Source organism: Natator depressus, chromosome 3 (genome assembly GCF_965152275.1).
Source record: "Natator depressus isolate rNatDep1 chromosome 3, rNatDep2.hap1, whole genome shotgun sequence".
NCBI lineage: Eukaryota > Metazoa > Chordata > Testudines > Cheloniidae > Natator > Natator depressus.
This window is the reverse complement of record NC_134236.1, coordinates 18,731,139-18,875,317: the sequence shown is the minus strand read 5'-3', so window position 1 is coordinate 18,875,317 and position 144,179 is coordinate 18,731,139. Positions and strand designations below refer to the sequence as shown.

The 144,179-nt window shown below is 42.9% G+C and overlaps 1 protein-coding gene across 2 annotated transcripts; it reads left to right on the top strand.

The window, feature by feature from the left end:
* Positions 1–25,021: 25,021 nt before the first annotated feature.
* On the top strand, positions 25,022–140,608 carry PTCHD4 (patched domain containing 4). 2 transcript variants are annotated; one of them, XM_074946787.1, is made up of 3 exons: positions 25,022–25,449; positions 62,385–62,865; positions 138,217–140,608. In XM_074946787.1, exons 1-3 carry the CDS (start codon positions 25,024–25,026, stop codon positions 139,848–139,850), a joined length of 2,541 nt encoding a protein of 846 aa, XP_074802888.1. In that variant the 5' UTR covers positions 25,022–25,023; the 3' UTR covers positions 139,851–140,608. The 2 variants fall into 2 exon arrangements, with proteins under 2 accessions (XP_074802888.1, XP_074802887.1); XM_074946786.1 differs by having other exon boundaries at positions 25,022–25,623.
* Positions 140,609–144,179: the final 3,571 nt, after the last annotated feature.

Genomic DNA, 144,179 nt, shown 5'->3' with positions numbered 1-144,179 from the left:
GGCCTAGTACTTGTATGATGTGCAAACAGAAGAGAGGAACCTGCACAGTCTTTGAATGGTTCCAAAGTTTCTGTCACCAGTGCTGGTTTTGTGGTGCTGCTGGTAGGTGCCCAATTCCTTCTCCTGCTGTGCTAAAGAATAAATCTATTTGGCAGTGGTTCCAGTAAGACAAGGGCTTAACCACACTAACGCAGTGGCTACCACACTTGAACTCACACATAATTCAAGGCTCACCCAAACAAACAATTTAAAACAGTAGCTATAAACTTTATATGAAGATTTGATTACGGAAAAAATATACACCCAATAAGAATAAATGATTAAAATAATTGGAGATATTAATACTACCTTTTTCTTTTTTTTTTTTACCAAAATCTATGCTGGCACACGCACACGAGGTCCTGTATCCACATGCTCCCTGGTATCCTTAAACAAAAGTGTCTCCCCCCGCTCAGTTCCATCTCTCCCCCACATTTTAGGTACTTGGGTGGTGCACATGGAGATACAATGCAGGCTTGTAAGGAGACGCTTCTAGAAACACACTTTATTATACTGGGAACTGAAAACACAGGTCTTGATGATCCAGGTGGCTGAAAGCGCTTGCACAGATGCAATGTGCCTTAATAATCCAAAATGAACCACTGACTTTCTAAGTATAATACAGGATACTCACTCAGGTTCCTTTTCTGGCTGAGGTGACCAGGAGACTGGCACAGGGAAGCAGGTCCTCCCTGGGTATTGTTGGATAGAGATTAACCATCTGTTCCCTTCTGTAACTGTGCTGACAGTCTTCAAAGACTGGAACCCGCGGGTTCAGATGCAAACAGGTCAGAATCTCCACTCTTTTAAGCACTGATAAGAACTCAACTGGAGTATTGTGTCCAGTTTTGGGCATCACATTCGGGACAGATGTTGACAAATTGGAGAAAGTCCAGAGGACAGCAACAAATATTATTAAAGGGCTAGAAAACATGACCTATGAGAAAAGATTGAAAAAAATAGGTTTGTTTAGTTTAGAGAAGAGAAGACTGAGGATGGACATAACAATCTTCAAGTACGTTAAAGGTTGTTATAAAGAGGAGGGTGATAAATTGATTTCCTTAACCACTGAGGACAGGACAAGAAGTAATGTGTTTAAATTGCAGTAAGGGAGATTTAAGTTAGATATTACAAAAAGCTTCTTAAGTATAAGGGTAGTTAAGCACTGAAACAAATTACCAAGGGTGGTCGTGGAATCTCCGTCATTGGAGGTTTTTAAGAACAGATTAGACAAACACCTGTCAGGGATGGTCTAGATAATACTTAGTCCTGCCTCAGTGCAGGGGACAGGACTACATGATCTATCGAATTTCCTGTAATCCAGTCCCAGCTTCGGACAGTTGGAGCTTTAGGGACACCCCTAGAATGGGGTTGTATCCCTGACCATCTTGGCTAATAGCTGCATGAATTTATCTAATTTATTTTTTGAACCCAGTTATACTTTTGGCTTTCACAACATCCCCTGGCAATGAGTTCCACAGGTTGACTGTACATTGTGTGAATACTTTCTTTTGTTTGTTTTAAACCTATAGTCTATTAATTTCATCGGGTATCTCCTGGTTCTCATGTTATATGAAGGGGTAAATAACACTTCCTTATTTATTTTCTCTACACAATTCATGATTTTATAGACCTCTAGCAAACCCCCCTCAGTCGTCTCTTTTCCAAGCTTTCCAAGTCCCTGTCTTTTTAATCTCTCCTCATACGGAAGCTGTTCCATACCTCATATCATTTTTGTTACTCTTCTCTATACCTTTTCCAATTCTAATATATCTTTTTTGAGATGGGTGAACAGAACTGCATGCAGTATTCAGAAAGTGGCATACCACGGATTTATATCGTGGCATTATGATATTTTATGTCTTCTTATCTATCCCTTTCCTAATGATTCGTAACATTCTGTAGCTTTTTTGACTGCCGCCGCACATTGAGAAGATGTTTTCGGAGAACTATCCACAATGACTCCGAGATGTCTTGCTTGAGCGATAACAGCTAATTTAAACCCCGTCATTTTGTATGTACAGTTGGGGTTATGTTTTACAATGTGCATTACTATCCATCTATCAGCATTGAGTTTACTCTGCAATTTTGTTGCCCAGTCACCCAATTTTGTGAGATCCTTTTGTAACTCTTCACAGTCAGCTTTGGACTTAACTATCTTGAGTAGTTTTGTATCATCTGCAGATTTTGCCACCTCACTGTTTACCCCTTTCCCAGATCATTTATGAATATGTTGAACAGCACTGGCCCCAGTTCAGATCTTTGGGGACTCCGCTCTTTACCACTATCCACTGTGAAAACTGATCCTTTATTTCTACCCTTTGTTTCCTGTCTTTTTTTCCAGCTACTGATCCCTGAGGGGATCATCTCTCTTATTCCATGGCTGCTTACTTTGATTAAGAGCCTTTGGTGAGAGACCTCATCAAAGGCTTTCTGAAAGTCCAAGTACACTATATCCACTGGATCAGCCTTGTCCACATGTTTGTTGACCCCTTCAAAGAATTCTGATTGTTTGGTGAGGCATTATTTCACTTTACAAGAGCCGTTTTGACTCTTCTCCAGCATATCATGTTTATCTGTGTGTCTGATAATTCTGTTTTTTACTCTAGTTTCAACCAATTTGACTGGTACTGAAGTTAGGCTTATCAGTCTGTAATTGCCAGAATCTTCTCTAGAACCTTTTTTTAAAAATTGGTGTCACATTAGTTATCCTCCAGTCATGTGTACAGAAGCTGATTTAAATGATAGGTTACATACTTTAGTTAGTAGTTCTGCAATTTCACATTTACGTTCCTTCAGTACTCTTGAGGCCAAGGCAGCATCTGCTTCAGTATGGGCTGTATAAGTCCACCTTAACCTCTGGGTAATTATTCACGTGGCTAGCTCCAGTACCTGAGCTAGCCAGATAATAAAGCTAGTCCTGTGACTGGAATATGGTGTAGACATGGCCTGTAATATTCTATGAAGGTTTTAAAGGCTCAAGCCAACCATGAACCGACAGGGGTTGGGAACAAAATTCCACTTCAGCTAAATCATTCCAGAATGATCCATTACAGGGTTTCTTTACACCTTCCTCTGAAATGCCTGGGCATGATCATTGTTTGAAACAGGATACTTGCTTCAATGGACCAGGACTCTGATCCAGTAGGACAATTTCTGTGCTGGTAAAGGGCAACCTCGACTATTATTAACCAAGTTTCTGGTGGTGTACTCAGGTAAATCCCTTTTATGACCATTCTCAGCTATATGAAAATAGACTCAGATTACACTTATCTAAATGATCCTCCTAGATAAGTATTCTTCTGGGAAGATGGAAATCAAGTCTGTTAGATCAGATTGCCAGACCTGGCTTACTGCTCGATCTTACAAATTATTGTTCAGCAGCAAAGGAACAGTCTTAAACTACAAAAAAAAGGGAGGACTTGTGGCACCTTAGAGACTAACAAATTTATTTGTGCATAAGCTTTCGTGAGCTACAGCTCACTGCGTCGGATGCATGCAGTGGAAAATACAGTGGGGAGATTTATACACACAGAGAACATGAGACAATGGGTATTACCATACACACTGTCATGAGAGTGATCACTTAAGGTGAGCTATTACCAGCAGGAGAGAAAAAAAACTTCTGTAGTGATAACCAAGGTGGGCCATTTCAAGCAGTTGACAAGAATGTCTGAGGAACAGTGAGGGGGGATAAACATGGGGAAATAGTTTTACTTTTTGTGATGACACATCCACTCCCAGTCTTTATTCAAGCCTAAGTTAATTGTATCCAGTTTGCAAATTAATTCCAAATCAGCAGTCTCTCGTTGGAGTTTTTGAAGTTTTTTTGTTGAAGAATTGCCACTTTTAGGTCTGTAATCGAGTGACCAAAGAGATTGAAGTGTTCTCCAACTGGTTTTTGAATGTTATAATTCTTGACGTCTGATTTGTGTCCATTTATTCTTTTACGTAGAGACTGTCCAGTTTGGTCAATGTACACTGGCAGAGGGGCATTGCTGGCACATGATGGCATATATCACATTGGTAGATGTGCAGGTGAACGAGCTTCTGATAGTGTGGCTGATGTAATTAGGCCCTATGATGGTGTCCCCTGAATAGATATGTGGACACAGTTGGCAACGGGTTTTGTTGCAAGGATAGGTTCCTGGGTTAGTGTTTTTGTTGTGTGGTGTGTGGTTGCTGGTGAGTATTTGCTTCAGTTTGGGGGGCTGTCTGTAGGCAAGGAGTGGCCTGTCTCCCAAGATCTGTGAGAGTGATGGGTCGTCCTTCAGGATAGGTTGTAGATCCTTGATGATGCACTAGAGAGGTTTTAGTTGGGGACTGAAGGTGATGGCTAGTGGCATTCTGTTATTTTCTTTGTTGGGCCTGTCCTTTAGTAGGTAACTTCTGGGTACTCTTCTGGCTCTGTCAATCTGTTTCTTTCACTTCAGCAGGTGGGTATTATAGTTATAAGAATGCTTGATAGAGATCTTGTAGGTGTTTGTCTCTGTCTGAGGGGTTGGAGCAAATGCGGTTGTATCGTAGAGCTTGGCTGTAGACAATGGATCGTGTGGTGTGGTCTGGATGCAAGCTGGAGGCATGTAGGTAGGCATAGCAGTCAGTAGGTTTCCGGTGTCAAGGTTCCTTCCCCACTCAGAACTCTATGGTCCAGATGTGGGGACCTGCATGAAAGACCCCCTAAGCTTATTTTTACCAGCTTAGGTTAAAAACTTCCTCAAGGTACAAACTTTGCCTTGTCCTTGAACCCTATGCTGCCACCACCAAGCATGTTAAATAAAGAACAGGAAAAGAGTCCACTTGGAGACATCTTCCCGCAAAATGTCCCCCCAAGCTCTACACCCCCTTTCCTGGGGAAGGCTTGATAAAAACCCTCACCAATTTGCATAGGTGAATACAAACCCACACCCTTGGATCTTAAGAACAATGAAAAAACAATCAGGTTCTTAAAAGAAGAATTTTAATTAAAGAAAAAGTAAAAGAATCACCTCTGTAAAATCAGGATGGTAAATACCTTACAGGGTAATCCGATTCAAAACATAGAGAATCCCTCTAGGCAAAACCTTAAGTTACAAAAAGACACAAAACCAGGAATATACATTCAATTCAGCACAGCTATTTTATCAGCCATTAAACAAAAGAAAATCTAATGCATTTCTAGCTAGATTGCTTACTAACTTTTTACAGGAGTTCTGAAATATTTTAAAACCTGTTTATAGGCCAACATACAGCAAGGCTGATCAGCAAGAGCAAATGAAAAGAGAATGTAACAATGTTACGTTGTTCTAACAAAGTTAACAATAAAACTGCACATTGATTTTTTAAATGTCCCTTAGCCTGAAAAGGTAATATCTAGGATGAAAAGGCACAAATGCTCCAGATTGCCATATCATTCTGCCATTCTGTCAGTACAGTTTGTTCTGGAGCTTCCATGATATATAGACATTGTTCAGCTCCCTTTGTGTAATTATGAGTATGTGCATGTGTGTTTGAATTTGGATTGCATGTGTTACAATTCTTATAATTAATACGTGGTATTACCATGACACCAATTCAACCATAAATTCCTTTATTAAATCCAAAGGCCAAATGATGTTTGTACAGTTGCTCTAAATATGTCTAAAAAAGCCTAAAATATAAGCAGTTACTACATCCGTACACGAACCAACTTTCAAAAGTATTTGATCAAAATACTTACCAATGTACTAGACTGGGGTGCTCCCATTTGGACAGGCAGGTTCTAGTAATGAACTCTCTAAGAGCTCACCTTCTTATACCCATTAATAAATAAGTGATATCATTGCCAGTTGCTGACTTCAGCTAAGAAACAGTCTAGGGTAGTCTGAGATTGACCCTTTACTTTGGCCTGAAGTAAACAAGGGAGCCCTTTTCCAATATAACATAGATATGTTAGGTCACTATACGTGTGTCACACCTTTGTCAGTTAGAACAAGTATGTAATGGTTCTTCAAAATTTTAGAGGCCTCTCTTCCCAGAAACCTTCTGTTTATCTTATTATCCACATTTCAAGCTTAGCATCCTCCCAAAACTTGTCTTGCTAGATGCCACATACCTCCTGAACCTATTTTTCAAGGCCTCAGTACATTTTCCTAACCACCTACATTTTATTTAAACTTCAAAGCACATGTTTAACCAACCTAATTTAACCTTTTATATGCCTACAGCATGGTAGGCTAAAATTTATGTACTCAGAACCATTATTTCCCCCATTTCCACCCCTCGAAGTGAACTCTTTGATGCAGGTATACTGGGTCTGAACCAGTTCTCCATGTGGGTTTTGGTTTTGAAAATATAAACCAGACTGAGTTTTTGCAATACCATATCCACCCGGGGTTTTGCCCATCTCTGTTTCAGATGAAAGAGATTTCAGATAAAATGAGATCTGGATCCAAAGCACCATGTCTTTTTTGGATTTACAAAACCAAAACTCAGCTAATGAAGCCTTGCTAAACCAAACTCTCATCACCTCTGGTTTATGCCCATCTTTAATTCCAGATTCCTAATGAACTCCTGTTTTGTTTTGTTTTGTTTTTTTTGGGGGGGGGTTGGAAGAATTCTTTCAGGACATACATGTTACAACATTTTTGCATGTTGTCTGCGTGTGATTTTTTATGTGAATGTGTTCAGGCATTTTTGATGAGGTAGGCAATACTATGATGAGTCTGATGTAAATATGTAGACAAGATCTCTTTAGCTATTGGTCTATTCAATTTTTTTTTTCCTGTAGACCATACATAATCACTTGACCATTGTGTATCTGATGTTCCCTTCTTATCAGTAGGAGGTTTCTGTTGTAAAGCCAGGAGGGTAGACTAAGCAACTCCCACCATTATTAATCGCACTAAATTCGTACAAGCTGTTGTCTAACAAAGCTGGGAACCCTAACTTTCACCCATACCATCATCTTTATAATACAGGTAGGGTCTGATTTTCACAAGTGTTGAGCACCAAAAACTTCCACTGAAGTCCATAGGAGTTGTGGGTACTCAGCACCTCTGAAAAATGAGCTAATGGATTCCATTTAGCCAGGAATTTGTAGCCCAGGAGCCAGATTCCTAGCTGGTGTAAATGGGCATAGGTCCATGGACTACACTTTTGTAAACGTAGAAATAATGGTCTCTCACTGTTCCACCAAATCAGTTCTTCATGCTTTCTTGTTTTTAACCTATGTCCTAGTCCCAGTTCTTCTCAATTGTCCATTGTATTTTATACTTATCCCACTGGAGTGGAGCAAGGCATAATAAATTAATGTTTGTAAAACACTCTGGGGCTATCAGCTAGGAGATGCTGTATAAATGCAAATTATTGTCTATAATAATAAATTTTATAGGAGTGCCAAGAGACTCCCAATCAGAATCAGGTCTCAATGTATTAAAAGGTCCACAAACACCTGTTAAGACACAGTCCCTGCCCTGAAATGAAGTCAGATGACAAATGCCAAGGAAAGGGTTGGGAAGAGGCCATAATCAAATAAAGGGGAAGAATGGTGTGATGGTTAGGCCACTAACCTGGGACTCAGGAGTTCTAAGTTTAATACCCTGCTCTGTGTCACAGACTTCCTGTGTGATAGAGGGCAAGACACTTAGTCTCTGTGCTTTTGATCTCCATCTGTAAAATGGGGATAATAGCACTTCCCTACCTTACAGGAGAGTTGCAATGATAAGTATGTTGAAGTTTGCAAGGTGCTCAGATATGATGGCAGTTGGGGTCATATAAATAGATAGATATATAGGATGATTTGTATATACAATTTGAAATATTTTCTTAATAATTGTTGCTAGCAGAGCTGGAAGCATTATCCATTATTAAGGTTGCCTGACATTTCCCAATGCAGAAGTCTGTTTTCAGGGGCTTATAACTTTGCCAGACTTTAAGCATTTGGGCTGAAATTTTCCTTGCTGGGTGTCTGCCGCAGGCTGAAGTTTTGGGGAAATTTCAGCCAAAGCAGTTCAGCCATTTTTGAGAAAGAACAAGGCTGGGGGGAAATTGGTGGTTTGGCCCATGTTAAAAAATTCTGGTGACCTTTTCATTAAAAAGCTCTAGTGCCCCCATGCTGTGGAGCAGGGACTTGAAATTTGGCAGTGTGGTGTCCTTTGTGTCAAGGAGGTGCCTGTTGCCAGTCCTGAGAAAATCTGCCCAAATTTGGCCAAGTAATAAGCCTTTGAAAAATTGCAGTTTTCACATGCTCAGAAGAAACTTCTTAGGGCTTGTCTCAACAAGCATGTACTGCAGGGCAAGCTAGGTTGTAAATCTACACTGCATGAGCTTGACGTGCACTAACTGCCCATGTGGGCCCTGCTGTTGTTTGTTAGAGAGCTTATTCCTTCACTCTCCCACTTCCCTGGTCCTTCTCGCATGAACAGAGAGCAACAATACCCAAAGTCCGAAGGTGCAAACAGTTCAATGTTTATTGGGGTGAACTTCCAGCAAGCTTAAATCCAAGTTCCTTTTTCCTTATTTTCGAATCCCAACTTACTTCCTGTTTGCCCCAATTTATATAGTAATATTCTTAGCTATACCTTAACCAGTCATTCTACTGAAATTTAACTAACCAATCTTAACATATTGTAACATGATTAGCTAACCAATTTTATCCCGCCACCTTAATTAGTTTACACCCAGCAAAATTAATTATACAGCAGACAGAAACAATCACAGAACCAGACAGAGACCGTGCAAATAAACAATAGCAAAGTGGGAACTATAATGACAAAACAATACAGAAGTGAGGATTTCAGAACTACATCTATAAAGACATAAGGGTTTCCCAGCTGTGTCTATTGATAAGTGAGTTCTTATCAGACAGAAAACTATCAACCTAAATTTCCTTTTACATCTTCTAGGCTCTTCCCTTTCTCTGGAGGTGATAGATCGGATCACCTTCCTAACAGCCCCATATGACTAGTTTGTAATGTCAGGATGTGACCGTTCGCTTCCCAGCTTATGACTGCCTCTGCTGCTTAGCCAAAGGCATTGGCCTAAGAACAGGGCCTCAAACTGTCACAGTGAGAGAAGGCCCTTACACAGATTCTTTCTTGTATACCTCTATTACTAGCTACATGATAAACATATACCTACATTCTTAGAGTATAGGCCTTTACAGACAGGCCTGAATATCTATATCCTAACACTGTGTACTAAAAGTCCCCTAGCATGCTTTAATCTATTCCCATTTCAAAGTGGCTTGACACTTGGACCTCTGAGATCTGGGGCTTCACTGGAGGGCCAAGTCACCTTAGTGATCATCACCAAACTCTCTGGGCTGTTGAGAAGTCACCGATTCACAGAGGGGGAATGGCCTCTGTAGAACACATTTCCCTCCAGAGCCTGGAATGGAACCCAAGATTCCTGAGTCTCATTGTTCCTCTGCTGTCTGCAAATATCTTTGAAATCCACTGGCAAAGTTTCTCCTCTACTGTTCCACATAGCAGATGACAGCCTACTACTGCTATTAGTTACTCTGTTAACCGGAGTGGCAGAGGTCTGTGCAGTGGATTCAAAGGTTCTAACACTACTGATGACCCACGATGGTGTTAATATGAGGCCACATGGTGGAATTTCTGTTTTTTCAGTTTGCTTTTTTAAAGACCTATGAAATCACACACAAAAATTATGTTAAAAGAATATTATTGAGGTTGCAAAGTCAAGCTTTCAAAAGTTAGGACGTTTGTTTGTGCAACCTTCTTTTGGACCCCTTGCATGTGTTTATTGTGATCAGGGATTGAAATGCTCAGGAGATACCGGAACACAAATACTGGAAGGGCTGCAAGACACCCCCCAAAAAGTGCCTTAAAGGTGTTCTTGAGCATTCCAGCAGAACACGAGCAGTGATCATGATACAGTCTTTAATTACATGATCACATGCTATTTTTTCCCACAGGACTCCTACCTTGTTCAGTGCATAGTGTGGACTGTGCTCACTGAACTGATAGTTACTCAATATTTCTTTTGTATCCTCATCATTCCATGTGTGGGCCCATGTATTATTTAAAGACTGCCTGCTGTAATTAAAGACCGTAGCATACTTAATACGGACAAGGGAGCTGAATTAAGGCTGCCCAGGTAACCTAACTTCTGGCATTTCCTAACTTTTGAGTGCTTGAATTTGCAACTTTAATAATGTTCTTTTAAAATAGGGGTTTTGTTGGGGTTTTGTTTATTGTTGTGGTCAGTGTGTGTGTGTGTGTGTGTAGTAAATACATAAAGCAACGACCAAGTATCTCCATGTGCCCCTCCAGCCATTTTTAACCGTCTGATTTCTTATTGGTATTGTGGTAGAGAGGTGGGTCTTAAAGAGGGATCTGGAAAAGGGGTAATAGTGGCCTTATGGATGGTATTCCAAGTGTAAGGTGCAGAAGCTAGAAATGGAAGAGACTTACATTTTTAGGTTGCCTTGCCCATACTCTTGTCAATCTAGGTTTGTCCTTTATGGTATATTCTCCAGTGTTTCCCTTGGTATAAATAACTCAAGGAAATTAGTTTACTGGGCCTTGGCGGGTACAGCATAACTTCAGACCTGTCTGTAGGATTAATAAGTTTCCACATTGTTTTTCCCCTTGCTGAAACTAACCCATTCACGTTGCACTTGGCCCTGGCAAAACAGAACTTAGCGCTTTTACAGTGACGCCTGTCTTAGACATCCTCTCAAGGAATGGACAAAAATTGGTAGTTTAACAGAGGCAGCCTTCTAATGAAGAAGAAGCAGAATTGTTCTCGGGATACTTTGGACAGTATCTTGAGACATGAGTGTGCCTCATAAATGTGGTCTTTTGTGCAGGTTTTGCAGTATGGCATTTTTATCTTGAACACCCTTTGAAAACATGAATTAATACTGAATTCCAACCCCCCACCGAATTTGGTAAACAAGTGGCATTATCCCGAGTTTACACATACAGAAGCCAAGACAAATGGGATAAATTTTCAGCCACGACAATAGCAGAGACAGGATTAAAACTCAGGACTCCCTGACAGTCATTTCTTTGCTCCAACCACTACACCAGGCCTTTCTCACCCACCTTTTTCTGGGTCTATATGCTTTAAAAAACATAATGTAATACTGTCAGAGTGCATCATCTAAAGCTCATTGAATTAAATGGAAAGATTCCAATGGACTTCCAAAGGCTTTGGATGGGGCCCATAGCAAGCACCATTATAACCAGTTTTAATTTACAATTCTGTAGCTTTGCATCAAAGAGTGTGTTATTACAGAAAACCGTATTTTGAGAGTGCAACATGCTTCTATTTTCAGAATATGCAGGAACTCAAAATAAAGACACGTTTGAAGAACTGAAAGTTCACAGTTGGTCTTTTATAGCAGTCAGAAGCACAGTAACAACAGCTGAAGAGATGAGTTTTAATTTTTGCAGAAGCGATAAACACATGGTGCGGGAGAGGCTTTGTTTGATTTTCGCTCATCTGAAATGGCTTCCTCAGTCATTTCTACTTTTTTCAGCTGAATCGATATTTTCTCATTTGGAAAAGAAATCAAACCCCAAACTTAAACTACCCCCCACCCCCAAACACACACACACATATTACTTAAGAGTTTTACTGCACGCTGTTCCCAGAGTTGATCTTTGCAAGCCATGTTCTTTTAATGTTTCATTCCTTAATCCTCTCAGGAAATATATTTGTCACAAATATCACACATCATTCTCAACAACTCAGAAAAAGAACCAGGCTTTTATTACACAGGGTGTATTGCAGGGCGTAATAACTAGAGTTGATTGGAAAATTGTTAAAAAAAAAAAAAAGAAAGAAATGAGAACTTTTTCTTTTTTTCTAAATTTTTCAGAGACTTCCCAGTTTTTTATTATGAAAAACTGAAACCCTGGTTTTTGAAAACAGAGAAAATATTCAGGTTTTTCTGAAAACCCAAAATGTTCATTTTTTTTTTTTGTAAAACAAACAAAAAAGAAACACCTGGAAATGTTGAATGAAATGCAAATTGTTAAGATGGCCATTTTTCATCTGAACAAAATAGGCTGATGAATTTTTCAGAAAGTTTATTTTTGGTAAAAAGTTGTGGTTAAAAATATCACAGAGAATTCTGCAAACAACAAAAGGCCCTGGCCCAGCTCTGACATTAGGTAGAGTGGCCCTTAGTCTTATGTCAACTAGTTATGGTTGCTAAAAGGGACTGTATAACAGCTGGGAATTGATGTCGTTCCACACTGTCCCTGGATGTGGACTATTTTTGCATCAGAATATTCAATGTCACTGAAATGGAAGAGTTTCACGGGGACATGTCAATTTTGGTGAAATTTTTCAACAGGAAAAAGTCAAAATGTTGCCTTTCAATAGCATTCATAGAATCATAGAATCTCAGGGTTGGAAGGGACCTGAGGAGGTCATCTAGTCCAACCCCCTGCTCAAAGCAGGACCAATCCCCAATGTTTGCCCCAGATCCCTAAATGACCCCCTCAAGGATTGAACTCACAACCCTGGGTTGAGCCAATGCTCAAACCACTGACCTATCCCTCCCCCCAAATCATTGTTTTGATTAATTTTAGTCTGACTTTTATATCACATTGAAACTAATTTAAATTTTATATAGTTTATACATAAGATTATGTATATTTGTAATGGGGACTCTGCTCCATACAGAGTTGAAAGGGGATAAGGAGGCCAGACGGGCCAATTAACTGCACAGGTGCACCTGGAGGAGGAGCCAGGGAGTATGCCACTAATTAGAAGTAGGCTCAGCTGGGCAGGAATAGGCGGAGCCAGTATAAAGCCCAGGAGCAGTGCGAAGCAAGGTAGGAAGGCAGGCTGTAGTTACTTCCTGAGTGGAGGAAATAGGGAGGCTGGCAAGTCCAGAGAGGGAGGAAACTAGATAAGTAGGAAGAAGCTCAGGGAAACAGCAGCAAAGGGGTCAAAGTGAGCAGAGATCTTTGCTGCTTGTTATAGGGTCCCTGGGCTGGAACCCAGTGTAGAGGGTAGGTCAGGGTTCCCCTGCCAGCCACTTGGAAGTGGCAAGGGTGTTGGAGATGCCAGCCAGCCAGTGGGTCTGGAAGGACTTTAGATTCTCTGGAAGGAGAGGACCTTAGTGACCTGGCTGGAGGGCCAAGCCATGAAGGAGAGACTGCAGATCTGAGAGTAAGCTGGGCCGCAGAGAGAGACAGGATGGGGGAAGACATCACCAGAGGGAGAGCACAAGCCTGGAAGAGCTGATTCCCAGGATGGCCAGCAGGAGGCATTGCTAGCGGTGAGTGAGCCCTGTGACAATATTATATAGATAATAGTTCACTATAAGTTAGAACACAAAATGAAATTAATTGAATCAACACTGTTGAAATGAAACTTTTTGACACCAGAAACAAAATATTTGAATGGTCCTGAATCAATTTTTTTTTCCAGAATTTTCATTTTCAGGGAAATTTTTTGAATTTTTAGCTTTTTGTTCTGATTCAGAATGACTTCTTTAATGTTGAAATTTCCTGAAGAATGGACATTCTAGTTCCCAACCAGCTATAGTTCCTTCCTTACCCCTCCTTGCCCATGTCATGCCCTATCCCCTCCCCCAACATATACCCTACATCCCCTTAGGTAGTTGGCATAGGAGATAGCTGAGAATTCTTCTCTATGAAAACTATGGATTCTCCCAGAAGACTCATAGAAATGTAGAGCTGGAAGGGACCTTGAGAAGTTATCAGGTCCAGCTTCTGAACTGAGGCAGAACCAAGTAAACCTAGATCATCCCTGACAGGTGTTTGTCCAACCTGTTTGTGAAAACCTCCAATGATGAGGATTCCACAACCTCCCTTGGAAGACTATTCCAGAGCCTAGCTATCCTTATAGTAAGAAAGTTTTTCCTAATATCTAACCTAGATCTCCCTTGCTGCAGATTAAGACCATTACTTCTTGTCCTACCTTCAGCTGATATGGAGAACAATTGACCGCTCTCCTCTTTATAACAGCCATTAACATATTTGAAGAATGTTATCAGGTCACCCCTCAGTCTCCTTTTCTCAAGACTAAACATGCCCACGTTTTTTAACCTTTCATCATAGGTCCAGTTTTCTAAACCTTTTATCGTCTTTGTTGCTCTCCTCCGGACTCTTTCCGATTTGTCCACATCTGTCCTAAAGTGTGGTGCACAGAATTGGACACAGTATTCCAGTGCTGAGCCGAGTGGGATAATTAACTCGCATGTCTTACATGCAGCATTCCTGTTAATACACCCCACAATATTAGACTTTTTTTTTTTGCAACTGCATCACATTGTTGACTTATATTCAATTTGTGATCCACTCTAACCCCCACATCCTTTTCAGCAGCTCATTATTCCCCATTTTGATTTTTCCTTCCTAAGTGAAGTACTTTACGCTCGACTTTATTGAATTTCATCAAGAATTTTCCTCATAATTTTGCAGTGACAGCAAGATTGCAGCACCTTTGTAATGTTTGGGTGGTGCAAAGGGGACAGAAAAAGACTTGAGAATCTGACCCTGAGCTGGGAAAGACAATCCCCAAAGGGCTGAAAATGAGTCTAGTTCTGCTGACTTCAGTGGTGCTGCCCCCAATTTACAGCAATCGGGTATAAAGTCTCCTGTTTTAAGAATGACTTTTCCCTTCAGAAAACATTAAAGAGAAGAACCCTATGTTGTAGTGATAGTACCAGTTGTTACCCATGTGCTAAACCCTAATGGGATTGATAACAAACAAAATGTATTAGATTTATAAAGCTTGGCAATTTTTTCTTTAAATATGCTGGCACCCCAGTTAATATAACACCTTCATGCTTAACAACGGGTAAGAAAATATTCATTGTTCCCATCTACTCTGCCAACGTCCACATCACAGGGGTCCCACCGTTTGCAAAGAGGACTAGTCCACTGTCTCAAAGAACTCATTGTTAAGAAGCTTTTCCTCATTCACCCTAATTTTTCCCTTACTTAATTTCATTCCAATGCACCTAGATCTTATTTACACAAGGAACATGCACTGGTTTAAATTAAGTGGGGTTTTTATACCGATTTTTAGTTAAACAGTACAAAAGGCTTTGTGAGTGCTCATAGTTCTTTTTAGAAGTGTCTTATATTAGTTTAAATTAAACCTACTCCACATCAGTTTAAACTAAGACAAAAGAAGCATCATTTAAAAGAAGTGTCAACACAGACTTTTTGCACCAGTTTAATTATATCAGTTTCAAAATCACACACTAACGCAGTGGCCCCCAAACTGTAGGGTGTGTCCCCCTTGGGGGGGGCACAGAGGAATCTTGTGGGGGCACGGATGGGGGCCTGGGACAGCCCCCATGGGGAAGTAGGGAGGGAGCTCCACCCAGCCCCACTCTGCCCCCAGCTCGGGCCACGGCCCTACTCCTGCCTCCAGCCGCAGGTTGAGCCACAGCTCCACTCCCGGCCTCAGCTGCAGTTCTGCTCCCAGTCCCAGACATGGCCTTGGTCCCTAGCTCATGGTTCCGTTCCTGGCCCCGGCCACCGACAATGGCCCCGGCTCCCCGTCCACTCCACTAAGCCCAAGTCTACTCTACAATATTATGTCAACCTAATTTTTGTTGGCATACAGCCACTGTGGTTATTAAATTGCTTCTGTGTGTGCACACTTGGCTTTTTGTGTCCACGGTGCGTGTCCTCACCCGGTGCGTTTGTATCGATTGTATTGTCAGCGTGGGGCTTTGTGGGATGGCTCCTGAAAGCCAGTAACAGTCGATGTAAGCAATGCAGTGTCTACACTGGCACTGCCTCAACCTAATTACATTGACTGTGACTCTACGCTGCTTGAGGAGGGAGTGTTACTAAATCAGCATAGAACGGCACTTACATTGGTGGGAGCCAAATTAAGTGAAGATACTTCCACAGATAGGTCAATGCAAGGCAGCTTATGTTGACCTAAACATGTAGCATAGACCAGGCCCAAGTTAAATTGGTGCAACTTTCTCATATAGACAGGTCTCTAGTTACATCCTCTATGGCCACCCTAAATAACAACTCTCCCTCCTTGCTGTTATAGTCTTTAAATAGTTATTAACTGTTATGTCCACCCAAAGGCCAGACTGTGATACCCTCATTCTCATTGACTAGTCACTCTGAAGTCAACAACGCTATTTATGGTACTATCCTTGTGAATACGCATATGGCAGTCTGGCCCTTAGACATCACTTAGAGCCAAACTCGACTTTTTTCCGGCCCTTTTTAGTCATTCCAGATAAGCCAGGCCACGCAGCCCCCTGATAATTCTTGCTATACTCTCTACAGTGGTCTAATATCTTTCTGATACAATGGATGCCCAGAACTGAACACACTAGTCCAGGTGCAGACACATCAGAAATAGAGAGAGAGGCTATTACTCTGCTGTTTCATGATACGAGATCTCTGTGTAAGCAACCCAGCGCTGTATTGCCTTTTGCTGCTGCCAAATCTTCTTTCAAACTCCCATCTAATCTGCTGTGCGCTGTCATACGTTGCTTTGCGGGTCTGCATTTGGCATTTTTTTCTTCCAAATTATAGTAGCATTTTTCCAAATTGAATCTTCTGTTTTCTGGCAATATTTCTAGCTTCTTTAGGCACCTTTGTGTTATATCTTTGGTCTCACTCATACTTCTTGACTTAGAATCCTCAGCAAATTTCATTAACATGTCGATGGAATCATTAAATGACGCCGCTGATGCCATTCATTGGTATTAACCACAGGGAACATATTACTTCACTGGGTTCAGAATATTGACCCCTTATTCACTCTTTGGAGCACTTCATTCATATTGTTAATATTGACTTCTAAAGCCTTATCTGCTTTTTGTCATTTGAGATGGGCCTTGTATAATTCACGCGTGGCAACGTGATGTGTGAGTAATGTGACTCACACTAGTAAAACTTTTTCACTCCACTATCGTGTATTACATAGATAATAAGCAAGCTCTTTTCCATCTTTTCTATTTTTCTACACTGGGGGGAAATTAATGTGTGATGAGCCATGTCTCTAAATATGCATATTTTCATCAGTATCTATTGTATTTTACTTACTTGCCTGGCCCCCTTACTACTGTATCTGAGAGCCTCACAATCTTTAATAAACTTACCCTCACAACCACTGCAAAGTAGGGATTCTTATGTTCTTATCCCATTTTACTGTGGGGAGCTAAGGTGGAGAGAGACTAAGTGACTTGCCCAAAATCGCAGAGGAAATTGAACCTGCAGGCCATTGAACACAGTCTCCAAGGCACTAGGTTAGTGCTCTAATCGGTGGGCCATCCATCCTACCTAGCTTCCATGTCGATGCTGATAGAGTTTTGTGAGACAGAGCTGGGTGTTGTCAGTGTATTATTGGCACTGTTACCTGTAGCATTTCTCAGTCTTTCTAGTGGTCTAGTATATACACTGACCAAGAGTACTGGCATAGGCCTAGGCTCTTCAGGGCTCCACCAGTGAGGACAAGGAGGAGGAACTGCCTATCTTAATCTTGTGGGAATTCTCAGAGAAGAATGTATGCAGCCAATGTAATGTGACTCTGTCCCCTACACTCCAAGTACTGTAGGTCGATGATAACTTTAATATTATCAGAATAGCCATTTGTCCTCTCTCCATATGTATAAGGAAACCTAATCCATCTGTAAGGGCAACAACATCTCATCCTCCTTCAAGTGTCTCCTCAAAACTCATCTCTGCAGTAAGGAAACTGCAAGCTGATAACCACTAACTAGGCTGTGGCAAGTGATGACTGCACCTGATTGGCTAGCTGTTATTTTATATAGCTAGTGTGTGCTAAAATCAGAACTAGATTCCTTTTTGGAAGACATACTTTAGTGAAATTCAACTTATTTGACTCAATACAGGAGTAACTGGGTGAAATTTTATGGCTTGTGTCATGCAGGAGGTCAGATGAGATGGTCTAATGGCCCTTCCTGGCCTTCAAGAATTTATGACAATGTTCTGTTTTTGTTGTTCTGTCTTCCCTTAGTCTGCATTTGTCTCAACCATCTGCTATATCTTGCCTTTCAGAATACACGCTCTTTGGGGGACAAGGATTGTCATTCTCTATATGAGAGTACAGCACCTAGCGCAATGCGGTCCTGACCTGCTTGAGGCCTCTTGGCCCACCACAAGAAAACGTTAAATAATAATCCATCTGCACTACCAGCACCATTGCTTGCTGTTCCCTTGTCGGAAAACTGCTTAGGAAGAATGTGGGACATTACCTTAGATCAGCTGTTGCTGGAGTTTGCTTTGCTACCAATGTCTTAATAACCTGACCCGGAAAGACATGTGAGGTGATATCTTTTATTGAAGATTTTATTTTATCTTTTATTTAATATCTTACATGTAAGCTCGAAAGCTTGTCTCTCACCCACAGACGCTGATCCAATAAAAGATATTACCTCCCCCACCCTGTGTCTCTAGTGTCCTGGGACCAACACAGCTAAAACAACATGGCCCAGAAAGGCAAGACAAGCGACAGCTGCCTGATTTTGACAAATCTGCTAAGGAGCAGATGTAGCTGGCACGATGGTGCAGTTACTTTTCTTTTGGCCATAATTTTCCATTATACAAGCACCACGTGGCTTTGATTTTTTGTTACATAAGTGATTCACTGAAGCTGTATGAAAATTCTCAGTGCTTTATGGAACCCCAGCAAAATCACATTTTTTTTTGTTTAAACATTTTTTTGTTTGTTTCATTTTCATCTCTTTCCCCCATAAAGTGAAGGGTTTTGAAAAAGCAGAACAGCTACTTAGATGTAGCCCCTTCAGGGTCCCAATATACTGTATCAAGTTTGGTCAAACAAAAATGGATTCCTCTTGGTGGGGTTCCAATGGTAGTCTGAAATGCTTCAGGCAGTGTGAGGCTCATTTTCCCCAGAAAAATCTGTTTACATTGTAGAAACGGCAAATTCACAATCAGTCATGGTTTCGATCTGAGAAGCTGAACTTTGCAAATAACAGTGGGAAGACTGCATTTCCTGGTGGAACATTTTCCCCTGGATGAAATGTACAAGCACTAATGAAAATATCAGTTATCCAGTGTGCGGTAGGTATTTTCATAGAGCTCTGGGACTGAAGTGAGTAATGTGGCTCTAATTAGGTGAAGAAATGGGGCAGGGAAGGTGAATTCCAAGAAAGGGATAGAAAATGTACATAGAATGATCTGGCCAAAAGGAACAGGGAGGGGTAAAATTTTCAAAAATACCTCAGTGACTTAGGAGCCTAAATCCCATTTTGAAACTTAACTTAGTCAGGAACATTAGTGAGACGGGCTCCAAAGGGTCAGATATGTAAAGGCATCTCTAGGTACCTAGCGATGCACATAGGTGCCTAGCATTATATAAGAGCTAAGTATCTTATTAGTTGGATTTAAAAAAAAATCATATCTACATCTTTAGGTACCTAAAATCTGGCCCAAAGTGCCTGACTCAATTTTGGAAAGCACCTAAATGATTTAGGAGGCTACGTTGCATTTTCAAAAGACATCTCCCTGCCCCCGACTTTCCTCTGCACTCACTGAATCCTAATTCCATGATTTCTGTACATTCAAGGATTCAGAAATTCTTAACAATGATACTGACCATGTAAACAACAATTTTTATCCATACATCTCAATGAATTTTACAAAGGTGGGTACGTATTAGCTCCATTGTAACAACTGGGAGACTAAGCAACAAAGAGGTTGAGTTAGGTCATGTAGCAAGACAATGGCATGGGTAGGAATAAAATCCAGCTCTCCTGACTCCCAGTCCAGTGCCATGTTGCTTTTCCATGCAACCTGAAATGTGATAATGAAAAATAAATAAATCACATAAACATAAGAATGGCCATATTGGGTCATACCAGTGGTCAATCTAGCCCTGTGTCCTTTCTTCTGACAGTGGTCAATGCCAGATGCTTCAGGGGGAATGAACAGAACAGGGCAATTATTAAGTGATTTATATGCTATTGTCCAGTCCTAGCATCTGACAGTCAGAGGATTAGTCATCCTGGCTGATAGCCATTGATGGACCCAGCCTTCATGAACTTATTTTTTTGAACCCAGTTATACTTCTGACCTTCACAACGTCCCCTGGCAATGAGTTCCACAGGTTGACTGTGCATTGTGTGAATACTTTCTTTTGTTTGTTTTTAAACCTATAGTCTATTAATTTAATTGGGTGTCCCCCGGTTCTCGTGTTATATGAAGGAGTAAATAACACTTTCTCCACACCAGTCATGATTTTATAAACCTCTATCATTTCCCCTCTTAGTCATCTCTTTTCCAAGCTGGATAGTCTGTTGTCTTAATCTCCCCTTATTTGGACGGTGTTCCATACCCCTAATCATTTTTGTTATCCTTCTCCATATCTTTTCCAATTCTAATATATCTTCTTTGAGATGGGCCAACTAGAACTGTGGGCAATATTCAAGATAGTACTCAGTCCTGCCTTGAGTGCAGGGGACTAGACTAGATGACCTCTCGAAGTTCCCTCCAGTTCTGTGATTCTATGTGGGTGTACCATGGATTTGTATAGCGACATTGTGATAGTTCCTGTCGTATTATCTTTTCCTTTGGAAATGATTCCCAACATTCTGTAGCTTTTTTGACTGCCGCTGCACATTGAGTGGATGTTTTCAGAGAACTGTCCACAGTGACTCCAAGATCTCTTTCTTGAGTGGTAACAGCTAATTTACACCCCATCATTTCATATGTATAGTTGGGATTATGTTTTCCAATTTGCCTTACTTTGCATTTATCAACATTGAATTTCATCTGCCATTTTGTTGCCCAGTCACCCAGTTTTGTGAGATCCCTTTTTACTCTTCACAGTCTGCTTTGGACTTGAATCATTTTTTATCATCTGCAAACTTTGCCACCTCACTGCTTACCCTTTCTAGATCATTTGAGTATGTTGAATAGCACTGGTCCCAGTACAGGCAATATTCATTGCAATGCGTCACTGGTGAATCACATCAGGGAACCACATGCCATGGGTTACAGCAAGGTTCAAACGAGCCCTGCTGTTAATTACCTTACATGTTGTGGAGTAACTTACACACGTGCAAATTCAGTGTAAAACATTACCCGATTTTGTGGAGGGAGGGCATTTACACCTTTTTTGCAGTGACTTTGTACTGCTGTAAATGACCAAATGAGATGCAAGGTAAAGAACTGTCAGGCTCAAAAAGTCCCTCTGTGTACAATCTTGGTTTTTTTTTTACCCTGAACGCCTCAGAATGAAAGGCACTTTCATGTCTCATTCATACATGGCTGACCGCTTCCAATGGCACACCGCCGCATGCCAGGTACTGTGAAATACAACATTTATCAGAGCTACAACCTGTGTATAGTGAATGGGATATTGTGTGTGTTCACCTTTCCCTCATTGAAGGAAACATTACAGAGTAAAACATACTCTGATGTGAACTTCTCTATGTCATAGAGTTTAAGGCCAGAAGGACCCACTAGATCATCTAGTCTGGCCTCTTGTATACTGCAGGCCACCAACACCCACACACTAAATCCAACAACCGAAATGAGATGACCGAAGTATTACAGCCCACAGGAGACTAGACTGTTCTGTGCCACGGGCAGAGAATAGGAGGGACCATGGTGCACCAGTGCTCGAGGCCCCCGTGTCATTATGTACTCACCTCTGTAATAACATGGAGATAGATTATGACATGTAGGAGACCAGCTCATGTGTAAGTTCAGAAGATGACACTAGGACCTTTACATTTAGACCTTGACCCAAGTGGGTATTAGACCTGATTTCAGTTGTTGGTACAGTGAACAAGGAAAGCTGCACTTTGCACTGGTGGAGTTTAACCCTGCCTGGAACCAAGAAAGGATCAAACTTCCTTTCCTTTCCAGCACTCAGTTTGCAATGGTACAGCTATGCCGATAGCTGAAATTGAGGCTAATTCCCAGCGCAGAGAATCTGGTATCGTGATTTTGTTGCTGTTGTTTGAGTACCCATGTTAGTACCCTTCCCCATAAGGACTATGCCCAGTATTTACAAATGCAGGTGCCTGAATATAGGCTTCTAAATCCATATTTAGGCACTGATCTAAAAAGAGCCTGATTATTTTTTTTTGAAGACACTGAGCACCTGCAGCACCCATTGATCAGTGCTTTTGAAAATCAGGCCATTTGTCTTTAGGTACCTAAACGTAATGCAGCACCTCAATGTAGATTGAGGAAGCTAACTCAGGCACCTAGCTGCACAAATTTGGGTTTGTATTCCTGCTTTTTCTTCCCTTGTGTCAGAGTCAGATGTCTGGCTCCTTCAAAACCACAATAACCTCATGTCTGTGATCTGTGTTGTCAGATATAGAAGTAAAAGCAATAACTATAACAAAGAACAATTGCAAAGATTCTGACAAACCCCCTTTTGTGTGTCCAATCAGATCGGAAAGTAAGTGTGTGTGTGAGAGAGAGAGAGAGAGAGAATTTAGTGATGGGAAAAACACCTTTATACACTGTGAAATTACATATAAAACATAGACCTGTGTTATAAAAATATTAACTGTTATGCACATAGATCACTAAGGCGTCACCATCATCAAGTTCACCCAAAACAGTAACAATGTATCAGGTCAGCTGAAACACATCCAGATTGTCAGTTTATGAAAGGGAATAGTCAATCTGCAGCCAGGCCCCAATCGGTGTGTGAAACAGCCCCAGCGCACTACTCCCTTCTGCCCCTCCACTCTGTGCATGTGAGATTTCAAAACTGCCAGTTTAGCCTGCCTGGGTAAAAAAATTGGTCAAGCAGAAGCCAGGCTGTGGGCAAGCACTGTATGTCCCTGCCAGAATACTGGGGCCTGGAGAAAACCCTGCAGAAGGCAATGAATAGCTGCCACAAAAAATCAAAAAGAGGAATCAAATGGGGGAAAAATTGAACCCCCCCTATCGAGGCCAAACAAAATGGTCACTGTGCAGACACCTGGGGGGGGATGTGGCTCACAAAGTGATTGGCTGTTGTAATGCCATGCAAGATCCATCACTGCAAGTCTCCCGAGTGCTTAGGGATAATTCAGTGACACCTCTTCTCTGCAAGGTCTGTGGTATATTATTTGGATGAATGAGGAAGCTCTGTCTAGCACCTGTTAGTAATTCTTGGTGTGAGTCAAATCTCTTAACCAATGGGCTCAAGCTTTCTGTTGTTTTTTCTGTCTCTTGATCTCCTTGTGTTGCAACATTAGCTTGTTAGGAAAGCAACTCACAATATCCTAAGCTTTTCACAATGTCACCGATACCCTACCAGGATCAATCAGTTTTTGTTGACAAAACTGGCTATACAGTCTATTGGAATTTTTAAGGTGCTAATCCATTAAGTAGCTATTTTGGGTTTTGTTTTGTTTTTCCCCTTAAGACTTAAATTAGAGATCAATAAACCTATGGTTTAGATTATACTAGAGGGGAAACCCTTCCTCTCTTCTGTCAGGTGTTATCACCACTGCTAACACTGAACCTGCTGTCCCAAGCATCCCTGGCTAAAGCACTCTAAAAACAATTCCTCCTGCTTAGAAACTTCCACTCAGAGGATGAGCCAGAGAACTCTTGTCCTGCAAACAACCACCTGGATATTAGGCACCTTTCTCTTGGCCTCAGAAACAGCATAAACGAATCCTCTGCTCTTATGCAATGTCTTGTCTGTGGCTATATTTTGGAGAGGTTTTTTTTCTGGGGTATTGTCCTTCCTATAGCCTCCGTTGGGTTGTTATTCTTGAAGGGGCTGGTAATTAGTGTCTAGTTTTAGGAAATTCCTTTGTTAGGTGTATGGATCTTCTAGTCCAGTGTCTCTCAACAACCGGTCGATGGACCTGCGCTGGTCCCTGACAGAGTTTAGGAAGGCTGCAAGCCAGTCCCTGGTATCGCAGAGGTTGACAAACACTGCACTCGTGCGCTCTGTTTCAGGTGATTGCAGTCGGGATCTGTTTCCCCTCTCCCCCAGTTCCCCTCTCCCCCAGCTTTCCTCAGCTGATCTGTGGGGCAGCCCCTGCTTGGGAAGCTACATTTATATTAGTGCAAATGGGGGGGGGGAGGGGGAGATACTCTGTTTAACGCCCCCCCCCCCCCCCCACACACACACACATTGGAAACAAAGCAACTGAGGGTCAGGGTTCTAACGCAGGGTGTTGCGGGACAGAGCAGCGATGGGACCGGCTTTCACCAGGCACAATGGGCAGGGAGGGGCATGCCCCCACCATCACTTCCCAAACTGGGAACCCGGAGCCCCTTGGACCTCGCCCTCTCCGCTCCCCGTGTCCCCCAGAGAGGCCCCGCTGTCCCAAGCAGAAGTCCCGGCAGCCAGCCCGCAGCTGCGGCTCCCCGGCACCGCACCCCCGGCCCGCCGCGGGGCGAGAAGCGGCGCGTGCCCCCAGCCTGGCGTGGCCCGGGAGACCTTCAAATGCAGCCGCAGCCGCCCCTTGCCACCAGAGCGCAATTCCCTAGAGGTGAATGGGGGATCCCAGGCAACCCCCCCCCCCCCCCACACACACACACACCCTCCCCCCTCTGCTATTAATTCCCGAGGATCATTCATTTCCCTGGGATCCCTCCCGCTCGCTCTCTCTCACACACACACCAGCCCCCTGCCTCGTGTGACCCTGCTGGAAAACGCACTAAAAATAGACCCCCCCCCCCCAGCTCGCCCGCAGCCATTCCCACCCCCCCTCTCCTGTTCCACCGCCGGGGCACATGGCTAGCGAGGCTCTCCCTCGGGGTGGAGGGGAGCGGGAGCGCTCCGGTACTGCAGAGCCAGGGCCGACCCCAGCACAATGCCAGAGCCGCCGTGGCGAGAAGGGGGGCGGGAAGGGGGGCGACGCTGCTTAGCTGGGGGAGTGAGAGGGGGGAAATAACCCGGGCGCCACCCTGCCCCCAGTGCCCCTCCACACGCGCGCGCGCGCGCGCCCCACGGATCGATCGTGGGCTGCCTTGCTGCAGTCCTGCGAAGGAGTAGTGGGAGTGGGGGGCGGGAGGGGGCGGAAAGGGGAACCGGGCGGGAAGGGGGGCAAGGAGCCACACATGTCACATGTGCTTTCGAAGACGCCCGGGAGCATCTGCAAGCTGGATGTGGTGGAGGATGCTGCGGCAGGTGATCCACAGAGGGCTTCAGTCGTTTTGCTACAAGCTGGGCTTGTTCGTGAGCAGGCACCCGGTGTTTTTCCTCACCCTGCCCGCAGTCCTGACCATCATCTTCGGCTTCAGCCTGCTCAACCGCTTCCAGGCGGAAAGGGACCTGGAGACGCTGGTAGCCCCCAGCCACAGCCTGGCCAAGATCGAGCGGAGCTTAGCCAGTAGCCTTTTCCCCCTGGAGCAGTCCAAAAGCCAGCTCTATTCGGACTTGCACACCCCGGGGAGGTATGGCAGGGTGATCCTCCTCTCCAAACCAGGAGGCAATATTTTGCATCAGGCTGATGTGATCCTGCAGATCCACCGAGCCGTGCTGGAAATGAAGGTGAACTACAAAGGCTATAATTATACTTTTCCCCATCTGTGTGTGTTGAGCAATCAGGATAAGAAATGCGTGCTGGATGATATTATTTCAGTGCTAGAGGATCTGAGGCAGGCTGCCCTCTCCAATAAGACAACAGCCAGGGTGCAAGTGAGCTATCCCAACACTAAATTAAAGGTATGCTCTTGCTGCATGCTTTTGCCAATTAAAGAGGCAGCAGTTCATTTCTTGTCCTAAACAGCAACCAGGGAACCAAAATATGAAGCATTAAAAGGGATGCATTTCCTTTCAGGGGCGGGGAGGCTGTGCGTTGAGGGGAACTAATGATGAGAAGCATTCAAGGAAGGAACCAGCGTGAGACCCTGCCCTAGTATCTTTAAGGGTTAATCCATCAGAGCAGGGGATGAGGGTGTGTGTGGGGATGGGGGATCGATCACAGTTTGTGGGGATTGATCATTGAGAGCTGGGGTGCAAATGTATCTTGATTCCCTATCTACAGTCCCCAGCTGGCATGCCAGAATCATCCACCTTTAACATGGCCAGAGAAGGGTTTCCTCAAATACATAGTAAGCTCTTGTCTCTCACTGACTCTGTAGGTGTGGTAGGAACAGCAGAGGATTTGTATTGTATTGATTCCAGGTGTCCTGGCTTTTCTTTGTCTTCTTTACCTGCATGCATAGGAGGGGGTGGACATTTTCTCCCAGTGTGAAAATAATTAGCACTGCCACTGACTGCTGGGCTGGAGTACTGGATGGATCCCATCAACAAGAGGTTTCCAGTAAAGGCAAAACAAGGCAAAAGGCTAACTAAGTTTCAGTCTCGCCAATGGAAGTAATATACACTCAGCCCAAAACACCTGCCCATTTTAACGCTACCTCCCCCTACATAGTGTTTTCACCTCTGGTGGGTTTTCTAGGCTGGTTGTTGATTAGTAGAACTTGTCTGCTCAGAGCAAATAAGACTAAGGTCTTCAGGAGGCTGGTGAGAGAAGTTTCAGGGATTACTGCCAATGTGACTCCTCCAGGAGGCATTGCATTATCTGCAGGAGTTACCTCGTCAAGTGTCACAGAATTACCTAGTGCATAGTTACTCATGGGTCAGGTGTAATCCCACAAAGGGAAAAAAATGTCTTACGGTCTTTCTTCTAAGACGTTGAGGCTTCTAGTGGATTTTTGTTTCTGCCTTTCGTTGGAAGACACGCATCCTGGGGTGTGGAGGATGGTAGAGATTTTTGTAACTACTGGCCAGACCCTGAAGTTATTACTCTGCCCTTACTTTTTATTTATTATTTATTGATAACTATACAAGACACCAAGGTAAGACCAGTCCTTGCCCCAAAGAGTTTACAGTCTGAAAGAGAGATGGAGATTTGCCTTATTGGGTGTTTTGTTTCAGTAAAAACTATCTAAGAATTTGGTTCAACACTGTCTCCTGTGTCAAAAAACCGTTTCGTAACAGGAGAGAGGGGGTCGCTGGAGTTGAATTAGGGTTGTGTGAAGTTGAAAAAATGTCCTTATTTGTGTAAGCGCTGCTCTGAGAGAACCCTAGGGACATCTAACTGAGCTTGGCAAAAGGTCAGGGTGATCTGCTGTCTCTCTTTCCCAGAAGATGTCCAGAGTTCCTGCTCTAAAAATAAATATGGAAAAAAATAAAAATTGCCATCTGCTAGTGACTGAACCAAATACATGTAATGAATGAATTCTAAACACTGGTAAGGACTTTCGCAGAGCCGAAAGGCTGACCCTGAGAGACACTCCCTACCTGCCAAGCATCTCTAACTCCCAAGGAAGTTGCCAGGTGCTCAGCATTTCTCAGGAGAAGGAATTTATGCTCCTTAGTCTCTAGCTTTAAACTTGGACAGGGCAGGGGGCAGGAGCTTTCTATTCACCCGTCAGTACTTGGCTGTGGGAAACCAGAATCCCTGACTGATTGTATTAGAATAAAGTGAATTAATTATTGTAATTGCTTGTTATTTGTATTAGTGAAACACTGAAAAATCCCACTTGGGCTAACTACTGTGGAAGAAGAGCGTTCCCAGTGTTTCTGAGACAGCTTTAAACAATCCTTCGTGGGCAAAGTTCATGGTCCCTCAGAAGTGCAGTTTGTCGGTGCTGGTTCTCTTTCTCATCAAGGGCTGGGTTGTAACCGCCAGCCTGCCCTGAGTGATGGGTGGTGCATCGCTGTGCCATCCCAGGAGCAAACTAGGGAGCTGGTGGACTCAGAGCCATAATTCCTCCCCTGCCACCTTGTGCTATAATAGGCACTTCACCCCCTTTCATGGAGCAACTGACTCTTCGACTGGGTGCCCAGTCACTTTGGCCTGCTGGTAAGATGGGAGAAAAGCCAGCTGCTACTCCCTCTGCCTCCTTTCCACCCTCCCTACTCACTGGCTTGCAGTGGGGGAGTATGGACTGAGTAGCCACTGCTGCCCCAGAGTCACAATCTGAGCAAGGCTGATTTGGGACCAGCAGTGCCTTTGCTTCCTCAGACTCCCCGGCACATAGGAGGAAGGGCTGGGACAATCTAGCCCTGTGAGGATAGCTCTTGAGTGGTCAGTGTGTGTTTACAAACAAACACTTTGTACACTGTGTCCACTTAGCTAGATCACTGCCTGGATGTTCAGCATGGGAGAACAACACCCGAGGAGCCTGGTCCCAACGTGATTATCTAGCACATTGTCAGAGGGCTGGGGGGGTTTCTATTTTTTTTATTGCTTTTCAATGAAACAGTGAAGTAAGCAGGCTGTGATGTGACCCAGCTTACCGAATACTGAACAATGGAGAGCTAACCCCCCCACACCAAACTGGATCCTGCTCCCCTGTTGTACTCACAGCCCAGCCTCCTACTCCTGTAAACTTCCAGGGCAGCCAACGAAGCTGAAGCCAACGGGAGAAAGGACATTAGGTTTTAGCCTGTTGGTGCCAATGGACTTTTCCCTGGGCAGTGATTACAGGTAGGGCTCTGTGATCACTCCTCAGATTGGCCAGATCGCTTGTAAAAATTATACCACTTATCTGTGAACTGGAAAGATGTCCCCAGTGTCTTTATTCTGTTGCGGCCAATAGGTGTGTGCCAGCCCGAGTTTGCCTGAGTACTTGAATGATGATCTTCCTCAGATGCAAGCAGGGTTTGGTTTTGTCGGTGGTCCCTGTAATCTCTGTCAAACAGACCCTTGTGAACAGCACAAATTTCCATCCCTTTCTACTGATGAGTCCAGCCACCAGTGGGCCTTGCTTTTTCAGCCTGAGTTAAGGGTTGACAATGAGTCAACTCTTGCCAAATCCATGGGCTTCAGTGGTCGTTTTGTGTGAATAATTTGAGCGGGATTTTGCTCCATCTCAGTGAACAGTCTCAGTGGTATGGTCTATCTGTTCTGGAAGCAGCTGGGTAAAATTGTTAAGAAGCAGCACCAGGCAGCCTGGGAGGTACAAGCAAAGAGCTGGGATTTTCCTATTCAGTCGCTTGCATGAAGTCGTTTTTACATGTCCACACCCCTACTGTAGTATTTGAGGGCCTCACATTCTTTACCATATTTATTCTCTTCACAACACTTCTGGCAGATAGGGCAGTGCTATCTCCCCATTTTACAAAGGGAGAATGGAGTCACTGAGAGACTAAGGCCCAGGTCCCAGTGGGACTTGGGTGCCTACATCCCTTTGAGGATCTGGGTATAAGTGAGTTGCCCAAGCTCACACAGGAACTCTGTGGCAGAGCAGGAAATCCAACCTGGATCCCCTGAGTCCTACAGTAAGCTGTCATTGTCCCAGTTAACTTCCTTTCCCAATTAGGAGAAGGAGCAATTAAAAATGAGAATATTTAAAATGAAATAAAATATTAAACTGGATAGAAATACAAGCACAGAATGTTACTTCGTTGTTTTCTTTGTATCTTTGTTTTCCAATTTCTCTATCAAAAGACTCTGTCTTAGAATTTCTTACCTATTTAACACCAGATTAAACATCATTTAACTACTTGGCATTGGTCAAATGGTTCCTCATTAAACAGATTTTTGGCAACCCTGCCCTCAGTTATGTATTAGTCATTCCTGAACACTAGGCTAGATTAGTTCCCCATAGAGCAGCCATTCTGATAACTGTAAACTCAGTTAAGTGGAGTGTTGTGTGGGAGATTGTGTTCAACCTCCCTATCTCCTCCATGGCTCAAGACAGTGCTCACTTCATGACCCTAAATGGTTTCAAAATGCTACAGGTGCTGCTGTGGAGCCAGATTTCCACATGCTCAGCACTCAGCAGCTCCCGAGGCACCGCTAATCGCCGTCCTGTGAAAAGAGCTCAGCTCCAATTGTGTACCAGGAATCTCCCTTGCCTGCTGTTTCCCAAGGACTTCCTGTGATTCTGGGGGCCCAAGCCACTGCGAAGGGGTGGAGAGGAGAGCATGGCCCCAGGCAAAAAGAGCTGAACATGTTGCTCCATCCTAAGGAATGGTACAACTTGCAGGCTTCTCCTGGTTGCCTGGGAGCTCCAAGCATTGGGCTTCCCCAAGGCACTGTCCCTCCCCCAACAGTTCTCCTGGGGCGGTGCAGCTGCATAGTGCGCCTGGTACCCTCAGGCTCAGCTGAGCCCCACACCTTCGAATGCTGTAACGCGCTTTGAGGTTCGTGGCAGCTGCTGTATAAATCAAATCATCACAACAAAATCTGAGTGGGGAGGGGATCCTGGGCTCAGAAGAGGAAGGACAGAGGCAGGGGACAGTTTTAGTCTCATCCTTTTGGATCAAGGTGTTTCGAGGAAGGGCATGAAAGTGGGAGGTGGACCGTTTGCTGGCAACAGCAAGTAACTTCACTTAAGTTCTCCTTAGGCTCTAGAGATTGGGAAAACTTAAAAAAAACCCACACCTGCTCTTCAAGCTGCCTTTCGGCATGTTTGCAGCGCTAACTTTAACCCCTCCGGTATTTGATCAAAGAGGCTGAGAATGTCCACACTTCCCACAGTGTTAGAACCTGCTGGCATGTGAGGGCAGCTCAGTTTGGCAGCGGTGGTGTCTGTAGCAGGTTAATTCTGCCCCTGCTGGTAGATGCTACGGCAGTTACAAATCCTGGAGTGCAATAGTGCCAAATGGTCAAGCAGCCTTACTGCTGGATTCAGGTAATAAGCATTTCTGGGGGGAAGCGGGGGAGGATAGGATAGGGGTCAGTCTGTGCAACAAAACAGATACAAAGATGAATCATAGAATCATAGACTTTAAGGTCAGAAGGGACCATTATGATTGTCTAGTTTGACCTCCTGCACAATGCAGGCCACGGAATCTCACCCACCAACTCCTGTAACAAACCCCTAATTTATGAAATTCCCTACCTGTTTCAAGACATCACAGGATCATAGATTAGGCCGGGCCTTTTTCTTGGGTAGGTTAGTCCAGCTTCGTGCCCTAGAAGAGAGAGAGGCCAGATACACAATGCTGACTGAGATCCGATGTGGAGAAATGTAACCTGGATCAAAGGTAACAATTGTGCTCCGGCAATCCCGGGGCTGCTCTAAATGAGACTCCAAGGGGCTGTTCCATTTTTGGGGTAAAGGGATGCTCCAGACATACCCCCTTTCTCTCAGGGAGGCCACCTATGCCAGGGGCCAGGAGGAGGGATGCCATAGAGACCCTACACTGGTAGTGCACCACCCAGGGTTCCCCTTTATGCATAGGGAATCCTGAAGAAACTGGTTAAGCCACTGAAATGGACCCAAGAATTAGGCCCATAATTTTAGTATTTTTACCAAATTCAGTGCGAGGGAGGATGTGGCATTTTGATACTCACACTCTAAGTGCTTTAGCAAGTGTTTTTCTTGCTCATAACTCTGTGTACTGGATAATGAGGGTTCCCGTGTCTTGATTGCATTAATTGTCACTGCTTAGTAGTGTATGAAAGGAGCTGTATAAAATAAAGTAGCACTGTTGTACTAGAGAGAAACACACAGAGTGGAGCATAGTTTCCAGAGTTTTCTTTTAACCATAGCTTTTTCCAGACAGAACTGTTTTGTTACAAACATGTTGTTTCAATCACATCTCCGGAGTGAATTTCATTGTTGTCATACCATGGCCGGATTTCACCTGCTCCGTGTATTTATGACTCATTTCTTTCCCTTTAAAGTTCAAATTAGTTGCTAGAGTGACAGCTATGAAGACTAAAATTCTCTGTTTATTGATAGCATGGGTTGTGGCCATGCAAGACCTGCAAGAATAGGTTAGCCCTGTTCTGGAAGGACAAACTTTTGGGACCATTTTAGTCTTCATGTCGACTCAGTCCTTGGCCTTTCTCTGTCTGGCAACCAGGATGCTAACTGGTGCCAAATATATTATGACAATAGTTCACCTTATTATTGTTTTTTAAATACAATATGTGCTTTGCAGGTATGTAGGAAAAAAGGACCTTGTCTCAAAGGTCTTATTGGTATCTGACAAATAATATAGCACCGGGCAGTGCAAGGCTGTGTGCTCTAGTGGTTTGGCCACTGGCCTTGGAGACGTGTTCAAGTCCCATCTCTGCCACTGACTTATTATTTGACCTTGGGCAAGTTGCTTCACCTCTTTAGGCCTCAGTTTCCCTTTCCATCTATTGTATTATCTCTTTAGCCAGTAATCTCTTTGTGGCAGGGAGGGTCTGTAATGGGGAGGGAGTGTGGCCTAGTGGATAAAGTACTAGATTGGGACTCAGGAGACCTCAGTTCTCATCCTAGCTCATCCACTAGCCTGCTGAGTGACCTTGGAAAAGTCACTTCACTGTTCAGTGTCTCACTTTCCCTATCTGTCAAATAGGGATAATGATAGTGACCTGCTCTGAGAGCTACTGATGAAAAGTACCATATAAGAGCCAGGTATTATTATTCATAATAATATGCTATAATAATGAGTGCCACAGGTTACAAAAAAGGAACAACAACCCGGTCTGGGCTGGATTTGAGCCAGTGACTAGAAATGGAAAGCTGTGTGCATGTGACTAGATCCCTGGTCCCGCTGCTCCTCCATAGACAGTAGACTCTTGTCTGTAATGTTTAGTAAACACCAGATATAAGTGCTTGGTTTGATCCTGCTCAGGATTCTGCAAAGAGCTGTTTCACATTGGGCATTGGTAACGCAAGCATTAGCCTAGTGACTTGTACACTCTATAAGTATGAGAGTAACTCTGCTTATACTTATAGGGTTATAGTTCTCCTTACCCTGCCTTTAAGCATAAAAAGTATGTGCTCTGGTAAGCTATTGGCAAGGTAAAACCATTGTCAGGATGAAAGGAATGCAGATGTCTTACTGTGTAAGCATGGGTGTGGTATATACCAGTATTTCAAATCCATTTCAAAGTCCTGCCTAGTGGTGTCTGGGTTAATCATCCAGGAGCAGAGTGCATCGTGTTGCCATGCAGAAGAGTGAAAGCTCCAGGATTCCCTTTTCTGGGCCGGTGGAGGTGGGACACACTGCGGAGTTGATGGATTTGCTCTCTGGTGGTGGGACTGAGAACTGATTCCAAAAAACACCTTGCTGGTAAATCTATAGAAAACACTAACCATGAGTCTTAGTGGAGGCCACGTGTCTGAACTTCCCAGCCAGAGGAAAGGTGCTTTAGCAACTCAGACCAAGGATAAGAAGAGTTGACCGCGAGCATGGAAAATGGACATTAGCTGATACTTGGATGTATGGTGTGTACGCTGAGGGAATAAGGGGCAGCTGGGGGAAGGAAGCTAGAAAAAAAAATGAATACTCATATAAATAGTCTTCTGTTTCTGATTATTCTGTGTGTGCATGTGAGATCATGCACATCTTGCTTAATTAAGAAATAAGAAAATGAAATAGTTGATAAGCCATGGGCCGTATGCAGTGTTGTGGTAGCCACGTTGCTCCCAGGATATTAGAGAGATAAAGTGGGTGCGGCCACCTTTTATTGGCCCAACTTCTGTTGGTAAGAGAGACAAGCAGTTCAGCTTACACAGAGCTCTTTTTCAAGGCTGGGGAGCTAAGTCAGGCCATGTTGACACTGTCACTTATGTTGGCAAAACTTACATCACTCAAGGGTGTGAAAAAACACACCCCTGAGCGACATACATTTTGCTGACATAAGTGGTAGTGTGCACAGTGCTCTGTCAGTGGGAGAGCTACCCCCACTCATTGTCGACGGGGAGCTCCCGGGGGCGTTGATCATTGCAGCTGTGGAGATATGGCTGCAGGTTTTGCATCTGTTGTTCCGGTAGGATCTGGTTGCGCTTTGAGTTGGGCCAATAAAAGATATGCCCTCACCCACCTGTCTCGCTCTATGATGTGTGCCGGGCATTTAAAAAATACTATGCTAAGAACAAAAGCATTAGTCTTATCATGTAGAAAAGGAGCACTTGTGGCACCTTAGAGACTAACCGGTGCCACAAGTACTCCTTTTCTTTTTGCGAATACAGACTAACACGGCTGCTACTCTGAAACCTGTCTTACCATGTAGTAAGAGAGAGGCACTGCACCATTACAGTTGCAGAAGTGGCAGAGAATGAGCCCAACATCTGTTTTTCTGAGAGGAGGAAAAAGCTCATTTCAGACCATGGTCCTGCGTTTGTACACAGCGCCTTTTATCCCAATGAATCCCAAACCTCCGTGCACACCAATTGAGCGAACAGCGAGAGTCACTCTGTGCACTTCAGAAAGGTTGCACCTTCAGGGCTGAAAAGCAGCTCTTGTTTTAAACAACAGATAGCAAAAAGCTACACAACAGCTTCGGACATGAAGTGAAGGTGCCACGTGTAACAGAAATGAAAGGAGGAGCTTATGTGGACAGGGAGAGTACAAATCGATGGGTCACTTCCTGGGAGGATGGTATTGGTGGCCTGTGCTATACAGGAGGTCAGAGTAGATGATCTACTGGTCCCTTCTAGCCTTAAATTCTATGACTAAGAAGCCTTCTGATCCCCTTATATCTCTGCCTAGCAGCTAGACACTATTGAAGTCCCCTGTGTTCTCCTTCTTATTGCACTTTGGTGTGCAAGACTCACACCATGAGGATCATGGACAAGGAAGAAGCATCTGGGCAGGCATGTGGGGGTGGAATTCAGCATGCTGAGGAGGGAGCAGGGAAAGCACTGCGCCTGAGCGCTAAGGAACTCTAGCTGGCAGAATCTCTCTTGGACATGTTCCTGAGGTGAAGTGTCTCTGAAGTGGTCCCAATGCAGGCCAATGTCTACTAGGCCTGAACGACCCTCAAGTTAATATCGGATTAGGACATTGGGGAACAGGACTAGGTGCCTCATGAAAAGTGCTTCGAGGTCTTTAATGATACTGAGGCATCAGGACATCGGTTTTACATCTCATCCCAGAATGGGAGCTCAGAGAGCATGCCCTGTTGAGGAACCAGCTCAGGAGTGGCTCAAGGGGGTTAGCTTGGAGCTCCACTCACACTGAGGCTATGCAGTTGCATGAATTACAAAGAAAAATGTCTTTGTACTCGTAACGGAGATTAACAAATGCAGCCAGCCCGAGTTTCCGTAATGCTGCACAAATACAAATGAGAACCAGAAAATGCCCGTGAATGAGATGGGTACAAAAGGGTAAGCCTCCCCCAAAGCAATATAAAGATATCTAGTGTGCAGGTGTAAAGCTAGAGAGCATTAGTAATGGCTGGTATGTGGGAGGCTGTGATTGGGAAGGGCATTGGTTGGAACATTGAAGACTGGACCATGCTATATTTATATTACTGATAGAGCTGGTCAGAAACACTTGGGCAAAAACATTTTCTGTCAGAAAATTCAGTTCTGCTGAACTTGAAACTCTTCGTGAAATCATGTCGATTTATGCCCACATTTTGTTTTAGCAGAACCACCCCTTCTACCTCAGAAAAGTTTTGACAATGTCAAAACATCCATTTGAACATTTTATGAATGAAACATTGTCATTGTTTAATTTCCAATGATGTCTCATTTAGATTTTTGAAATGTAGTTTCATATTATATCTGATAATGTAGTATAAAAATTATCACTGTCAAGCAATTAAAAAATTAATCATGATTAATTGTGCAATTAAAAAAATTAATCGTGATTAATCGCACTGTTAAACAATAATAGAGTATCTTTTATTTAAATATTTTTGGATGTTTTCTACATTTTGAAATATATTTATTTCAATTACAACACAGAATACAAAGTGTACAGTGCTCACTTAATATTTATGTTTGATTACAAGTATCTGCACTGTAAAAAAACCAGAAGAAATAGTATTTTTCAATTCACCTAATATGAGTACTGTAGCGCAATCTCTTTATCATGAAAGTTGAACTTACAAATGTAGAATTATGTACAAAAAAACTTGCATTCAAAAATAAAACAATGTAAAATTTTAGAGACTGCAAGTTCATTCAGTCCTACTTCTTGTTCAGCTAAATGCTCAGACAAACAAGTTTGTTTACATTTTCAGGAGACAATGCTACCCGCTTCTTGTTTACAAGGTCACATGAAAGTGAGAACAGGTGTTCTCATGGCAGTGTTGTAGCCGGCATCGCAAGATGTTTACGTGCCAGATGCGCTAAAGATTCCATGTCCCTTCATGCTTCAACCACCATTCCAGAAGACATGCGTCCATGCTGATGACGGATTCTGCTTGATAACAATCCAAAGCAGTGCAGCCCGACGCATGTTCCTTTTCATTATCTGAGTCAGATACCACCAGCAGAAGGTTGATTTTCTTTTTTGGTGGTTTGGGTTCTGTAGTTTCTGCATTAGAGTGTTGCTCTTTTAAGACTTCTGAAAGCATGCTCCACACCTGTCATAAATATAAAGGGAAGGGTAAACCCCTTTAAAATCCCTCCTGGCCAGAGGAAATCTCCTCTCACCTGTAAAGGGTTAAGAAGCTAAAGGTAACCTCGCTGGCACCTGACCAAAATGACCAATGAGGAGACAAGATACTTTCAAAAGCTGGGAGGAGGGAGAGCAACAAAGGGTCTGTGTGTCTGTCTATATTCTGTCTTTGCCGGGGATAGATCAGGAATGGAGTCTTAGAACTTTTAGTAAGTAATCTAGCTAGGTACGTGTTAGATTATGATTTCTTTAAATGGCTGAGAAAAGAATTGTGCTGAATAGAATAACTATTTCTGTCTGTGTATCTTTTTTGTAACTTAAGGTTTTGCCTAGAGGGGTTCTCTATGTTTTGAATCTAATTACCCTGTAAGGTATCTACCATCCTGATTTTACAGGGGGGATTTCTTATTTCTAATTACTTCTATTTTTATTAAAAGTCTTCTTTTAAGAAAACTGAATGCTTTTTCATTGTTCTCAGATCCAAGGGTTTGGGTCTGTGGTCACCTATGCAAATTGGTGAGGCTTTTTATCCAACATTTCCCAGGAAAGGGGGGGTGCAAGTGTTGGGAGGATTGTTCATTGTTCTTAGGATCCAAGGGTCTGGGTCTGTAGTCACCTAGGCAAATTGGTGAGGCGTTTTACCAAACCTTGTCCAGAAAGTGGGGTGCAAGGTTTTGGGAAGTATTTTGGGGGGAAAGACGTGTCCAAACAGCTCTTCCCCAGTAACCAGTATTTGTTTGGTGGTGGTAGCGGCCAATCCAAGGACAAAGGGTGGAATATTTTGTACCTTGGGGAAGTTTTGACCTAAGCTGGTAAAGATAAGCTTAGGAGGTTTTTCATGCAGGTCCCCACATCTGTACCCTAGAGTTCAGAGTGGGGGAGGAACCTTGACAACACCTCATCCCTCTCAGATTTTGGAAGGCACTTAAGATTTTTAAACCTTGGGTCGAGTGCTGTAGCTATCTTTAGAAATCTCACATTGGTACCTTCTTTGCGTTTTGTCAAATCTTCAGTGAAAGTGTTCTTAAAATGAACAATGTGCTGAGTCATCATCCAAGACTGCTATAACAGGAAATATATAGCAGAATGCAGGTAAAACAGAGCAGGGGACATACAATTCTCCCCCTAGGCATTCAGTCTGAAATTTAATTTACACTTTTTTTTAATGAGAGTCATCAGCATGGAAGCATGTCCTCTGGAATGGTGGCCAAAGCATGAAGGGGCATAGGAATGTTTAGCATATCTGGCACGTAAATACTTTGCAATGCCGGCTATAAAAGTGCCATGCAAATGCCTGTTCTCACTTTCTGGTGACATTGTAAATAAGAGGAGGGCAGCATTCTCCCTTAAAGGTAAACAAACTTAGCGATTGGCTGAACAAGAAGAAGGACTGAGTAGACTTGTAGGCTCTGAAGTTTTACATTGTTTTGTTTTTGAATGCAGTCATGTAACAAAAAAATCTACATTTGTAAGTTGCACTTTCAGGACAAAGAGATTGCACGAAAGTACTTGTATGAGGTGGATTGAAAAATACTATTTCTTTTAAAAAGAAAAGGAGTACTTGTGGCACCTTAGAGACTAACAAATTTATTAGAGCATAAGCTTTCGTGAGCTACAGCTCACTTCATCAGATGCATTCAGTGGAAAAATACAGTGGGGAGATTTTATATACACAGAGAACATGAAACAATGGGTGTTACCATACAGACTGTAACAAGAGTGATCAGGTAAGGTGAGCTATTACCAGCAGGAGAGCGGGGGTGGGGGGGGAAACCTTTTGTAGTGATAATCAAGGTGGGCCATTTCCAGCACTTTACAAGAACAGTGGGAGGGCAAATAAACAAGGGGAAATAGTTTTACTTTGTGTAATGACACATCCACTCCCCGTCTTTATTCAAACCTAAGTTAATTGTATCCAGTTTGCAAATTAGTTCCAATTCAGCAGTCTCTCCTTGGAGTCTGTTTTTGAAGCTTTTTGTTGAAGAATTGCCACTTTTAGGTCTGTAATCGAGGGACCAAAGAGATTGAAGTGTTCTCCGACTGGTTTTTGAATGTTATAATTCTTGATGTCTGATTTGTGTCCATTTATTCTTTTACGTAAAGACTGTCCAGTTTGGTCAATGTACATGGCAGAGGGGCATTGCTGGCACATGATGGCATATATCACATTGGTAGATGCGCAGGTGAATGAGCCTCTGATAGTGTGGCTGATGTGATTAGACCCTATGATGGTGTCCCCTGAATAGATATGTGGACACAGTTGGCAACGGGCTTTGTTGCAAGGATAGGTTCCTGGGTTAGTGTTTTTGTTGTGTGGTGTGTGGTTGCTGGAGAGTATTTGCTTCAGGTTGGGGGGCTGTCTGTAAACAAGGACTGGCCTGTCTCCCAAGATCTGTGAGAGTGATGGGTCGTCCTTCAGGATAGGTTGTAGATCCTTGATGATGCATTGGAGAGGTTTTAGTTGGGGACTGAAGGTGATGGCTAGTGGTGTTCTGTTATTTTCTTTGTTAGGCCTGTCCTGTAGTAGGTAACTTCTGGGTACTCTTCTGGCTCTGTCAATCTGTTTTTTCACTTCAGCAGGTGGGTACTGTAGTTGTAAGAACGCTTGATAGAGATCTTGTAGGTGTTTGTCTCTGTCTGAGGGGTTGGAGCAAATGTGGTTGTATCGTAGAGCTTGGCTGTAGACAATGGATCGTGTGGTGTGGTCTGGATGCAAGCTGGAGGCATGTAGGTAAGCATAGTGGTCAGTAGGTTTCCGGTATAGGGTGGTGTTTATGTGACCATCGCTTTTTAGCACTGTAGTGTCCAGGAAGTGGATCTCTTGTGTGGACTGATCCAGGCTGAGGTTGATGGTGGGATGGAAATTGTTGAAATCATGGTGGAATTCCTCAAGGGCTTCTTTTCCATGGGTCCAGATGATGAAGATGTCATCAATATAGAGCAAGTAGAGTAGGGGCATTAGGGGACGAGAGCTGAGGAAGCGTTGTTCTAAGTCAGCCATAAAAATGTTGGCATACTGTGGGGCCACGCGGGTACCCATAGCAGTGCCGCTGATTTGAAGGTATACATTGTCCCCAAATGTGAAATAGTTATGGGTGAGGACAAAGTCACAAAGTTCAGCCACCAGGTTTGCAGTGACATTATCGGGGATACTGTTCCTGGCGACTTGTAGTCCATCTTTGTGTGGAATGTTGGTGTAGAGGGCTTCTACATCCATAGTGGCTAGGATGGTGTTTTCAGGAAGATCACTGATGGATTGTAGTTTCCTCAGGAAGTCAGTGGCATCTCGAAGATAGCTGGGAGTGCTGGTAGCGTAGGGCCTGAGGAGGGAGTCTACATAGCCAGACAATCCTGCTGTCAGGGTGCCAATGCCTGAGATGATGGGGCATCTCTTTGGTCACTCGATTACAGACCTTAAAGTGGCAATTCTTCAACAAAAAACTTCAGAAACAGACTCCAACGAGAGACTGCTGAATTGGAACTAATTTGCAAACTGGATACAATTAACTTAGGCTTGAATAAAGACTGGGAGTGGATGTGTCATTACACAAAGTAAAACTATTTCCCCTTGTTTATTTTCCCTCCCACTGTTCTTATAAAGTGCTGGAAATGGCCCACCTTGATTATCACTACAAAAGGTTCCCGCCCCCCCGCTCTCCTGCTGGCAATAGCTCACCTTTCCTGATCACTCTTGTTACAGTCTGTATGGTAACACCCATTGTTTCATGTTCTCTGTGTATATAAAATCTCCCCACTGTATTTTTCCACTGAATGCGTCCAATGAAGTGAGCTGTAGCTCACGAAGGCTTATGCTCAAATAAATTTGTTAGTCTCTAAGGTGCCACAAGTCCTCCTTTTCTTTTTACGGATACAGACTAACACGGCTGCTACTCTGAAAGCTATTTCTTTTGTTTATCATTTTTACAATGCAAATATTTGTAATCAAAAATAATATACACTTTGATTTCAGTTACAACACAGAATACAATATATATGAAAATGGAAAAGAAACCGTCCAAAATATTGAATACATTTCAATTGGTATTGTATTGTTTAACAGTGCGATCAAAACTGCGATTAATCGACAGCCCTAATAAAAAAGTCTAAACTGAAACATGTTGATGGATCAGAAATGTATGTTGTTTTTCAGCATTTTCCCTTGCGGAGAATTTTGAAATGCTCTGATTCGAAATGAAGCCAAATTTCAAAATCCTTCAGCAAACAGAATTTCTATCCTCTGCCCAGCTCTAATTACAGGGCTGCCTAGAGGTGTTTGCACAGCTAGGAGCTGTGCAAACACAGTGTAAGAGTCCATCCCTGCCCTGAAGAACTTAACAGTATAAATAGACAAGACAGATAAAAGGGGAAACAAGAGTGCAGAGAAGTGAAGGGTCTTGCCCCGCCCCACACACTAGAGCCAAGAATGGAACCTGAGACTCGTGCCTCAGACTCGAACAACCTGGCCTCTGGACCATGTTATCAGTTGCATATTATTATTGTTTTCCCTCCAAAAAAGGTGGCTGCATTTCCTGTTGTGCTGTGTGATCCCAGAATATAGTTTCTGTATGAATTAATGGTTGTAAAGCACTCTGTAGTCCCTTTGAGACGAAAGGTGCTGTTAATGTCATTTCATTCTCATTATCCAACTTCCCCAGGCAGGAAGGTGCGAGAGTCTTCACCCTAGAGCACCCTTTCCTGCACCCCAAATAACCTCAACTGGTCACTTAGCACGAAGTATTAATGGCAGAAAGTCCATAGCATGTCTCCATTTTCCAGAATGGTTTCTTAGAGTGAGTTGTGACCGATTAATTAAATACTTTATCAAAGGAGAGCTGAGCAGCAGCGCACAGAACATTCATTTATAGTTTTGCTAATAGAAGCCATAATTGGCTTTGCTTGTGTCCTCGACTTCCTTCATTCACAAACGTTCTGCTGAGTGAAATTTTGTTCCGAAGGACATTCACAAAAGGCAAAAGGATCATAAATATGAAATATGCTCAGGAGCGGTTGTTCACATCATGCTTTTGTGTCCATATGGAAAAGCTGTTGCTTGTTAGGAATATTTGTGTGTTATTCTTTGGGAGCATTAATGTTTCCCCACTGGTATTTATTCCTTCACTAGCATTAATATTCCTGTATGTTACTGATTCTCTGTCTATCACATAGGAACTAGTGAATCAGTTGGAACACAACAGATTTAGCATTGTAAATTACATCAGAAGCTGCCATCAGAAGCATAGAGACAAGAACATTTCAGATTATTTACGAATGTCTCCCTGGCCCATTCTTTCCCTAGGCTCCAAGATTAGTTCAAGCATTAAGCTTTACATTTATCACAGAAAATTCAGGCGTTTTCCAAGCTTAGGATGCCCCACTGTCCTCAGCTATTACATTATGTTTCAGTTTCAAAGGGAATGTAATTATAGACACTTCTCCTAGGAGAATCAGGTTTGTTACATTATAACTTCTACCACCTTTTCTCTTTGTGTGCATTTTCTTCATCTGAGGGATCCCAGAAGGTAAAAAGTGTTGTGTAAATTCCAAATCTTATAATTGCATAGGCATAATGTTCTCTTCACAGCAGGTTCATTGAGAAAGGATGGCTGAAATGAGTCTTTTGTCATTTCTTACCAGCCCTGAATATACTTAGAACTGTCATTCTTAAACTGTGAGTCTGGCTTCTTTCTGGAGGCCCCAACCTTTCCCTGAGGAGGCAATAACAAGCGAAGGGAAAATAGATATGGAACAGGGAACACATTTTCTCTTGCTGCATTATGGTCAAATAGGATGTAGCAAATGGCCCAGAATGGACAGTTGATGATTTTGCTTTTGCTGAAATTTGTGCAATGAAGTATGGCTCAGGAGAACACATTCTCCTAACTTTGTAGAGTGGCAAAGCTTGAGAAATCAATTGATTTCAAAGGGAGCTGCACACATAAAAACCTTTGAGGATCTGAGAGAGAAAGGTAGGTGAGGTAATATTTTTTATTGGCACAACTTCTGTTAGTGAGAGAGACAAGCTTTTGAGCTTACATGGAGCTCTTCTTCAGGTGTGGGAAACTAACTCAGTGTCACAGCTAAATACAAGGGTGGAACAGATTGTTTAGCATAAGTAGTTAACACATATTTCCAGGGATCCTTTGAGGTGAACTCGATCTTGGCTTACATCCTTAAACTATCCTGTCTGTGGGGCCAATTCCACCTGGCTCTTCTCTGTACCCATGTGGGGGGAAACATGTATGCAGCAGGGCTCCTGCATACCCCATGGAGTTGAGGAACAACAGTCATTGCATGTATTGAGCTGTGGAGGGGAGCCCTAGAGTGGGGTTTAGGGTCAGAAGATGTGGTGTATGGGTTTTAGAATGGACCTTCCTATTCTGCCTGTGACCCACATGCACCCTTCCCTCATGCTGATTACTCCTGATCCTGGCAGAGTACATTAATCATCCTGAGTAAGTAGGTGGGGGTACATGGAGGGTCTGTAGCCTGCCAGGATATGGGTGCAAAATTAATCTGTGAAAGCAACAGTTAAGGGAGAACCTCCAGGGAGTCAGGAATTGGCCCCACTTGTTTACTCTGAAAACAAAATAACTCTTAAAAAATAATGTAAGGCGATTTCTTTGTTCCTCTTAAGGGGAGCTCTGGATGTATTCTCCTAACCTGAAGGAGGAATGTTGTGGAAAAGCTTGATAAATCCAGTCCTAGTGGGTTCCAGAGTTTTTCTGTTTTCAATTACCATCTCCCGCCTTTTTATCATATCACCAAAGAAGTCAGAGACATAAAAGGCCTACGAAGTTCCCTAGCCAATACAGGACTGCGAGGAAATCCTAATTGAAAAATTAATTCAAATTGGCTTGCACAGGAAGCCTGTCATGTGCATTGGAAACTGGATAAAAGACTCCTAAACAAAGAATCATGATAAAGGGCAATGGATCAAGTTTGTGGGGAGTTTGTGGGGATTGGTCCTGCTTTGAGCAGAGGGTTGGACTAGATGACCTCCTGAGGTCCCTTCCAACCCTGATATTCTATGATCTAGCGGGGTACCTAAGGGATCCGTGTTATGTCTGGTCATATTTAATATCTTCATTGATTATCCGGAAGTGGAAGTGAATAGCACATTAATGAAATTCACAGATGACATTAAAATGGGATGAGTTGGGAACACCAGCTGGGTCAGAGAACTTATACAAAGGAGCTTGGAGTGATTAGAAACCTGGACAGAAAATAACAAAATTCACTGAAGGGCTTTGTCTGCCCACTGGTGAGTGTTTGCACTGACAGAGCTCTCGCCAAACATTATCCTAGAACTATAGGGTTAGAAGGGACCGCAAGGGTCAGGATTTGTTGTGTCTAAACTATCCAAAACACATGGCTATCCAGCCTCTTTTTGAAATCCTCCACTGAAGGAGCTTCCACACCTTCCCAAGGCAGTGTGTTTCATTGTCCTACTGTTCTTACAATTAGGAAGTTTTTCCTGAGATTGAATCTAAATCTCCTATGCTGTAGTTTGAGCCCCCTGCCTCTTGTCCTGCCCTCTGTGGCAAGAGAGAACAACTTTTCTTTTAACGAGTTAGTCTTCACAACCCCACTGTGAAGCAGAGTAGTATTATCCCAATTATTCAGATGGAGAAACCACGACAGAAAGTGTAGGTAACTTGACAAAGGACAACAAGAGAATCTATATTAAAGCTAAAATGCTGTAGTCCAGTGAATTAGGCTTGGGACTATGACAAGGAGACCTTGGTTCTGTTTCGGACTCTGACACAGGAGTGCTGTGGACCCTGACCACTTCACTTTTCTGTTTCTGCTTCCATCCTCCTTTGTCTGTTTAGAATGTGAGAACTTTGGGGCAGGGAGTGTCTCTTATTTAGTCTCTGTGCAGTGCCTAGCACTCTAATAATATAAGCTATCATAGAATCCATGGAGCCAGAAGGGCTTGGGTCAGAACAAGGACTGGACAAACTCAGAATCTAGACTCAAGGGGATAGTGTGGCTCCACCTCACCACAAGGGGAGGCGCTAACAGAGAAAGGCTCCCATGTTACATCCCCATTTTACACATGGAGAACTGAGGCACTGAGAGGTTAAGGCCCAAATCCTCAAAGGTCTGTCGGTGCCGAACTCCCATTGATTAGTTGGAAGTTAGGCACCTAAACAGCTATGACAATCTGGCCCTATGTGGTTTGCCCCACATCACTCAGGAAGTCTGTGGAAGAGCAGGTGTTAAAGCCAGGTCTCCTGTGTCCTATGGTCGTGCCTAACACTAGAAAACTCTTTCTCTAAGTGGTGCATAGATCTTGTGCTGGCTGTTTTACAGGAGTCAAAATCACCCTGTGTGCATTGAGTCCTACGGAGCATTGGCCGTTAGAGATGGGCTGAAACAAAACTTCCAGATTGGAACATTTCATAGACTGTAGGATATAGATCCAATCCACACTTTTCCATTTGGGGGCCCATCCCTGACACAATGAATGTTATCATTCACCATTCATCACCAGCAATGTGTTCAGTGCTCAGACACAAAACTAAAGATGGCCCTTGCTCCAAAGAGCTTACACGCTACAAGAAAGATACAGGGTGAAATCCTGCTCTGTTTAGTGAACGGAAAAACTCCTGTTGGGGCCAGGATTTGATCCAGAGAAAAGATGGGAAATGCTCAGAAATTCAGAGGTGGGGGTGACATTGTGAGTTGTTTGGTTACAAACACAAAACACGTAGTAGAAGAATGTACACAACACCCCATTCAGACCTTAGAGACAATGCTGATAGTTGGCTTTATAAGAGAGGGTGTGTGTCCTTAAAAAGTGATCTGAAAAGAGGTTATGTACAAGCAAAAGCCCCAAGCCTGAAATCAGAGCCACATGAGGGACCTTTGCATACACACAGACCTCACTGAATTTAAGAGGGCTTTGCAAGAGTAGCGGTGGTGATCCAACTGCAGGATCAGGCCTTGGTTACATTTCTGACAACCCATAACTTGTCTAAATTCCCCCCCAAAATGTTCAAGATACATGTTAAGAAAGTGAAAACAGGTATCTGAAATGAGACTTTTATTTGGCTATCTCTGATTATAAAGTGGCCAAACTCATTAAAAACCAGTGTGTGTGGGGACGGGGAATACTCCTGGGTAGAGAACCCGTATTGCTATGCCAAGTTTGAGACCAAAAAAAAAAAAAAAGAAGAAGAAGAAGAAGAAGCAGAAAATGAACAGCTGACTAATTATCCCCTAAAAAAGAGATTTTCTGCTGGAAGTGTTAACAGCCTTAATTATAGCTGCCTTGCCCATTTCCTGTTGCTGCTTTCTGAGGTAACATGAAAAAGATGGCTCCCTGCAAAAAGTACAGGCAAATAGAGTGTATAGTGAGGGTTCAAAGGTTGGGTTTGGATAAGCATCTACACTTTCCAATGCTTAGCTGAAAGTTAACCTCAAAACCTCTTTTTTCTGGAAATCTTACTGTATTATGCTTTCCTGCCTGACTCTCAGTATTTCCTTGTTTTTTTTCTCACCTTTTGATAAAGCATTATCATGGTATTTTAGTATTTCTGCTTCAGCTTCCAGGAGAAACCAGGAAGAGCAGAGCCAAGTGAAAATTGAGGGGACACATGCCAACATAAAACACAATTTTTAAAAGAAGTGGTTCCCTGTGTTATTGATACCTTAGACTGGAAGAACTGAAATGATTTTTATCAATCTAATATATTCATCATCATTTACTCTCCTTTTGTTTACTTTTACATTTCACTGGGACTGAGTAATAAAACCAGATGGGCCTATATCCCTTTTGTTTCTGGTACATTTTTCTTCCTGGTTCTTGGGCTTGTTTGGCTTCACTGAACTGCAGGAAAACCTTTCAATTAAACCAAGTTTACTTACTTATAATAATTTAAAAAGAGAACATCTTTAATATGTAGACAAAGATTTGTACACTTCCTTCCCCTACTCTCACCCCGCCCCTATAACTTCATCTGGGATTTAAAGATAAACTGGAAAGTTTAAAAAATGGGGTCATGCCTTTTTCTCCTTTGTGGTATTTCAAGAAGTCTTGCAAAGAGGTTTTATAGTAGAAATTTGGATCTTGTTTAGCCCCTAACTCTGTGGGCATCTGGAGAGCTTCGACATCACAAGAAATAGATTTCTGGTGGAACTACGTGTCGAGCTGTCCTGCAGTGGCCCAAGAGCATGAGTACCAACTTCAGGTCAGACTGTTGGGAAGCAGGGCACAACCCCCAAACTAGTTGTGAGTGCTATACTTAGATTTCACCGACCAATTATCAAGTGTAAACTCCTCAGGTACTAAACAGCCTTAACACAGAGTCACAGACAGCCCCCTTGGGTACTCCAGTCTGTCTTGCCATCCAGGCGAGCATACCTATGTGATAGGTGGTCCTTTACACCAAGAATCACAGGAATACTCAGGTTACTCCCGGGCCCAAAAGACCAGTCACTTACCCCAGGTCAAATGCACTTTAGAACTCACACCAAAGACAACACTTGTAGCCAATCCTATAGTAAACTAGATGCAGATTTATTAAATAGAAAAAGGCAACAAGAGTTATTTACCAGGTTAAAGCAGGTAAACATATGTACATAAATGAATTACAATCTTAAATTTCAAACTCATTCCTGGCTCGTGACTTACACAGTGACAGAGGCTTTCAATACAAATGCTTAAATATTACCTTATTTAATATAATTAAATTTATAAATAAATTTATAAATAAATTAAATAAATAATTTAAAATAGGGGGCACAGATGCCATAGGTGAGATTAATGAAGTCTAAACAGTCTTAGAATTGATAACTATTTTAACAATACACAGCTGAGCCAGACTGATTCCTGACATACAGTTGTCAGTGTTCAATTGAGACAGGGGGACCTTGGCATGAGCTGGCACCTGGTCTGGCAGCATCACAGCCCCAGTACAAACATGGTGCAGGAAGGGGTGTCCCCAACCCTCCTGAATTTACCTCAGGGTTTCCTATTCTTGATAAGGGATATGCCACTACATTTTCTTTTTGCTTGAAATGGACTATTTCCATGGCATATGCCTCTAGAAAGAGGCTCCGCATGAAGTTTGCACCACGGTCTGACAAGATTTCCCTAGGAAAACCTACTTTGCTAAAAATGGTAATTAGGACAGTAGCCACAGTTTCAGCTTTAATATTAGACAGAGCATTGGCCTCAGGGTACCTGGTGACAGACTCCACCACACCCAGTATATACTTCTTTCCATTTCTAGAAGGTCTAAGTAGGGGTCTCACAATTGCTGCATGCACTTGGCAAACACTTCCTTAATGATGGGCAATGGCTGCAAAGCTGCCTTTCAAATGTCCCTTTCACTTCTTAGGCTTCTGACATAAGACACAGCTCTCACAGTACTTCTTTCCTGCCTCAAACATGTGAGGCCAAGAGAAATTCTGTTTGGCCCTATCACAGGTTCTCTCCACTGCTACATGTCCAGCAAAGGGACAATCAAGAGCAATCTGCAGCAACTCTCTCCTGTACTTATCAGGCATCAGCACCTGCTTGCAAACCTCATAAAGGTGCCTCTTTTTCCCTGTGGGAGCCTCCCTGTACAACAAACCTCCTTCTAGAAAAAATCTTCCCTTTCCTTCCCCAGCCAGGGTATTATTAGGGCAGTGGTTTTCAAACTTTTTTTCCGGTGACCCAGTTGAAGAAAATTGTTGATGCCCACGACTCAATGGAGCTGGGGATGAGGGGTTTGGGGTGTGGGAGGGGGCTCAGGGCTGGGGCAGAGAGTTAGAGTGTGGGGGTGAGGGCTCTGGAGTGGGGCTGGGGATAAGGGGCTTGAGGTGCAGGAGCGGGCTCTGGGTTTGGGGGGGCTCAGGGCTGGGGCAGGGGATTGGGGCACAGGGTTACCTCCGGTGGCTCCCAGTCAGCAGCACAGCAAGGGTGCAGAGGCAGGCTTCCCGCCTGTCCTGGAACCGCAGACCGCTCTGTGCCCCAGAAGTGGCCAGCAACAGGTCTGGCTCCTAGGCAGAGGTACACAAGTGGCTCTGCGTGGCTCTCGCTCACAGGCACCGCCCCCCTACCTCCCATTGGTCGGTTCTCGGCCAATGGGAGTGCAGAGCCAGTGCTCGGGGTGGGGGCAGCGTGCGGAATCCCGTGGGCCCCCCACCTAAGAGCCGGACCTGCTGCTGGCTGTTTCTGGGGTGCAGCACAGTGTCAGAAAAGGTAGGGACTACTAGAGTTTACTGGCCAGCCGCCAGGCTCCCTGGATGCTGAGCAGGGCGACCCAGTGCCTTGTATTCCATGACCCAAAGTTTGAAAACCACTGGTCTAGGGAATGATCAGCCTGTTGAACCTCAATAAATGTGATTTGAGTCTCACTTAAGAGTACACTAGCACAGCAATGGAATCTCCAAACCCCTCCTCTGGGGACAAACTGTTACTTTCAGCAGACAAAGGACTGAGGGCATTCCCCTCTTCCCCTCCATTGCAATGCTCCTGGCTGTTTATAGACAAACCAGGTGCAGCAGAGCCATACTCTTTCTGGCTGCAGGTTATAAAATTAACCTGCTTAGATATTATTACCTATTAAAACATCAATGGGAAGGAGATTCCTAATGCCCAAAACAATATCTTCTTTGAAAGCCTCACACTCGAGGTAGACCTTGATCAGTTACAGGGAATTTGGCCAAAGCTAATATATTTAGGCTTTTATTAGGAAGTCTGTCCTCTTCCCTTACAAAACTTTCCTTGACCAAAGTGACTTGAGACCCTGTGTTTCTCCAGCCCCTACAATCTGTGACATTTTCCTTAGCATTTTTAATACATTCTTCATTACCCTCTCAAGAGTCAGTCCTGATATAGTTTACTAGGGTTTTCTCCAGCTCTTTCACTGCCTCTGGAGCAATGGCAGTGGCATTTATGGTGGCAGGTGTGGGTGCGGATAGTGGGTTACCTTAAGTTTTGGGCAATTTGATTTTATATGGCTGCGAGCCCCACAGGGATATCAGGTTCCTTCCCTTCCCTTTTGGAAGGGAGTTTTAGAACCTAGGTTCCATTGGGGTTTTCTATCAAAGTTGGGGATAGGTTTATTTCCAGTCCCCTCTTCCCTCTTCACCTGGGTGACATGGGGATTTCCCTTCCCCTGGGATTTGCGCCACCCTGGATTCAACATATTCATCAGCAATTTCTGCAGCCTCTAAAACTGTGGAAGGTTTTCTGTCACAAATGGCTGCCTTTACCTCATCTGTAACTATCCATAATTGCTCTTGAGCCATCAGATCAAACAGTTTTTCATAATCACCTTCAGCCCGCCCACCCCACCCCCATTATCTGTTTTCTCAAAAAAATTACATATTTCTAGTTAAATATTCAACATGAGTGACACTGTCAGACATTCTGAGCTTTCTGTACTTCAGTTGACAGGGCTCAGGGTTATCTTAAATCTTTGCTATACATTTTCTTTAGTTTTTTTTATACACCTTAGCATCACCCTTCTCCATATCATTAAAAACTTGTCTGGCTTTCCCCGTTAATGTGGTGAAGAGGATAGTCACCCATTTAGTGGCTGTAATATTGTGCTTCCCACATAGTCTCTCAAAGGTGGACAGGAACTCTTTTCTACAGGCAGTTTCTTTACAAATTGGACAGACTTTCTCCACTCCCTTGGGTTGTGAGGGGTGTAGCTCCATGTAATTTAATTTGCTGCTCCAGTAATTTAAGCTGCAGTGTTTGAGCTTCCATCTGCCTCCTGTGTGCCTTCCTCTCAGCTTCTTCATTGGCCTTGACTGCTGCTGTCTGTTCCATGCATCTTTAGTGAGCTCTCTCCTCCGCTTCTTCATTGGTCTTGACTACAGCCTGGGCTGTGTCAGCCTCCCTGTCTGCAGTTCTGCCTTCAGTCTCTGGGGCTTATGTTTTTCCTGGCCTTTTAGTGCTACAGTCGGGCCAGTTCCTTTGTGGTGTCTGGGGCAGGAGGGTTCCCTCCTTCCCTTGGCACCTGATCAGAACGTATGAGCAAAGCTTTCAGCTCCTGAACTGGGGCTTTCTTTCACAGGATATTCCCTTCTGCAGACATAACTCTTCAAGGTCTTGTCTCACAAAATCATTGTACGACCGTGGTTCACTCTTAACCTTTAAAACTCTCAGTATCAAGTTTGAACTTTAACAGCACTGGGGTTGTGCTCTATAAACTTAATTGACTTGTCGTATGCGAATCCTGCCAACTATGCCAGTGTCAAGTTGTCCTGCAGTGGCCCAAGAAAGCATGAGTATCCACCTCAGTGCAGACTGTTCGGAAGCAGGGCACACATGCCAAACTGGTTGTGAGTTCTATATTTAGACTTCACTAACCAGTTATCAAGTATAAACTCTTCAGGCACTATCACAGTCTTAACGTGGAGTCACAGACAGTCCCCTTGGATACCCCGGTCTATCTCGCCGCCCAGGTAAGCCAATCTTTGTGACAGATGGTCCCTTACACCATGCATGAGAGCAATCCACAGGTTACTCTCAGTGCCAAAAGACCAGTCACTTACCCCACGTCAATTGCAATTTAGATCTCACACCAGAGACAACTCTTGTAGCCAATCCTATCATAAACTAAAGATTTATTAAATAGGAAAAGGGAATGAAAGTTATTTATGGGGTTAAAGCAGGTAAACATACCTACACAAATGAGTTACAATCTTACATCTTCACTCTGGGGATCAAATTTTAAATGACAGAACTCCCATTGATTCCAGTTGGGGCCAGGATTCCACCCTGTGTAGACAAGGCCAGTGTTATAATCACCCCTTTTAGAGATGGTCATCCTATACTCTTAGCCAAATAAACAAAGCCCCTGGACGTCAGGGGGAATTACATATGTAAGAGGCTGGAAGGATAAACTTTTTCATTTGGGGGCTTGGGTGTACCTGGGAGCTGGGTTTTCATGATTTTGCACAAACTGTGTAATAAGGATGTGAATGCACAGGAATAAAAAAACTAGCACAAACCCCATAGTATTTGGGTGAGAATTTCTTGTTACCTTGGGCGTTTGGAAGTGTGTGAATGTTGGGATGGAGGGAAAGTCCTTGCTGAAATCCACTCACCCTGGTAACGAATCATAGAAAGTCACTTTCTTCTAACACTGACTAAAGGAACTGCATTAGAATAAGGAAAACAGTATTATCCCTAAAGCCACTCTGTCCCATTCTTTGTTCCACTGTAAGGCTTCTGCCTACATCCTTCTCCAACTCCCTCCTGTGTGGGTTCAGGTGACAGGCCTATACAACCAGTACATCTGGGGTACACACCCTGCCGTGTACACATTGTACACAGTAGGTTGCAGGGCTGATACTAGCAGGTTTACCGTTGCTATGGAGGGATGGGGTACATGGTGTTAATGGACTGGAAGCCAGAGATCTGTGAGCAGGTAAATTACAGGCAGCAGGGAAATATATGCCACTCATAGATAGGGAAAAGCCTGAAGGGACTGAAACTTAATGCTAGCTGCCTTAAATGCCTCCTCCTCTCCCCCGAGGGCAAGGGCTCAGTAACACATACAGAAGAGGCTAACCTGGCTCTTAGTTCCTGTAATTCCATCTGGTGCTGGCTTCTTGGGGAATTGGACCCCAGCAGCTTCTGGGAGGTGGTGAGAAGTGAGCCCTAGGCTGTTGCGGGAGGGGAGAGAGGGAGCACTGACTGCACCACACTGAGCTTTTTAGCAGGATTGTGCTAGTGTGGTTCCTATCTGCCCAGCACAGCTGCCGCAAGAACCAGAGAGACAGAGAGAGAGAGAGAGAGAGGTTCCTTTTATTTGCAGGAGGGAATATAAGCAACTTAATGTTCTTCCCTACAACTTTCCATCACCGCCCATCTCATCGCTTCCACAGGTGTCTCAGGACTTTCAGAGCCTATTGCAATGATTATTGCAGCCCTTCTTGCCTGCTCTCTCTCTCTCCCCCACCCCACCCCTCATGCATGTTCCTGCTCCAACACTCTTCCTATCTCCTCTTGCATTCTCCTCGGTGTGCCGCCTTTCCCACACCACCCCTTGTGGTCGGGACTCCCTTCCTCTTCACACCTGGCAACTATCCTCCCTCTGCTCAAATCCCTCCTCAAAAGACACCTGATCCACTGAGCATATTCCTCAGAGACAAGTGAGTGTGTGTGTGTCTGTAGTGGGGGGGGCACCCACTCCCTTTCTGGTGATTATTTCTAGAGTGTCATAAATGTGCCTGGTGCTTCACGGGCAAAGATAAAGAGAAGGGGCCTGATCCTCCACTCTGTAACACCTGTGCAGTTACACTGGTGTCACAGGGTGGACAACCAAAGCCAAGGTCTCTGCCACAAAGGGCTGACAATCCGAACTTAGACAGAACACACCATCAAAGCACAACAGACCGCGGTGGGGCGGGATGCAGGACAGAGTGGCTGTATGTCCTTGTAAATCAGGAGTGTGGCGTTTTCTGTGGGAGAAGCTGAGCTGGCGAAACTGACAGCTGCCTGGCTGAGTGCATGTGCTCGTCCGGGACCACCCCGATGAAGCCTACTGTCTGTCCAGCAAAGCTTCCTGTCTTCCCCCATGCCTCTGCTCTGCCCCACATGTTCATCCAGCTCCAGGGGGTATCAGGGTCTCACTGTCCCTCCAGGCAGTGGTGTGACAGCCAGGTCAGCTAGCACTGCCACCATGTGCAGATGGCCACTGCTCTGGCCTTGGCCAATGACCGCTACACCTCACTTTCCTGCAGCAGGGGGAAGTGCCAGAGTGTGGCAGAGTATGGAGGGAGTAGAATAGCCTGTTTTGGGGCGAGAGGAAGTGGACACAAAGGTCAGAGGGTCAATTCACAGTTGCCTTGTGGCCCCCCCGGGCAATACCCCTGGTGCTAGAAGCCCTCTTGGAACCAATTCTGTAATCCCCAGCCCCATCACACAAGAGTTCCTAGTGCAGGGGACATGTCAGATGTGGGGGCCTGGGGAGGGCAGGGGCCTGTGGTCATACCTGCCTGGCTATTCCCCAGCTGCCACAAGGACCACTGGGGCCTCAGGCACCTGTGTGCAATTTAAGGCTGCTCGAACCAGTGCTGGGGACTGGCCTGGCCTGCAGCAGCCCCAGAATCAGGTGCAGGGGTAGCCCCAAAGCTGGATGCCTGTGATGGACTCTGAACTGGCCCAAAGACTCAGGGGGTGGGTGAGTGAGTGTGACAGGAAGGGTGAGACTGAATGTGGACAGAAAACCCCAGGGACAAGGAGGGGAAGAAACTGCAGGGACAAAAGCAGGAGTGCATGGAGAAAGATAGGACATGGAGCAGAGGAACTGAAAAGGAGCTGGAACTGCAGCTGCAGGATAGAAAGAAAAATCTGGCATTGTGGGGGAAGGGTCTGGGAAAGGGGTGGGAAGGGGGAAACTAATATGTCCTGTTTTCTAATTATAAAAGGGGGTGGGGTTTTGCTTGGCTAAGGAGGGGAAGAGGCAGGAGGGGGACCCTTTTCTTTTTCCTCTCCTCCCTCCCTTCCCCACCTCCCTAGCCCAACCTCCAAAGCCATCCCCTGTCTCCTTTGAAAATCTGGTCACCCTAGGGGAGGACATGGTGTCCCAAAGAAGTAAAGGCCCTGCCCATTGGGAGACCTATGTGTCTGGCATAGAATGCTGGGTCTCTGCCTGCGTTGTGTACAGGGTCATGTGCACTGAGGCCTCTCCACAAAGAACAATAGGAATGATTGCATTTCACTCAGCTATGGCACAGGAGTGGACAGTGAACACGCTGATACCTTGCTTGATTTGGGGGATGGCCTGAGTGAGAATGTTTCTCTCTGTCCTGAAGGTAGATAAATATTCAGGAGCAAGTCCCTCTCTTCCTGGACATGTATCACTCCTGTTCCAATTCTGTTTTAATCCTCTGGTGGTGCACCAGAGCCCCCAAATTAATGAGACAAAGAAGTGCAGGACTGGAAGAGTCCTCAAGAGGTGATCTCGTCCAGTCTCCTGCACTCAAGGCAGGACTAAGTAATAACTAGACCATTCCTGAAAGGTGCTTGTCTATCCTGTTCTTAAAAACCACGAGTGGCGGTGTGACATTGCCCAGTGTACAATCTAGACTACTGCACAGCTGTGTCCCCTCAATTCTTCAACCTAAGGTGCCTTTTACACGCTTCACTGTCAGAGCAACCACTCCTGATCTGCTCACACATAGCCTTTAGAAAGTAAGCTGAGTTATATGAGTGCTCCAGTCAGCCACTCCTGAATTATATTGCTGAGAGACACCAGCAAATTTCCAGTTCCCATTCTAGTTCCAGTGTTACACTGTTGACTCATATTTAGCTTGGATCCACTATGACCCCCAGATCTCTTTCTGCAGTACTCCTTCCTGGGCTGTTCATTTCACATTTGATTGTTTCTCCCTAAGTGTAGTACTCCACATTTTTCCTTATTGAATTTCATCCTATTTACTTCAAACCATTTCTCCAGTTTGTCCAGATCATTTTGAATTTTAATCTTATCCTCCAAAGCACTTGCAACCCCTCCCAGCTTGGTATCGTCCACAAACTTTATAAGTGTGCCCTTTATACATTTTATCTAAAGCACTGATGAAGATATAGAACAGAACCAGACCCAGGACCTGTCCCTGTGGGACCCCACTCGTTATGCCTTTCCAGCTTGACTGTGAAACACTGATAACTGCTCTCTGGAAACTGTTTTCCAATCAGTTGTGCACCCACCTTATAGTAGTTCCATCCAAGCTATGTTTCCCTAGTTTGTTTATGAGAATGTCATGCGAGAAAGTATCAAAAGCTTTACTAAAATCAAGGTACACCACATCTACTGCTTCCCCCATTCTCAAGTCTGGTTTCTCTGTCAAAGAAAGCTATTAGGTTGGTTTGACATGACTTGTTCTTGACAAATGCGTGTTGACTCTTACTTATCACCTTATCATTTTCTTGGTGTTTGCCAACTGATTGCCTGGTTATTTGCTACATTTTCTTTCTGGGTACTGAAGTTAAATTGACTGGTCTGTAATACGCCTTATTTCCCTTTTTATAAATTGGAAGAGGGCAAATATAATGCCAGTCTTCTGTAATCTCTTCTGTCTTCCATGATTTTTTGAAGATAATCGCTAATGGCTCAGATATCTGCTCAGACAGCTCTTAGAGCATGCTAGTAGGTATTTCTTGAGGCCCTGCTGACTTGAAGACATCTAACTTGTCTAAGTAATTTATAACTTGTTCTCTCCCTATTTTAGCCTCAGATCCTACCTGATCTCCTGTGGAAGCTGTTCCACTGCGGATAAATAATTGCAAAAGTCATTGGGCTGGAGAGAGCGGGAGAGAGCACAAGCATGAGAATGACTCCGTAGCCTGAGGGCTAGCACAGGCAATGGGAGTAGGGGCTCCTGTGGTTAGAGCAGTCACCTGAGAGGTGGCAGATCCCTGTTCAAACCCTGTTGCCTGAGGAAGAGAGACTTGGAAGCAGAGGTGTGCCACATCCCAGCTGAATACCCTACTCACTGGGATAAGTTATTAAGGAACTGCTGCTGAAGCTTCCCTTAACAACCCCCTAGCTTATTGTGAAAGTGGCATAGGTGCTTAGTGCCAAGAGAGGGTTTGCAGCTGAGAATCCCAAGAAGAAGGCGGCACCTCCATGCAGCCTGGATTTAGGTGCCAAACTCCCCGAGAGAGTGGGGCTTAGCATCCACTCTTCTGGCTGGCATCTCCTATTGGCTAGCTTGGGCAGGGAGCTGGATAGCATCGTGGCTTTTGTGAATCCCATTCTGAGGTGCTTGTCTCTCCCCATTCATTGTACAGGAAGCTTAGGCACCTACCCCGGGCTATTTGAATCCCAGGGATTTTTTCTAGGTGCCTAAAAGTTAGATGTAGCTGATGCCACACCTATGTTTCTTTGTGAATTTAGCATTTGGTGTCTGTGCAGCAGCAATGCCATTAATGCAGGATTGAGTGTCTCTGGGCTCCTTGTGTTGCTCATCGCTTTTATGTGTTGGGTTTATGCTGGAACCCACCATAGCTGTTCTCTGCTGGCTCAAACTCCAAAGCTCAGCACATGTAGAAACTTACACTAGGTATGTAAAAATATCTGCCTCAAAGGAAGAAACACTGACTCAGTTAAAGAAACACAGGAGATGGCTGAGAAAAACACTGACTAACAAGATAAAAAGTTGCAAGGTTATTTCTGAAGCATTTCCAATATGTATTTTCTATAGGGTCTGGTGTCTTTTAAATAGATGTGCAGTACATTTTACTGAACAGAGGATTAAAAAGTATATTAAGGTCCATATTGTCCATTACAGAGGCTGCTCACAGGTAAGGAGACAGGAAACACTACAAGATTGTTGCAGGGAACATAGGTCGTATTTGGATTTAGGCCTGAGTCACTGTAGTTGGCCAAAAGTATCTGAAAGTTGCATTTAGAAACTAGGAGATGTCCAGAGCATCTTTCTGGCTTATAGTCAAAAGGGTGTTAGGGTAAGGTCACTTACTGGCCCTAGACTTTGCCCCTGCCTCTGAGTTTCTTCCCCAGTTTTGTACTTAACTCACTGTTACGAGGGCATGTGGGAATGAGTGAATGTGGAATGCGAACAGTCATTAGTTATATTTAAACAATGAAGACATTTATGTCTTGGGCCTAAGCGGAAGTTTGCCTACCATCTCCTTATTACATAGTATCTTCTTGTATCCTGTTTTTGAGAGCCATCTGGTTGCCCTTCGCAGTAAACTGCTCTCAGACATGTACATTCTAACCTGGAATCTTCAATATGACTTCAAGGTCCAGATGCCAAGTCATTGGTCCACACTGAACTGTAGGCAACATGCTGGAACCCCTAACTGGACAAGGGTCCCCTGAGGTGGAGCAGAGGAGTCACTGATTCCTATCAAAGATGCCAACTGTGCAAGAAGGAAGGGAAGCGGGTGGGGAGACTCTTTCGCATCAACCTGAAGTTGTGTCCTGCTCTCTTCCTTGGACTGGCCATCCAAAGAAGGAGAGATGAAAAACTCTGACGACTGGCAAAGCCAAGACTGGAGCCTATAACAAAGAGAGAGGAAAAAGCTGAACTTTTCCCCACCACATGTGCAACAGCTCCAAACTACATCTTATCAATAAAGATAATGGTAAATATCAATCTAGTTCCAAGGCCAGTCACATAAACTTAAAACTTTGAGAAGAAGATGTGAAAATCCCTTTGTAGAGCAGTGTAAGGATGCTCAGATCACTCCAGTGTCCACTAGTGTGTGTGCATGTGTGTTGTGTGTCTTTCTGTGTCACTAAGTGCTTCTCAGAGTTGATACTAAAACCCCTAAGTCTGTGAACAGGAAGAGATCTCTGTGTTAAAGCAGTGTCATTCTAAAGCTGCTAAAAGTGTAGGACTCTAGAAATCATTCTGTGTCTATGCCAGACTGCCAGAAAGATGCAGTCACCTTGTTAAATTGTGGAGAGGAAATAGGCTAGATCAGTAGATCAGCCTTTCCAGGCTACTGTTCCCCTTTCAGGAGTCTGATTTGTCTTGCATAACCCAAGTTTCACTTCACTCAAAAACTCCTTGCTTAAAAAATCAGACACAAAAATACAGACGTGTCACAGCACACTATTACTGAAAAATTGCTGACTTTCTCATTTTTACCATATAATTATAAAATAAATCAATTGGAATATAAATATTGTACTTACATTTCAGTGGATAGTATATAGAGCGGTATAAACAAGTCATTGTCCGTATGAAATTTTAGTTTCTACTGACTTCACTAGTGGTTTTTATGTGGCCTGTTGTAAAACTAGGCAAATATCTAGATGAGTTGATGTACCCCCTGGAAGACCTCTGCATACCTCAAGGGGTACACGTACCCCTGGTTGAGAACCACTGGGCTAGATAAACAAAACTTTCATGTGATTTCTGTGACTGGTGAGCTTAATGGGACAAATCAGCTAGAGGAGGAAGTTACCAGGAAATCATTTTCAGAGCTGTGATTCCCCAAAGCTAAGGCAAGGAATAGCATCTGCATTTAACAAGACTCCTAGCTAAATAGCTTAAATCAAAGGGAAATGCTTTTCCCCTTAGCCTTCCTGTAAGACCTTAAGAGAATTGGTTTTCTTAACTTGTTCATTATAATTTGATTTAGTTCCTAATTGTAGTAATTGGTGAGACAGATAAATTGAACCATTGACTTATTGATTGTATTTTAATTAAACCTTAATTTGACTGTTGCATTGTGCCATTGTAAATTAGGTTAGGAAAACTGTTAGATTAGCTAGTGACCTATTTTGCTTGATCTAGAACTGCTTACTTAGTCTTTTTAATAAATTTATAAAAGAAATCTGAACTGGTTTCTCTCTCAAAACTTCAACACAGACAACATGACCTACATAGAAGATAACAGTGAAATCATTTAAAATCATTCTTGAGCCCATCCTATATTTTAATTACTTACAAAATGCTCCATTATCTCTCTCATTGTATTTGTGGAGTTTCCTTTGAATTCTTGCTTTAGGGGCATGAGTGATTTCCCCCGAAGATCAAGCAGGGAATTCTGACCCACAGACACCTCTGAGACAGGATCAGCATAAACCTACCGGCTAAAGTCCCATGGGTTTGGAGGTGGAGGGGGACAAAGCCAGAGAATCTGTCCATCACCCCTGTCTCACTCCTCCAGTGTTCCCCCTCCTCAGCTTCAGAAGGGCTTCAGAGGAGCTGGAGAAAGTGGAAACAATGCCTAAAGAGGGTCAAAAGATCAGAGGAAAGTGGACAGGGCCCTGGCCTGGGAGTCAGGAGATCTGGGTTCTATTTCCAACCCTGCCAGTGATCTTGGGAAAGCCACGCTGAACCTCTGTGCCTCTTTCCCCATCAGTAAAGCAGGGCTAATAATACTTATGTCCCTCTGTAAAGCACTTGGAGATCACTGGGTAGAAAGTGCTACACAACCACTAAGTATTATTTTTATTTTCATGAGAAACATGAGCAAGAAATAGCAATTAACTGTATCCTGATAAATGTAATATAATCTATGTGGGGGAATTATAGTCTGAAACTAGAAACAGCTGGTATGAAATTAGGAATAGCATAATGTAGGTGCATGTCAGAAATATATAATAGGAATGGCTTTTGGAAGGATGGTCTTTTGGTTAAAGAATTGGTGTGAGACTCAAGAGATCTGGGTTCAAGACCTAGCTTTGCCATATACTTATACTTCCTGTATAAATTTGGGCGAGTCGCTTAAACTCTCTGCCTCTGTTCACCATCTGTAAAATGGGGATAACAATATTGCCTTCCCCCTCCACCCACCTTTGCTTGAGACTGTAAGCAGTGACTCTCTCTTACTATGTGTTCAGACAGTACCTAGCTCGATGGAACCCTGATCTTACCTGGAGCATGTAGGCAGTACCAGAATACAAATAAATAATAATAATGAACTGTATTAAATTATGGAACCATTTCCCAAGGGCAATGATGGAAGCCTCATTGTTTGCATTGTTTAAAAGTAGACAGGGTCAAACACTTGATTCTGTATGAAACAGTCTTGCATTGTCAAGGAGGAGGTGGACAAGATGCCTTTAAAGGTGTTCACCATCTCTAATTTCTATGATTCTGTCTGAAGGATCTCACTATATTTTGCTGACATATGGGCTGGGATATCCTATAGTACATTAATGTAACAAATAGCCATTATCTTCCATTTTATGGAAGATACTGTACAGCATGATATATTTATGCCTGTTCTGTTTCTTCTTTCAAAATGCTACCTTTCACTGAAAGATGGCTATCCAAAAGTTTCCAGTAACCTTGCAGTGCATTCTGCATAGTAAATCAATGGAATCTGAATTACAATACATTGTCTTTGGTAGCTGTTTTAGGCTGTGCTGCTGGAGTGTCCTGCTGTGACAGAAAACATTTGGCTATCAACACAGCATATATATGATCATGTATGACATTTGTCCCAATTTTTTTTAAGTGGTGCAAGAAAGATTTTAAGTGTGCTGGCCCATCTGATGTTAATGGGATCTGCTTTGCTAACTCCTTAAATATCACTTTGGAAACTTACCCAATGTGTTTCAGAGTAGCAGCCGTGTGAGTCTGTAACCGCAAAAAGAACAGGAGTACTTGTGGCACCCTAGAGACTAACAAATTTATTTGTAGCTACAGCTCACGAAAGCTTATGCTCAAATAAATTGGTTAGTCTCTAAGGTGCCACAAGTCCTCCTTTTCTTTTTACCCAATGTGGTTGTTTGTGAATGCTGAGTATCATCTGCCTCAAAAAAGTAAAAGTAAAATAGCATTAAACATCTGATCTGAAATTATACGAACAAGGATGTTCAGAGTCAAGACTGAAACAGCTGCCTTATCTTGCTCCTTCGTGTCCTGCCATCCCTGCTCATGTGACATTTGTAAGGATGGCCTTGGGTGATTTTAGAAGCTGGCTGGTGATTGCAATTTGAGTCCCTGCCACCTGGCCATGCCCTGTAAGAAGGTTCTCTGCTGCAGGACTACGTCCTCCGCAGACCACAGGCAAAAGAAGGTATGTGACTGAGTTTCAGCCTTATCTCTGAATTCCTGATATTTATTGAATGTAGGAGCAGCCATCCTGGAACACACCTTTGATTCAGAAAGTCTGCTTTCTTTCTTCAGTGATTGATTTTTATAAGGGACAGAGAGAACTGTTATGCTAATCTAGTCTGCCCTTCTGCATAGAACAGGCCACAGAATCTCACTCAGTGATTCCTCTATGTTGCCCAATTGCTTCTGGAAGTGGCTTCTATTGGATGCTTTAGAAGCTGAAAATCCCTCAGAATGTACCTGGCCATTTGCTGCCGCATAGGTGGGTGGGAAGGAGTAGATTCCTAAATTAAGCTATTGATCAGTTCATGCTCTGAAGCATCCAGATAATAGTTATATAGCTTGCAGTTCTGACTGCTATAATTCTAACTTGTCTTGTATCTGAGTGGCTTTAGATTTTTATATTTGTTTTAGATATGATAGAAACAAAATTAAAAATCTCTCACTCAATTTATAAATATGTAGCCACTTTTTAAAAAGTGTTGTTATTTGGTACCTAGCAGCAATTTAGCGTCTTCTTGATTAACTAGATTATTAATGCTGGGACCTTTTTAAATCCACCCTTCTGATGCATCCTGAGTCTGCATTTAGGACTGTATCCATTCCCCAGTGAAGTCAATGGAAGTTTCCCATTGTGCAGGAACAGGGACCTTTGGAATTACCCACTGCTAGAGATCTTTCAGAAGTCTTTGATGCTAAGAATTGAAACATATGAGCTTGGCAAGATGACTGTATATAAAATAAATCAGTTTTCAGTACATGGGACCTAATTCTGATCACACTTACACCAGTTTTACAGTACTGTGACTCCACTGACTTGATTTACACTGGAATAAGAGACCAGAATAAGGCCCATTCCTAGAAAACACAAAAGGGGAATCTCCAACATTATGGACTAAAGCCGAGATTCTGATTTGGGTTCCACCGATGTAAATCAATTCACAGATTCTGATCTCAAATACATGAGTGTAAACCTAGAGTAATTGTACTAAGCTCAGTGGAGTCACTCCATCTGGGTAACTAAGATCAGAATCAGGACCTAATTTTCTGTAAACATTTCTATTTATTTTTTAAAAGCAATGTCACAGTGGCAGGACATCACAAAGGTCCCAGAAGTTTAACTTTTCAAATTTGTCATACTCCAGTGACTGGAAATTTAGTTGTTGGTTGTTTTCAGGGCCAGCTCCAGGTGCCAGCTTTCCAAGCAGGTACTTGGGGCGGCATTCAGATTGGGGCGGCCGTCCGTTTCCCTCGGCAGCAATTCAACGGCCGTGGCAATTCGGCGGCGACTGCTTGGGGCGGCAAAATTGGTAGAGCCGCCCCTGGTTGTTTTAAATCTGAAAAAGCTATCATCAGCTTCTGTGAGTGAGGAGCTTGCATGTTACATTTTAGTCCTCAAATATCTGAGTCTCTGATGAATATTCTGGCAGCCCCTTAATGGCTGCATGGAATGGCAAATGGGTCTACTACAATTAAATAACACAGAGTCGTTGCAGAGAGCAGGGGCCTGATCCAAAGCCGAATGAAGCGAATGGAGAGCCTCCTATTGACTTCAGTGGGCTTTGTTCTGGTCCTTAGTGTGTATATTTATAAAACCCAGAAAAAAAGATGTCCCTTTAGCTCTTAATAACCACATACTTCTCTTTCACTTTTCTCTTCAGGATGGAAGGAGCAGTTTTATTGGACACCAGCTTGGAGGGGTCATGGAGGTGCCAAACAGCAAGGACCAGAGAGTGAAGTCAGCCAGAGCCATCCAGATCACCTACTACCTCCAAACCTATGGCTCTGTCACCCAGGGCCTCATTGGTGAAAAATGGGAGAGTGAATTCTGTAAACTGATGCGCAAGCTGCAGCTGGATCACCAAGATCTGCAGCTCTACTCGCTGGCATCCTTTAGTCTCTGGAAGGACTTCCACAAGACCAGCCTCCTGGCCAGGGGCAAGATCTTGGTGAGCCTGATGCTCATGCTACTGACTGCTACGCTCTCGAGCTCCATGAAGGACTGCCTGCGCGGCAAACCTTTCCTGGGACTACTGGGGGTACTGACAATCTGCATCTCCAGCGTCACTGCGGCAGGGATATTTTTCATAACTGACGGAAAATATAACTCTACCCTGCTGGGAATCCCCTTCTTCGCTATGGGTAATTCTTTATCTTCATAATAATGGGATTAATGCAATTTAATGAGAGGATTGTAAATTACATCCCAGGGTATAAAGTGCAGAATTCACCTTCAGTGAAAGTCCAGGTCTTTTCACCTTGTTAAACTGACCCATCCCTTACCAAAACAATTAAAAATTAAATGAAAATCCCAAACAAAACAAAGTAACAGACAAAAAAAAAAAAGAGTGAATGACATTGTTGGAACCTCAGCCAATAGGAGAGCAGCAGTTGTATCAATCCCTGTTACAAAACAAAGGGGGACCTTGTTATTAAAAACTTGTCAGCTCAGCATAGAAAATGGATATTTGTTGACGTGTGTTTGACAGAGGGCCAGTGGGAAGAGTAAGAAGCGACTGCAGGGAGTGGCAGAGAAAATAATATGTAGCATTCTCTTTGGTGAGGCTTTCTCTTTCATTTGTGTGGGAGGTGGAGGAATGGTTTGGTTCATGAGTGGGATTGAGAGAGAGGCGATGACAGCCCTCGTGTCTGCCTGGCTGTAAGCACAGGGCCTGTCACTGTCTGTAGAGTATAATCCCCTGGCTTGTGAAATTTAGAGACCCTCTGCAGTGCTTTGCTTGGGACACACCATGAGGCAGAAGTTTCAGCTAAAGAGCAAATGTCTGGACCCATTTTTGAAGGAAATTGTTTGTTTTAGTGCAGTATTTTAAGCATATCTCAATTGCATTCGTTTAACTCTTTGATTGCAAGGTTCCAGGCCAGGGAAGTAAGCTGAAGAGGAAGATAAAGCAGTATCCACAAAGATGCTGCCACCTCATTTCTCTGTGCAGTCAACAAGGTGAAACATTGTAGTCTCACTGCACAGTGCCTTTGAACATTTGTGTTCCCATTCATCCTAGGTCTCAGTGGAAGGAGAGCGGCCCAACTTGAAAGGCTCCATTCTGCCTTTTGGATCTGAAGGAAATCTTGCCTGTGGGCAGAATGCTCTGTCCCATTCTCTTCCAGTTAGTTTCTTAAGCTGTGCCCATTCTGATGTTGTCTGAGCACCCAGTGCTCCTCTGGGTGAAAGTCCATGTGTGGACACATCACAGACTAGAGGGACCCAGTGGGAGGGGAAGCCATGCGTTTTTTCCTGGTCACCCAACTGCTGTGCAGTGTGAGTGTAGCCCTGCAGCATAGGCAAAGTTCTTCCCCCATTGCATTCCTGTCGGAGGGGGAGAGCAGAAGAGACAGGATCAGGAGAGTGACTTATGCATGTGTGTGGGAGGTGGGACAGAGTCAAGGCTGCTTGACAGGGGAATTGGAGTAGACTTTTGGGTGGAGAAAGTGTAGAACTGGGAGGGGGGTGGGGAGCCAGGAGAGGACCAACACAGAAGGGGCAGCGTTATGAGAGAGACAATCATGTCTGTGATTGTCTGTGGAGTGAGGGTGGGAGGCTGAGCTGGCAGGGGGAACAAGTGCAGAGCCCGATGGGAGGGAAGAGGATAAGAACTGCTGACAGACTACATCATCTTATGCTGTTTGCGTGTCTGCACTCAAAATCAAGAGGCAGCTAACAGAGGGTTAGGGTTAGCTACATCCACAGGGTGCATCCACCGGGGGGTTGAAAGGCACCTCCCTGCAGTTTTTTACTATTCTGCCAATTTCCCCATCCATGGCTCCAGAGCTCTTCGGTCCTGCATTCATGCTTTTGATGTAGAGCTCCCAGGCTCGGTCCTGGCAATGGGCCTGCCCAAGGAATCATAACACACGTGGAGGCACGTACAGGAATTTGAGGTGCCTGGTAGCTCTCTGGATCTAAAACCAAGAGACTGCTTGAGCTTTAGGCAGGCTCATACATTGCTTTACATGATGCAGCCACAAGAGGGGGACAGAGTCTGACACTGGAAAGAAACTGTGTTACAAAATGGATTGGGGTGCCTTGGTTTACTATTTAGGGTGGAAGACAGAACTCTGTTAGTTTGCTAGCCAGAGATTAAATGTAATTTTATGTTTATTTGCAGTTTTCTGGAGCTCATATCTACCAGAAAAGGGCTCTTTATGAAATTGCAAGGAAATATTCCATAGGATTACATTGTACTTGCTTTGGGTTTGGAGGAACTAAATAAATAACCTTTTTATGTATATTTCATCCAATAATTTCCAGCTGATTTGTAGACATGATTAGATGAATGTTCACATGTCCCTGAGAGCTATAGTAGGTAAGTTTTATTTTTTCCAGAGGGATAAACTGAAAGACAAGAATTGTGACTTACCCAAGGTCACATGGAGGCCTTCTCCTGCAGTCAGGTGCCCTCTACTCCCATTAATAACAGTGCCAGTTGATGATACAAAATACTTGTCATCAGGTACCCAGGACCATGCAGGATTGGGCACATAATAAACCAATAGCCGAGCTTTGAACAGAACCCAGCCATTGCAGTTCACAGTCCTGAGCTCTAACCATTTAGATCTGGTCCTATATGGTCTCTTAGGTAGAAGAGTGTCCCAAATTGTGCTTCCACAGAGCTGTATGTCTGTACAGAGCATTAGTCCTGCCTGTGCTTTGGCCACTTCAGGATGCTCCTGTTCTCACTACTAGCAGCTCCTACCATCAATTTTGCCTCCTCATGCCCTCCTCCTTTTCTGTTGTGTTCTGCATTCACCTATTAAGAGCCATATCTGAAGCCCACTGGTATGGAAAGACTCCCATTGATTGCAGTGGGTTTGGGTCAAGCACTTAGATTGTAAATTCCTTGGGAGAGGAACGGTCCTCTATCGTATTGTTTGAACAGCACCCAGCATAATAGGCTCTTGCTCCAGATTGGAGCCTTTGGGTGCTACCATAATACAAATGAATAATACAGACAAACAGCTACATGAAAATAATGTTATTCAGGTTGCAAAGTCAAGGATTTGAGAATTCAGGAATGCTGGATTTATGCTTCCCTGTGCAACTTTCATTTGCACCCCTCACTCATCTACCTTGTGCACTGAATGAGGCCAGAGTCCTGTATGTTGATATATATTTTTAAAAGCATGTGAACATGTAATTAATCACAAGGGGGCTGAATTAAAGGTTGCATGACATTTCTTAATGTTTAAGGGTTTCACTGTGTCAGTTAGATAATATTTTCTGAACAGATCTTTTAAATGCAATTTACTAAGATGTTTTTAAAGGAAAAAGGTACAAAGAAATTATATTAGTATATACTGCACCATCTGCAAGGTTTCAGCCCGGACCCTGCAGAACAGACCATCACTTGAGCTGCAGGACTATCAACATTAACGGTTAGCAGGAATGGTTGTTATCCTGGAGGCGGGAATGTGCCATTGAGGCCACATGTAGTGTCGAAGTGATGGGAGTGGAGGGCTGGCCCAGCCTGGCTCTCTTCTCCACTCCCCCTGGAGGTGGGCAGCTCCTGCCCCAAGTGAAGCCATCGGGGAGGAAATTGGGACATTGGGGCCATATCACAGGTCTGATGGAAGAAGCCCTGTGCAGCCTGACTCTTCCCCCCAGCACTTCCTGCCATCTGTGCAGTATCTGCTGCTGCTTCTTTGGAGGCAGCCTAGACCGGACTCTTTAGAATGCTTGTGTTTAGTGAGCATTGCAAAAAGCATTGCAAGACTCTTGTAACGGAAAGTGGTAGAGGAGTCACCACCAGCTCCCCCTATAATAAAAAGGCACTGCTAAAACATTGGGTTTATTGGACAGACCTCCCCAGGGTGAGAGCTCTTTTGTTGTTGTTGATGTTCACTGGGTTTTGTTAACTGCTGTACCACCAGAAACACACAGTTTTGTGAATCCAGAATTTGGGACAGTTCTGCCTGGATCTGATTATGACTTGACTTTTGGGACAATCAATTACTAGTTCTGCAGGGGACTAGCAGAAGTTTGACTGAACGTTGAACTCTTGGGGAGAAGGCACCAGAAGAGCTTTCCCACTAGTCAGGATTCTGGATTGTCTCTCATTTTATCAATTTTCTACAAACCTGGAGTATAGCTTGTCATGAGGCTGATTTTGTTATGGACCGTTGCACCAGAAAATCCCTAATAGATGGGTATTTAGGGCTAGGTAGTCAAAACATCGGGTACCTGTTGTGTGCCTAAACAATGTTCAGTTAGCTTTTCACATTTTCCTTTTAGGATTTAGGGTCATAACTCACAACACAATTTCAGAATTGTTATATGCATGCCAGAGGTATTCTTTTCCACGTCTAATTATCACAAATTAACATAACCAGATGGTTAAGGACACGATTGAGTCATTTTACCTCCCTCTTGTTGGTCTTAATGCATATGGACCAGATTGCTCTAATGAAGCTACACCAATTTGCAGCAGCTCCGGATTTGACCCTGTATTTTTGAAATTCACATATATTAACTGTATTGTTTTACAGGGTACTTATTCTCAGTCATATAGTGTTATATGGATTATTGGCAATTATAGGTATCAAAACATATAACTGCAATGCAATAACAGTTTCAGAATAGCAGCCGTGCTAGTCTGTATTCGCAAAAAGAAAAGGAGGACTTGTGGCACCTTAGAGACTAACCAATTTATCTGAGCATAAGCTTTCATGAGCTACAGCTCACTTCATCGGATGCATTCAGTGGAAAATACAGTGGGGAGATTTATATACATAGAGAACATGAAACAATGGGTGTTACCATACACACTATAAGGAGAGTGATCACTTAAGGTGAGCTATTACCAGCAGGAGAAAGGGGGGGTCGGGGAGGAGAAACCTTTTGTAGTGATAATCAGGGTGGGTCATTTCCAGCAGTTCACAAGAACGTCTGAGGAACAGTGGCGGGGGGGGGAATAAACATGGGAAATAGTTTTACTTTGTGTAATGACCCATCCACTCCCAGGCTCTATTCAAGCCTAAGTTAATTGTATCCAGTTTGCAAATTAATTCCAATTCAGCAGTCTCTTGTTGGAGTCTGTTTTCGAAGTTTTTTTGTTGAAGCATTGCAACTTTTAGGTCTGTAATCGAGTGACCAAAGAGATTGAAGTGTTCTCTAACTGGTTTTTGAATGTTATAATTCTTGACATCTGATTTGTGTCCATTTATTCTTTTACGTAGAGACTGTCCAGTTTGGCCAATGTACATGGCAGAGGGGCATTGCTGGCACATGATGGCATATATCACATTGGTAGATGTGCAGGTGAACGAGCCTCTGATAGTGTGGCTGATGTGATTAGACCCTATGATGGTGTCCCCTGAATAGATATGTGGGCACAGTTGGCAACGGGCTTTGTTGCAAGGATAGGTTCCTGGATTAATGTTTTTGTTGTGTGGTGTGTGGTTGCTGGAGAGTATTTGCTTCAGGTTGGGGGCTGTCTGTAAGCAAGGACTGGCCTGTCTCCCAAGATTTGTGAGAGTGATGGGTTGTCCTTCAGGATAGGTTGTAGATCCTTGATGATGCGCTGGAGAGGTTTTAGTTGGGGACTGAAGGTAATGGCTAGTGGCGTTCTGTTATTTTCTTTGTTGGGCCTGTCCTGTAGTAGGTAACTTCTGGGTAATCTTCTGGCTCTGTCAATCTGTTTTTTCACTTCAGCAGGTGTGTATTGTAGTTGTAAGAACGCTTGATAGAGATCTTGTAGGTGTTTGTCTCTGTCTGAGGGGTTGGAGCAAATGCGATTGTATCGTAGAGCTTGGCTCTAGACAATGGATCATGCGGTGTGGTCTGGATGAAAGCTGGAGGCATGTAGGTAGGAATAGTGGTCAGTAGGTTTCCAGTATAGGGTGGTGTTTATGTGACCATCGCTTATTAGCACCATAGTGCCCAGGAAGTGGATCTCTTGTGTGGACTGGTCCAGGCTGAGGTTGATGGTGGGATGGAAATTTTTGAAATCATGGTGGAATTCCTCAAGGGCTTCTTTTCCATGGGTCCAGATGATAAAGATGTCATCAATGTAGTGCAAGTAGAGTAGGGGCATTAGGGGACAAGAGCTGAGGAAGCGTTGTTCAAAGTCAGCCATAAAAATGTTGGCATACTGTGGGGCCATGCGGGTACCCATAGCAGTGCCGCTGATTTGAAGGTATACATTGTCCCCAAATGTGAAATAGTTATGGGTGAGGACAAAGTCACAAAGTTGAGCCACCATGTTTGCAGTGACATTATCAGGGATACTGTTCCTGACAGCTTGTAGTCCATCTTTGTGTGGAATGTTGGTGTAGAGGGCTTCTACATCCACAGTGGCCAGGATGGTGTTTTCAGGATGTATTGTAGTTTCCTCAGGAAGTCAGTGGTGTCTCGAAGATAGCTGGGAGTGCTGGTAGCATAGGGCCTGAGGAGGGAGTCTACATAGCCAGACAATCCTGCTGTCAGGGTGCCAATGCCTGAGATGATGGGGCATCCAGGATTTCCAGGTTTATGGATCTTGGGTAGCAGATATAATACCTCAGGTTGGGGTTCCAGGGGTGTGTCTGTGCAGATTTGTTCTTGTGCTTTTTCAGGGATTTTCTTGAGCAAATGGTGTATTTTCTTTTGGTAACCCTCAGTGGGATCAGAGGGTAATGGCTTGTAGAAAGTGTAATTACACTCACTATACTAGAAAGTATCACTGGTTCTTAGGCAGTGTCGAAGACCACACTGAGCTGCATTCGGTTCATCAGGCTGACATAGTTAAGGCACGTCAGTTTCTGTAGCCAATGGCACACAAGGGAGCGACGTGGCTAGCAGCATGTCTGTCCACTTTGGACTTTTTCAACCCAATGGGGTTCGGAGTGCAGGAGGGGGCTCTGGGCTGGGGCAGGTGGCTGGGGTGTGGGGGGTTTTGAGGGCTCCAGCTGGAGGTGCAGACTCTGGGGTGGGCCTGGAGAGGAGGGACTTGGGGTGTAGGAGGGTGGAGCTGGGTGGTGGAGCTGAGGAGTTCGGAGTATGGGAGGGGGCTCCGGACTGAGGCAGGGGGTTGGGGTGTGGGAGGGGGCACGGGTTCTGGGCTGGGGGTGCAGGTTCCAGGGTGGGGCCAGAAATGAGGGGTTCAGGGTGCAGAGGGGGCTCCGGGCTGGGACAGGGAGTTGCTGTGCATGGGGGAGTGAGGGTTCCAGCTGGAGGTGTGGGCTCTGGTGTGGGGCTGAGGATGAGGGATTTGGGGTACAGGAGCAGGCTGAAGCAGGGGGTTGGGGTGCGGGAGGGGTGAGTGCGCTATCTGGGGATGTGGGCTCTGGGATAGGGCCATGAATGAGGGGTTGGGCTGAAGGAGGGGGCTCCAGGCTGGGGCTGAGGGGTTTGGAGGGCTGGAGGGGATCAGTGCTGAGGCAGGGGGCTGGGGTGCAGGGGAGGGGGGCTCTAGCTTGGGGTGCAGACTCTGGGGTGGGGCTAGGGATGAGGGGTTTGGGGTGCAAGAGGAGCTACAGGCTGGGTCCAAGGGGTTTGGAGGTGGGAGGGGGATCAGGGCTGGGTCAGGGGGTTGGAGCGCAGAAGGGGGTCAGGGGTCCTCGCTCTGGGTGGCGCTTACCTCAAGCAGCTCCTGGAAGCAGCAGCATGTCCAGCTCCTATGCAGAGGCACGGTCAGGCAGCTCTGCACGCCGCCTCGACCTCAGGTGCCGCCCCATCCGCAGGCGCTGCTTCCACAGCTCCCTTTGGCCATGGTTCCTGGCCAATGGGAGCTGCTGAACTGGCACTTGGGGTGAGGGCAGCGTGAAGAGCCCCCTGGCTGCCCCTACATGTAGGAGCCGGAGGGGGGATATGCTGCTGCTCAGAGCCATGGCAGGGAAGGAGCCCGCCTTAGCCCCGCTGCGCCATTGACCGGACTTTTAACAGCATGGTCAGAAGTGCTGACGGGAGCCACCACGGTCCCTTTTTGACCAGGCGTTCCGGTCGAAAACTGGACACCTGGCAACCCTATTGCAGAGTGAGGTGCTCTTCAGCAGGATTAAAGGGCATCAGAATGTATTTGTGTGGCCTATTGGGCTAACTGAAAGCAGCTCCGTTGGATGCATGTGGGCAGTATATGAGGAGTCTGCCAGTGACATTCTACCATGCAGCTTGTCTCTGTAGGCAGTCCTGGGGCAGTCATACTCAGGGGTCCTGCGCAAGGAATGAGAGCGGGGCCTGGAGGCTCCACTGATATATGTATCTGGAGGGTACACTGCCGCCCGGGTCCATTGAGCCTTCCCATTCCCACAGAAGAGGATTCTAGAGTCGTGGAGCCTACTTCAGTTCTTAGCAAGTGGAGACCAGCTCTGCTTCTCCTCACAGCCCTTTGTTTTTATCAGCTCAGAGATCCAGTTACTTCTCTCTGTGAGGTGGGTCTGAGGGGCTGGTTTTTAAAGGCACAAAGGGCAGTTAGGCAACGAACTCCCATTGACTTTTCAGCAGCTGCTTTTTAGTGGTGAATGTAGTGATCTCTGTGTATAGCACGCATATCAGTTTGCAGAGGGCTTTGGGATGATTCATAATGAAAGGGACTACATGGAAGACAATATTTATTGTCTGAGCTTGCTTTGTTATGCAGGTGCTTATCACTGTTGTCTGCTTAGGTTACTCAGAGATACTTTTTCTCCCATGCTAGCAATGGTCTTTGGCATGTCTGTTTTAGGATGCCTTACCAGTTATACTACAGTATATATTGTTTTAAGTTACAAAGTGTGTCACTTGGTTAAACATCACATTTAACATGGGCTTATTTGGGGTAGGAGAGAGTTGCATCATGGCAGGAATGATTTAACTCCGTATATATCATCTCTAATAGAAGGATGTCAAATCCAGCATGAATAGCTTCATCGCTGGTGATTCCACAAACTGCACTGACAGCTTGTTCCAGTGCCTAAATGTCCTTACATTTTTAAATGTTTCCTAATATTTTCCCTGCTGCAGCTTCTGCCCACATAATTTCAGGGTCTGTGTGGCTTGACTAAAGAGATTAACTGTTCCCTGTTCTCTTTAGAACATCTCTGTATGTATTTGAAGACAGTTATGGAGAATTTTATATGTAGACTGAATGTAAGAACGGCCATACTGGGTCAGACTAAAGGTCCATCTAGCCCAGTATACTGTCTTCTGACAGTGGCCAACGCCAGGTGCTCCAGAGGGAATGAACAGAACAGGTACTCATCAAGTGATCCAACCCTGTTGCCCATTCCCAGCTTCTGGCAAACAGAGGCTAGGAATACCATCCTTGCCCATCCTGGCTAATAGATATTGATGGACCTATCCTCCATGAACTTATCTAGTTCTTTTTTGAACCCTGTTATAGTCTTGGCCTTCATAACATCCTCTGGCAAGGAGTTCCACAGGTTGCCTGGCGCATTTTGCTTAACCTTTCCATACAGATCTCATTTTCCACCTCCTTTAGTGTATTTCATACTCTCTTCTTAACTCCATCTAGATTTGGGGCTAGATTGTGGCATCTAGCTTCTGTCATGTGTGGGGGCAGTGCAGAGCTGCACCATCCTTCCCCAAGGGGAGTGCTGGGAGGGATTGTGCCTCAAAAGATCATGTCCTTTCCTCCTCAGCACATGAAGGGAATGTGCAGCTTCGCAACATTCCTCTGTATGCTGCTGTTGAAAGCAAGGTGGGGCGATGGTCTGGATTCCTCCATGCCACCTCTCAGGTAAATAGTGCCCTGGGAGATGAGTGGCTTGAACAAGCCTGTACTCTGTCAAGCACAGAAACTGTGATTGTCCTTAGTTTTTATACAAGAAAAGCAGAGGCTGGGGGGATTTTGTGCTTTCTGCCTTTGGCTTTTGATTAAACTGAAAAGCAGGAAATGTATTAATAATAAAAAGAAATAGCCCGTGGAACTCACTGCCAGAAGATATCATTATGTCACAAGCTTAGCAGAAATCAAAAAGGGTTTGGGCATTTTCGTAGATAATAAATGAGCATGTTTTCATATTGGATAAGATTACAAAAGTAAAATCCACCAGTTAGGCAGGGATATCAACTCATGCTTCAGAGCATAAGCCAGCTTCTAAAATGGTTAGGAAAAAAAAATTCCCTTGTGGGCAGGTTTTTCCATGCCTTGAAATTGGAGTATTTTATATTGGGAGTGACCTTTCCCCCCCACCCCCCTTTCCTCTGCAGCACCGGGTGCAGGTCACTTGCCAGGATTATCTGAGTACATCTCACTTGATCATTTCCCTGCCATTGTGGTGGCCTCAGACACTGGTGCACCTTGGCCCTCCTTTCTTGGCTTGTGACACACAACAGTCTAGTCTCCTGTGGGTTAGAATACTTCGGGCTCACTTCAGTTGCTGGATTAGGGTGCGGGTTCTGGTTGCAGTTGGTGGCCTGAGCCATACAGGAGCTCAGAGTAGATAATCTAGTGGTCCCTTCTGGCTTTAAACTCTATGACATCTTGCCTCTGTTCAACCACAAGCCAGTGGGATTTTCTAATAATTCAACGGAATCTTTCCATTTCCAACCTTTTTTTCACTCCATTTCTTTCCTGTGCATTGACGTCCACTCACTGGTGGGATAACAGCCTGCATTAATATAGTGCATGCTGGAGCCAAACTGGCTCCAAGTACATTTAGTTGACCTGTCATGGACACTTGGCAGTAATATTAGCCATCTGCAGTACTGAGTGGTTCTTCCCCTGTCCCTCCATATTGCTGTGGTAGCTCTGTGTTACAAACCTCTCTGTTTCTAAGCAAAAGTACTTGACAGCTGCAGTCATGAAACGCTGTGCTGCAATCCTGGTAGATTTTGTAAGCTAAGCATGGTCAGGTATTGTTGGTAGTTGGCTGGGTTTCCTAGGTGCGGCGGGAAATGCCATTTGATGATTCATAAAGTTGTAGTCCTCCCTCTGAGTCAGATCTGAACCATTTCACTTTTTTGCAAGAATAGCTCTTACCCTCAGTGTCTTGGCCAAATTCCAGTTTGGACAAATGCATTCTCGCTACCTCCAATTCCCCCTGCAGTTTCAGTTGGATGCACTATCTTTATGAACTACCTGGCTTACCTTGTTGTGCAGAGGTAAAGAGTCTGAGGGCTTTACCAGTCACTTAAATCAGTGTTTCTTGGGTTGGTGACCCTTATTTGAAGTAAAAAATATTTGTAAAAGGAAAAGGAGTACTTGTGGCACCTTAGAGACTAACAAATTTATTTGAGCATAAGCTTTCGTGAGCTACAGCTCACTTTATTAGATGCATGCAGTGGAAAATAAAGAGAGAATAAAGGGAGATTTTATATACACAGAGAACATGAAACAATGGGTGTTACCATACACACTGTAACGAGAGTGATCTGGTAAGGTGAGCTATTACCAGCAGGAGAGAAAAAAAACCGTTTGTAGTGATAATCAAGGTGGGCCATTTCCAGCAGTTGACAAGAACGTGTGAGGAACAGTGTGTGTGTGTGTGTGTTGGGGGGGGGGGGAATAAACATGGGGAAATAGTTTTACTTTGTGTAATGACACATCCAATCCCAGTATTTATTCAAGCCTAAGTTTATGGTGTCCAGTTTGCAAATTAATTCCAATTTAGCAGTTTCTCATTGGAGTCTGTTTTTGAAGTTTTTCTTTTAGGTAGAGACTGTCCGGTTTGGCCAAAGTACATGGCAGAGGGGCATTGCTGGCACATGATGGCATATATCACATTGGTAGATGTGCAGGTGAACGAGCCTCTGATAGTGTGGCTGATGTGATTAGGCCCTATGATGATGTCCCCTGAATAGATACGTGGACACAGTTGGCAACGGACTTTGTTGTAAGGACAGGTTCCTGGGTTAATGTTTTTGTTGTGTGGAGTGTGGTTGCTGGTGAGTATTTGCTTCAGGTTGGGGGGCTGTCTGTAAGCAAGGATGTGCCATCATGTACCAGCAATGCTCCTCTGCCATGTACATTGGCCAAACTGGACGGTCTCTACGTAAAGAATAAATGGACACAAATCAGACATCCAGAATTATAACATTCAAAAACCAGTCGGAGAACACTTCAATCTCTCTGGTCACTTGATTACAGACCTAAAAGTGGCAATTCTTCAACAAAAAAACTTCAAAAACAGACTCCAATGAGAGACTGCTAAATTGGAATTAATTTGCAAACTGGACACCATCAAATTAGTCTTGAATAAAGACTGGGAGTGAATGTGTCATTACACAAAGTAAAACTATTTCCCCATGTTTATTTCTCCCCCCCCCCCACACACACACACACTGTTCCTCCCATGTTCTTGTCAACTGCTGGAAATGGCCCACCTTGATTATCACTACAAAATGTTTCCCCCCCCCCCGCTCTCCTGCTAGTAATAGCTCACCTTACCTGATCCCTCTCGTTACAGTGTGTATGGTAACACCCATTGTTTCATGTTCTCTGTGTATATAAAATCTCCCCACTGTATTTTCCACTGAGTGCATCCGATGAAGTGAGCTGTAGCTCACAAAAGTTTATGCTCAAATACATTTGTTAGTCTCTAAGGTGCCACAAGTCCTCCTTTTCTTTTTGTGGATACAGACACAGCTACTCCTCTGAAACCTGTCAGAAAACAACTATTATATCTGTACAGTTGACTTCATTAACTCTGAAGGTTTTGGCCACCCTGAAGTTATTCTGGAAATTTTACTTTCTTTACTTTAGATTTGTGATAAAATTTTTCACTGCCTTCCAACTTCCCCGATTGTCCTTGGTGGCCCCTGTGGGGGTCACAGCCTACTGGTTGAATAACACTCATCTAAACAATTCAGTCCCCTAAGACATTTTATTTTAGCTACTGCTACCACTTCCTTGGAGTTTACTCAATGAACATGCGAAAAGATCAGTGTCTTTGGCTTCCTTCATTGATGGCATAAAGCAACATTTGCCACCATTTAGTATTGCAGTGTATGGGGGACATACTGCACATTTTACAGTTGGAAGTGGGAGCATTCGGCCTGGCAGTATTGTGAAAATAAGAATAATAGAAAGTGGGGATGAAAGAGAGAGATTCTCCTTACCTATAAATCAAATTTATGCATGACCTTTCCATTTAACAGTGTGGATCATTGGGCCTCCATTGATCACTTCTATAGGCCGATGGGCTAGTCAGCTGAAACTAAAGTTTCCCTTAGTGGCATGATTTAAGCAGGAATCATCAGTTATGTTCTTCCATAGAAGACTCAGCCTAACTTTGTCTTGAGATAAGATGCCTTTCTGGAAGACAAACATGAGTTATTGGGCTTAATACTGGGGCAACTGGGTGATCTTTAATGGGCTTAATACAGGGGTCAGACTGGATGATCTGATGATCCCTTCTGGCCTAACATTTATGAACTTAATTAAACTTTTCAACCATCAGTCCAATCCAGTGGAGATAACTAACAGCTCAGGATGGCATCCATATCTGAGCTAAAAGTAGAGTAAAGGGCTCTGTGTTCCTGATCCATTCAAAAGTCTGGACCAATGGGCACTAATTAGCAGTGTGCAATGCCTTGCTAGGCTAAGAGAAGATACGGTTCCTCAGCGCCACAGCTGCAGATTCACTAATTGCTACAGAAGCTGCAATGCAGTATTTTCTTGGAGGATGAAAAGAGGGAGGAAAGGGAGCTCTCTTGGTCAATATGGAATAATGAGTGTGATATGGGACTAAATCCAGGCTGAAGGAGAGGAGGGGACTACAGTAGTGGGTGTGAATTTCTATGTTCAAGTACTGCTGGTGAGACTGGAGAATGACCTTGTGAGGATCATTCAACATTAGAAATTCTCCAGTCTCCACTGTGGCTGACACTGGACCTCAGGAACTTCATTCTGAATTCATTGAGAACTGAGAGTTGATTTAGCCATTTGAGGACTACTATTCGCCTTCTTGATGGCGAGTTAAGGACAATATGAAGGAATGTTTGAAATATATCAGGAACAAACAAAATCCTCGGAGTCGACTACGACTGATACTAGACAAGAATGATAACATTCTCTCTTATGACGTAGAAAATGTACTGGACAAATATTTCTATTCAGTATGCAGAAAGAAGCAGGCTGATTTATTCACACTGTACAGTGATAATGAAATATTTTCTATTCCACCAGTAACTAGGGAGGATGTTAAACAGGAACTATTAAATTTCTACATTTTTAAGTCTGCAGGACCAGACATCTTGCACCCAGGAGTATGAAAGGAATTGGCTGAAGAGTGCTCTGAACCATCAATGCTGATTTTTAACAACTCGGGGGATGTTCCAGAAGACTGGAAAAAAACAGTGCGGTGCACATACTTAGAAAGGGTAAACCAGATGACCTGGGAAACTCTAAGCTGGTTAGACTGATATCAATCCCAGGCAAAATCATGGAAAGGTTGATCTGGGATGCTTTCAGTAAAGAATTAAAAGATGGCAGGATAATCAATGCGGATCACCGTGCTTTTATGGAAAATAAGTCGTGTCAGACAAATCTGATATTTTTAATGAGATCACAAATTTGATGATAAAAGTAACTGTGTTGACATAATATATTTTAACTTCTGTAAGAGATTTGGCTTAGGCCTGCATGGCATTCTGATAAAAAAATATTATCATTATACAAAATCAATGAAGCCCCTATTAAATGGATTAAAAACAGTAATTGTAAACGGGGAATCATCCAGTGGGGATTTTTCTATTGGGGTCCTGCAGGAATCTGTTCTGATCCCGTGCTATTCAATATCTTTATCAAGAATTGGGCAGACAATATAAAATCATTTCTTGTAAAATGTGGAGATGATACAAAAATTGGTTGAGTGGTAAATAATATGAGGAGAGGTTGACCTGGATCCCTTGGTATCACCCGTTTCAAACTACATGTGTTTTAACATGCTAGATCATAGATCTAGGAACAAGGAATGTAGGTCACCCTTAAAAGATGGGGGACTGTATCCGGGAAAACAGTGGCTCTAAAAAGGGCTTTGGGGTCATAGTAGATAACCAATTGAACATGAGCTTCCAGTGTGATTCAATGCTTTAGCTCGGGGGCAAATACAACTCCTGACGAGTAGGGCGTGGCATTAGCTCTGTATATGGCATTGGTGAGACTATTACTGAAATACTATGTCTAGTTCTGGTGTCTACAATTCAAAAAGATATTGACGAATTGGAAAGGGTTCAGAAAAGGACGACAAAAATGACGTGACGTCTGGAAACCCTGCCTTACAGCTCAATCTACTTAGTTTATCCACGAGAAGGTTAAGAGATGACTTGAGCTCAGTCTACAAACACTCAGGAAGAGATCTATGATAGTCAACAGCTCTTTAATCTAGCAGGAAAAGGCATAACGAGTTCCAATGGTTGGAAGCTGAAGCTAAATAAATTCAGACCAGACGTAAAGGAAATTTTTAATAGTTTGCGGGTAACTAATCATTAGAACAATTTACCTAAGGACATGGTGGATTTCTGTCCTATGAAGTCTTCAGATTAAGTTTGGATGTCTTTCTAAAGATATTCTATAGGTCAAACAGAAGTTATGGGCTTGGTGCAGAAATTACTGGGTGATGTTCTTTGGCCTGTGTTATATCAGAGATCAAACTACACAAGCCTATGATTCCTTCTGGCCTTAAACTCTATGACTCGATGAACCTTTGGGCTATGGAAAAACAAAAGGGGTAAATTTTCTCTCGTTCCTCTCAATGAAGGGTCAGATGAGTAGCTTTGCTCGCGCTACCGTGAGACTCAGCCTCAATTTCCCTCCGCTCAGTTTCATACTATTATTGCTATTTAATCCCCCCCTTGTGCAATTCCTATCCTCCAAGGGGGTCCCAGTGAGTGTTTAAGTAGTTAACGTTTGTACAAATCTCTGCAAATAAAAAGTGCTTGTTGTTTAATGTTGCCCTGAAATAGCCTCCCGGCAATGTACAAGAAACTCTCTCACACTCCTCCTAAGATTCATAGGATCTCCGGGTTGGAAGGGACCTCAGGAGGTCATCTAGTCCAGCCCCCTGCTCAAAGCAGGACCCAATCCCCGATTTCTGCCCCCGATCACCCCCTCAAGGATTGAACTCACAACCATGGGTTTAGCAGGCCAATGCTCAAACCACTGAGCTATCCCTCCTCAAACCCCAGGTGTTCTCAGCTGCATTCCAACTCCAGTGAGCACTTCCGTATTGTTTTGGTCCATTTTCCTGTAGTACCCCGAGCGTTTAAGTCCTCCAGAGCAACTGTAGTTCATCAGGCACAGCCTCCTTGATCTACAGTTCTGTGTTCGCTTTCAGCGCTATTGTGTATAAATAATTAATCATTGGCCATGTGAGTCGTTGGCATTTTATTATCCCTTTTCCTTCAGCTGGATTTCACTCCTGGTGACGCACACCCATGCCAATTTGCACTCATCAGTGCAGTAAGATGATGCAAGACATCTCATTGTGTGCTTTACTCAAATCAAGACATATTGGATCTGCTATTATTAGCTACTTTGTTCTCTTAATTTTGTAATTGCATCAAAAGAGACATCATGTTTAGCATGATTTCCCTTTTATAAACCCATGCTATTTGTAGATCATGGTTGGTGAAATTCGCCCCTATGCAGGGAGCCAGCAAAAGGCCTATGCATCACTTAAGCCTAGTTTGAGGACTTGAGTGGGATATGGGCCCTGTGTTGTCTCTCTGCATAGGGATGAATTCTACCCAGTTGCTTTATCTTCTAGCTGTCTAATGATTTTCCCCCTTAATATTATACCCTTCCCTTTCTCTGGAATTGAAGTTAGATTTAGGGAGTCGGTAATTACTCTCTCTCTCTCTTTTTTAAATCCTCATCACATTTGCTTTCTCCCTCTCTCCCTAGTTTTCTGACCTCCCCATTTCTCCATGACTTTTTCAGAACTGGCAGTGATTCAGTAAGTCCATTCATCATTATAATTCCCTGACTGCCCCCCAACCCCTCCCCAGGCTCTCAGTTCCCCGCTCTACACTGCTGGGATCCCGGCTGCCCCCTGAAGGGAGTGGGAAATCAGGAGTTTCAGGGCAGCCACTAGGCCACCCATGTGGAGCCGGGAGCTGAGAGTCCGGGGGGCAGCCAGGCTCCTGACAGGGAGCTGTGTGTGGAGCCGAGAGCCTGGGCTCTGAGCCCCCCACGCTGCCCCTTTTAAGTCAGTGGGAGCATTCTGGTGAGGATGCGCACCACCAACAAGAGGGTAGTGTGGAAATCAGTCACCACAGTAAGTCGACGTACATTTCTAGTGTAGACATGCCCTAAGTCACAGCTCAGCTTAGCTAATTTTCTCTGCTGCCTTTACTACATCTCATCATTCCCGCCTCCATTTCTTTACTTCTTTGGATTCCCCTCCTGCCTTGCTGAATAATCCTTCCCCCATCCCTTTAGGATAATCCTCATCCCTCTCTCCCTACCTTGTATGCCTCTGTCCCTCAGGCCTCTGGTTTCGGTACATTGCCCTGGGCAAATTCATCCTTGCCAATGATTTCAACTGTTATTTTTATGCAGCTGATTCCAAAATCTGCCTCCAGCCCAGCCTCTCTCTCTTTGCTCATTCTCACACTATGAACCCTCTCTTAGGGTGAGCTCTTTGCAATTTCAAATTCAGTCTCGCCAAGGCTGATCGCCTTCATTTTCTTCCTATTCCTTCTGCACCATGTTTCCTTCAGACTACTTTACAGCCCTTCTAATGTGTTTCTGTATACGTCTTTCTTCCTCTGTCCACGCTTATCTTCAGCATGATCTTTTCTAACTTGGTCTATCTCAATGACTCCTCTCCACCCCTCTGTGTGTGTGAGGGAAGGAACATGCCTGTGTTAAGAGCTACACTTAGGAAGCCAATTTTAGTTCATAAAAACAACTTTATTAGACATTCTACTTTATGAACAATGCTACATATTCTTTCCACAGTGTGCATCCGATGAAGTGAGCTGTAGCTCACGAAAGCTTATGCTCAAATAAATTGGTTAGTCTCTAAGGTGCCACAAGTCCTCCTTTTCTTTTTACATATTCTTGTGTGTCCGTTGGTGCCACACTTGAGAACAGTTATTAACTACTACATACACATATATCTTTTATTTAGCAGTCCTGTAATGCTGTGAGTTACAATCTGTTCTTGCTGTGTTCCGGGGATGGGGCAGCTATGCACTGCTCTTTACTCAGGGCATATTAGAAGGTTACAGTCTTGCTCATAACAAGGAGGTAGTAAAGGCTGGTTGTAATGGAAGGGAAACACAAAGGATTAACACTAAAGGAAGAAAGATGTGGAGCATAAATTTCAGTTCAGTGTCTGATTCCACTGGCAAAATCTGAAGAATTTTCTCATTTCTTAGCTGTTTCTCTAATTTCAAAGCACAGGGTGGTGTTTTAGCCGCACAACTCCCATTTCCATCAGTAGAAGCCTTGTGGTTTCTCACTGCACCCCCCACTTTGAAAATATCCCCTTTAATTGCCAAGGTGCCCAGGATAATAGAGTTTCCCATTACTCTCTCTTATTAGAGATGGTGTTTTTGTAAATTTCTTTGTGCATCATGTTCCTATAGAAATGCTGTGTGTAGAGAATCACCAAATGAGGTGACATTGTTCAATCATAATTCATACTCTCCTGGTTGCCTCTTTGCATTTGCTAATCCTGTTCTTTAAACAGTCAAACACAAATAATCTTCTAAATGACAACTAAGGCCTCAGCTGCTCCCACAGGAGATGCAGCAGTATCCAGTCAGCACTCAAAAACAGGATGGACAGGGCATACCATCTCTCTCCTCCCATATTCCTAACCTCTACCCCCACTAAATAAGCTTCCTACTTCCTCTTTCCCACTGTCCCTCACCATCTGGAGGAGCACAGCTTTGCCATAGGAGTGGCCTATTAAAGGTTCCAGTTCCCCAGGATGGAGAAGAAGTAGAAGTAGAACCCACTGGAGCAGAACTTCAGCACTTCCAGTGCCTTGACAGCTCCTTCAGAGTTCTCCAGCTTCTGATGTCATCTGCTGTACTGCAGGGAACAATACTGCATTGGTAAGACCTTGATGAGTAAGGACCTTGATGAGATGATTCTAATTCCTATGAGTCAGATTCTGCCACTTGAAACACAGGTGCCATTGTCATTGACTTAATGGGTGTTACGTGTGCATTGAGGGTATGACATGGCCCTTGGATATTATTTATCCCTCTGTACCAGCAGTACAGCACTAGGCCTCTAACAAGTAATTAAACGACTATAGCCTAAGACCTTCACTGACTTCACTGGGCTTTGGATTAAGCTTTAGGTTCTGTGAGTGTTTTGCTGATGCACACACCATTTTTGCCATGTGCTGTCTGGATCTTGATAGACTCAGCAATTTGGTCCTAACAGAAATACAGAAGAACTCTCTGAGATTCTTGCCCCTTACATTTTTGAATGCATGGCTGAGAGGTATCTATATTTCTCTATGTTAGAAAAGATAATAATGGCTTTGTGATGAGACATATTGCTTGTCAACAGAGAGAAATCTCTATGTGTGTGATCCTTTTTTTCCAGAAATCTTTTCAATTAACCCTTTGTAAACGATAAGTATTAGGGGGTAGCTGTGTTAATCTGTATCCACAAAAACAACAAGGAATCCGGTGGCACCTTAAAGACTAACTGATTTATTTGAGCATAAACTTTCGTGAGTAAAACCCGCACTTCTTCAGATGCATCTCCTTATTGTTTTTGTAAATGATAGAAACTAAAACCCCATGGACCAAATATATCACTGGGAGAAGCCTACCATAGTTAGTGGAATTATACCAGGGACAAAATTGGCCTGGATTATTTACAGCAGATATACTGTTGTTCTGTATTGCTTTTATTTTTATTACAGTACAAAATTAAGGCCTTATTGTGGTAGGTGCTGTATAAATGCATAGTAGAAGACAATATCTGCCCTGAAGAACTTACAGTTCAAATAGGCAGGAAGGGAAAGGAAACAGGGGCACCAAGAGGTGACTTGCCCAATGTCAAATATAAGAGTTGGGAATAAAACTGAGGTCCTAGTCCAGAGGCCTAGCTGCTAGCCCATACTACTTGTCTGATAGATAACTGATTTAACATGAAGTGGAATGTAGAGGTGGAGTAGAGAGGCCAGTGTTCTGCCTGGGAAGTGGGGCAGGGGCTCCCAGGCTCTGTGTGGAGGGGAAGTTAAAACTGGCTTCGTAAGATGTGCTGTTCCTGCCGTTTTCTGTGGAAATTTCAATGATTAAAATACCATAGTTCACTACACAGTCCTCGTTTATGATGGATACAACCAAACTCAACGACAACTGGCTAGCTAGTGATTTGCTTAAGAAGGGCTGTCTTATAGCTCCGACAGCTGGTACCACTTTGCAATGGGAGGATGCACATCGCTCCCCAGCGGGGTAGCTGGCTGCACAATGCCATCACAGGACAGCAGCCCGTATAATAGTGGCTTTTGGAACACTGAGGAGAGCACCAACCCGCTGTGCAAGGCTTCCCTACAGGAAGCTGCACAAAGCTGAGTGGGGCCATTGACCTGCCACTTCCCCATCCCAACATGCCCAGCTTGTGATAACAGCTGGAAGGCAGCAAGAGGCACCATCCCCATAGTGGAGCCATGACCATATTGTGGAAATGGAAGGTCAGATGTTTCCTTGAAACACCTCCAACATCCCAGCCACAAATTGATACAGGAGGCAAGATGAAAATTTCCATTGCTCAATGAAAAGATACAGGAACAAGAGCATAGGTATCAGTGCCAGTTGCTACAAGCATTAGTATCCCCAGTAAAGTAGTACAGTAATAGTAAACAATATCAACACCTAGCTCTAATATATTGCAGATTATGAATGGGATTACATGATGGGGTTGCCTTAGATAGTAGGAGACAGGACTTGATGAACCAAGAGGTCCCTTCCAGTCCTATGTTCTGATGCTCAGCGCTGCCCCATCCTGTTTAAATAACCCCCAACTAAAGCTTCAGCATAATTAGCCTTGACTCTGATATGTTAGAGGCAGTGTCCTGGGGAAACCAGCACTGAAATAAAATACAATGCCTATAAATACCGCTTTGAAAATCATTTCAAGATCTGTTGACCACTCTGTGCTATATTATTTTAAAATTAACTGTGTCATTTTAGGGGAATTAAAGTAGTTAAAAAGCAGGACAAAAGGCCTAGGCATCAATTTGCTAGTATGGAAAGGAGTATGCTGATCTCTTTGTCAAGCTCCTGAGCATAGCCAGAATGAACTAGATTCCTGAGCAGGATTAGATTGAGTGGAGTGCTTTCATGGTTAATAAATGTGCCGTGGTTTCTCTTCAATTAAACTGACTCCTGAGTGCTTGTTTAATAAATATTACAGTTCTCATGCACTTTTACACCAGAAAATACGGCCCTCCTTCCCCAAACATTACCAGGCTGTTTGACACAACTGTTACTTGGTTTTGTCACTTACTTTTTAAGAGCCCTTCATATCTTTTGTCGTAATGGCTGCAAGCCCATCTTGTATAGATGTATGCAGCAACAGTGTTTGAATGGCTTTTAATACAGCTTTATCCAATTTGGCGCCTGCACTGTTGTGTATTAGTAAGCAAAAACAATGATCTACCATTAAAATATAGATTACTTTAAAACAGATTTTCTCCTTTAAACATTTTTGGCTGAATAGGTATGAAGGTTTAACCTTGGAAAAATACTGACCAAACGTTCTTTGATCTGAAAACCAAGCTTGGAATAGAAGAAGCAGCAGTAAGCAGCTTTAAATGGCTCTGCCAATAATATCTACTGGGACTTAAATGGAACATTCATCTAGTGTAGAGAAAATGGGGGTGAGGGATAAATAGAGATCAAAGGGAGCCCTTGAAAATGAAACAAATGCAGGAAAAAAGTAATATCAATTCTGACTCTACTTCTGTGTAATTAAATGTATTTATAGTTCTTCCTCATGTTAGTTTCTTTTCATTTCCAGGTTTCAGAGTAACAGCCGTGTTAGTCTGTATCCCCAAAAAGAAAAGGAGCACTTGTGGCACCTTAGAGACTAACAAATTTATTTGAGCATAAGCTGAGCTGTAGCTCACGAAAGCTTATGCTCAAATAAATTTGTTAGTCTCTAAGGTGCCACAAGTGCTCCTTTTCTTTTTCATTTCCAGAAATTCTTCCTATACCATAAACCCCAGCTCATAAGGAAGAAAACGTAAAGTCCCTAAGACTGGAAAAGATTTACAGTTTATAAAACAATTACTGTAATTACATTGTAATTCTGCTGGAACATTAATGTAACTACACTGTGGTTATCTTTACCTTCCTGTTACTACTATTTCACAAAACTGGAAGGTCAACTATGTGACTGAATAATTAATCATTACCCCTCTTGATTCATACTTAATAGATTTCACAGTAATAACTGAAGTTACACTGTTTGCTACATGTAACTAGTACACAACCTTATCACATAAACTTTAATTACATGGAAATAGTGATATTTCTCTCTAATTACACCTTTACTTATGTATATTATCATGGTGGTAGGCATGGTATGAGAAAGAAGATAGATATTTCCCAAAGTTTTGCCAGATTATCATTCAATCAGGATATCAACTCTTCCAAAGAAGCTACTTCTTTCACACATTGGCCACAGCTTTGCTGACATTATGAGATTTTTGGTTTTAAAAATCATACATTTTACAAATAATGATAGGCCGTCTAGACCAATCTGTTGGCCTGATTTTAAAAAGTAATCTCAATCCTAATTCCCTGCTATTTTAACATGCCCATAAATACCTGTAACACCAGAAACAAATGTAAGGTGAGTGTCTCTTGAGCCATTTTACTGAATCACGGTCTTACTTGACTTAGAAAAAAAGCATTACTATTACGATCTAATCAAAGCCAAATGGGATGGGGAACGTAGGGTACCCGCCCTGATAAGAACAAGCAAATTTAACTTAATTCCATCTATGTTTTCTGTGCTCTGTGTTTCTGTAATCATTGGCAAAAGGTCCTATTTATTTTTGGAGACATGCACAGTCAGAATGTAGGAAAACTCTTGTTGCACTGTTCATGTATCTATAAACAAAGTAAAACTTAATAATAACCTAGTATAATGTTTTGCGTCCAAATAGACCTGGGTATGAACTTAGGAGAAAAGCTTCTAGTACACTTTCGATGAACCAATTAACTTTTCAGATTGACTGGGTTGGCCCACAAATTGTTGTAGAGATGAAATAATTATGTGTATCTACAGTTGCAGATCCATGCTTCCTTCCCCCTCCCATTTTTCTCATGGCTCATCACTGCCCCTAGTGTGGCAAGAGTTATCTGTGCCTAGCCATGCTCTATATCCTGATATCTTTCCATGCTTCTGTAGAGGAGTTACACTAGTCCAGTGCATCTGGAAACCTCTTTGTCCATGGAGAGGCAGCATGTGTTGGGATGGGACAAGATTTCCTTATATATGCTTTGTTTTCACCTTGGCTAGGTTCATAAAATTTCTATGAGGAGCTGCTCATTCACATGTATCAGAGGGTATGTCTAGGCCACGTAGGGAGAGACTTTCAAAGGTGTCTAAAGGATTTAAGAGCACATTTCCTTGACTTGTCTTAAGTCAGTTAGGCGGTTTTGAAAAACCTTCCACATATACTCTATGCCAGTATAAAGCAAGCATCATTGAAAACAGAGGCTCATTAAATAAAGTAGCTCTTAAAATACAAACATTTGAAAGTGCAGGAGATGTGCAGGATGGGGAAACTCTCTAAAGAGTTTTTCATTCAATATGTGCTGTTTCATGAGAGCACTCTGCTCTGTGATACGTTTAATACTGGAAAACAAATTTAGGGGCAAATTCTTAATATTTAGAATAAATTACTATCCTTAGAGAGTCAAATACTGCATACAAAGTAACAACCACCTAAAAATTTTTTTTGCTGATTATCCTTGGTCATGTATCGGAATGTGGTGATTTAGGTTCCGAGTCACCAGGCATCGCTGTGTGAAAAGTTTTGCACATAAAGCAAAATTAGCGAAGCTTGGCTCTTTTTTTAAAAAAAAACCAGCTTTGTGAAAGGAGAAGGAAAACCACTCAGGCCTTCGCCTCCTGCTGGTGCCGTTTTGTTTTATCAACCAGCAAAAACAGCTTGCATTTTCTCAATTTGCAACTTGACCTGGACATAATTTACACAATGAGGGAAACCAAAGGGTGCATCCTGCTTAGTTTGACATAGCTCACTCTTGCTCCTATACTCTGCAGCTCTCACGACCAATAGCAGCAAAGCTGGAAGAGGAGTACACCTGGGCTTTTACGGAAGGAGAAGTGGGTACATATGCATCACTGTGTGTGACCCAGGATGGGAGACTAAAGCACTTTCCACAATACAAACATAACCTGTATTACACGGGGAGAGAGTCAGTGGAGTCGAGATTTCACCCTATGACTTTAAGAATGAATGTTTGTATAACTTGTATTATTATTATTATTTATTATTTCTTTGTATTGTAGTATCCCCTGGTGGCCGCAGTCATGAATCAGAGCCCTGCTGTGTAGGTCAACATAAATATAACATAATTAAAAGGACATCTTGGCCCCAAATAGCTTACAATCAAAGTGCCTGATCCAATGCCTATTGACATCAATGGAAAGGCTCCTATTGACTTCAGTGCATGTTGGATCAGGCCCTAAGTATGGGTTCCATTGAGGAAAGCATCTCTATTCAGGAAAACACTTAAGCACATGTGTAACTTTATGCATTGAAGTCAAGGGGACATAACCACATGCTTAAAGTTAAGTATGCCTTTAAGTGCTTTCCTGAATAGGAATGGAGTTAAGCATATACTTAAGTCTTTTACTGAATAGAGGCCTACAGGATGGCACATGGATACAACATTCTGAGAGCTTAGGGGAAGGACAAGGTAACAATGAATGGATTTTGCCCAGTATAATAAGTAGCAGTCACAGTACTCCAACTGTCTACCTTTTGCTTGTACCTTTTCTATCTTGTCTGGATGAACACATTCCCTCCCCACAATATTTTAACTATGTGACATAAACATGTTTTAACCCTTGGTTGCTATTGGCATGGACAGAAACTAGATAATCTGGCAAAGGCAAGGTCATTATTAACCTAGGATGTCTGTGATTACAATATAAGATTGTTGTAGCACTCAGGTTTATGAGCTAATATTCCTATGCCATACAACATACAGGTGATGGTATGTAATTTATAAGAAAGAGAGAGAAACTTCCAGACGTGGTCCTAAATATGGTCAGCTTCCAATGACAGATGTATCAGAAGCCTTCGTCCCGCTAGCACAGGGTCAGGGAGGACAAATGCTGTCTGCCTACATTGCACGAGACCAGCATGAGAAAGGGCCTGACTCAGTTTGAAGCATAATCACCACCTTTGCCTATTTTTTTAAATGCCGTCTTCCGTTCAGTAATAGCTGTCGTCACCTGGGGCTAGAGTCACCAAAGGGCTTAGGCGCCTAACTGCCACTTTAATGCCAAAATCCCAGACACAGGCCTCGCCTGGATTCACAAAAACCACGGCACAGCTGCCCCCAAGCGCTTTAGGTGGCTAAATTCACTTGGTACCTAAGGTTTTGCAGTGTAAGTTCTCTAGGCGTCTAAGTTTCTGCCTCTGAGCATGCACCCTGCAGCCCCATGCCAGGCATCTGGATGCCTAAGCCCCAGTGTGATCCACAAAGAAGCGGAAGATGGGCATTCCTCCACCTAACTCACCTGCAGGGCATGTGCCTATAGGTGAGTTTATACAAAACAGCATGTGAGGAGGGGACGAGGCCTTTCCTCATAACTTTTAGCCAGTGGTTTGGGTACTCGGCAGGAGGCGGGGAGACCACACAGTTCAAGTCCCTGTTTTGCCTGACAGGGGAAAGGGATTTGAGCTGGGATCTGCTGCCTCTTATGGGAGTGCCCTAACCTTTGGGCTATTCTGATGTGGACTCCCTCAGTCCCTCCTGTTGAAACTGTTGCAATGTGGGTTTAATAATGAAAGAATCATTGAGTGGAGATGGGGGAGAGAGAAAGGAAGAGCAGAAGCATGAGAATGGCTCTGTAGCCCAGTGTTAGAGAACCTACCTCAAGGGCAGGAGACCCAGGATCCAGTACTCCTATGTCAATGGCTTTTTCTTGATTACTTACACACAGTGGAACAGCTTCAACAGGAGAGATTCAGGGACCCTCCCAGCCCAGCCCCTATCAGACTCTCCCATAGCCCAGTGGCTTGAACACAAACCTCAGAAGTGGCAGATCCCAGTTCACATCCCTTCTCTACCTCAGGTGGAAGGGGGACTTGAACCAGGGAATCTCCCAATTTCCAGGTGAGTACCCTATCCATAGGGCTAAAAGATATGAGGGAGCATAGATGCCAAGATAGGGTTTGTAACTGAGAATCCATATAAGAGGGAGATACCATGGGTGGTGGGTATCATAGGCTGGGGGAGGCTGTGCCTCCCCAAACAGCCTGGTGTGGCCCTGCCCACACTCCACTCCCAGTCCCCCTCCTGCAGTTCCCTGAGCTCTGCTGGCCCAGGCTGGCTGGGGCTGGGGCTGGGGGGCCTGCTGCGGGGACTTGGGGTGGCTGGCACTTGGACCGTGCTGCATGCCTGGCACTCAGACCGTGCCGCCCAGCTGCCTGGCGCTCCAGGGCGTGCTGCCTAGTACACCAGCCCTGGGGGCACTACAGCCACGCTGCCTGGTGTACTGGGGCTGGGGCTGTGGGCCATGGTGGGGGTGCTCTAGGCTCCTGCGGGGGAGGGAGGGCACAAGGGAAGGGAGAGGGGAGGGGCCTTAGGCACAAGGGGAGGGGCCAGGGGCTAGCGTCCCCCAGTAATTGGGTCACTGGCCGCCCATGGGAGACACCTCCCTGCAGTTTACCCTTAGGTGCCTATCTCCAGGAGAGGGGCAGGACTTAGGACACAACCCTTGGCTTGGCAAATCCCATTGGCTATTTTAGGTGAGGAGCTACCTGTATTCTGGCTTTTGTGGCTCCCATTCTAAGGTGCCTGTCTCCCCCCAGTTAGCATAGAGAGAGCCTGAGGGCTTGTCTACACTACCCGCCGGATTGGCAGGCAGCGATCGATCCAGCGGGGTTCGATTTATCTAGACTAGATGCATTAAATCGACCGCTGAGAGCTCTCCCATCGACTCTGGTACTCCACCAGAACGAGAAGGGCAAGCGGAGTCGACCAGAGAGCGTCAGCTGTCGACTTACCGCAGTGAAGACACCGCGGTGAGTACGTCGACTTCAGCTGTGCTATTCACATAGTTGAAGTTGTGTATCTTAGATCGACCCCGCGTGCAGCAGTGTAGACAAGCCCTTAGTGGTGAACTCAGGCTTTGTGAATCCCAGTGATTTTTCTAGACACCTGAAAGTTTAGGTGTGGTGACTCAGAGCATTGCCACACTTACATTTCTTTGTGAATCTAGCCCCCAGCTTTCAGACTCTGAGTCAAACTGCTTGGGCAGTCACATAAATAACGAAGAAGAATTAGGTCAAGAATAAAAAGAAAATAAAACATGGTCATGTGCCTCCCCCCCCCCGCCAAATGATGAGGATTTGGGAGTCAAAAGTCTGCTCCCCTGCCAGATTTATTTTGGGTTCCATTCAGACACTCCTTCCAAACTGAAATCCCTGATGATTATGATGATGAATGACATAAATCCTCCAGTCTATTAGAGTAGCACCTTAGGGCCAGATGCACAGGTGGTATAAATCGTCACTCCACTGAAGTTAATGATGGAGCTATGTCATTTTACACAGTCAGGGACCCTGGCCCATGATCTCTCAGTATTGATGGGTTTAATTTTGGACAGTGACATCAGCAAATGTCCTAGAAAAGGCAGGTGGCAGGCAAGCTGTTATTTTGTGCCTTGTACTTTGCAGATAATGAGCTGGGTGTGTTATGAGGATTACCATTGGTAAACACACACAAAATATATGTTCAGCCATTGCACTTTTTTGTTTGTTTAATGGTTTTGTGTCAGAAAAACATCTTTCACTGGCTAGAAATTAAAGCTAGACAAATTCAGACTGGAAATAAGGTATACATTTTTAACAGTGAGCGTAATTAACCACTGGAACAATTTACTAAGGATCATGGTGAATTCTTAGTCACTGACAATTTTTTAAATTATGTTTTGCTAGAAAATCTGCTCTAGGAATTTTTTTGGGGAAGTTCTATTGTCTATGTGACACAGGAAGTCAGACTAGATGATCACTCTGGTCCCTTCTGGCCTTGGAATCTATGAATCTTAAATTCACTGTAAAAGTCACCACTGGGAATACTACCCTGGGTGTCCCTGAATTTGAGTTCTGCTTGATAGCAAAACAATTCAGTTCCTTTCAAACAGCAATAAACTTTACACACTTAGTGCAGCTAGACATGGATAATTTAAGCTCCATACGCAGGCTTGTATATAGTTACCCTACCAAATAAGAAGGCAAAACAATTTTAAAAACACAATAAAAAATACATTTCTCACTATTCAGTGGAATATATTGTCTCATTTGAAGAACACTGCAGTTTTCCCAGTGGTTGAATATGAGATCAGGTAAAGTTGGAGCAAGTTCTCTGGGGTAACAACACTAACTAAGCTGCACAACAGCACCTATAAATTCTAGCATCCAGAAGCATTAATCTGCAAAACCGCACAGCACGGGGTGACAGAATTTATTTGGTTTAGCTTTGTTTGGGTTTGTTTCATCTGTGAAGGTTATAATGTTTTACAGTTTTGGATGATGTGTTGAGAAGAGAATTAAAAATGGTCGTTTCCAGCAAATGCCAATGAAAAGCTTCAGAAACCGAGGGCTTTTTCGGAAAATATTATACATAGATTTTAAGATTGAGATGATCTAGTCTGACTTCCTGCATTACACGGCCATAGAACTTTCCTGAGTTCATGGCACCATCTCAATGATACAAGAAAAGAACTAGAAACATAATGGGTCCAATCTTCATTTGGTGTAATTCCACTGTCTTCAATGGGAGCTGCAGGCACTGAGCACCTCTGAAAGTCAGGTCCAAGGTGTCTCAGGGCAAGCAAGCAAAAATCAGTGAACATTTTAGAAAATTCAGGCCATACTCTTCTTATTCCTAAACCCTTTTTAAACAAACAAACCACTTTTCAAATAATAATAATCTCAAAATGGGTCCTTTCCAGGTATATCCATGCTTCAAGTAGGTGTTTCTACAACCACCCCAAGCAAGACATACCATTATTATCATAACAGTTTTTATTATCGAGGCCTTCTCCTGCAGCCCTTTTGGTGCATAATGAGTGGCCGATTCTTGAGAGGGCTCCAATGCCCTATAACACAGCTCTGTGTGTGGGTCTGGCTAAGTGCCACCATAGAATTATAGCATACTACAGCTTACTGCCAGGAAGCTTCGTCCCCTTCCTTTCATAATGTCACCCCTTTTCTCTGAGTTACACCCACTCTAGGCCTGTCTGTGCAGCCCTTAAACTGAAAAGCACAAATACTCCATTGAAACATGGGGTAGAAATTCATGGGACTACTCCAATGTGAGGATTGCATAATTGGGTCTTGCCCTCTCCTTGGTGTTTATGCCATTCAGATATCTATAGGCTGCTATTCTAAAACCACCCCCCTCCATACCTCACCCTTGTTTGTCTCTTAAGCATGCTACACATACTTACTTTTAGACTGGGATTTCCCACGGGACTTAAGGGAGTTAGGCATGCAGCTTCAATTGAGTGGGCCCCTATAGAAATCTCAAACTTAATGTTTACTCATCAGTCAGGCCTTCTGTCTTGTGATGCTTTTTTTCTGAACTCTCTCCGACTGGTTTCTTTTTTTCTGATAATGCCGTGTCTAGAGCTGAATGCCATACTGCAGGTGCAATCTCACCAGACAGAGTATTAGTTCCTTGTCCCATCACTTGGGCCAAGATTGGTAAGGTATATAGAGGTTGCTGCCTGCAGCATCACAATGCCTAAATGATTTAGAAGCCTAAGTCTCATTTTCAAAGGGGATCTAGGCACTCTGGAGCTTTTGCATATGCAACCCAAAATGGCATTCACCTTGTTTGCAGCCATATCATACTACAAATGCCTGCTTGCTTTGCTTTCTCTTATCACCCTTAGGTCCCTTTCACCGTTTCCATTTCTCAGATTTCTCTCTCTCATTGAATATGTGTGAGTCCAATTATTTCCCCTGTTGTTATCAGTATCTCAGTTTCATGAGCATGAAGATTTAGCTGGAAAAAAATGCTTCTTTACATTCCTGCTACCACTGATAGTAACTGAGCTGGGTTTTTACAAAAGTTTTTGACAGTTAAGTAGGTTGAGGGCATAATTCTCTTTTACTGAAGTGAACACAAGTTAATAACAAATGTCCTGATTTTTAAAAGGTGCTGAGCGCTCACCAATTCCAGTGAAGTTAAATAGTGCTCAGGGGCGGATTAAGTTCCTAATTACTGGTTCACGTGCACAACTTTAGGCACCCAAGTTTGAAAATCCAGGGCTAAAATCCCAGAACAAAAGCCCATACAAGTATTGTAATAGACCATTTTTTGGTAGCTGCATCCATATCTTCCTGTCATTGCACTCAACATTCAGCTCTATTGGGGAACATCTGATGGCTTGCTTCTTAGATCTATTAATTTAATGTCATTTGATGACAGAAGGAAGAATTTATAGGTCAGATTTTCCACTGGCATGGACAGGTACAACTCCACCGGAATCAATAGGGCCATGGCCATTTATACACATTTATTGTGTCTTTGTTTCCCGGTGCTTCCCCATCTGTCTGTATCCATCTGTTGTCTCTTGTCCTATACTTAGGTTGTAAGCTTTTGGGGGCAGGGACTGTCTTTTTGTTCTGGGTTTGTATAGCACCTAGCACAAAGGAGTCCTGGACCATGACTAAGGCTCCTAGGTGCTAGAATACTATAAATTGTTAATAATAAGAAGAAGGATTGGTGAATTTGGCCCTATGTTCCTATTCAGTAGACTATAGAAAAGTGATTAAAAATGAGAATTTTTTCAGCATGTCTGAGCTCCATGTTGTATACAATGAATTGGCAAAAGATTTACTTCTGGATGGAACTTAATTCTAGTACTAAACAATATTAGCATTTTGATATAAACTAATCAAATGGCATTACCATTCCTTCTTCAGCTGAGAAGATCTAGTTTCTTTACTTGCTGTATTTATACCTTTCTGAGTTCTTTGAGCTGTCAAACAGAAAACCCACCTGTTTCCGACTTTAAAGAAAAAGCCATAAACTAGTGACAGTGCTGCCTCAATTACCTTTACAATCAAATTTCTCCTTGTCCATGTGAGTGAAGACTTGTCTTCTTTCTAAATCTTAATGAAGGAGGAGGAGCCAAGAAGAAAAGAAAGCAACATCTTTAAATGCAGAAATATCTTTAATAGTTGCTGTAAATTTCAACATGTTTTTATGCTTCCCATGAAGAAAGAAATGCATAAATTTTACAAACAATGGATGTATCTGGCAGGTGGCACATCTTAAGAAGATATTAAAGTCCCGAAAGACTGAAAAGAACAGCAAGGAACCTAATAAACATTTTATAAGTACACTAAATTCAATATACTTGCAAAGCAAAAGGAAAAATTCTTCCAGTAGCCAAGCTATGTAACTTAAGGATACTGACTTGATTCCCAGTGATTTCAGATGTTTGAAAATCACTCTAGGTCTCTAAATAGTGCTCATAAATGTTTTACTTCTGGCCTCTTCACCAAAGAAATGCATGAAGAATTCTATGAATTCTTAATAAAAGTGACTATGTTTAATTTTACTGGAACAGTGGAGGAAAAAGCATTTTCAGCAAAACAGTGAATCTGTCTCAGCCCTTCAAAGACCATGAGCCAACTCCAACCCTGGTATAGCTTCTTGGGTATGTCTACACTGAAATAAAAGACCCATGACACTGAGTCTCAGAGCCCGAGTAAATTGATGGGTTGAGGGGCTAACAACAGCAGTGTGGATGTTGGGTTTGGGCTGCAGCCTGGGCTTTGCAACCAGGCAAAGAGGTGAAGGTCTCAGAACCCAGACTCCAGCCTGAGCCTGAACTTCTACACTGCTATTTTCACCCCACAGCCCAAGCCCCGTCAGCCCAAGTCAGTTGATCCAGACTCTGAGACTTAGTGCTGCAGGTTTTTCTTTGCAGTATAGACATCCCCTTTGACGACAAAGGATTGACACCAGGTATAAAGCTGGATCCATGCAGCCAGTTTCTGTTTTCATTTACACTGGTGTAAATCCAGATTAACTCCATTGATTTCAGAAGATTTACTCTGGATTTTGGCCAGTGTAACCTAAATCTCAATTTAGGGAAGCACTTAGGCACAGTCTTAACTCCATCCCTGTTCAGGGAAGCACTTTAGCTTAACTTTAAGCATGTGTTTAAGACAGACTACATGTTTAAGTGCTTTCTTGTATAGGGATGCTTTCCTGAACTTGGGTCCAAGAGCAGAATCTAGCCCAATCTTCAAATGTTAAGATGTGCACTTAATGGATAATTGTACCGGTAAACTTAACCGAATGGAATGGATGATGTTTTAACAGCTATATAGATTATTATGGAAGTAGTTTTTTCACTCAAAATGAGATTTAAATTCCTTCATTTTCTCATGGAAATTAATATATTTCATCACCAAGTTTACAACACTCAGCCGCGCCAGACTGAATTTTTCTTACACAATTATTAGGTTCAGTTCAGGGGTTCTCAAACTTCATTGCACCGCCACTCCCTTCTGACAACAAAAATTAGGACATGACCCCAGGTGTGGAGACCAAAGCCAGAGGCCCCCCGGGGTGGGAGTCCAAAGTCAAAGCCCAAAGGCTTCAGTCCCAGGCAGGGGGCCTGTAATCTGAGCCCCAATGCCCAGGGCTGAAGCCCTCAGGCTTCAGCTTCAACCCTGGTTGGTGAGGCTTGGGCTTGGGCTTCGGTCCTAGGCCCCAGCAAGGCTCAGCTAGCCCTGGCGACCCCATTAAAATAGGGTTGTGACCCACTTTGGGGTCCCGACTCACAGTTTGCGAACCGCTGAGTTAGTCAATATTGTTCCTGTTCTAAACAATTAAAAATCACTCTCAGTTGAAATTTAGCACTCTTTGTCTAATTTTTTTCTGGAACATTCTAGTATAAAATTCACAACAGAAATTTCAGGTTTCATACATGTAAGCAGAGTCAGGATGAGCTCCACCCTGACATCTGGTGGTAAGTTGTGGAAAAGAACTTCATGGGTTGATCTCATTTGCATAGGCACACCCACCCACCTAGCATGAGCCGATAGCTGCCCTAATGGTCACTTTGGCTGCTGTGGGATCCCCAGTTTCTCTGTTATCATGGCAGGAAGAATAAATTGTTATTATCCTGATTATGTGAATCAAGGTCAGTGGAACTGTACTTGGCCTTTTGTTATGATGGAGGGACTCACCATCAACTAAGTAGCACTCGCTAGGCAAGGGACATGGGTTCCAAAACACAGTTAATTGAGAGAGGCTGGGGATAGGTATTAATATATGATGGGATGGGCTTGTGGTGAGGGCCTTACATGCCATTTGTATTGCCTTCTCTCTCCACTGTAGAAAGTCAGAGCTAATTTTGATTCCGTTAGGAGTCTAGTTACAGGCTGTTGAGCTGATTTCACTTTGGGCTAACAGTACACCAGCACTGAAGCTCCCCTACTACAAGCTGAAATCACTGAGTGTTGTGTTAAGTAGTGGGGGAGCCTGAAGATATGTTGTGGAGCAGTTTGTGGGGCAGCTGGCAGAGTGGAGTGGCTGGTGGAGCAGAGCAGTTTGGGGGATGGCTGGAACAGCTCATGGGTGGGGGCTGGCAGAGCAGAGCAATTCATGCGATGGCTCGTAGAGCGGAGCGGAGCCCCATGGAGAGGTGGGGCAATCGGCTTCGGACCATGTAAGGTGCCCCTTAACCCTCCCACCTCCACCCAGGTTGGGAGGTAAAACTCTGCAGATAAATTTTCGAACTCTGGGGCTGTACTGACCAGGGGCAGAGACTTTTGCGTTGTTGGACTTCTGGGACTTTGGGTGACTTTTGGGTTGCTGGTCTCAAGAACTAAAGGGAAAGGACACAGCCCAATTTGTTTGGGATGGGTTTTTGCTCATGGGTTGTGTTACGAATCCTGTTGGTGGTGTTCCCCCAACGTAATACCACATTGTTTCTCTCTGTTATTAAAAGGCTTTTGCTACACTCAGACTCTGTGTTTGCCAGAGGGGAAGTATTGCCTCTTAGAGGCGCCCAGCGGGGATGGTATATATTTGTCCCAGGTCACCGGGTGCGGGCTCGAGCCAGTTTTGCATTATGTTATTGGAATGGAACCCCTAGATACTGAACCCGGCCCTTGTTGCTGCCAACTCTGACGGGTAGAAGGGTTACATACACAAATTGCTCTTCGTTCGATCACCTTCATAAACTAATTTTTTTTAAATCAGTCACTGGGAGTGGAGAAGGGGAGGAGCTATTGCTCTTTTTTAGGAATCCATTGATATCACTAGATTTACACCAAAATTTGGTCCAATAACCAGCCAAACAATGTCAAACCAGCATAGATTCTGCAAGGCAAAACTGTGTCTATTATGTCTGTCTTATCCCTATGGGATAACTAGGATGCTCATTACAGCTATAGCTGAGTGCCACATGAAGAAGTAAGATTCACAAAAGAGATGTCTGTAGAATATTTGATAGTAGTCTCTGCTCTTCACCTCTCCAAGGTTAGGCAACTCTTTTCTCAGAGGCTTTTGTTAGTTTTGCTTGCTTTTACTTTATTTTTTTGGTTTCCTTTTGTCGTGATTGTGCAATTACTTCTGTTATTGCAGGAATAACTATGAGTGTAGCCTCGGGTCCATCACTTTACGCTGGCAAAGCCCAAGAGCTGAACTTGGTTCTTCGTTTGCTTGTTCTCTTACACATGCAGTTTTTGCATATGTTCCCATTTCCCACACTCACAAATGTAATTTGCATGTGCAAACAGCAGTATTACACAAATGTAATATTCAGGTTGCAGCCCTCCTTTAAATTGGACTCCTAATCTAGTGAATGGTTTTCTGCAAGCAGGCTGATGCCATTTGGCAGAAAGGAATTTTGAGGCTCCGAGCTTATGAAACTGCTGTTCATCTATGAGTTTGGATACTACCGTGAAGTTTGCTGTTTAAAGCACTCCTCATTCAATTATTCAGACATATGTGTTTTGTGGATTTTTACAGTTCCTCGCCTTCTCTATCCAGGCTAGGGCTCGTCAAAAATTGTCTGCTGAAAGTGTTTTTCAATGGAAAATTGCACCTTCAATTAAATGAAAATGTTGTGTGGAAAGTGTCTGATTTCTCGAGAATTTTGTGAAATTTTCTTCAAAAAAAGAAAAAGAAATTTCACTCTCAAATGATCACAATTTTTTAGGCCAAAATTTTCTGGGTTTTGGCATGAGTCTTTGGTTTTCAGTTGCCAAAAAATGAAAATATTCAGTGAGTAATTTTTCTAAAAAAGTCAAAATTTTCTGCTGCAAAATTCAACAAAAATGAATTTTTAAAAAATTTCAGTTGGAAATACCCCATCTAGTCCAGACCTTCAACTCTCCTTTTTCCTGTCATAGCCCATAAAACCATCCACATTGTCTTGAAGTATTCAGTCTTATTAAGATGTAATTTATTGTGCACGTATGGTGAGTTGTTGAGAAATATCTGTAATAACTTGACCAACTCTTTTGACTATCTTGTGTAAGGCTGAAAACAGGGTGATGATTCTCTAGCTCTTGATGTCCTGTGCATTTTCTTGCCTATGAATTGATACCAATACTCTAATATTGCAGCGGAAACTTGTGAACTTAGTGAGATGTTTTCACATTGGATTTTTTGTTTAGGCTTTTTGCATATCATAGAATCATAGAATATCAGGGTTGGAAGGGACCTCAGGAGGTCATCTAGTCCAACCCCCTGCTCAAAGCAGGACCAATCCCCAACTAAATCATCCCAGCCACGGCTTTGTCAAGCCTGACCTTAAAAATCTCAAAGAAAGGAGATTCCACCACCTCTCTAGGTAACGCATTCCAGTGCTTCATCACCCTCCTAGTGAAAAAGTTTTTCCTAATATCCAACCTAAACCTCCCCCATTGCAACTTGAGACCATTACTCCTTGTTCTGTCATCTGGTACCACTGAGAACAGTCTAGATCCATCGTCTTTGGAACCCCCTTTCAGGTAGTTGAAAGCACCTATCAAATCCCCCCTCATTCTTCTCTTCTGCAGCCTAAACAATCGCAGTTCCCTCAGCCTCTCCTCATAAGTTATTTGTTCCAGTCCCCTAATTACTTTTGTTGCTCTCCGCTGGACACTTTCCAATTTTTCCACATCCTTCTTGTGGGGCCCAAAACTGGGCACAGTACTCCAGGTGAGGCCTCACCAATGTTGAATAGAGGGGAACGATCACATCCCTCGATCTGCTGGCAATGCCCCTACTTATATAGCCCAAAATGCCATTAGCTTTCCTGGCAGCAAGGGCACACTGTTGACTCATATCCAGCTTCATGTCCACTGTAACCCATAGGTCCTTTTCTGAAGAACTGCTGCCTAGCCATTCGGTCCCTAGTCTGTAGCAGTGCATGGGATTCTTCTGTCCTAAGTACAGGACTCTGCACTTGTCTTTGTTGAACCTCATCAGATTTCTTTGGCCCAGTCCTCTAATTTGTCTAGGGCCCTCTGTATCCTATCCCTACCCTCCAGCATATCTACCACTCGTCCCAGTTTAGTATCATCTGCAAACTTGCTGAGGGTGCAGCCCATGGCATCCTCCAGATCATATAAAGTAACCCCTTCCCTTCTTGTAACTTTGCACCTTTTCATGCACTTTAGAGCCTATTCAACTCATTGTTGTGATGCAAGTATCTCTTTAGGTACATCTAAACTTATGGTGGCATATAGAGTACACCCACTGCGTGCCAAGCTATCATGGGTAGACAGTGAAGAACGGCTCAGGTGATTAGAATAGAGTGCCCCACACGTCTGAACCCCTAGGTGTATATACCCTACACAGGCTCTCTACACACCACAGCAGTGCCTCCCATGTCTACACTGCTGTTTGAGCAGTATTGTGTCTTGCTGCCTACCCACTGCCAGAGCCTTTCCCCTGTAGTGAAAGGCTCCGGCTGTATGGAAAGGCTCTGGCAGTGAGGAAAGGTGGAGCTGCTGGAGACTTTCCCTGTGGCCTCCCCGCTGCCAGAGCCTTTCACTGTAGGATATAGCTAGTACACATGTAGTGTCTGTACTCTGTAGGCTACCATAGGTGTAGACGTAGCCTTTTTCTTCTCTGTCAGTTGCTTCATTTACTAGGTCAAATGCTTTATTTTTCTCCATGTATGCAAAAAGATTTTAATTCACTGTAAGCTCTTCAGCGTGGGACCCTTGCCTTCATATATGTCTGTACAGCACCTAACATGATGGGGCGCCTATCCTAATTATGTTCTCTAGACACCACTTTAATATAAATATTAAATAAGAATTATTGCCAGGTCACTTGTGAAAGCTACGCTTCCATTATGTTAAAAATGACACGTGGTGATTTAATCTCTTATATTAAGTCTATGCATAATTATAACATCATTTAATATTATTCAGTAGAAAAACTTCAACAGGAGAAAGAAGAATTGGAATAGGAATGTTCTCTTGTGTGGATTTCAGCATCACAAGACAGTATTATGGAACATGATTTGCCTCTTAAGGGCTTCTGTATTACCATTGATATGTGCAGTAAAAGAGAGAGAGATTTAAACCTAAAATGCAGGTTTTCTAGACCAGTCCTCATTATTTACGATGTATTTTTCTGGTATAAAGTCCAATATTGAGACATTCATTTTACATAGGTCCTCTTTTAAAAGTGCTTTGGCAATATTTTGTGACTTGTATGCATTCTAAATATACAAAGGGTAGGAGATGCTACAAATCTGTATTTCTGCTGAGCTATAGAATTAGAGCGAAGGAAATGCTGACCAAGGAGGTGAAAAAACTACATTCGGTCTTCTCTCTCATCTCATAATTGGAAAGAATGGGTCGGGGGAGGGAGGACGGGGGGGAGCCTCTATAGTTCTTTTTCATCGGTTACAAATCAAAGCACATCCAAGTTTGTTGAGTTAAACTTTTCCGTTCATTTTTATTCTTCCTGATATTCCTGTTATGTGCAAGTTGCTGTCAATGTCCACTGAACTCTCAGGAAAATGCTTGCTTAATATTGATTGAAAAACTTGGCTTTCAGTCATTTCAGTTAGGAGAGAGGTAATTTTTATAATAATGTATACAAAGCTCATAAAAAAACAATCACCTAGGGAGATTCAGTACTGCACTACAATAACTTAATTATGCAAGCTGCAAGGTAAGATCCAGAAAAACAGAACTAATGGGAAATTCCTAGTTGGATTTTGAGAAAAATGGGCCTAATTTGCTAATGCGCTATTCCGATTTTACACCAGCATGATTCCATTGGTTTCTGCAGATTCACATCAGTGTACACAAGAAAAAAAGTATAACACAAGAAAAGAATGTGTTACACAAGAAAAAAAAGTGTAACACAATGTTTTAGAAGGCCAATCAGAAATTCAGCAGTAGAACTCACTGTTGTCTGCTAATTCTAATGAGAGTGAATTCCTAGCAGTAGTCAACCAGTAGATCATGGGCCTTTGGTCCATGTTTTCTTAACATGAGATTTACTTCTTGTCTCATCTTTGGCTATATTTCTTAACCACATTATTACATGTTACCCCTGGATAGTGTGCTTAGCCCTGCACATAATACACAGAATGATCGTTCCTGCCGTGAGGATCTTAAAATCTGAATAATGATGTTTGGACTATCATCAGTAATGTTTGATGAGAAGGGCCATCCTAACTTCTGTTCCCAAATTCACACAAGCGACCTCAGAAATTAGGCTCTGATCATTACAATGTGTGCACTATTTGGAGTTAGGTATTCAAAACAGCTTGTCACTTTCTACATGCTATTGAGCATATTTGTACAATATGCACTCAGCGTATGCGGGTACATTCTTCAACTACTTTTCTTTAGATACAAAGGTGCTTCAAGAGTCATCACAACGGTACTGTCTATTCATTGTGCTTTCTTGGGTGACGAAGAGCAGAGACTAGGACTCATGTTCTCCTCTGGCTCCCACCGCCTTTCCTAGGCCAAGGGAATTCTCTTTCCTTGACTGAAAGAGAGACTCAGACCTACAACCTTTAAAAATATCCTCCCTGCTCTAGAAGTCCAGTGTCCTACAGAGGCACTCAAAGAGAAGAGAATATTCACCATCTGTGTGACAGATTAGATGGGAATTTGAACTTGCACCACTCACCAGAAGCCCCACATGTTCCAATATTCTTCTCTGTTACTGCATAGAGATTAAGGGCTTGTCTCCATGGCCCCCACAGTGCAGACCAAGGAGGTGTGAGTTGCAATGTGCAATAAACTCTTGTGCTGCCACTGTCTCATGTAAACACTGCTAGCATGAACTACAAGATACCTAGTTGGGGCATTAACATAGTCCCCTTTCAAACAGGACACTAGGTCACACAGGCAGTTGTTGTCAGAGCTGCTGATTGATCTAGCTGATTTGCTAGATCACCAAAGTTGCAGTTCAGTGCTTTAACCACAGAACCATCCTTCCTCCCTAAAAGAAAAAAAAGATAGTCTCTCTCTCTGTGTATGTCTTTTATATAATGGTAACTCAGGGCAAAGTTGAGCAGCAGTCCCATAAGCACAATGCCTTGAAATCCCTTCCTGCAACCAAACATCTAGTGCTACAACATCTTCGCAAAAAAGTTTACTAGACTTTTGAACTCTGCCCAGAAACCTTCTTAAAGCCTGCAAGCTAGCTACTGTTTTTCCATTAGGCAACATACAAATAAAGATGACATATTTTCCAGACCTGAAAGTCAGAATGAAGGTGCTGCTCAGTTTGTACTGGGAAATATGATCAGAGATGAGGAAGTCACAAGAAATTTCAATTACACAGACAGTTGTTGGGAGAAAAAATACATTGAAATTCAGTCAATCAAAGAAAATTACCAAACTTTGCTAATTACTTGTTTCAACAAATTGAGCAAGCAGATGACTTGAGACAATTTTGGAGCTGTTATTGACTAATTGGGAGGAAGTAATTAAGAGCTTGGAGGTGAACGGAAACTTGGAGGGAGTGATCATTAACATATGATTGTGTAGTAAATTCAAAAGGGAGGTTTATTAGTACTCAGTTGCACCAAAAGGACAATCTGCCAGAGATTGAGAACCAATAGACAGGTTCCTAAGTATAAAATTATTAAGAGAGCAAAAATGTAGAGGAAGGTTTCCAAGGTATAATATAAAAGATGCACAACAGAAATCAATTCCACTGCAGCAGAAAAACACAAGGAACAACAACAAACTAAGGTGACTATTTGAAGGACTATGTATAATAAAAGAGGGGCAAAAGAGAATTATACAGGATTTAGCATGCATCAGCATGACAAAGCAAAATGACTAGCCGGGCCAGATCCTCTGCTGATGTAGCTCCATTGGCTTTCAGACAGTTACACCAGCTTAAAGCAGCTGAGGATCTTGTGTCAGTGAAAGCTTTGTGGAGACCAATTTAGAGAGGCGAAATGGTAATACTGTAGGGTGAGTTAAAGAAATCAAAGGAAACAAGAAGTTTTATAAATGCACTAGAGCTAGGATACCAGGGAAAAGGAAGGATCACTACACAATCAGGAAGGAGAACAAACAATCGTATCTTGGGGCCTGGCCCAAAGCTCATTGAAGTCAATGGAAAAACTTCTACCTGCTGATTTCTGTGAGGTTTGGATTAGGCCCCTTGTTGCTTTGTCTCGATTTTCAACAAAATAGAAGGAGAAAGCTGCAAGCTAAGGAGGGATAGGATAATACAGTGAATGAATGACAGTTGGTTGCAGATAGAGTACCTGGATAACCTGAGCATATGTGTGTGCATGAGATATAATCCATTGGCAGGGGAATTTAAAGAACCAGTAAGAAGGAGAACAGATGAGGTCTCAGATGACTAAAAAAGAGAAAGTGAATGGATTTAAAAGCCTGACCACTACGATCATTTATTCTATTCTCCTACATAATACAGGCCATACAATTTCACCCAGTAATTCCTGCATCAATCCCAACAATTTGTGTCTGAACTAACAGCTTGTAGTCTTCATTTAAAGAGTAAATACAGTTTTTAAAAAATGGATTTCCATGCAATATCATTATGTAGTTGAAAGTCAATGGGCCTGATCCCATAATCAATCTATCCTGACAACTGCCATTGATCTCAATGCAAGCTGTATATATGGAATGAGTACATCATCGGGCCCAAAACTGGAAAAAATATGACCACAAAGAATAAAAGAATCCCTCTGAAAGTATATAATGTAGGAGAGAACAGCACAGGGACAGCATGAGCTCACAACGAATGACAGCTCAGGCCAGACCAAACTGGCTGCTTTCTTTGATATAAGTTTGGGCTTAAATGGTGCATGCGCAAGAACACTGCACTGAGAAGTAAATGTCTTCCTGGGTGAGCAAGGAGGAGGTAGTGATTGCCAGACTCTGGAAACTAGTGATGTGCGGTAGCATTAATGGGGGGTATTGGCATACCCCCACCAAGAGCACAGAGGGATGATATTTAACATCACCAACCACCCACTTCACCTTCTTTCTCCTTCTCATCTCACTTCATTGAACAAATTGTTACAATGACCATAAAGAGCTGATAAAAATTAATAACGTACTCTAGCTCTTATGCAGCTCAGCCAGAACTTTGATGTTGCTTTTGGTTTGATGTATCCCATCTGAGCTCTATAAGTCCCATCTGTTCCACAAGGAAACAGTTGTGCCTCTCAAACCAAGAGTGCCTCTCAAACCTGTCTGCAACAATGTTCATCCATACAGCTCTTTCCCTACCACAGTATACCCTATTATTATTTACATTATAGTAACACCCAGAGGCCCCCAGATCACGGTCCCATTGTGCCAGGCACTGTAAAAGCTCCTACTAAGAGACAGTCTTAGAGTTTACGATCTAATTACACAAGACAAAGGCTTGGGGATCTGAAATAATTTGCCCAAGATCACACAGCAGGAGTGTGATGGAGCTAGATATAGCACTCAGATCTTCAGAGACTCAGACCTGTGCCTTACCCATTGGACTACACTTGCATCAAGTTGATCAGCAGAAATATTTCATAGATTTTATCACCATATTTTTCCCTATGCTACCTGTGTTTGCTTGGTTGCAGAACTTTACAGATTAGACTCCAGTGTCCAAATATCATCCAAGGGGGAAAATACCAGCTACTAAAAGGCAATTTAATGTAGGGTGAAAAGCCACAAGAACCAAAGGCTGGAAGTTGAAGCCAAATAAATTCAAATGAGAAAAAAGGCACACATTTTTAACAGTGAGGTGATTAACCACTGGAACACAATACAAGGAAATTGGTGGATTTGCCATCTCTTGAAGCCTTCAAGTCAAGGCTGGATGACATTCTAGATGATGTGTTTTAGCAAAACACAAGTAATTGGGCTCAATATAGGAATCAGTAGGTGAACTTCTATGACCTAAATTATACAGGATGTCAGGCTAGATGTTCTAATGGTCTCTTCTTGCCTTAAAATCTACAAATACACGAATCACTAGTCTGTTTATGTCTCTGAGATTGATTTTGACATAGACCAAAAGTACTGGCTCATCTCCATCCTCTGCAAACTACTAGGCCATCTGTAATCAAAAGTAAAATTAAAAACAGAATGAAACACACATTTCAAAAGTGTTTTAAGGATGTAAACACCAAGGAGAGAGAGGAATTGTTTACTGTGGTAAAAGGTGTAACTCATAGTTAAAAAGTAATCACTCATACCTATTCTGTTCTGTGTAGGTTCTTCTACCATACCCATGATATAATGGATGGGATGAAATTAAATAAAGGTAAATTTAGGTTGACTGTGCCAAGATATATAGGGAAAGATACATTATTTTAGGCATTTAAAAGGAGACTGGAGAAGCATGAGATTAGGGAATAATTCTGAGGTGTCAGAGCAAGGGTTAAAGGACTAAATAGGTCTTTCCTTACTGAGGACTTGGCCTCCTCATCTTTCAGAAACCCCTTTGAAGATGCTGATTATGTTGGACATTAACCCTTAGGCAGAGGGCCTATGCACCTTGCAAGTTCTCTGCAAGCCCTCAAGATAGGGCTTAAGTGGTAACTAGGTGGTGCAGAGTCATTGTGCTCAGCTGTAACACAGAAGTGAATTTTCCCCTATGGTAGAAATGCAAATTTTAATGAGCAGAAGAAAATACAAGGCCGTTAGAGTGATTTCTATCTGATGCCTCTTATTTTTACTTTCACTTCCCCATAGGTAATGGCTGTCTAAGGCAGTTGATTAGCCTATCTGCATAGATTGTTTTTTTTTTATGTCTTACACATGGTGATATAGTACTTCTCTTTAACACACGGTACTTTTCCTGGAAAGATGTCACACCCTTAGTTATCACTCTCCAGTAACTGTCTTGCCTCGGCATAAAAAAAAAAAGGATATGTGATGTTCAATGCCAATGAGCCTTCTTCAAAATGTACGGTTAAGGTATTGCATATTTTCTCAACATGAGAATTTGCTTGCATCCTTGAGAGATTCGCCCTGTCACGTGTCTACTCCATGGCAGATATTTAGTTTTTAATTGCACTCCAAATCAGCATCCTGGCCTGATTATACCGGTCAATGAAACTCCATTGACCTCAGGAGAATTCCTGAGTTACACAGATATAAGTAAGAAATGAATCAGGCTCTCTCAGTTTATAGAAAGAACATTGGCTACATTTTATAGCACAGAGAGGGCTCTTAAGATTCAATACTAACTTTCAAATCCATATTGACTAGTATTCCAAGAGCCTTAGGCTACATTCTTAATGCATTTCTTTAAAAAAGTGTATGAGATAAAACTCTATGGCCTTTGATTAGTTTTTGCCACAGAATTATCACTGTGGACTTTTCAATATGGACTGTTAATCACTGCCCTAAGCAGGAGTTCTTCATTAGATGAAACCCGCACTGAATTACAATCAGGCTTCCAGTGAGAAACTCAGCAGCTAGGAAGATATGGAAATATTAACTGCTGGGAACTTTTTTGGCATATTCTTTTTAGTCAGCATATGGATTCCTATCACCTTCTCAGCTTTTACTCTGACAAAAGTTCTCAGGCAAATTTACAGGGTATCATTTCCAAAAAATGCTTCACTGACTTAGGAGCCTAAGTCCCATTTTCAAAGTGTCTAAGAGACAGATTTGCAAAGGTATTTAGGCACCTAAAGATGAAGACAGACACCTAGTGGGATTTTCAAAAGCACCTAGGTACCAAACTGCTTTTGATATCAATGGGCTTTAGGCATGTAGGTACTTTTTAAAATCCCACTAGCCTCTTCTCTGCATCTTTAGGCACCTATATACCTTTCATAATCTGGCCTAAATCCCTTATACCCCTTAAGTCCCATTGGAAATCATATATTCATTAAAAACAAACTATAAACACAATATTCTGTTCAATATCTTCATCAATGATTTAGATAATGGCATAGAGAGTACACTTATAAAGGTTGTGGATAATACCAAGCTGGTAGGGGTTGCAAGTGCTTTGGTGGATAGGATTAAAATTCAAAATGATCTGGACAAATTGAAGAAATGGTCTGAAGTAAATTGGATAAAATTCACTAAGGACAAAGTCAAAGTACTCCATTTAGGAAGGAACAATCAGTTGTACACATACAAAATGGGAAATGACCACCAAGGAAGGACTACTGCGGAAAGGGATCTGGGAATCATAGTGAATCACAAGCTAAATATGAGTCAACAGTGTAACGCTGTTGCAAAAAAAGCAAACGTTATTCTGGGATCTATTAGCAGGAATATTGTAAGCAAGACACGAGAAGTAATTCTTCTGCTCTATTCTGTGCTAATTAGGCTTCCGCTGGAGTATTGTGTCCAGTTCTGGGCACCACATTTCAGGAAGGATGTGGAAAAATTGGAGAAAGTCCAGAGAAGAGTGACAAAAATGATAAAAGGTCTAAAAAACATGACCTATGAGGGAAGATTGAAAAAATTGGGTTTGTTCAGTCTGGAGAAGAGAAGACTGAGAGGGGACATGATAACAGTCTTCAAGTACATAATCTCTGAGGATAGGATGAGAAGCAATGGGCTTAAATTGCAGCAAGGGCAGTTTAGGTTGGACATTAGGAAAAACTTCCTCACTGTCAGAGTGGTTAAGCACTGGAATAAATTGCCTATGGAGGTTGTGGAATCTCCATCACTGGGGATTTTTAAGAGCAGGTTGGACAAACACCTGTCAGGGATGGTCTAGATAATGCTTAGTCCTGTCTTGAGTGCAGGGGACTGGACTAGATGACCTCCCGAGGTCCTTTCCAGTTCTATGATTTGATGAAACATAAGCAGCATCACCTGAGGAATAGCCCCAGGAGACATGGTGGCCCACAGATACCACTCTGAGGCAAAATTCCTCCCCTGCTCTGTTCCTACTCCAAAGGAGCATCTCTTGTAGGTCACTTCATCCCTTGACAGGACACAGCTTCCTTGCCTTCATGCCTGGTCTCAGCTCTGTCCATCTAGTGGGAGAGGTGGAGCCCAGGCTTTTCCCACCCATTCCCCATCCACTTGCTTGGAGAAGCAATATCCAGAGAAGAGGAGAGGCCTGTTCCAAAGTCCATTGACTTCAGTGGGCTTTGGCCCAGGCTCCAGACCCAGACCCAAAGTCACGGTGGGTCCTATTCAGCTAAGCAGAGGGTGGGGTAGGCTACCTACTCCCCCACTTCTTCAGATGACACAAGGGCACAATTTAGCCCTCACGTATCAGCATCTCAGGAAAATATCAAAAGAAAGGAAGGAAGGAAACAGGAGACACCCCTCCCCCCCAAAAAACTGATCATAATCAATGCACATACTTAGAAAAAGAAACGTGCTTTTTCTGCTGTTCAGTAATAACAGAAGTTCAGGTTTAGCTGCTGTATAATCCCAATAAAATAATATTGTGCTAATGTAACATCTTTTCATTTTGAAGGCTCAACATGAGGGACAGAAAGAAAAAAGCCCAGCCTATGGGCAATGGTGCCAGGGCTGTGGGAAAAAATCACTTTATGTCTCTCTGCTGCAACTACTCCAGGAAAGGGGGAGAAGTAATAATAAATTAAGTTTGTGCCCCAGCCCCCACATCTGCCCTAGTCCCACATCAAATCTACACACCCAGCCATACAATAATTGTGCACCTCTTCCCCATACGCCCTCAGCCCTAGATCTTCCCCTTGCTCCTCCCACCCAAGCACATATCTCCTTCACCTGCACCTCTTCCCAGGCCTGGCAGCTCCAACGGGATCTTCACACACACAAAGCCCTGCCTGAGGGGAGAATGGCTCATCGGGAATTTTCCTCTCCACCTTCCCAGGCCTGGTGGGAAGCATTAGAGAGCAGGAGAAGGGGAAGGAGCAAAAAGGATCTCTCCAAGCCATTTTTCACAGGAGGGCACACATGGAGGAGGGACCCGGGCTGCCCTGTATTGCTGGATTCTTTCTGCTCCCTGCTTCCCTTCCCTCTTGTGAAAATCATTTTGGCTGCCCCCTCTTGCACCCCCCCCCCACACACAAAGTCCACAAAACTTCTTGCAGCTCCTGAAAGGAGAGGGAAGAGTTCTGCCACCTCCTGCAGCGGCTGTGATTGGCTGTTCTTTCCCCTTGGCTGTCTGTGTTGTGACGGCTGGAACTTCTTGGCTCCATAGTCTTCAAAAGCTCATGATTTGCGGCAACACTGCTTTGAAATCAGATATCTATGAAGATGACCATGAGGCTTCACGATGCTCCCCAAGCCACAACCTCTCCCTGCCTCCCCTCTCCCCTTTGTCATTTTCATGGCTCAGTTGTGCCCTACTGAGTCATGTTGATAGCAGTGTGGCTAGTGGCTTGCTAGCCCCATTCCCTGGGATCTATTCCCCCCACTCAGTCCCCCTCCTCCCAAATCCCCCTCCACAGTGGCCTCTTCTATTCTCCTGTCCCATCTTTAATGGGTCTCTCTACCTCCTTGTGGGGATTCCCCTTCTTTTCCTTCCTTGTCCTATTTCTATCTCCTGTGAGGCTACCTCTTCCTCTCCTCCCCACCCTAATGCCTCTTCTCTGCCTCTTATGATGGAGTCTGCAGAAAGGAAGAGACAAATAGAGTTAGATTGCCCTGTACAATCAACTGAGCAGAACAGACATCAGTGAACCCACAGTTCTCTATATATCAAAATAAGTATCATGACACTGTGGCAACTGTAGCAACCTGCGTGGAACTTGTAGGAAGGAGCACAAGTTGCAGGAGGGAAGAGTTTGGAGGAGGCACCACGAAGTCAGTTGAGGTGCACGTGATTTGAATGCTAACTTCAGTTGTGTTTACTTTTAGTAACATGGTATCCTCTATGTTACTACCCAGCATGTGGCACATGCCATGTGATGGCAGTGGTAAGTCTAATGAGACCTCCAGCAACAAAGAAAGCGTGATTAACTGGAAAACAAAGCAGCATCTAGAGACAGAGCAGGCAGGCTGCATGGAGGGACTCAGACCACTGGGAATGCTAGATTTCCCAAAAAAAGTTTGCACAAGCATGGAAGCAAGGACTGAATCTATATACAGAGATGACCATAGTGGATAAAGATGAGAAAATGAAGGTAAAGATAGTTTCACTCTTTCATTGAGGAAAAAGGATGAGAAGCGATTGAGGCACTGTGGCCAGGAATTATGCCTGTAACACTGGAACAGCTGATAAAAGAGTCTGATGAGTACCATGACTAAAGAGACAGACTATAGATGGTTCTGGGTAAAAAAACCCAGCATCTAAGAAGCACTTACATTACAGAGCTGAGAACTCTGGCATCCACCTGTAACTTTGAAGACTTAAAGATTTGCTAGTTGGAGATAGGATCATTTCTGAGGCATGGGTTTCCAACTTAGAGGACAACCTGTTTAGAGAAGCAGATCTAGCCCTAAAGAAATGCCTCCCAAACAGCTAGGGCAGCCGAACTGTGCAGGGAAAGGATCAAAACAATGACAGCCACTAGTGCAGAACAAGTACACAGGCTCAAGCTAAAGGAACCCAGGAAGCAGGTCAAGGATGGATCAACGAAGAATGCAGGCATCATGGTCCAGTGTAGATACTGTGGAAAACAATATGAGTGACAGAAATTAAAATGTCCAGCTTATGTTCAACTGTGCAAGTGGTGTGGAAAATAGAACCATTTTATGATCCAATGTTGAAGCTTCCTCAAAAAGAAAAAAAGCAGAGATATTAGACTGGAAAAATGTGCTCAGCTGCTTAACTACCCTAGCAGTTAGGAAGTTTTTCCTAATCTTCAGCATAAACCTCCCTTGCTGCAATTTAAGGCCAGGGCTTCTTGTCCTATCCTCAGAGATGAAGGAGAACAAATTTTCTCCCTCCTCCTTTTAACAACATTTTATGTACTTGAAAACTGTTATCATATTCCCCTTCAGCCTTCTCTTCTCCAGTCTAAACAAACCCATTTTTTTTTCAATCTTCCCTCATAGGTCATGTTTTCTAGACCTTTAATCATTTTTGTTGTTCTACTCTGGACTTTCTCCAATTTGTCCACATCTTTGCTGAAAGGTGGCACCCAGAACTGGACAGCTGAGGCCTTATCAGCACAGAGTAGAGCAGAAGAATTATTTCTCATGTCTTGCTTACAACACTCCTGCTGCTATACACCAGAATGATGTTCGCTTTTTGACTCATATTTATCTCGCAGTTCACTATAACCTCCAGATCCCTTTCTGCAGAAGTCCTTCCTAGGCAGTCATTTCCCATTTTCTATGCGTGTGGTTGATTGTTCTTTCCTAAGTGGAGTACTTTGCATTTGTCTTTATTGAATTTCGTCCTATTTACTTCAGACCATTTATCCAGTTTGTCCATTTTGAATATTAATCCTATCCTCCAAAGCACTTACAACCCCTTCCAGCTTGGTATTACCCGTAAACTTTGTACTCTCTATGTCATTATCTAAATCATTTTGATGAAGATATTGAACAGAACTGGACCCAGAACTGATCCCTGCGGGACCCCACTCAATATACCCTTCTAGCTTGACTGTGAACCACTGATACCTACTCTCTGGGAAAGGTTTTCCAACCAGTTATGTACCCACCTTACAACAGCTCCATCTAGGCTGCATGTCCATATTTTGTTTATGAGAAGATCATGTGAGAAAGTATCAAAAGGCTTACTAAAGTCAAGATATACCACATGTACTGTTTCTCCTCATCCACAAGTCTTGCTACTCTATCAAAGAAAGCTAGTAGGTTGGTTTGACATGATTTTTTCTTGACAAATCTATGCTGGCTGTTACTTATCCCTTTATTATCTTCCAGGAGTTTGCAAACTGATTGCTTGATTATTTGCTCCATTATCTTTCTTGGTACTGAAGTTAAACTAACTGGTCTGTAATTCCCCGGTTGTCCTTATTCCCCTTTTTAAATATTGGCACTATATTTGCCCTCTTCCAGTCCTCTGGAATCTCTTCCATCTTCCATGAGTTTTCAAAGATAATTGCTAATGGCTCAGATATCTCCTCAGTCATCTCCTTGAGTATTCTAGGACTTATTTCATCAGGCCCTGGTGACTTGAAGACCTCTAACTTGTCTAAGTAATTTTTAACTTGTTCTTTCCCTATTTTAGCCTCAGATCCTATCTCATTTTCACTGGCTTTCACTATATTAGATGTCCAATTGCTATAAAACTCTTTGGTGAAAACTGAAACAAAAAAAGTCATTTAGCACTTCTACCATATTTACATTTTCTGTTGTTGTCTTTCTCCCCTCATTGAGTAACAGGTCTACCCTGTACTTGGTCTACCTCTTGCTTCTAATGTATTTGTAGAATGTTTTGTTACCCTTTATGTCTCTAGCTAGTTTCATCTCATTTTGTGCCTTGGCCTTTCTAATTTTGTCCCTATGTTCTTGTGCTGTTTGTTTATATTTATCCTTTGTAATTTGACCTAATTTCCACTTTTTGTAGGACTTTTTTGAGTTTCAGATCATTGAAGATCTCCTGGTTAAGCTAGTGTGTTCTCTTACCGTACTTCCTATCTTTCCTATGCAGTGGGATAGTTTGTTCTTGTGTCTTTAATAATGTCTTTTTCAAAAACTGCCAACTCTCTCAAACTGTTTTCCCCCTTAGACTTTCTTCATGATATCTTCCCTACCAACTCCCTGAGTTTGCTAAAGTCTGCTTTATTGAAATCCATTGTCTTTATTCTCCTGTTTTTCCTCCTACCATTCCTTGGAACCATGAACTCTACTATTTCACGATCACTTTCACCCAAGTGGCCTTCCTCTTTCAAATTCTCAACCAGTTCCTTCCTATTTGTCAAAATCCAATCTAGAACAGCCTTTTGCCTAGTTTTTTTTTCCACCTTCTGAAATTAAAAAATTTCTTCAGTCTATTCCAAGAACTTGTTGGATAATCTGTGCCCTGCTTTATTATTTTCCCAACAGATATCTGAGTAGTTGAAGTCCCCAATCACCAACAAGTCCTGTGCTTTGAATAATGTTCTTAGTTGCTTTAAAAAGTCTCATCCACCTCTTCTTCCTGGTTAGGTGGTCTATAGTAGATCCCTACATGACAGCACCCTTGTTTTTCCCCCTTTTATCTTTACCCAGAGACTTTAAACAAGTCTGTCTCCACATCAGTCCAAGTGTATACGTCTTGGACATACAAGGCAGCACTTCCTCCTTTTTTCTCCTGCCTGTCCTTCCTGAACAAACTGTACCCTTCTATACAAGTATTCCAGTCATGTGGATTATCCCACCAAGTCTCTGTGATGCCAACTATTTCATAGCTGTGTTTATTCACTAGATTTTCTAGTTCTTCCTGTATATTACCCATGTTTCTTGTATTAGCATACAGAAATGATGATGTATAATAAAACCATTCTGAGGCCAGTGGGCAAATGTAGGCTGTCAATAAGAAACCCATGGAAGAAGATATTATTGCTTCAAGTTTTTAAATAGTTGACACCCAGGAGTACCAAAGACTGCTGGGTAGCAGGGCACTGCAAGCAACAGATTCGATTTCAGTACAACACCAGAATATCCTCAATGTGAGACAAGTGGAAGAACAGTCATGAAAGGGCCTCTCCAGCATTCTAACAGTATAGAAGGACATATTTCAAGGAGATGGATACCTAGAGGGCAAGCTGAGGTTAGAAATAGACCCGCCCCCCCATGTGAAACTAATGAGATGTAGAATTCCATTAACCCTAGTGGAGCCACAGAAGAAGAAATTGACAACCGTGCAAAAAAGAGGCATCGTTACACATGCTAAAACTGGTAGAGAGTGGATCAACAGCCTAGTAGTGATAAGAAAACTGTCAGATGAACTGGGGATCTGCATTGATCCAAAGCCACTTAACAGGGCATTGAAAAGAAGTCACTACCCATTACCAACAATTCAGGACATACTACCTGATTTATCTACGGCAAAAGTGTTCAGTGTCTGTGATATCAAGAATGGGTTCTGGCACATAAAGCAAGTTGCGTTATCCAGCCACATGGCAACCTTTGCCACATCTTTTCTCAGATATTGCTGGGTACAGATGCCTATGGGCATTAGCCCATCGCAGATATGTTCCAGTCTACACTGAACCAGACACTAGAAGAACTTCCAGGCTAAAAGACTGTAGCTGATGACATTCTTATTGTAGGAGGAGATGTCAAGAAAAACGGCAATTCAGGACAATGATATCAAGCTGCGACAACTGCTAAGCAGGTGCTGAGAACAGAATAGTAGGCTGAATGCAGACAAGCTGAAGCTGAGAAGAACTGAAGTTCTCTATATCATACATCTGTTGGACTCCAGACAGATCCAGAGAAACTGAGGGCTGTTAAGGAAATGCCCACACCAAAGGATGTGTATGGAGTCCAGTAATTTGTAACTATATATTTCTATACAAACTATATTTCTATACAAACTATTCCAAACTATATTTCCAGATTATGCACACACCTATTAGAAGCCTGTGAACCCTTGAGACACTTAACACACAATGATGCACGTTGGGAATGGTCAGAGACCATTGCACTGGGTAGACCTCCGTTTAAACTGAGTTCTGACTGGTGAGATGAAATCATACTGTCTGCTTCTATTCCCCCCACTGGATAAGCATGCAAGCCAAGGGCAAAAACAATTGTGTGAGTGAATATAAAATTCAGTGCAACTGAAATTAACTTTCAGCAAATGTTCTGGACAGTGCAGATGACAGAATTTGTAGTTATTCTCTATGCTGTTGTTCCAGAGTCGTCAGCATTGGATAGAGCTATCTGACTGCAACCTCGCAGTAGCAATAGGCATTTGATGAAAAAGAGGCTATTTTTAAAGTACATTTTAAAAGAATAACACTAGGATTTATTTTATACTCCACATGGCCTTCCCAGTATTGCCAACCTCTAGCATTCAAAAATCATGAGTCGGGCCCCCCAAAATGATGAGATTTGCTTAAAAATAAGGAGATTTCTGAAAACTATAAATGTGGGTTCTTCTATTTGCCGTCTAGTTTTTGAGTCCTTAAGGTTCATACTTTTAGATGTTTCTCTCCACAATCATGAGAGCTAGAAATTTATTTTTTGTTTCTAAATGAAAGCAGAGATCCTCACATGAGTTCCAGAGATGGAGCTTTAAGAAAAGTGCCTTATTTAAAGAGACTTGTCATAAAATTGTAAGAGTAGACAACGCTGTTTCTAAATAAAATATTGCAACAGCAAAACGGTATATAATACCTAGGCTTTAAATGAGAACATTATTAATCACATCGAGTTTCTTGTTTTTCTCCTTTTATTTTAAAAAACAAATTAATGTAATGTATGTTAATGCAAGAATAAAGTTGTATGTAAATCAGATTCCCAGAGCGATATTAATTCAGCTGCTTTGTACATATGCAATATTTTCTATTTCTGTTTTTCTGGTTATATTTGCATATTAATATATCAGTGCTTCTGTTAAAAAATGTATACCATAAAACAGAAAGAATGTGTTATATGACTGAGTTAATATTACAATAAGAACCTGAATTTTAATATTTCAAGTTTTGTAAAAATTTTAACCTTACCCATAATGTTCTTTTAACATTGGTGCTTTGCAATTAGTATCACTATAAGTTTGTAAAGTGTTATGAGATCCTTATGAATGAAAAATGCTTTTGGCATAATAATCTTCCAGTTTAAAAAGGTGTGGATTGAACCTATATGGATATCTGGTTCAGTCTCATAATGGTAACTCATGACAAGATCTGAACATCATTTAGTTCCTTAAAATTGAAAGAAAACTGTTACAATGTAATATTTCGGATGAATAAACAGTATTCTTAGAATCAATTATCTAAAATAAACCAGTATACAGGCACTATTAGAAGGCAGACAAGCTTAAAATTTCTTTTTTTAAACAACATACAAGTTTGTTGTGTATTAAACATCTAAATTGCGGTGTTTTATACATATGTTTATTTCATATTTATTATTATTAACTTTCAGAGCAAATTCAATACAATGAATGCACACTGCTAAGCACCACTCACAAGGGTTTGCTGGCATAATATAATATAAAGTGAAGTATGCCCTCGGTTTATGATCAATACGGGTAATCAATACCTTGCTTTCAGTGTGAATTGACATTTTCTTTCTTCTGAACCTAGCGTACTTCCAGAAGTAAAGCCATTATTAGCTAGTGGGTTCTCTGACCCAAGTATTTTAAAATTATTATTTACTGCTTTGCCATCAAACAGTTAATGTACTCAGTGGAGCTGGGCAAAATTATTCAGCTGAAATTTTTTTGTGCAGAAAATGTAGATTTAGCAATACCAAAATATTTTGTGAATTTGTATTGATTTTGCCTAATTGTTCAAGTTTGGGGGGGAAAACTATTTCAAAAATTTTTTAAATGTAAGGTTTTTTGGTTCAAAACAATTCTTTGTTTTAAAATTTCCTTCAATTTTCTTTAAAAAATAATTCACAAATGTAAAAAAAAAGCTCAAAATCAAAACAAAACATTTCATTTTTGGTTGAATGAAATTTTTCATTTGACCCAAAACAAATTTCTTATTCCTTTGTGATTTGCTGAGAATTTTTCAAAAATTTTGGTTTTGGTTCAACTTGAAACAATTTTTTTTCTTTCAATTGTTCAGAATTGCCAACGAACTGATAAATCTTTTTATTCAGACAGCTCTACTCAGGAGTTTGGCCTCAAATTATCACTGGCTCGCTCCCATTGTAACCATCATTAAATATGTTTTAACCTCTATTAAACACATGGAAAGAGAAAGAACAGTCAAAGCATTTGGAATTTTAACAGTTGAAAGGGAAAGGCAGCCAGTAATGAAAGATGGGAAGAAAAGGAAGAAGAGAAGAGTGGCTAGTCCTATAAGAAGAAGAGAAGAGACAAAGGAGATACCCAGAGTTTGGAACCCAGGGGGATAGAGGATGACTCACAGGAGATTTCATGTGAGAACAGAAGACAAGATGACTTGTAGCCAGTAAGAGGAACAGAAGAGGGGAGGCTGCAGAATTGCACCAACACCAGGAAGAGGCAGATCTATATAACTTTGGAGTCCCTACTAAGAAGACCAGACAGGCCTGTCACCAGAACTGATTCAGAGAACAGAAGGGTGTATTATCTGTTGGGAGCTAAGATACAGGATGTGGACCTAAGGCTGAAGAGGATCCTAGTGGGAGCAGGAAATAATCCACTGATTGTCATTCAAGTGGGAACAAATGATACTGGTAGATTCTTATTGGACTGCATCAAAGAAGACTACACCAGGCTGGGGAAGATGCTTAAAGAAATGGAGGCTCAGATGATTTTCAGTGGGATTCTACCTGTTTCTAGGGGAGGAGAGCAAAGGCAAGACGAAGTTATGATGATCAACAAATGGTTCAGGCAATGGTGCTAGAAGGCGGGCTTTGGGATGTTTCCACTGGGAAGCATTCACAGGCAGAGGACTGTTCTCACGGGATGGACTCCAGTTGAATAGGGAAGGAAATAGATTTCTGGGATGGAGCTTTGCACAACTGATTAAAAGAGCTTTAAACTAGTAATTTAGGGGAGATAGTTGGGAAAAGCCCTTGTAATCTCTATGTCTGATTCTAATATTGGGCAGGAGGAAAATCAAGTAAAAGAGGATACAGCAATGGAGAAAGGAATGATAGCAGATAGGAGAATGGCAAACAAGAGGTACGATGACACTGGCAGTAAAATGACTGTACCTAATCAGGCAAGGACCTGGGAGTTTGCCTGGAGTGAGCCCACTGAGGCTTACACCCTAACGACTTCTCTGAGTAATTACTGTATCTCCTGAGGAAGCTCATAGTAGGAAGGTAATATGGATGGGGAGTGTTCAACTGTTGTGACCTGCACTGGATGTGCCATATTTGTCTTTCTTCCAGAGGACAGAAGCGACTTTGTCTGTACAAAGTGCAAGCTGGTCTCCATATTGGAAGAGAAGGTTCAAGGTCTGGAGCAACAGGTATCGACCCTGCGTTGCATAAGAGAAACTGAAGATTTCCTGGACAGACGTCAGGATATGCTTCTATAGGCACAAGGTTCTGAAGATTCAGAGCAGGCTGCGCAGCACGGACAGGAGGACGGTGAAGAAATCTCGCAACATGTGACCTCCAGAAGAAGAAGGGGGAACGTCCATGTACCAGCAACGCGGACACAGGTAAGTAACTGTTTTCATGTTCTCTCCACCGGTACCATTGTGAGGAGTGGCCCACATGATACGTCTGGGGGAAGGGAGCAGAAGGAGACTCCACCAGTTGAAAGGCATGAGATGCACTGTCCTAAGGTTGGGGGTTCCACGACCACCACTCCCAAGAGAAGGAGGCAGGTGGTGGTGGTCGGGGACTCTCTCCTTAGGGGGACTGAGTCATCTATCTGCTGCCCTGACCCGGAAAAAAGAGAAGTCTGCTGCTTGCCAGGGGCTAAGATTCGCGATGTGACGGAGAGTCTGCCGAGACTCTATCCCTTCCTGCTTTTCCACGTGGGCACCAATGATACTGCCAAGAATGACCTTGAGCGGATCACTGCAGACTACGTGGCTCTGGGAAGGAGGATAAAGAAGTATGAGGCGCAAGTGGTGTTCTCGTCCATCCTCCCTGTGGAAGGAAAAGGCCGGGGTAGGGATTGTCGAATCGTGGAAGTCAATGAATGGCTACGCAGGTGGTGTCGGAGAGAAGGCTTTGGATTCTTCGACCATGGGATGGTGTTCCAAGAAGGAGGGGTGCTAGGCAGAGACGGGCTCCACTTAACAAAGAGAGGGAAGAGCATCTTCGCGAGCAGGCTGGCTAACCAAGTGAGGAGGGCTTTAAACTAGGTTCACCGGGGGAAGGAGACCAAAGCCCTGAGGTAAGTGGGGAAGCGGGATACCGGGAGGAAGCACAAGCAGGAGCGTGTGAGAGGGGAGGGTTCCTGCCTCATACTGAGAACAAGGGGCAATCAGCGGGTTATCTCAAGTGCCTATATACAAATGCACAAAGCCTGGGAAACAAGCAGGGAGAACTGGAGGTCCTGGCAAAGTCAGGGAATTATGATGTGATTGGAATAATGGAGACTTGGTGGGATAACTCGCATGACTGGAGTACTGTCATGGATGGGTATAAACTGTTCAGGAAGGACAGGGAGGCCAGAAAAGGTGGGGGAGTTGCACTGTATGTAAGGGAGCAGTATGACTGCTCAGAGCTCAAGTATGAAACTGCAGAAAAACCTGAGAGTCTCTGGATTAAGTTTAGAAGCCTGAGCAACAAGGGTGATGTCGTGGTGGGAGTCTGCTATAGATCACCGGACCAGGGGGATGAGGTGGACGAGGCTTTCTTCCGGCAATCCGCAGAAGCTACTAGATCGCACGCTCTGGTTCTCATGGGCGACTTCAATCATCCTGATATCTGCTGGGAGAGCAATACAGCGGTGCACAGACAATCCAGGAAGTTTTTGGAAACTGTAGGGGACAATTTCCTGGTGCAAGTGCTGGAGGAACCAACTAGGGGTGGAGCTCTTCTTGACCAGCTGCTCACAAACCGGGAAGAATTAGTAGGGGAAGCAAAAGTGGATGGGAACCTGGGAGGCAGTGACCATGAGATGGTCGAGTTCAGGATCCTGACACAAGGAAGAAAGGAAAGCAGCAGAATACGGACCCTGGACTTCAGAAAAGCAGACTCTGACTCCCTCAGGGAACTGATGGGCAAGATCCCCTGGGAGAATAACATGAGGGGGAAAGGAGTCCAGGAGAGCTGGCTGTATTTTAAAGAATCCTTATTGAGGTTACAGGGACAAACCATCCCGATGTGTAGAAAGAATAGTAAATATGGCAGGCGACCAGCTTGGCTGAACAGTGAAATCCATGCTGATCTTAAACACAAAAAAGAGGCTTACAAGTAGTGGAAGATTGGACAAATGACCAGGGATGAGTATATAAATATTGCTCGGGCACGTAGGAATGGAATCAGGAAGGCTAAATCACACCTGGAGTTGCAGCTAGCGAGGGATGTTAAGAGTAACAAGAAGGGTTTCTTCAGGTATGTTGGCAATAAGAAGAAAGCCAAGGAAAGTGTGGGCCCCTTACTGAATGAGGGAGGCAACCTAGTGACAGAGGATGTGGAAAAAGCTAACATACTCAATGCTTTTTTTGCCTCTGTCTTCACGAACAAGGTCAGCTCCCAGACTACTGCACTGGGCAGCACAGCATGGGGAGGAGCTGGCCAGTCCCCTGTGAAGGAAGAAGTGGTTCGGGACTATTTAGAAAAACTGGACGTGCACAAGTCCATGGGGCTGGATGCGTTGCATCCGAGAGTGCTAAAGGAATTGGCAGATGTGATTGCGGAGCCATTGGCCATTATCTTTGAAAACTCATGGCGATAGGGGGAAGTCCCGGAAGATTGGAAAAAGGCTAATGTAGTGCCCATCTTTAAAAAAGGGAAGAGGGATGATCCTGGGAACTACAGGCCAGTCAGCCTCACCTCAGTCCCCGGAAAAATCATGGAGCAGGTCCTCAAGGAATCAATTCTGAAGCACTTAGAGGAGAGGAAAGTGATCAGGAACAGTCAGCATGGATTCACCAAGGGAAAGTCATGCCTGACTAATCTAATTGCCTTCTATGATGAGATAACTGATTCTGTGGATGAAGGGAAAGCAGTGGACGTGTTATTCCTCGACTTTAGCAAAGCTTTTGACACGGTCTCCCACAGTATTCTTGTCAGCAAGTTAAAGAAGTATGGGCTGGATGGATGCATTACAAGGTGGGTAGAAAGTTGGCTAGATTGTCGGGCTCAACGGGTAGTGATCAATGGCTCCATGTCTAGTTGGCAGCCGGTATCTAGCGGAGTGCCCCAAGGATCTGTCTTGGGGCCGGTTTTGTTCAATATCTTCATTAATGATCTGGAGGATGGTGTGGATTGCACCCTCAGCAAGTTTGTGGATGACACTAAACTGGGAGGAGTGGTAGATACGCTGGAGGGTAGGGATAGGATACAGGGGACCTAGACAAACTGGAGGATTGGGCCAAAAGAAATCTGATGAGGTTCAACAAGGACAAGTGCAGAGTCCTGCACTTAGGACGGAAGAATCCCATGCACCGCTACAGACTAGGGACCGAATGGCTAGGCAGCAGTTCTGCAGAGAAGGACCTAGGGGTGACAGTGGACGAGAAGCTGGATATGAGTGTGCCCTTGTTGCCAAGAAGGCCAATGGCATTTTGGGGTGTATAAGTAGGGGCATTACCAGCAGATTGAGCGATGTGATCGTTCCCCTCTATTCGACATTGGTGAGGCCTTATCTGGAGTAGTGTGTCCAGTTTTGGGCCCCACACTACAAGAAGGATGTGGAAAAATTGGAGAGAGTCCAGCGAAGGGCAACAAAAATGATTAGGGGACTGGAACACATGACTTATGAGGAGAGGCTGAGGGAACTGGGATTGTTTAGTCTACGGAAGAGAAGAATGAGGGGGGATTTGATAGCTGCTTTTAACTACCTGAAAGGTGGATCCAAAGAGGATGGATCTAGACTATTCTCAATGATAGCAGATGACAGGACAAGGAGTAATGCTCTCAAGTTGCAGTGGGGGAGGTTTAGGTTGGATATTAGGAAAAACTTTTTCACTAGGAGGGTGGTGAAACACTGGAATGCGTTACCTAGGGAGGTGGTGGAATCCCCTTCTTTAGAAGTTTTTAAGGTCAGGCTTGACAAAGCCCTGGCTGGGATGATGTAGTTGGGATTGGTCCTGCTCTGGGCCGGGGGTTGGACTAGATGGCCTCCAGAGGTCCCTTCCAACTCTGTTATTCTATGATTCTATGATTCTATGACCCTGGGTGAGGCCAAGAGGAAATAACTAAGATGTGTGTATACCAGTGCAGGAAGCCTAGGTAACCACATGGAGTAACTAGAACTACTGGTGCAGGAAGTGAAACCAGGTATTATATGATAATGGAAACATGGTGGAATAGTAGTCCTGACTGGAATACTGGTAAAGAAGAGTGTGTGCTGTTTAGGAAAGACAGAAAGAAAGGAAAAGGTGATGGAATAGTATTGTATATTAATGATGAGGCAGACTGTAAATAAATATGAAGTGATAGAATGGATAATGTGGAATCTGTTTCGGTCTAAATCACTTTGGGGAAGAAAGGTAACAGAAGCTCCACTGCGATACTGCTTGGGGTTTGCTACAGAACCCTAGGATCTGATTTGGAAATGGATAGAGACCTCTTATATTTTAATTAAATAAATGATACTGGGAATTGTGTGGTTATGGGAGACTTTAATTTCCCAGATATAGATTGGCGGACAAATGCTACTGATAATGAGAGGGCCCAGATATTCCTGGATGTGAGAGATGACAGATTTCTTCACCAGATAGTCACCTAATCAACAAGAGGTGATGCCATTTTAGATTAAGTATTGGTAAGTAGCGAGGACCTATAGAAGAACTGGCTGTAGAGGACAACTTTGGTTCTAGTGATCATGAGTTAATTCAGCTTAAATTAAACAGAAGGATAAACAAAAATAGGTCTGCAACAAGGGTCCCTGATTTCAAAAGGGCAACCTTTACAAATTTAAGAGAATTAGTTAGGGAAGTTGACTAGACTGAAGAACTCAAGGATCTGAACGTGGAGGAGGCTTTGAATTATTTTAAGTCCAAGCTGCAGAAACAATCTGAACCCTGCATCACAAGCAAGGGGAAAAAATTGTAGGGAAAGGTTGCAGAAAAAACAGGGAAAAAAATGATCTGGGAAACTACAGGCCTGTTAGTTTGACCTCAGTTGTATGCAAGGTCTTGGAACTAATCTTGAAAGAGTACTTAAAGATATAGAGTTAAATTGTAATTGGAATGAAATACATCATGGTTTTACAAAAGGTAGATCATGCCAGACCAAACTGATCTTTTTCTTTGAGAAGATAACTGATTCTCTAGATAAAGGAAATGCAGTAGATCTAATCTAGCTGGATTTCAGTAAAGCTTTTGATACAGTGCCAGATGGGAAATCATTAGTTAAACTGGAGAAGATGGGGATTAACATGAGAATGGAAAGATTAAAGGGGAGAGTATAATGGGTCATATTGAAAGGTGAAGTGTCAGGCTAGAGGGAGGTTATTAGAGGAGTTCCTCAAGGATTGGCCTTGGGACAGATTTTATTTAACATTTTAATGATGTTGGCACAAAAAGTGGGAGTGTGCTAATAAAATCTATATGATAAAAGTTGGAAGGTATTGCTAATATGGAGCAGGACTGAAATATTATAGAAGATGTTGATGACCTTGTAAACTCGAGTAATAGAAATGGGATGAAATTTAATCGTGGAAAGTGCAAGGTGATGCATTTAGGGACTAAGAACAAGAGACTTTGCTATAAGTGGGGCATTTACTAGTTGGAAGCAACAAAAGAAGAGAAAGACTATTGGTCAATCACAGGATGACTATGAGTTGCCATTGAGATGCAGCTGGGAAAAAGCTAATGAAATCCTAGGATGTATCAGGCGTGGTATTTCCAGTAGTGATAGGAAGTTTTATTACCATTGTACAGGGCACTGGCGAGACCGCATTTAGAATGTTGTGTGTAGTTCTGGTTTCCCATCCTTAAGATGAATGCAAACTGGAACAGGTGAACAGAAGGGCTACTGGGATAATCAGAGGAATGGAGAACTTGCCTTATGAGAGGAGACTTAAGGAGCTTGGCTTGTTTAACCTAACAAAATGAAGGCCAAGGGGAGATATGATAGATCTATATAAATATATTAGAAGGACAAACAGGGATGCAGAGGAGTTATTTATGTTAAGGGTCAATGTTGGCACAAGAACAAATGGGTACAAAATGGCCATCAACAAGTTTAGGCTTGAAATTAGATAATGGTTTCTAACCATCAGAAGAGTGAAGTTCTGGGACAGGCTTCCAAGGGGAGTAATGGGGGCAAACAAACCTAACTTGTTTCAAGACTGAGCTTGATACATTTATGAAGGGGACAGTATGACGAGGATGCCTACAATGGCATATAGCCCATCTGCATCTGCAAACATTTCCAATGGCAGGAGATGGGACACTAGATGAGGAGAGCTCTGAATTACTACAGAAAATTCTTTACCAGGTATCTGGGTGATGGGTCTCAGCACATGTGAAGGGTCTAACTGCCATATTTGGGATTGGGAAGTAATTTTCCCTTAGGTCAGATTGGCAGATACCTTGGGGGCAGAGGGGTTGCCTTCCTCTGCAACTTGGGACATGGGTCACTTGCTGGTTTTAACTAAAGTAAATGGCGGATCTCTGTAACTTGAAGTCTTTAAATCAAGATTTGTGGAGTAACTCAGCCAGAGGTTATGGACTTACTGCAGGACTAGGTGGGTGAGGTTCTGTGGCCTGCAATGTGCAGGAGGCCAGACCAGATGATCATGATGGTCCCTTCTGGCCATAAAGTATATGAGCCTATGAGTCCATCAATTTCCTTATTCCCCTCATTTTTTTTCATTGTACAGGGTTTTTTACAGGGAAAAATCTCCTGCTTGACAGTTTCTTTAAATGGAAGAAAGAGATGAGCCTGAACCAAAATTCCAGACCCAAACATCCTCAAATATTACAAGCCCAAGCAAAAATCAATTGTTCAGCTTGCAAAACTGTCAGTATTTTTTAATATTATTTAAACCTAAAGCTTCGCCCTATGCTAGAAAACTATAGTTTTTTAATGATACCAGCACCTCCAGTGGGAACACAGTTATATCAATATAAAGATGTTTTATATTGACATAGCTTTTCCTGTGCAGGAAGGGCAATAAGCTATACTGCTATAAGGCACCTTTATATTGGTATAATACATCCACACTAGGTTTGTACCAGTATATTATGTCAGTAAAAAGTCACACCTCTAACCAAAATAGTTATACTGGTCCAAAACGTGTGTGTAAACCAGCCCTTAGGAATCTCTATTGCAGGTTGTTGTGAAACACAGAGCAACAAACCCATCAGAGACAGGGTTCCCACTCCAATCCTTATTCCCTCATTCCTCCCCCCCCCCCAGCTTATGTTTCTCAGAAGCAAAGGACACATTCAAAATAAAATGTAAGAATGGTGGACAACTCATCAGGCTGACACTGCCCTAACGAGGGAGGCCACAGAGAAAATGGAAGCAGTTTTCAGATGCTATTAGAATGCTGCCAAAAACTTAATTATCTCCTGTTGGGACACACTGCTAATGGTCAGGTTTCATTCATATTGATAAGCTATCAATAAGCTGCTAAATGCTGCTAACTGCAGTGTTTGTGCGGCATGGGGAAGGGCTGGTGATTTTTAAGGTTTACACAAGCCAACACAGCTCATGGTTATAAAGCCAACACCGCACATGACTGAAATCCATGGGAGTTTTGCCCTGCAGTATATGCTAAGCTAGCCCGTTTTATGCAACTGATATTACATAGGAGGACTTGATCAAGCTGCGTGATGAGTCAAGGGGACTGAACATGGGGCTACTCTCCAGGAAGGAACTCCTCAATATAATTCCAGCTCTGCACCAGGCACACTCAACAGTGGTCTGGAGATTAATTAGGGTTGCGTAGTGAAAGAGGCTCTTACTTGTAGGACCCCTGCCTCATTCGTTGCAGAAGTTGGAAGATGTGTAATGTATGGGGCACAGGCTTGCAAAAAGAGATAGGATGGTCTCATGGCTAAGATTCTATCCATGCCTCTGCCATAGAGTTCCTGTGTGATGCTGGGCAAGTCACTTAAATCAAAATGTTCCCACGTGGTCACTAATTGTGTCTTTCTCATTTTCTGGGTGCCCAGGGTGAGACACCTGAGGTCTGATTCGCAGCAGGGTTGAGCACTCAAAGCTGCAACTGAAGTTGATTGGCGCTGTGCTTTGAGCATATCAAATGCTATAAAAATGCTAATTACTCTGGAAAATAACAGCCTAGATGTCTCAAGTTGGGTTCCCAGAATTAGTGGATATTTGACAATTTTAGCCTTAACCTCTCAGTGCCTCAGTTCCCATGCTGTAAAATGGGGAGGATCATATTACTTAATCTCACAGGAATATTGTGAAGATAAACTTGTTGATGTATGCAATGCACAGAGACACTGTGGTAAGACCACCTTAGAATCACCAAGGGGACTATTAATAATTCTGTGTCGAGTGCAGGATTTGAACGGTGTGCAATAAATAACACTTAGGGCCACACATTGAATGAGGAGGATACTCATAAAACTTCCATTAAAAGTACATTACTAAAGTTGCTAATCAAGCACTCAGAAGTTAGGAAATGCCAGACTTAAGGTTGTCTGTATGACCTTAATTCTGGCATTTCGCATATGCATTATGATACAGTCTTTAATAACATGATCACATATTATTTTTCCATGGGATGCCTGCCTCCTTCAGACATCCATCCCAACCTTGCCACTCAGCTAGTTGTCCCAGTCCCCCATCCCCTTGACTACTTGTGCTATCTGTAATGCACTGTACTGTGACACTTTGAGACCCATCAAGGTGAAATCTTCAGTATACCATGCATAATACATTATTATGATTATTTATGTACATGTGTTTTAGTGAGGCATAATGGTCTAGTGGAGCGGGGACTGAACTGAGCGGTGTTCTAGTCCCGACTCTGCTATGGGGAGAGTGTCTTTGACTCAGTTTCCCTTCTTTTCTTTTGTCTGTCTTGTCAATTTAGACTTTAAACTCTTCAAGTCAAGGACTGCCTGTTGCTTTACATATATACAGCCCTTAGCACAATGGGTCCCTGATGGTGGTTGCCTATAGGCACTCCCATAATACAAATAATCATTTAAAACTTCAAAAACTATTACCTCACTTTCCAGGCTGCCCAGAAAAGCTCACCTACTCTGGGGTGCAGTCAGTGGTGGAGCCAGGTTTTGCATTGGAGGGTGGTGGGGGGTGATGGGTCATTGGTTGTGAGCTGGAGAGCAAGCCCACCCCACACTAAGCCGGCAGTGGCAGCTCCTGCCTCATGGGGCTGGACCCAGCTCTCCACTCTGAGCATTGCAACTTGGCATATGGGGTCACAGGGGGGAGTGGTTTTACTTCAGGATAGATATCTCAATGTGAAACAAGGCACTGGAGATTTTACATCAGTGTCGCTACCTGAGGTGGACTCCAGGTGAGGGGTATGAGGTTGATTTGACTAGCTGGATCAAGGGAGTAACAACTACTGGTGCCCTGTGTCCAGTAGGATTTTACATTGAGAGAGCTATCTTGAACTGGCCATCTCATTGTAAGAACACACCAATTTTATGCACCAAAGACAGCCTTCATTAGACTATTTGGTATATTATGAAAGCCACAAAAACAAGATGATTATAGAGTCATAGGGCCGGATCCTCAGCTGGTGTATATCAGCATGGCTCCATTGATCTCCAGGGTGGTATGCTGATTTACACCAGCTGAGGATCTGGCTCATAGAAGTCAGAGCTGGAAACCTAGCTCCCTGCCAATGGGAGATTGTTCCCTACAACGCTTTATTAGTCTAGCTTTAAATTATTCAAGCAATGGGATAACCTCAGCCTCCCGGGGGAGACTATTTCACAGACTAATGGATCTCATTACTGGAAAGTTTAATCTGAATAGCAGTTAAAATTTCCCTTAATTTTATCCCATTGCTCCTAGTTATACCCTTCCTCTTTGGATACCTCTAAACCAGTGGTTCTAAACCTTTCCAGACTACTGTGCCCCTTTCAGGAGTCTGATTTGTCTTGCATACCACAAGTTTCACCTCACTTAAAAACTACTTGTTTACAAAACCAGATATAAAAATACACAAGTGTCACAGCACACTGTTACTGACAAATTGCTGACTTGCTCATTTTTACCATATAATAATACAATAAATCAATTGGAATATAAATATTGTACTTACATTTCAGTGTCTAATATATAGAGCAGTATAAAAAGTCATTGTCTGTATGAAATTTTAGTTTGTACTGACTTTCCTAGTGCTTTTTATGTAGCCTGTTGTAAAGCTAGGCAAATATCTAAATGAGTTGATGTACCTTGTGGAAGACCTCTGTGTACCCCTAGGCATTTGCATACCCCTGGTTGAGAACTACTGCTCTAAACAGTTCTTCCCCTTCCATTGTGAATACATCCTTCAAAAACGTATGGACTGTTCTCCTTCCTGTCACACTCACAAATATCTCAGTCATCCTTCAGCCAAGCTCTACACACTTGCTCCTTTTAATCTCTCCTCCTGCCCCTTGATAATTTTTGTTGCTTTTCTTTGAATACCACAAATTTTCCTACCGCCTCCTAGAACTGAAGAACAGTAAATAGCCAAACTCACTGCTTCAATTATGATCAGAGTTTATAGATTGCATCACATTATTTTACATGGACTAACCAATTTGATACTAAAATGCTTCCATTCCCTGTGACCCCATTGGTAATCTCAAATTCCCAATCTTCCTCCTGATCTTTCTAGTCATAGATCCATTTTGTACCTAGCAGCTTCAGTCTTCTCATCAGCTTCACAAATCTGTCCAGTGGTATTGGCATAAATGAATAAATAATTAATTCATTAGTAATTTGATCTAAATTCATCTCAGGTTTCTTTATGTGTCACTTAAAGCTGCATCATCTGATGACAATTTCTGTTTGTATAATCGCTATTTACAAAGTTAATCTAGAGGCATAGATAAGAAAAAGAAAAAAAGGATTTTAATCATTGCTAGGGCACAGCAGAAAAATAAGTGGTATTCGGGGATATATACAATTTTCAAGCTGTATGTATTAATTCAAATGTAAATCACACGACAAGGTAATTGTTAAACAAATCCATCTGCATCTGTACTCTACATTTCGATCTACTCCAACTCAGAGTGGTTTTTATGATTGGGTATTTTAGTACTCATTGAACAAAGAAAGAAAGAACATCCAAAATCTGTGAGGTTGCAAAATGTGACTTTAAAACAAAAAGTGCCAGGCTAACCTTGAACACAGAAAAATGCCAGCATGGTTCTGTTAGTAACACATTCTCTGCAGGGTCATTGGTTCAAATCCAGCGCTAAAGCCTGATCTCATACCCAATGCCAATGGCAGTGCAGTTCCAAAAAGTGGTTGTAGATGCTATAACTAGGGAAAGATTTGAAATCGAAGTTGCTAAATTATTATGTCTCACTCACTCACCCAGCCACTCCCAGTCTCTATGTATTATTGCTTTTATTATTCAATCAGGATCAAGGCCCCATTGTGTTGTCTCTGTGCAGATACAGATATAAGCAGTCCTTCCGCTGGTGGGCACACAGCCTGAGAAACACAAACAAATGGAAGGTTGGGGGCATGGCTGTAACACCGAAGCAAATGGACATGGTAGTGATTGGCATCGTTTTCTTAGTCACACGTTTTTGTAGTTGGTTGTTTTTGTTGTTGCTATTTTTAATTGGCGGTAAAACCAGGATGGAGGGACTGGCAAGAAAAGGGAGCTGGTGAAAGTAAGAGAGTAGGAAATGGGAAGAAGGGGAAGAAGGGGAAGAGTGACACTCACTGCTTGTCACCTGCCTTACTGATATATCTGGCAGTGTGAGGGGGTGTAATTTACATACCAGGGATCCATAGGTAGGTGAAAGTAAAATTAGCATGAGGGCTCTTTTAACTTACATCTTCTTCCAGCTCCTTAGTGTGGGAGCTCAGACTTCCTTACACAGCGGTAGACTGGGTTTAAATAAGTTTAATGGAAACTGAGAGTGGGCTCTTTGGAAGTATTCACTGTTGACCTAACTCTGTAATAGTGAAATTCCCAATGACAGCAGAGCAATCGTGAAAATCTCACCCACAAGTGAGTGTAAGGGGGAGTCTAGCTTACTCCATCTTCTGAATTTGGCCCAAGGACTAAAACTTGAATTGCTCATGGTATCTCTATCAGTGAAGAACTCCTAAAATGCAGTGAAGAGACCAGCATGATTTTGGGCCCCTCCAATGGCTCTGAGGGGTATTTAAAAGACCTCAGGAAACATCAACACTAATAGAAATAAATGCAAACATTTAAAACAAAGATGACAGCACTAGCCCTACTGCTCACCTCTGTCAGAGAGTGCAAAGCAATTCATTCCAGGATTTTTTCTAATTGGGGTTCACATGGAAAGTGGAATACAAGGCAGGAGCTGGAAACCATCCATTCAGGCATGCAAAATATCATTAGGCTGGCACAGGTATGTTAAGGCAGAGAAAAACCTTTTAGGCATAAATGTGTTCAGGGTGGGGGGTTTTTTTGCTCAAAGTGCTAAACTATAGAAAAACCAATGTCCTGAGACAGATTTCCTTGCAGGGCCACTTCAGTAAAGATGTGCAGTTCTGCTGGATGATATTTCACTGCGCTTCATTTAACATTCCTGCTATAGAAGCCAGCTTTTTTAACTAGCCATTTTATTATTAGAGGGATGTGTGACTTAAAAGAGCAATTCTGTACTGCATACTTTTCAAGAAAGAGAGACACAGCAGGGTACAAGCACCTTTCTCAGTGTGTCTGTATAAATCCAATCAGCATTAGTGGGTGTTATCCTACACGCAATGCCATCAAGAGGGCAATGCACCTGCAAGTCTATTTTATCGTATTTTTAAAGAAGTATTGCTTATATTCAGTCCTGAAAGTGTCACAAAGGCCCCATTCCTCAAAAGCTGCTAAATTCCACTGAAATCCAAGGACATTAAGAGACTAAATACCTTTGAGGATCTGGAGCAATCTCAAATGAGAGAAAGGAAAGTGTCCATAGTGCGATGATGATTTCAGCAGGGTGCTATCATTGGGCCTCTGGCTGGATTTTACATATTGTCGCGTATGATTCCAGGTGTGTGTGTGGTTCGAAATGTCTCCTTCGTTACATTCATAAAACGGAGGTGTTTTACTGCACTCGCTAGTGGGTGTTTCCAGTGCGGGGCGCAGGATCCCTCTTTAGAGAGGAAGGCTGAGCTTGTGATTAAAGCACGGCACTATGGCTCTAGGAGAACCAGGTTCAATTCCTCACTCTTCCGCATATTGTGGTTCACAGCTACTGCTGCCTTTGTGACCTTGCCCCAGTCACTTCACATTCCAGTGGGCTTCAGTTTCCCAACTGTAAAATGGGGGTGGGGTAGTAGAAATGTTTCCATTCGCCCACCTTCATTTTTCATTCACAGTCTAAGGTCAGGGACTGTCTTTTACTATGCGTTTGTACGGTGCTTAGCATTGTAAGGCCCGTCTCACACTACTACTATATAATATATGTCATATGTCACCCGTCCTGTAGCTACTCTATGGCAGAGTGGGTTTGGGGCTTTATTCCCATCAATGCCTCTTTCTCACTGTATGACTTGAGGCAAAGGTTAAGTGACTTGCCTGAGTATCCCCACGTGTAAAATGAGGATACTAATACTTATCCAACAGGAGGGTCTAAGGGGCTTACGGGATTTATATTTGCAAAGCATTATAGAGCTGAAAATTGCTATTATAAGTACAAAATTCTTCTTATCAGATGAAAACCCTGGACATGTCTGCTGAGAGGTGTTATGACCTATGCAGAAATGTATTCAAGAGCTGTGTCTGTGCGACTGCTTAAACAGAGGGAAATGGTCTTAAATGCTGCAAATGTAAAAGAATGATTAGCCACTTAGCAATCAGTTGACACCTGAGGCTCCGTGAATTGCATAGTTTCCAGAAAAGGAGTATTAAAAGGATGCACAATGTAGAAAGCATTCCCCCCTCCACCCCCGCCCAGGCAGCCACTGGGATAGAATCACTGGAATGGGGATGGGTAGTGGAGATGATTGTATAGTAAAGTGAGCCCTTAAAGGCAGGTCTATACAAGTAACTTTTGCTGGTATAGCTTCTTCTATAGTATGTAGGGGGAAAAGTGGTGTGATCATGAGGGATTTCAATATGAATACCATATGCTGGATGTCTCATGTACTAAAACATCATTGGAATTTCAAAATATGATAGATGACAATTTCCTAACTCAAAAAGTATTGCAGCCAACACTGTGGGATTCTATATTAGACCTTGTCTTGACAGATAAAGAGGAACTGATCACATAACTAAAATGTAATCATACCTTAAGTCCAAGTGATCAGGATTTTATCATATTTATAATGTGCAAAGAGAATATAGCTCGGACCACTGAAATATATACGTTAACAGGGCCAGTGTCACAAAACAAAAGAAAATATGAGCCAAAGAAGCTGAGAGGAAGAATTTAAGAAGAAAAAGGTGATGCCCCAAATATGTGATGCCCAAAAGCCACAACTGAAGAAGAAAGGCATACCTGGTTTAGAGAGGAAGTGAAGGTAACTATAAAATATACAGAAAAGAAATGGACGAAAGGGGAAATTGATAGTAATGAATATAAATTAGAAGCAAAGGGACACAAGGAGAAATCTATGGGCAGCAGATTTAAGGACAATACGATTGAGTTTCTAAAGTATATTAGGAACAAAAAGAATGACAACAATGATATTAGTTTATTACTAGATAGAAATGGCAGAATTATCAATAATAATGTAGAAAAGATAGGAACCGGAGTGTTCAATAAATATTTCTGTTCTGTATTTGCAGAAAAAACCAATGATGTAGTCAAATCATATGATAATACTCTTTCCATTCCACTGGTATGTCAGGAGAATGTTAAATAGAAGCTACTAAAGTTAGACATTTTAAAATTAGCAAGTCCAGATAACTTGCATCCAAGAGTTTCAAAACAGCTGACTGAGGATCTTGCTGGACCAATAATATTGATTTTCAATAAAACTTGGAACCCTAGGGAAGTCCCAGAAAACTTGAAGAAAGATAAATTTGCCCATGTTTCAAAAGGGTAAACAAGATGACCTGGGTAATTATAGTCCTGTAAGTCTGGCATTGATCCCGGACAAGATAATGGAGCAGCTGATATGGGATTCAATTAATAAAGAATCAAAGGATGGTAATTTAGTTAATGCCAGTCATCATGAGTTTATGGAAAATATATCCTGTCAGCCTAACTATATGTTTTTATTATGAGGTTACAAGTTTGGTTGATAAAGGTAATAGTGTTGATGTAATACACGTAGACTCCTGTAAGGTATTTGACTTGGTGCCACATGACATGTTGATTAAAAAAACTAAAAAGATTTAAAATTAACATGCCATACATTAAATGGAGTAAAAACTGACTAACTGTTAGGGCTCAAAATGAAATGGCAAACCGGGAATCATCATCAGATGGGTGTTTTTCTAGTGGAGTCCCATAGGGATTGGTTCTTGGCTACTGAACATTTTTTCAATGACACAGAAGAAAAGATAAAATCATCACTGATAAACTTTGCAGATGACACAAAAATGGGGGGAGCAGTAAATAAGGAAGAGGACAGGTCACTGATAGAGGGTGATCTGGATTGCTTGGTAAACTGGGCTCAAGCAAACAATATGCATTTTAACATAGCTAAAAGCACATGTATACTTCTTGGAACAAAGAATATAGGTCACACATATACGATGGGGGATTCAATCCAGAGAAGAATTGACTCTGAAAAAGGTTTGCTGGTTGTGATGGATAATCAGCTAGCCATGAGCTTCCGGTACTATGCTGTGCCCAAAAGGGCTAATGAGATTCTTGGATGCATAAACAGGAGACGCTCAAGTAGGAATAGAAAGATTATTTTACTCTGTATTTGGCAAGGTTTGACCATCTCTGGAATACTGTGTCCAGTTCTGGTGTCAAGAAGGAGGCTGGTAAATTGGAGAAGGTTCAGAGCCATAAGAATGATTAAGGGATTAGAAATCATGCCTTACAGTGTTAGACTCAAGAAGAGCAACCTAGTTAGCTTAAAAAAGCAAAGGGAAAGGGGTGCTTTGGTTACAGTCTATAAGTACCTAAATGGGGAACAAATATTTAATAATGGTCTTTTAATCCAGCAGAGAAAAATATAACCCAATCCAATGTCTAGAAGTTGAAGCTAGACAAATTCAGACTGGAAATGAGTTGTAAATTTTTAACAGTGAGAATAATTAACCATTCGAACAACTTACCAAGGCCATAGTGGATTCTCCATCACTGACAATTTTTAAATCAAGATTGGATGCTTTTCTAAAAGATATGCCCTACGAATTATTTTGGAGAAGTTCTATGGCGATCAGACTAGAAAGATCACAGTCATCCCTTCTGGTCCTGGAATCTATAAATCTGTGAAAGATAAGTGTGTGCTTAAGTATTTTGCTGAATCAGGCCAGAGTGCTTAGCACCTTGCAGGATTGAATCCATAAATGAGTTCTCAATGTTCTACTGGGAGTTGGCAGGGGGAAAGAGTTGGGAGGGCTTATGGGAGCAGGGTGAAATATTTGTGCTGAGAATCATGTTGTTACGAATTCCAGATGCCCTTCGTATCATCTGAACTTTCACTCACATGTGTGTGTGAAAATGACTCTGTTTGCTAAGTGCAGGGGAAGGCAATGAACCATTTTACAGAAAAAAATAATAGAGGCTGATTGGACCACCACAGGTCCGTGTCAATGACATGTGGAAATTAGCCAGCATAGGATTTTTTTGGGGGGGAGGTGTTGCTTTTGATGGGAAAATAGCCATTTCATCAAAATTTCACGTTTTGTGACATGAAAAGGCAAACATGTATACTTCTTGGAACAAAGAATATAGGTCACACATATACGATGGGGGATTCAATCCAGAGAAGAATTGACTCTGAAAAAGGTTTGCTGGCTGTTTTCACACAAAAGAACAAAATGTTTGCTCTAACAAAGATCTTAGCTCTCATGCACTCATTTGCCTCCTAGCTCTGCTATGTCACCTGATGAGAAGTCAAGCTTCATTTATCCATCTCATAAAGTATAGATGATGCCCCAGTTGAGCAGCGAGAAAGCAATAAGAACCAGAATAGTCCAAAGTATGTGTTGCAGAAAATGATAGTTGCTAGATAGCATATGGGAAATAAAATTAGCATATTCAGTCATCAGGAAAATAGCAGAAATCAAGTACCAAAGATAAGGGGGTAAAGGTAGTCAGTGAGGCAGGGAAAAACATGTGGGATGTCCCACCCAGGCTCCCAAGTTCCCAGCAATTTATGTCCCTCTCCCTCAGCTCCTCTGTTACCCCTGATTCCCCCAAGCCTTTGCACTGCTTCTGAGAGGGTGTGGGAAATATGGTTCTGTATTGTAGTTTAAATGAATTATTACTCAGAGTTCCATATTAATATGCCTAGTAAGGAATCTATTTGTCAAAAAGCATTTCTTGAACTTTTGTTGTTGTCTGTATTGTTACAGACATACTTGCTGATGGGTATTGTGAAATAAATTACCAAAAATAATTGAAACTGGTGTGATTATACTGTGTTATTCTGACAAAGAAAATATGCAGAACTTTAAAATATCGTGCACAGGATTTTTAATTCCCCAGGAATGCTGTGTGATAATGTGCAACAAATAGCCTGCGACTTTGACCTGGCTCATCATGAAATTACCCAGGAATGCAAAATTCACCAGTTATCAAAATTAAGTTGACAGGAGGGGAGCATTTCGATTAAGATTTTTTGTTAACTAGAAAATTTCTGTGAGGCCAAATGTTTACATATCGCTGGGGGACACTGATTTACAGTGCACCCCAGTAAAACAGGGAACATTCACAGCACCTGACATTTTATGCTGTAATTTTCCCTGCCCGGAACGGCTGTCAAGAGTCTGCTTTTGGCACCATAAGTAGTGTGTGGATAAGAAAAAAGTAAATAAAAATATAAACCCAACAGACTTTTCAGCACACTTCGTTATCCAGTCACCAACTGCGGGTCTCCCTATCATCGTGTTTCTGATACAATTACAAGGGCTTTTCCTCCTGTCTTGCTGTTTATAATTCCTTTGCTATGCTCAGTGAATATATATATATCAACATTCTATTTCTACTGGTTTCCAATTTCCACCTTTCTTTCTCTGTCCAGTGGTATGTCTGCTTCCGTGGTCTGCAATTCTCTTTAGTCTACTGATTCAAAGCCCCATAAATTCAATGACAGACTTTCCATTGACATCAGCAGACACTGGCTTAGGGCTTTGATGTAAGATAGTTTAGAACATGGGTTCTCAACTGGGAGTGGGGGCGAGTCATGACAGAGTTGCAACTACCATCCCTTTCTTTATGACTAGTTGTAAGAGAGTCCCGAAATATCTGTGTGCTGTAACAGGAGGCCAAATTATGGAAAAGATGCGGCATCACTGGTTTAGCACTTAGCAAACACTTGAACCAGTCAAAAAATGTTCATCTAAATCTTAGTTCAAAGAAAAGTGGCTTTTTGACCAAAGTGAATGTTTTTTGCTGAATAATCACTAAAATAGCACAACAATGCTGTGAAACCAATGTTTTGTGAGATCAGAACATGGCTCATTCATTATTTTAGGGTTTTTTTCAGACTCAAGGAGACCATATGGGTTATATTCTATTCTATATAATTTCTTACACTGCTTTCATAACCATAATATCTGAGCACCTTCCAGCGGTGCATTATGCTACAACTACACATTTGTCACATGTGATTCATTCTCTCTCTCTCCTGCTCTCCCCAAAGGGACAATTGTGTATGCAGTGGACGGTTTTGTTTTCGTAGCGCTTTGATTTTGTCTGTGTTGTTATTTTTCTAACACACTGCTCTATGTTTATGTGAGAGAAGGCTGGTTGAAGAAGTCCACCTTGCACTTGGAGCAGAAGGTGGTGAGGTTTGTGATAGTCCTCAGTACTGGTGGGAGTTAATTCCACAGTCTCAAAATGGCACATTCAATTTGTGTGTGGAAGATTCTCTTTACTACAGTGACAGCTAAAGATTTAGGGCTGGTCAAAAATTTTCCATCAAAACTTGTTTTCAGCAGAATATTGAGTTTTTGACTGAACTAAAATGTTCACAATAAGTGTCTGCTTTCCCCCAAAAATGTTAATTCTGGAAAACCAAAAGCTCCAAAATTGACATTTTATTTCAGACTGTGTCTGGAATTTTTATCACTTTTCATCCAAAAAAAGAAAAAGAAAAGAAAAGAAACCATTTGGCATTCAGGTTTTTGCTTTTTTGAACAAAATGTTGACAATTTCCACAGAGAAAAAAACTTTTTCTAACCTGATTCACTAAAGATGTCACTTAAAAACAGTAATTAAATCTTAGCCAAACAATTTGTGCCAAAATTTGATAGCTGGGGAATCCCAGAACTCTGACTATATTCAGTAATCAAGGTTGCCAGGAGCACAGCTGGAATGACCTTCCATGTTCAATACAAAATGTACCCCAAAATGCATCCCATGATTAAACAATAAATAAGAACCTGTTCTTGTGAGGTTTGGAGCACCTCCTACTGTGTGCTGAGTGCTCTCAGCTCCCATGGGAACTGAGGGCACTCGTTACCTGGCAAGGTCAGTCCCTAATAGCAGAGAGAGAGAGAGAAAGAAGTGTAGACAAGGAGAAAATGTATGTGAATGTGTGTATATATATATATATAATTATTTAAAAAAACATTTTTAAGCTCTAACACTTTGATGAAGTGAGCTGTAGCTCACGAAAGCTCATGCTCAAATAAATTGGTTAGTCTCTAAGGTGCCACAAGTACTCCTTTTCTTTTTGCGAATACAGACTAACACGGCTGTTACTCTGAAACTTCAAGATAGGCAACCTAAATCCATATTTAGGCAGCTAAACAATTCACTTTGTTTTGAGCCCAAGTCTTTGCATTCTCTGCAAAGGGCATTGGATCAGCTCCTATCTTCTTTGCATTCTCTGCAAAGGGCATTGGATCAGCTCCTATCTGAGGTGCTGGGCAAGCAGCCCCTTTGAATATCAGACAGCTTATTTAGGTACCTAACTATGATTAAAGTGTCTAACTTTGGACCTACAGATCTGAAAATGTTACTTGTATTTAACTAGTAAAATGATACAAATGTTTTTTTTAAAAGTCTGTTTAATAAAACGTAGTTGCCAAAAGTTCACATGAACGTTGCAGAATGAAAAGTGGAACCCTGTGTTTATACATTGTTATTGTTATTGTTTTAGGTCATGGAACCAAGGGAGTGTTTGAACTTCTTTCAGGATGGCGCAGAACCAGAGAGAACCTTCCATTCAAGGACAGGGTAGCTGATACCTATTCCGATGTCATGGTCTCCTATACAATGACGAGTTCCTTGTATTTCATAGCCTTTGGCATGGGTGCCAGTCCTTTCACCAACATCGAGGCTGTGAAAGTTTTCTGCCAGAACATGTGCATCTCCATCATGTTGAACTACTTCTATATCTTCTCCTTCTTTGGCTCTTGCTTGGTCTTTGCTGGGCAGTTGGAGCAGAACCGTTACCACAGTATCTTCTGTTGTAAAATCCCTTCAGCAGAATACCTGGAAAGGAAACCTATGTGGTTCCAAACCATGATGAGCGACGGCCATCAGCACACTTCTCATCATGAGACTGACCCCTACCAGAATCACTTCATCCAGCATTTCCTACGAGAGCATTACAATGAATGGATTACTAACATCTATGTCAAGCCATTTGTGGTGATACTGTATCTCATTTATGCCTCTTTCTCCTTTATGGGGTGCTTACAGATCAGTGATGGGGCCAACATCATCAACCTCCTAGCCAGTGAGTCTCCAAGCGTCTCCTATGCCCTCATTCAGCAGAAGTATTTCAGCAACTACAGTCCTGTGATAGGATTCTACATCTATGAACCTCTTGAATATTGGAATGGCACTGTGCAAGAAGACTTAAAAACACTGAGCCATGGTTTCAATACAGTGTCCTGGATTGAACAATACTATCAGTACCTGAGAGTTGGCAACATCAGCACTACCAACAAAAGTGACTTTATCAGCATCCTCCAGAGCTCCTTTTTAAAAAAATCCGAATTCCAGCACTTCAAAAATGACATAATTTTCTCCAAGGCTGGAGACGAGAACAACATCATTGCTTCCCGCATGTATCTGGTGGCCAGGACTAGTGAAAACACACAAAGGGAGGTGGTGGAATTGCTGGAGAAGTTAAGGCCACTATCTCTAATACAGAGCATCAAATTCATCGTGTTCAATCCTACATTTGTTTTCATGGACCACTACGGTTTATCAGTAACTATGCCTGTTCTGATTTCTGGCTTTGGCATCCTGCTGGTGTTAATACTGACCTTTTTCCTGGTTATTCATCCTCTGGGAAACTTCTGGTTAATTCTCAGTGTCACCTCAATAGAGTTGGGTGTCCTAGGCTTGATGACTTTATGGAATGTAGACATGGATTGTATTTCTATACTGTGCCTTATCTACACTTTGAATTTTGCCATAGATCACTGTGCACCCCTGCTTTACACATTTGTACTAGCAACTGAGCACACCCGAACTCAGTGTATAAAAAACTCCCTCCAAGAGCACGGGACAGCCATTTTGCAAAATGTTACTTCTTTTCTTATTGGGTTGGTCCCCCTTCTCTTTGTGCCTTCAAACTTGACCTTCACACTGTTCAAATGCTTGCTGCTCACCAGCAGTTGCACACTACTGCACTGTTTTGTTATTTTACCCGTCTTCCTAACTTTTTTCCCACCCTCCAAAAAGCACCACAAGAAAAAGAAACGGGCCAAAAGGAAGGAGCGGGAAGAGATTGAATGCATAGAGATTCAGGAGAATCCTGATCATGTAACAGCAGTCTGAAAGGCTTAGAAAAAAATAATACAGATAGCGATATATTACAAAGCGTTGCACAGAGATGCAGGGAAAGTAGAGAAAAGATCTCAGCTGCTTGCGCTGGCCAGGTGTAACAAGGAAAACGAAGATCAAGAAGGGGTATTTCATGACACATCAAGGTGAACTCGTTTAAACAAACTAACAAAAGTGAAAATAATCTAAAAAAATGTCTTTGAATTCTCATTCTCCACTAAGGAAGAGTCTATGGGCCTTCAAGTGGTCTTGAATTTAAAACTCTATCTCTAAACGTGAATTGTTCAATCTGCCCCATGTAAGCCTGAAGTTGGGGAGGGGAAGAGTTATCAAGAAGAAAATAGTGTATGCTAGGATGGTTTGATAAAGTTGCCCAGCAAAAAGCAACAAGGGTTTCAAATGAGAAAAAATAAAGAAGAAATGTAGGGGAGAGTAAAAATGCCATATTTTTTGTATTGCTTTTCTTAAGCGGGTTGGTTAAAGTAAACCTATGCACTTGGGAAGTAGATATTTAAATCAATCTCAGCCAAAGTACTTCCCAACTTGCATATACAATGTGTAACTATATACCACAGTTAAAACATTATCATTAATTCCGATGGTAAAGCTATACTGCCATGTGATACAGGTACTGGATATATGGGTATATGGAAGAGGAAATAAGTGTAGGCCATTTGGAAACTCAAAGCTTGGTTTCTTGAAAACTGACATTTGACCTTTCTCCCAATGTGGTTATCAAGGACCTCATAACTGATGGTTGTTAGTATAAATATATTTTGATACCTGTGAATTCTGGAATTCCCCTTCCATTAACAGATCTTGTAAAACTAGCCCAGGCCATTACCACTACAATGGTAATTGAAATTACTGCAGTGTTAGCCTCTAGATTCCTAAGTTCTCAGTGTTAACATTAAATGCCAAATATTAATCAAGCAGGAGCTTTAGATGTAACGACAGACCACATACTGTAGACTCAGTGATGTGATCATGCTGTGGCTGAATCAGTTCTGGAGCATGCACTATATTGGCTTCTATATTTGGTTCAAGGTGCAAAGGTACCTATTTGCTGGTCTCTGCAATATGCTACGGGATATGGGGTTCTCTACTTCCGTTAGTAAAACGATCAGTAGACTATGCTTTTTACCATCTGCAAAAAAGAATGTTTTAATGTTTGAGTGAGACTGAATGAACTTCTAGCTGTAAAGAGCCAGATCAGACCCTTGGGGGAGTGTTGATTATTATTACTACTAAATATTTGCGTATCTGATTGAACGTCTGCAACATCAAGCTTTGTTATGGCTGTTGAAATTTAATAGAAGGTAGTAAATCTGCACTTAATGCATGACACTAGAATTATGCCATAAAGTATTACAGTATGACCTTCCCTGCTTTGTAAACTATACAGCTTAGAAGCTCAAGAGAAAGAACGAAAAGAGACTTAGCCAGTTATTAAGTTAACACTTAAGGCCAAATTCTGTCCCCAGTTATGCCATGTATGTCTCCATCTCAAATAGTGTTTTAAAAGGGCTTGTTTTATACGCTCTTAAATGCAATCTAGCTTCACGTCAAGGAGTGATATACAGTGTTGTTGTAGCCGTGTCAGTCCCAGGATATTAGAGAGTCAAGGTGATGAGGTACTATCCTTTATTGGAACAAACTTCTGTTGGTGAGAGTGACAAGCTTAAGAGCTCTGTGTAAGCTTGAAAGCCTGTCTCTCTCACCAACAGAAGTTAGTTCAATAAAAGATATTACCTTGTCTCATCAATGAGTGACGGCTTCCTGAATATATGGGATCTGTCTGGACAGTATATAGATGAAATGGTTATAGGGAATGTTTGTTATGTCCACTTTAGGATTCCTTTAAAAGATGTCTGAGCTGTTTACCTCTGGAACTGTGATACACTTGCACATATTTATGTTCATGGTTGGCTTACTCTAGATTTTAGTGTCGATCTGCGAAGAGAGTTACTGATGAGCATGTGTTCACATATTTCTCTAGAAGGCTTTCTACAAGAAGCTCATTCTCTGTTCGCTGATGCCTGTCTTCCCTTCCTGCACTGATTTATGTTTAGGGGGAATCTGGGAAATTCCACTTACCCTCAAAAAGCCATCTGTTCCCGGGTTCTGAAAGTTCATTAACTGCATCTCTCGCCAGGGAATGCAATTTTCCCTTCCCCTCTGTGTTTTTTTGAGATTTCCATTACCATTTGCTAAACATTGGCCCAACCTCTATATTCTATACATAGGCAAAACTCCCATTAAAACAATAGCAGTTCTTGCCTGCAACAGGACTTGAGGAATCATGGGTCTTATGGTACAAAAAAGAGATGGGTCCAAATTGCAAATGAGACCAGATGCAAAGTTCAGGAGCACCTATATCCATGGTTTGGCCCAAGATATAAAGACATTGGGGCCATCTGTACAAGTTGAGATCCAGATAAAAACCTCTACTAACATTTGGATGGTGGGGAATATTAGGTTTTGGTTTGGACCCATCTTTAATTGTAGGGCATTACTGACTTCAGTCTGTACCTTTAAGATGTGTAGTTTCCAGTCCTTAAAAGAAAATTCACCAGTACCTGGCAGCCTTTCCCCACTAAATCTGAACCTCTAAGGAACAAGTGTGACATTTGGGGGACATTTTTGGATGTTCCCTCCAAAAATGCAGGTTTCTCACTGTGAAAACTGCAAGTGTTCATCCCTTCTGTCAGGAAGAGTGTCCTAATTATTCCCTCCTTTTAAAAAAGGCATTAATTGGATTAAAGTGAACAACATTTTGCATTCTCATAAACATTTCTAGGTAGCTTGTGGAAGAGAAAAGGAGAAAACTTTGGAAATTTGTCTGTCCACCATTTAAACATAGAGCCAAATTCTCCAGTGTAGCTAAGATCAGACTTTGGCCTTTAACATTTTGCTGCCTTTATGCAGAACTGTTCGGGAGGTTGTGATGAGGACATTTTTTCATTTTGTAATTACCCCTTGCACTTTCCCATTCCAGCTAATCTAATCCTTGATCACTTATGTTTGAACTACGGGATTAACCCTAGGTCCAGAACTGGGTATTTCATAAATTATTACTTGATAGAGTAACAATTTTTAGGGCAAAAATAGGTATGAATGCATGGCATTTTGCATGCATAATTTTATTAAATACTAAATAGATTTTCAAGATACTGTTTTCAGGGTTATTGGTCTCATCTTTTTATTCCATACTATTTCTCTTTAGGAAATTACCCACCAACCTTTTATGCTTATCCGGGTTTATTTGTGCATCCCAGACGCTTACATTTTCTTTAGTGGGGAAAAATAGGAATGTATACGCAATACAGTAGTTCGGTATCATTTGATCAGCTATTTTTCCATCTCGGTACCATATTCTGTTCTTAAATTACACAGTGTGACTCAGGCGTAACTCCTAGGGTTGCTAACTTTCCAATCTCTCAAAACTGGACACTACAGCTGTGGTCAAAATTTTCTTCCCCAAATACTTACCAGCATATACATTGTCAAACAGGCACAACACAGACTCGCCAGCAGCAGTGCAGATGCTAGCAAGATACAATTACAAATGGGGTGGATGAGGGGGGCCATGGGGAGAAGGGAAACTGGCTTTGACTTGCCATTGTTGGCGTACGCTTCAGACCAAACAAACCCTTCCATTTTTAGCAGCACTTGTGTTCCAAGGCAGAGCCCAAGCACCTGGAAGGGGCTCCAGCCCTTCATTCTCCACAATATCCTGCCCTGAAATGCCACTGTGATAGAATGGCTTCAGATTGAAAGTTCAGGGGCTTCCTTTAACAATCCCCGCGCCCTGCCCCCAGCAAAGCAAAACAACTATGAGCTGCTGGGACCAGCAAGGGGAGTTTCCCAGCACATGAGGGGCTGTTACATTTGCTCTTTCCTTGAACCACCCCCAACCAAAGGCTCAACTCACCCAAAAGAGAAGAGGAAGACCATGTCTCTCCTGCACTGTCCAGCAGCGGCTCAGAGGCAAAGAGTTTGCAAGGAGTGATGAGGGCAGGAAGCAGGGGGCGGAGCTTTCTGCAGCCGGGGAAGGTGGGTCTGACCCAGCCCTGGGAGCAGCCCATGTAGGGGAAAAGGATGTGTCTTTTCCGCAGCCCAGCCAGGACTAAGAGCTGGGGTCCCTCCAGCTCTGGGACCAGCGCTCGGGTTTTAAAGGGGCTTTGGGCTGGCTGAGTGTGTGTGTGTGTGGGGGGGGGGGGCAAAATCAGAATTGTGGTAACCAGACTTCTCGTGTCCAGTCAATACTTCTGACCAGAGACTGTACAGGTCCCCTTAAAATCGGACACCTGGCAACCCTAG

Coding starts and splice junctions, on each gene's coding strand:
- PTCHD4 (XM_074946786.1), top strand. CDS start 25,024: ATGTGCTTTCGAAGACGCCCGGGAGCATCTGCAAGCTGGATGTGGTGG. Junction 25,624..62,384: donor ATCCCAACACTAAATTAAAG/GTATGCTCTTGC, acceptor TTTTCTCTTCAG/GATGGAAGGAGCAGTTTTAT. Junction 62,866..138,216: donor AATCCCCTTCTTCGCTATGG/GTAATTCTTTAT, acceptor TTATTGTTTTAG/GTCATGGAACCAAGGGAGTG.